The 121522-nt window shown below is 37.8% G+C and overlaps 5 protein-coding genes across 7 annotated transcripts; 3 read left to right on the top strand and 2 right to left on the bottom strand.

Annotated features, from left to right (window-relative positions):
* Positions 1-787: 787 nt before the first annotated feature.
* LOC102227592 (serine/threonine-protein kinase D3-like) lies at positions 788-49038 on the bottom strand. The gene is made up of 20 exons (XM_005799147.3): positions 48647-49038; positions 46812-46967; positions 46329-46657; positions 24885-25023; positions 18055-18186; positions 17590-17747; positions 16008-16203; positions 15851-15928; positions 15399-15582; positions 13907-14030; positions 13672-13749; positions 9095-9371; positions 7032-7084; positions 6532-6604; positions 6324-6430; positions 6025-6186; positions 4549-4647; positions 3588-3855; positions 2408-2493; positions 788-2298 (listed from the first exon to the last, which is right to left on the bottom strand). The coding sequence occupies exons 2-20, from the start codon at positions 46828-46830 to the stop codon at positions 2125-2127; spliced, it is 2736 nt and encodes a 911-aa protein (XP_005799204.3). The 5' UTR covers positions 46831-46967; positions 48647-49038; the 3' UTR covers positions 788-2124.
* Positions 49039-50741: 1703 nt separating this feature from the next.
* On the bottom strand, positions 50742-60101 carry mocs3 (molybdenum cofactor synthesis 3). The gene is made up of 13 exons (XM_023352143.1): positions 59889-60101; positions 58710-58842; positions 58532-58624; positions 58258-58378; positions 57520-57594; positions 55742-55859; positions 55534-55642; positions 55371-55433; positions 54729-54892; positions 52821-52868; positions 51587-51683; positions 51387-51494; positions 50742-50953 (listed from the first exon to the last, which is right to left on the bottom strand). The coding sequence occupies exons 1-13, from the start codon at positions 59979-59981 to the stop codon at positions 50796-50798; spliced, it is 1380 nt and encodes a 459-aa protein (XP_023207911.1). The 5' UTR covers positions 59982-60101; the 3' UTR covers positions 50742-50795.
* Positions 60102-60488: 387 nt separating this feature from the next.
* On the top strand, positions 60489-67240 carry LOC102228101 (glutaminyl-peptide cyclotransferase-like). The gene is made up of 7 exons (XM_005799149.3): positions 60489-60667; positions 63468-63614; positions 63965-64246; positions 64566-64733; positions 65732-65831; positions 66499-66615; positions 66732-67240. Exons 1-7 carry the CDS (start codon positions 60536-60538, stop codon positions 66911-66913), a joined length of 1128 nt encoding a protein of 375 aa, XP_005799206.1. The 5' UTR covers positions 60489-60535; the 3' UTR covers positions 66914-67240.
* A 2817-nt stretch (positions 67241-70057) lies between these two features.
* Positions 70058-104351, top strand: cnksr3 (CNKSR family member 3). Its single transcript, XM_023352571.1, has 13 exons — positions 70058-70296; positions 86759-86922; positions 90609-90811; positions 91553-91640; positions 95574-95615; positions 96352-96471; positions 96658-96717; positions 97128-97196; positions 97931-98077; positions 100124-100248; positions 101200-101387; positions 101478-101564; positions 102661-104351. Exons 1-13 carry the CDS (start codon positions 70245-70247, stop codon positions 102948-102950), a joined length of 1635 nt encoding a protein of 544 aa, XP_023208339.1. The 5' UTR covers positions 70058-70244; the 3' UTR covers positions 102951-104351.
* A 7108-nt stretch (positions 104352-111459) lies between these two features.
* ipcef1 (interaction protein for cytohesin exchange factors 1) lies at positions 111460-121173 on the top strand. Of its 3 annotated transcripts, none has more exons than XM_014468815.2 (11): positions 111460-111909; positions 113737-113790; positions 114137-114176; positions 114674-114843; positions 118399-118472; positions 118885-118956; positions 119045-119109; positions 119316-119440; positions 119956-120304; positions 120448-120638; positions 120752-121173. In XM_014468815.2, the coding sequence occupies exons 1-11, from the start codon at positions 111835-111837 to the stop codon at positions 120950-120952; spliced, it is 1416 nt and encodes a 471-aa protein (XP_014324301.1). In that variant the 5' UTR covers positions 111460-111834; the 3' UTR covers positions 120953-121173. The 3 variants fall into 3 exon arrangements, with proteins under 3 accessions (XP_014324301.1, XP_023208341.1, XP_023208340.1); XM_023352573.1 differs by lacking the exon at positions 111460-111909 and adding an exon at positions 111916-112296; XM_023352572.1 differs by lacking the exon at positions 111460-111909 and adding an exon at positions 112391-113465.
* Positions 121174-121522: the final 349 nt, after the last annotated feature.

Here is a 121522-nt window from a genome sequence, read left to right as displayed (position 1 = left end):
AAAAGATGTGAAAACATTTCTGTCCCAGGTGTTGAGCTGTGCAACTGTGAGGTCTGTTATGCTATGAGGCTTTAGTAGCGTAAAGCTCGTCCTTTTTACATTTCATTTTTTATGGTTAGAGCATAGGAATAAATAAATAATAAAAAAAAAAACAGTGTTTCAGTTTCTGATAAATACTTACCACAGAAAAACTTTGTTCCATAATTAAATCAAGAAAAAGTTATTTTAACATTTAATTTTAGAATAAAGAAAAAATAAACTTTTATGAAAGAAGAAAAAATCTATATATATATATACAGTACAGACCAAAGGTTTGGACACAACTGTGTGTCCAAACCTTTGGTCTGTACTGTATATTTTTTTACAATTCTACATTAATGGGAAATAAAAGGTTTCTGATCCGATTAAAAAAATTATTAATTGCAGTTCTAGTTTAGTTCCGTTGTAGAATGATCAGAAATTGCATCCCTAAACAATGAGTTCGTTCAAAATTAGTTGGCAAACAAGGCATTTTAAACAACACTTATTGGAATCAAACACGTATTTTTTTTAATAGCGAATGATTTCAAAGACTTCCTCAAACCTCCTTCTTCTCCTATCAGATCTCTTTTGCTGTCATTACTCCTCTGTGGCGAGCAGCTGGCTCTGCTGACTGCTTGCTCGCTGTGGCGCAACAATCGCATCCAGCCCCTGAAAATGGGCTCTACTGTCAGAAACCACAACATGAAGACTCTAACAACATAGTTCAAACTCCAGTTGGTTACTGAATATGCATGGTTTGATTTGCTTTAATTAAGAACAAAGTGATTTTATTGTTTGTTTTATTTCATCAGGTAAGTACTGAAATATACAAAACACAGACACCTGCCAATCCAGTGGCAACAAAAAAAAGAAAAAATGGAAAAATGACAGAGAAACTGGAACATTCTCCCAAACCACTCAAACAGAGCAAAAAGTACAAAACCAGGGTATAAATTCCTGAATTTAGCTCTGATTATACCCAGTTTTATTTCTATTCTGTGGAATTTTTAGAATTTTGCGAAACACATTGTAGAAATGCTCCAGAGAGGATAATAAATTAGGCCTCTGGAAACTTTATTCAGATATCTACAGATGCCTGCTGAGCAGCAAAAAGTCTTTTCCAGAATTTGCAAAAAAAAAAAAACACAAAAAAGTTCAAAAAGGAGAGAAAGAGGATGCAGAAACATGGGAGCTTGTCTTAAACTCATCTTTGTGGTTTCCGGTTTGCACAAAGAAATTCACAATGTTGAATAAATAAAACAGTTTGGAACGACATTTGTAACCAATTTTCAGACCTTTTTTCTGCAGGGGAAGGTTGATCACGCTTTCACACTATTAGCTGCCACTGTTAGACCTGAAAACACTGATAATACCTGCAGCTAAATCCATGTGAGCTGCAAAGACTTTCCGCTGATTGCTTCGACACTATGCACACACTGGAAATGTAAAAAAAAAAACACGTTTGCTTTCTCTAGCAGCGAATAGTGTTTCTATTCAGTTGCTATTCTTCATAGTTGAATAGTGCAATAACCTACAATAATTAGTAAAATACATGACAGAACAAACATATGCAGGTCATGGTTCCAGTTCATGCCGAAGGACAAACAGCTCTGGAGAGAGCTCATTCTCAGACTGTTACTCCCTTGTGAAAGGTACCTTTTACTCCTGATGTAAGGCTTTTGGTCATCTCCTCTCTTACATCAAGACCGCTGTCCGTAATGAAGATTCGTTAGCCCTATTACATATCAGGTTGAATTTTGGGCTTGAGTTTGTCTTGTAGAAAGCAACCAAAATCAGGCAAATCCAGGGAATGTTTAACAAATTTTACAATAAGGAAGAGAGGACAGTCCTCTTTGCTGACAGTCATTTAATGCGCTTCTGTGATACGCATCTTAGCCTCCTCATCGTGCTACAAAGTAACTTGGGTTTTTCCCAATCTAAAAGCTCCTGATGTGAAGCCATCCACTCGGTCAGCTTTGCTCTGTTTCCACAACAAACAGTTCTGGAGGGAAAACCTGCCACTCCAAAAGCTTTTGTGTTTTTGCTTCCAAAAAGTCTTCTTTCCTTCATGTGGATACACAATGCAGTAAAGCTCATTCACCACTAGGGGTCCTCATCCATGTCATCCAGGTTGGGAGCCATGATGAAGTGCTTGGGGTACGGGAGGTTGTGCTCGTCTGCGTACTCCTCCCAGCGCGCGTCGTCACTCTCGTGGGTGATGTAGCGCTCACCTCGCCGCGTTTCGAAGTCCCTGAGGTCCAGCCATGTTTGGTAATCCTGGAAAACACGCTCAGATTTAAAGTTCTGTTGAGGTATTATAACCCATCAGTCTGGCAACTTTGTGACATGGTTGTTTAGATAACAGAAAAAAAGGAAATTGTGTCACCTGTAACCAGGGATGGCTCAGACACTTGTCCACGCTGTACCTCTTCCTCATTTTGACTTGGAGAAGATTGTTGATCAGGTCTGTGGCTGTGGCAGAAACACACATTGATCAGACTTAAACATATTGCAAAAGAATTCACACCTGAATATTTTCACAGTGGAACCACAAACAGAAGTGTATTTTATTAGGATTTTATGTTGAGTGGAAACAAAAGGATACTTGGGAATCAAAATTCCAATTGAGAACAGAATTTCTGGTATTAATTAAAAGAAAACTAAAAATCATCTGGTACATCTGCATTCAAGAAATATCTTATTAGGAAAAAGACTTGATTTGTTACAGGTGGAGATGGAGTGATGTCCAGGGCTCTTAAAATATTTGAATTAAAAAATCTCATAATTTTTATGACTCAATCTGATAAGATTTTCCAGCATTTTTTATGACTTAATGGGCACTTGAGTCAAAAACAATTGCCTATCCTGGTTTTATTATTGTTCATTTCAATTGTTCATTACTTTAATTTTCATAAAATATAGACTTTTACCTTTAAGATAATATAAAAATATGTTAAGAAAAACGGTTCCATAGTCAATTTTTAATTTTCCACACTTTTTAGTATGAATCGTTTACCTTCATTTTCACAATTATAAGACGCCTTGTGATAAATGTCATCAAAAAACTTTTAAGCTTGTGGTTGTAGTGCGATAGATGTGAAAAAAAAATAAATCAATAAATCAAAGTGCTATAAATACTTTTTATAGTCACTGCACAGACATTAGAATCATGTAATATTTGATGCTAAACAAACATTTTCACACATAGTTTACAAGGTTTTGTGACCTTTACAGGGACACGTAGAGATAAAAGTAAGAACCTGATGTTAGCATCATCTTGGGTTGTGAACTGTACGTGGGAGGAGTTACATCTTGGACAGTTGAGAAGAAATGAAAGTGATTCATCTCAACCGCAGACATTGAAAGTCGAGCTTTAAAAAGTTGAGCTGACCCAGACATGTAGGTGGGGAGGGATAGTTCATCTGAATTTCAGTTTGACACTAGAATACAGGTGCAACCAGGCTAGCAACTATTTACAGAGGTGAAGACCAGAATAAATTAAGCTTTGGTAAATTCCAACAGAAAGGGAGAGAGCGAAAGAACAAGACTGCTCTTTGTCTTCCTACCCTCAGCAGAGATGTCCTTCCAGGGTGTCGGGGGGTACATGAAGGCGGCGTTCTGGATCTGATCGTTAATGTCTTCGTCCTCATTAAAAGGGAAGGTCCCGCTTAAGCTGACGTAGATGATGACTCCCACTGACCACATGTCTAAGGATCTGTTGTAGCCTTTGCTCCGCAGCACCTCTGGAGCCAGGTAAGCCGGGGTGCCAACAACTGACCGCCGGAACGACTTCTCACCAATGATGCGTGCAAAGCCGAAATCACACAGCTTTACCTAAAAAAACAACATGCACCGTCAGCACACATATGCTGACACATTTTTATCTAATTTGTATGTATTTTAGAGTTTATGGTGACATGTACTCTAAATACTTTCCTAGGGTCTTTGGGAAAAATGAAACGGCTCATTTTATCACAGATCCTCTATTGTGCATAACAGGAGCACTTTTCCACATATTCAGCCTTTCTGAAGGTGTTTCAAGAGTTCTTGGTTTTCTTTTGAGGGCAGGGTTGCATTTTTTTTTTGTTTACAGCACAACCCATATAGCAGTACATAGTATTCTTCTATATGGACCTAACTTATGCATCATTCATCAACTTTAATGCTTCTTTTCTCAGAAAATAGCTATTTGGAAGTGTTCTTGTACTTGTTAAAAATCTACCATCTATAAACATTATTTTTGGTATTTTCACAGTTTCATCTAAAGCAATGGGAACAAATTGTGTCTTTGTGATGAACTCTTTCCAGCTTTGTGCCTGAGAATTTAATTTAAAAATTGATTATTTGATGCTTAAAAGATTTATAGATCATATTTAAAAGGCCACAAACCAAAAAAAAAAAACATTCCTCTTCTGAAATTCAGTGAAAAGGGGAAAAAAAGACTTCTGTTTTTTTTAGAAGTAAAGCAAACAGGCCACCATAAACCCAAAGAGAATAAAAAATGCAAAATATATTTATTGTTGTTACCTGTGGAAAAGGCTCTGCGGAGGCCAGCAGTACATTTTCAGGCTTCAAGTCACAGTGAACAATGTTTTTGAAGTGCAGATGCCTCAAGGCCACCAGGATCTGTTGAAAGCACAAGTTCAGTTAGCACACACACACATTCAACATAAACATAAGTTACTAACCATGTAAACTACAATTTTATAGTTTAAATAGTGATAAAACAGTTTATCAGCATAAACTGATAAACTGTTTATTGTTTTATTCCACAAAAATAAAATTTTTGTGGAATTAAATCTGAGTCATAGGCACACAGATGCCCTTAAATATTTCCACATTGCACAGCTCATCTATATTCACCAGATCCTTGCATAAGCTCCCGCTGCATAAATTCCAGCCTGTGGATCAGTACCAAAACCACAATCCACTCGGTCCCCCAATCCCGACCCTGGCTTGAACAAAAGTCCTTCTGGCCACATCTGAGCCAGGCCCCGCTGCAGCTAATGGGGCCGTGGTTAATGGCCCTTGCTGCTGTTTGGGACCCAAAATCTAAGCAGACCCCGGGGCCCACAGCTCCTCTAATTAGGCCACAAAGCCACTAGCACACTGCAGGCTGTAATCGGCAGCCAGGCAGGAGGCGGCGATGCCGTGTGGACCGGTGCCATATAAACATATCCCTCCCAATCAGGCCACCACAGCAAGAATAAACATCAGCAGAGGGTCATCACACCCAGACACAGGGGAAAAAGTTCAAGAAGGACATGAAGGAAATTGATATAAAAACATGCAAATGCGTGTTAGAAGAATTGAAACTTACATAATATAAAATATGACATTAAGTTTCCCTGAAACCTTTTGATTTTGTAACAATAAAAAACACAAACCGCATTTATATTTGATTTTCTGTGAGAGCAAACAAAGTTGAGCAGAATCATGAAAGAAAAATCTTACACAAAAATCTGAAAAGTGTGATATGCATTTGTATTCAGGCCCACTGAATCAATATTTTCTAGAATTATCTTCAGTTAGAGCTTCAAGTCATTTAGGGTAAGTATCCCAGTTTGCACATCTAAAGACTGAAATATTTGTCAGTTTGTTTTGGCAAAATAATTCAAGCTCAGTAAAATTGGACAGACAGTATAAATGGTCATCACAATATACATGCCATCATGTTTCATGGATGGGTGCTGTACACATGTGTCTATTTTCTTTCACTTCTCAAATATGTTTTACTTGTCTTGTCTGTAACATAAAATCCTAATAAAAAACATTAAGGTTTATATTTGCAACATACAAAAAAGATTAGGGTGTGTGCTTTAAATATTCACTTCATATTCATAGATTCAAATATTCATAGTCAACATTTAGCTGCTCCTTTAAGCAGTTTATTGCAAATTATTACATAATAGATACATAAACAAAACAAAGAGGGTGAAACTATTAGTGAGACAGTAAGGAAAACAGGAAGATAAGCGAGATCCCCGTTTAAGCAGCACGAACCTGCGTGACGAGGAATTTGGTGATTCGTTCTGGTAGTTTGCTCTTCTCGCTGGAGAGGATCATCTCCAACATGTCTCCGTGCAGCTTCTCCATGACAACAAACACTCGCTCTGGGGTCTCAAACATGCACTCCAGGTTAACAATACCTGGATGATGCAGATTCTAAAGAAAAAGAGAAAAAAATAAATATAGTTAAAAAACCTTGTGCCAAAGGTCCCTAACATGACCCTTAAGGCAAATCCCTGTACAAATGGTCCACATTAATGGTTTATGTTATTATTGATTCAATCATTTATTACCTGTAAAATGGCCACCTCATTCCTTAACTGGCTCTCCTGCTTGGTAGGAAATCTCATCTTGTCTATAACCTTGATGGCTACGTCTCTTCCACTCTTTCTGTGCTTCCCTGAAATAATAAGAGTAACCACACACAATGCAATTTATTGCCATGCTAATTTAAGCCACACCAAATCTTACATGGATTTTTTAAAGACAAAAACAACATACCTCCGTACACGATGCCAAACTGGCCTGATCCCAGCACCTCATCAGAGAATATTTGATATATTGAGGCAATATCCTGCACAGACATCACTTCCAGTTACTTAATGGCTGCATTTTACATGTGGAAAAGCCAGCTCTCAGTACTGAAACTGGAATCACCAACAATTACATCATCTATGGTTTGGCAACGTTGTTGCTATTCCCAAATGTTTCTGGTTATTGCCAAATATTTAACTTTCACTCAGTACAGAAGTGGAACTGAATAAAAAAAAAAAACCCATGACCCAAAAGAATGAGAAAAAAAGGAAAACAAAGCTTCCTCATTTATGTAGAGAAGAAAAAAGCTTCCACTAAATATTTTAATAAAAGCAGCAGTTAGATACAATTTCTGCTTTAACCACAACAGCTACTTTAATAGCACACATATGCATGATTTTGCAAGCTGTGCTGGGAAATTGCGCAATTGCTTCTGGTAGAAAAGAAATTAAAGAAGCTGTATTTACCACATTCTCCTGGATCTGGCAGTTGGACACAGATATGCTGATGGACAGCTCTTCTGAAAGAGGGAAACACATGTTTTTTTTTTCCAATCAGGGGTACTAAAACCAAAATTTTCTTCTTGCATTAAGCAACAAGAGAATCATTAAATATTTCAAGTTTGTGATGCATTCCTCACAAGTCAGTTTTCCCATTTTTCTCCTCCTGAGCATCCTTCTATCTTATCACAGCTGCATGCAGTGAGGCCCACATGATGAAGCATTTTATTACACAAGAAATTGGCAAAATAAATCAATCTGGAGAGATGTGCGTGACTAAATGCCTCAAGAATGCAATGCATTTCAAATTAAGAATTAGGACTGCCACATGGGCAAGACTAAACACAAATTAAGAATTTACCCAGTAGGAAAGTAAGACAATTTATTTTCATTCGATTAAATAAACACGACTCAAAAAAACAAAACATGTTTTCACAAATTAATAAACTTCTTAATAGAAGCTCTCAATTTATATTTCTGAAATTAATTCAGTTCTACTGAGGTGTACCTCCAGGTTCAGTAACAGGGTAAAAAATTTGTACAAATTAGTCATGTGGTTCAGAATGTTGATGGAAGCATTTGATTGTCTCCTGGTTTAACACCATTTGGGTCATCTCACATTGGCATTAAGCAGTATAAAAAGATACCTGGCTTATTATTCAATGTGCCAATTAGTCAGGAGTCAAGGTGGGTAATGAATTGGTGTATAGTAACTCTGAAACGTTATATAGACGACATGATTTGTACCAGGAACCAGAAATAATCCACTATGAAAAACAATAAAGTGCAAAGATCCAAAATGACAGATCAGAAAAAAAACATGCATTCTGGTGTCAGACAAAACAAAATCTCATACGTTTTTATGTTCTTTAGTCCAGTGGTCCCCAACCCCCGGGCCACGGACCAATTGGTACCGGGGCGCGCAAGAAATAATTAAATACTTCCTTTTTATGTATCGAGTCTGGAGGATCTTTTATTTTGAAAATCCTGTAACCAGATTCTGTCGGTTATATCTTGAGCACCAACATTGAGCCGAATGATTGTAGCAGAATGATTGAGAAACAGCAGCAACAGCATCGGTGTCGGTGCGCCCCCCCCGGCGCAAATTTGCGAAGTCTTGACCGGTCCCCCGGTACTAAAAAGTTTGGGACCACTGCTTTAGTCTAAACAAATAAGGAAATTAAAGGTGCATCTTTTTGTAAATATTGTAATATTTTAATTGATAATATTTTTTAAGGTACCACATATCTTGAACAGATTTTAAAAAGTGCAATATAAAAGTTGATAGGAATAAAACATATTTTCATATAGTCTTGTTGGCTGTGGTCACCTTCATATCTTGTGTTGACAACAGTGACATTATACAAGAGAGCATTCTTGTAGCTCTTTACAGATGTTGGGTGCTATTTATTGTGTAGCGCTGAGATTCATGACAGCATGCAAACCTGACTAGAATTTTTCACTGGTTTATTATCAACAAATACCTAATTTCCTATTACTTTAACTACCTTTATATGTGTATAAAGTAGTTATACACATATAACTACCTTATAGTCATATGTGTATAACTACCTTTAACTACCTCTATGTGTGCACTGTATAAAAGTAGTTAAAGGTAGCTGAGAATGAGATCAATTTGTATAAATAAAGAAAAAGGGAAAAAAAATTAAAACGACAGCCTCTCTGAGGCACCAATAGTTTTAATTCAATTAAAAACTCGATCATGTGACTCTACTGATCACCCCTATTATCTCCAAATAATGACTTCACAGTCCCACTTCCTCTTGAATACCAAATACACACAGCAGGGCATTCCCTCACCCTTAAATGTGGATATGAGTAGATTTTATTTTGGTAAACCTCAAAGTTTCAACACGCATTATGTGAGTAACACACATAATTTGACACGGACAGCCCCAACGATATGGCCCCAACAAAATCCTGCAAGCTGCTGAAACTGAAAACTCTAAAATGGGCAGCAATGCAAGGATCAGCATGCAAACAGAAGAGGTTGAATAGATTCTCCTTACTGTGATCTCTCCCCTGACCGGCTGTACTGGCCACACTCGGCTGGGGCGTGACGGGCATCAGGGCCTGTCTGATGGCCTTCTCCCAGCCCTGGGCCACCTCCACACCCACTCCAGAAGCAGCCAGTGCAGGGCTGTGATAGTGGCTGCTGTTGTTCTCCCCCACATAGTAGACCATGGTGGCTGTGATGATCTCAAAGCAGTGAGGGTTGCTGCCCTGCGCCAGATTACTGTAGTCTCTGAACGGTTCCACCTGGAGAATCTCAGACAGAGGGATCTCCTGCAGGAAAAGTTTGAAAGTAGGTGAAACATACTTTTATGTTCTTTATTTGTTTTTAAATATAAAGTCATCATCATCATCATCATCATCATCATCATCAATCACTTTATTTTGGTAAATTCTCCACATTAAACACAGAAAACAACAAAAGAAAAACAAAACAAAAAAAAGTTAATTCAAAAATAAAGTAACGTAATAAGCAAGAAACACATCTAAACAGATTCACGTGAATACAATCTATTAAAAAAATTTACTTAATTATGGGAAAATTAAAGCATTAATAGAGATAAAATACTTTGAAAAAAACAGTTAATTTTAATCCATCAGTCTTAAATAAATCCAAATAAATCACATGGCCATATTTTAAGATGAGTACAACAAAAACAATGCAAGCTGATAAAGCTGAAAAACAATAGAGATAGACAAACTCACACACTCCACAAGTCTTCACACAGTTTTGGTCCAAGCTCAAAACCTCTACTTTCCTCTTCTCTCTCTCTTACGAGCACAAACTGAAAGGACAGTTTCGGCGCAACTAAAAGTTCCCCCTTCCCCTTTAAACTCGCTGTCGAATCAAAGAGAACGAGGGAGGGCCAAACACAGAGAATTTCCAGCCAATGAAGGATCACAGCGACGCACGCTGTCCCCTCTGCATGGCTCACCACAGAGTATCAGATGAAGTGCTTGTGGTTAGCGGGGACCGGGTCACGTGAGCAGCCCCTGCGGCAGCTTGAGTACTCTGGTTGCCTGATTACAAGGCAGGGGCCGGCCAGAGGGGCCCCATTCGAGCATGAGCTGCCGGCGCTACCGCGAGCCACTGAGATGAAGGACGAGGCAACTACCGTTGTCCCTCACCACAACTGGGGTAGCAGTGTGAGTGGGGAGGGGAGCGCTGGGGTCCAGTGTTTCAGAGTGACAGCACTAAGACAGAGAAAAGTCCCCTCACCCCCATAAGAGTTTCTTCAGAGGAAGCCACAAGTACAGGGATCTCATCTTCAAACACGGAGCCGTTATGGCTTCCAAATGGTGAAAATGGCTGCCATGCCACCACACGACCACCACTAATCTGATCGGAGGCATAAAGGAAAGCAGAGAGAGGAGGATGTTGGCCACACACTGATGAGCAACAAGCAAGAGAAACTTAAAAAATAAAAATAAAACAAAGTCTTTTTTTCTGGTTACATTTTCATCAGAATGACATTTTCCACTGAAAAAGCATGAATTTATCTTAAATTATATTTAACAGCATAATAAGGAAATATAAAAGATTACATACAAGACTAAAGGACACTAGAGATAAGGATTTAGAGAGTGCTAAACAGAATTAATAGATCTAACCATCATTCCAAGGAGGGTTACATTGTAAAGTTTAAGAGGGAAATGTAATTCTGTTTCGTAAAGCATGTAGTAACTCAAAATATTACATAAATTAATGAAGGTTGAAATGAGGATGTTAGCTATGTATAAGTTACATGAGCAATGTTTCATGGGGTGCAAGTGAGCACTACTTAACAAGAAAAGTGAAAAAACATCAACTGACACAAAACTACTGAGAAAATACACGTTTACAATTTGCACTTTGAATGTGGTGTATCTACATTATATTTATACGTAATTTAATTATAAAATCACGTGGGAAAATTTAATTTTAGAACACTTTAATTATTAAAATTTCAGCCTAGACAATTACTATCATCATTAAACAGGATTCTAATTATTTTAAACTGAAATAAAGCATTTGCATGCCTTTTCGTGGTAGATTAAAAATAAAGCTATGGACCCATGCATGTTTTTAATGAAGAAGTGTTAATAGATGGATTTCAATTTGAAACAGATTCTAGACCTATGTCATTGCTTCCACAAAAAATGGCTTTCACATTTATGTTGTAGCTCTATTTCAAAGTGTATTAAATTAATCTCCATTCGCTCAAACTTTTTAGTTTTCTATTCTTACAGTATATTATGACTGTATAGAAACATTTTTAGCTTCAAATTGGTGAATTTATTTTATTAAAAGTAGAAAAATAAGAAATCACATTAATGCAAGTATTCACAGCCTTTGGATGAAGCTCAAAATTGAGCCGTTTTCACTAATCATCCCTGAAGATGTTTCTGCAACGTCAATAGAGTCCATCTGTGGTAAATTCAGTGGATTGGACATGATTTGGAAAGATTGAACTCTTTGGTGTGAATATCAAGTGTCATTTTTGGAGGAAAACCAGGCATGAGTCATCACCAGACCAATACTATCCCTACACTGAGGCATGGTGGTTGCAGCATCATGCTATGGGGATGTTTTGTAACAGCGAAAACTGTCAGATTAGACAGGACAGAGGGAAATATGAGTACAGCGATGTACGGAGGCATCCTGGATGAAAGCCTGCTCGCTCCAGAGACTCTTGACTTCAGTCTGGGGCGATGGGATATTTTTCAGCAGAATGACAACCCAAAGCACATGGCCAAAATCTCACAGGCATGGCCAAACCAGAGTCTATACTTGGGTCTGATTGAATTGAACATCTTTTGAGAGATCTGAAAATGGTTGCACAGATGTCTCCATCCCACCCAATAGAGCTGGACAAGAGCTGAAAAGAATAATGGGCCAAACGCCTAGAAGTGAGGTAAGCGTGTGGCATCATATTATTTTTTTCATTCATTATCAAAAATGATAATGTTTTGAATATTGCTAATTGCTAATTTAATGCAACTTGTAATAAGGCAATAACATAACAAAATGTGAAAAAAGTGAAGTGTTGTGAATACTTTTTTGATGCACTGTTTATCAGTCATTGGTGATGTACCTAGTAAACCACAATTTTGCTTGCAAATGACGCAAATATTTTTTGTTCTGAGAATAAACTACAATAGACTGATATATATATATATATAGTAAAATTCAAGAAATAAATATTTTTAAATTGCAAATATTATTTTGGGATTTTTGGTAATATATGTTTTTATAACAATGTTGATAGTTGACAGTTGTAGAAATAATTTTAGACAACTGAAAATTATATTATTAATGCTTCAATACTTGAGTTCCTGTATAGAAGTTTATGTACATAAAATAGCCGTGTTTATTTTATATAAAATTGTGGATAAAATATTGATAAATCTATAGTGAAATAAAATGAGTAGAAAAATGAGTAGAATAAAACTAGACTGAACTAAACAATCTGCTGATGTAGAACAAAGACGTACGTTTGTAGGGAGAAAAAAAAAGAGATTTGCTGCAACCCTTCAATTTGCCTGCTGAGGATTTCAAATGTAGTTGGATGCCAAGTTGATAATAAAGAACCACATAAAGTCGGCAGTAAACACACCCTGAGGAGTCTGTCCCCGCTGAGGTTTCTTCTCTGGGGCTTTAGTGGCAGAAGATGAAGGGTGTGACAGAATAATGAGGAAAGAAGGGAGAGGGATTTTTTTCTTGTTTTTCCTTTTTCTTTTTCAAACAGTAAACTAAAAAAGTGAAAAACTGAGCTCTGTATAACAGCAATGTGTGGAACCACCTGCTTGACACACATTCAAACTGGAAACTGTGCATCCTACGCGGCATCCTACTGCAACATCCCCTTGACCACAACTCAAAGGGGCGTCTGTGTCTCAGAAGCACACATCTCTTAGCAAACACAAAGACACATGGGGAAGTCTTTACCGTCTAGGCTGCAGTTCCCTACCCTCAGTGTTTGGTGTGTAATTACTGCATTATTAAGCCCCTGTGGCCGAGTAATGACTAACTACTGCGCCTGCCACTGAGAGGGAAGTGTCACACAATCTCTGCACATCAAATTACAGTCACTCACTCAAAGTCAGCACTCTCTTTAAAGTCAGTTTGGAAATGCAAAATGGGGAAATCGCAAAGTCTGCAAGTCCAAATCCTCTAAAGTTTAAAATGTCCTAAAAACGCCCACCTGCTAAGTGAGAAACAACAGCTAACAAATGACAACTGTTGAATATGTGACCCTTAAACAGGCAAGGAACAGAAAGGGTTGTCAGGGGAAATTTCAGTGGGCTACACAGACCCTACAGTTTTTATACTGTTGCAACACGAACGCCTCTAAAGCTTAGTCACACCACTCCCACTGGCTATGATTTACATACCTCACTACTATGAATATGATAATATAATGTGTCATACTTAAATTGTACTTTATTTCAAGCCAGAAGGTCTTTATACATGTAGTTCACTTCACTGAATCAAGCAGAAATATTTTCAGAGAAGTTAATAATTTTGCCGGATGTTTTAAGTGGAGGACAAGTTGTGTGTTTTTCCAGTAAGAGGACATGCTTTGGAGCTTACTTTATAAAACTTAGCTCCGGTGTCATTCTGGAAAAGACTCAAACTCTTGCTGTCCAGTCTCCAGTAATGTCTCTTCCGCTGTAAAAGAAGAGCAGAAAAACAAGGTGCTGAAGATACACTTTCTAAAAATATTACAAAAATATGTGATTATTATTTCAGAGGTAAATTACGCAGCTTTGGAAACTTTTATGCAGGTGATAACAGTTGGCTACTGTTTCAATGATGTTACTCATACCAGGTTATCCCTGCTTGTATAATGAACCATCCAGCCCTCCTTCACCACAGTGGAGCTCCGTCTCTTGGTGTGCTTGATAGATTGGACCACCCGCATGAGTGGGATGTTGCTGCTGGTTGAAGGACTACACAAACAAAACCGCAATTCTTATAAACCTCAAGTTTATCTAAATACTTTCTTTAACTATACACATTTTAAAATGGTCATAAAAGCAATGTGTGTCACCAAAGCTTTCTCACACTTCAATTACTATACTGTTCAACATGTTACACAAACAAACTTAAGTATACATATTTTTTGTTCTGCAACAGACCTACACAAGGTAGCCCATAATTGTGAGAGGACAAGGATATGTGGCTTTCAAACATTTCCACAAAAAACAAGTTTGAAGAATTGTATTTGGTACCCCTTTACTGCGATAACCCAAAACGGGCATCATTCACAAGCCACTTAATTAATAAATAGTGTCTAATTTAATTTTAGAGTAAATCCAGCTGTTCCATGAACATCTCAGAAGTTTGTTGGAGATCACAAGTAAACAGTGTCATTGAGAAGGAGGAACACAGCAGACAGATCAGGGTGAAGTTCTGAAGAAGTTTAAGGCCAGGTTTGGTTATAAAAACTAACCATTAACCAGAGAAACAGCCAAGATGCTCATTTGTTCACACGACAACTATTAGTCACAAAACTAGCGTTTATGAAGTGGAAACATATGATTATTATGGTCACATGAGAGAAAATATAATAACAAACAAGACACTATATGTGAAAGATAACAAACAACACTGCACACAGCATTAAACACAACACAAAACAGACAGTGGCTGCATCATGCTGTGGGAGTGCTTTTTTTTATAGCAGGACAACAAACCCTAAACATATAACAAAGTGGCTTAAAACAAAGGTATTGTTGTGTTAGAATGGCCAAGATAAAGTCCCAACCTGAACACTGCTGAAGATCTGCTGCAAAACTTGAACACACATGTCCTCTGAATCTTTTCATTTAATCTGTCTGAGATTGAGCTATTCTGTCTCGAGATGTGCTGTTCAAGAAATACTCCAAAAGACTTAAAGATTTGATTCAAACTCAGATATTGACAGAAGGGAAGAGAACATAACTGAAGGCCATAGTTTCCAGATTTTTATTTGTAAAAAGACACATTATTTTTTTCTACTGTGACATAAAATCCCCCCAAAAAACCCTGAGGCTTGTAAGGGGAAACGTCACAAAATGTGAAAAAGTTTAAAATGAATGAATACTTTTGTAAAGCATACAATCTGAAACAGCTAGACAAAGATAATATATAAAATTAACTTCTCTAGTTTCATTAGGTCTCTGTCATGTTTTCTCAAACCCATCAAAAATAAAGCATAGCAAAACAACTAACCAGAGTGCAGCGATACAACAAAGTAAACACTGCCACCTACAGAGTTGTTTATGTCATCAACCTGAAGAAAACCATCTGTCAAAGTGGTTGTATTTTTATCCTACCTTATAGTCTTGATAGGCTCTTCATCCTTCTCTCTGTCAGTGAAGGGAGAGTCCATGTTGAACATCCCGTCTGGAGTGGATGGTTCATCTGGGTCGTCCAGACTTCGTCCACCGTCCATATCACTACTGTCCACTTCCATCATATCCATGGTGGTATCAGAATCGGGCCCAGGGCTGGCTGGCTCTAAATATTTAAATCCAGGATTTTATATATATATATATTGAATAATACAGAATAGAGTTGTGCAGCAGATCTTCTTCAATAACATGAGCAAAACATCCAGAAAAACAGATTTATTTTAACAACTCCACCACTCTTGTCACTCACAGCAGAATATGACTGAAGAAATAACCAAGTAGACATTTCTGTATCAATTACTTAACAGTGTATTATCTATCTCCCAATTAAACAAGTCAGAAGTGAGAAATTGAAAGCTTAAGGTAATGCTTACCACCATTGAAGTCCACTTCCCCTAAACAGTCTCTTGGTACCTTTGATGCACACCGCTTATGGCAGTTAAATCTGCAGTCTGGAGTACAATAATTATAATGAGGTGTTTACATTTTTTCTGATAATTGTAAGTTCAACATGTTCATACGCAATGTTACCTTTACACTGCATTCCCTGGCGAAAGAGACCCTTGAGTAGCCGTTTGCAGTACTGGCAGATGGTTGGCCGAGTGTAAGTGTGGATGGCGAAGGTGTGCGGCACCTTGACCCGCGTCTTCTCCATCTTATCCATCCAGATAGGCCTGCCGCTCCAGGACAGGATGCGCTTCCCCGCCTCCTGATGTGACCGCTGTTGCTGAGGTTGGATGAACGGAGAAACAGTCAAATGCTTGGGAGGGGATGGGAGTTAAAACCATTGACAGAAAAGCGTGATGACTTCAACTTTTAGTATCTTGGAGATAATCACTACTAGAGCTTGGATGGCAAAACAGCACACTGATGAGAACTCATGTCTATGTTGACTGGATTGTAATAAGAAGTTTAAAAGCAACCAGAATTACATTCGTAGCCTAAATGGACAATTGTCATTCAGGCCTCAGTTATGTTTTCTGACAAGAAAACTGTCAAAACCTGTGAATAAGAGCAGCCTTTAGGGAATTCAGTCTTTATAAAATACTTTTTTGTGAGCAAACTTAACAGGAGAGAGTGAAAAAGATGCTAACCAACATGCTGATTTGTAAAATATCTCATGACTCATTCTTAAACTTCATTTTAGACAAAACAAAATAAGTGAATGAGTAGCAGTTTGTTTTGAAGCTATAAACTTAGTCCAGAATGTTTAGAACAGAGGTCTGCAAACTATATAATCCATTTCTGCTATTTTATCTCTTTCTTTAGGTTTTAAAACATTTCATTTGTTCTTACAGTATAATTATATTTAAAAAAACACTAAAGGTTTATTTATCATTTTTTAGCCAAAGGTATTTGAAGCCACTGTGGCTCTGGAGCTGCAGGTTGCAGACCCCTAGCTTAGGAGGTAAACTTGTTAGAATGAATTCATTTTCAGTTGACTGAACTGAATTTAAAGCTAGTTTTGACTAGTCAGGGAACTGACAAAACACTAATAAGTTTAGCGCAGTCTTTTTGACTTCTAAATAAGTCTCTAAAAAGTGAAAATAAAAGATCTCAAAGAGTATTTGAATGACTTTCCATGCCCACAAAAAGCTTATTAACTTTGCCGTGTTTTACCACATAAGAGCATAAGAGTTCCCATCTTATTTGCATAAATCAAACAGTCTGGAAACTCCTGGCAGAATAGGGAGAAACACACATTCCATTTCTTTACCAAAACATTAGTAGTTGCAAAATCCTGGACTTCAATAGACTTTTAATATTATTACCATAATTACATTTCCTTATGACCTTTGGCGTGGATGCACAGTAGGAAAGATTCCTCTGTGGCTTTAAGTGAAATTTGTTTCATAAGACCTCGCTGAGAAGCTTCACACTGAGTCAGTGCAGCTAAATTCAATTTTCTGCATCAGTGGGATTCTACAAAGTGGCCCTGAAAAGGGGCCAAATCTGAAGTTTGTAAACATTTACCACAAGTGAAAACTCATCTGGCTTTTCTGTTTCTGTCGCGCTATAAAAAAAAAATTTAAAAAAACACCTCACTCTGGGTAACAAAGAAGTAACTACGCATAATTTAAAGCTAGGATGATTTCCTTTAATCAGAGCTCACCTCATCAGGAACCACCACTGGATTTTCAGCAGGTAATGTTCTCGGCACAGAGAGAGATGGTCCTGGCAGCGAAACGTTGGACAACCGCCTTTTTCTCACGCCGGTACAGTTATTAGGGATCTTGAACGCACAACGCTTGTGATAGTTGAGCCCACATCCTGGAAAAAAAACAGAAAACAAAACCCAGTTTAAAACTTAAAAAACCTACGTGATAAAAACCAAAAGTTTGAAAACTGATGACAAATAAACTTAAAAAAAAACAAAAAACTGAAATAATAAGATAACATTGCAATTATAATTTAATGTGACCAAAATTAAACGATTTAATTAAAATCCGAATAAAAAAAATGACAAAACTGTTAACCCTAACTGGGTTGAACTTGACTAAGTTACCAAGAAAAAAAAAAAAAAAGATTTTTACAAAATCAACTCTTAAATTCCTCCAGATTTGCGTGTGCTTCTAACCTTCACATTTGAGCCCCTGGCGGACGAGACCCCACAGCATCTCCCCGCAGTAGTCGCAGAAGGTGGGGGCCTTGTAGGAGTGCACGTAGAGGGCATGAGGTCGGATCTGGAAGTCCTCAACTGTGGCTTGAGCTGGAAACAAGGAAAAGAATGTAAATGATGTGGTATCAAATAAAAAAAGTAGAACAAATGTAGATAACGGCAAAGAAAATGGCAGAAAATGGGTAATGAAGACAGACGAAAAGGAATCTAAAACAGGGCAAAGGAGATTAGTGGTTTGTAATAGCACATCATTGCTCATAACTAAATAAAATGCATTGATGTGACAGTGTAAGGAATACTAGTTTCAAAAGGGATGCTTTAGAAAAAAATAATATACTTTAAAAAAACAATCTTGGTATTATACTAGGGGGAAAAGATGTTATTATCTGCGCAGTTTAGACTAAGAAATAAGTATGGTTAGATTTCAAAGTGCAGAATAATTCTGGCTTTTTTATTATTTTCTCTCAACTGGAAGCTAAACCCATTCTGCAGGAACTCTATATAAAAATAATGGGAAATAAAAGTCTGTCTTTAACTCTGCCATCATGATGTACTGCACTTCAAAAAACTTCAGGTAATAAGGCTCCATTTTGTCTAATGGCTTATATTCTGCCAAAGAAATCTAACTTTTTGTATTTTTTTCCCCAGCCCAAGGTCAGCATATGCTATTTTCACTTCAAATTAAATATACCAACAGAGACCTAACAGATGCTTTCCACAGTAACAAGCAAAGGTTTTCACACCGCTCGTCTCACACATGCTCACATTTTGTCATCCTACGACCACTAACAAAACAGGAAATAAGTGCTAACTAAATCTGAAAAGTGTGGTGTGCACTTGTACCCATCCCTATTTTACTCTGAAAATTCTAAATGAAATCGAGTGCACCACAATGTCTTTCAAAGTCTCCTAAATAGTAAATACGGTTATTTAATAGTGCAAATACAGCTGTTTTGTGAAGACCTGTCCAGATAGTTGGGAAAGTGAAGCATTATTCAGAGTAGAGATGAAATGATTAGTGGTTTTAGTTTTTGATCTACCCTGCAATGGTTGATGGTGTTCTGTGAGTTTGTATGTTTGTGTTTTTATGATGTAAAACACTTTGAACTGCTTTGTTGTTCAAATGTGCTATACAAACAAACTTCATCAATTGACTGATTGAAACTTATAGTTTGCAATCTTGTTTAAATGTAATTGCTATTAAAACATGCATAACATCAATGTTGAAAACTCAAAAGAACTTAAACCAAAAAAGTAGAATCAAAGAAATTGTTAAAGCTTAGCATTGCTCAGTCTGCCCTGAAGAAGGGATACAGAGTTAAATTCAGTTTCATTATTCCACCTAAAATTATATTCAAATAGCTTTCAGGTGAAGAAGAGTCCTGTGCTGCATTTGGCAAAAACATAAAAGAGAAACTGAACTAAAACTTCAGAAAGTTGGATCAAGTTGTGAAGGAAGAGCACAGCATGTCTATAGATTAAGCAGGAAGATGCTCTACAATAATTGCTGCTATACCATCATTGCTGCAGTAGAGGGCATCACATCTGCAGCATCAACAAATAATCCTTATCAGTCTATATGAGAGGATACAATCTAATCTAGCATAGTTTCAAATATGTTGCCCTTTTGTCTTTTCTTTTCCTGAATATTTCATTATTTTCAAAGTAAATACTTTGTTCATTGCTGGGAATGAGCCTTGATTAAATATGGGGGGGATAATCAAATATTTGAAGAGAAGTTCAAAACCCATTTTTCTGTTCTTGTTTGACACTTCTGTTTTCGCTCAGTGCTGTTCCCATACGATCATTTAAGCAGCTACAGCGTCCAACAAGACACAGGTAATCTTTACACTGAGGTTAAGTAGTGAAAGCTGGTGTGGTGACAAAAGCGACGTCGCACTGCGACACTGCGTGGGACTACTTTATGGATGAAAAACTCCTTCTTCATATTAGTTTCTATGATGATATGTTGAACACATTAAAATACAAACTTTGTTTAGTTCTTTATATTTTAATGTCATAATTCTAAATCGCGTTATGAAATACATACAAAGCACAAAAGAAAACTCCAGCAGGTCACATGTCAACAGGAGAACTTAGCAGCATTCACAACAGGGCATTTCTTAGCAGTCACCCAGATGTCCAACACTTCCTGCTAATTAGCAACAAAAACATAAACAAGACTGTCGCTATTAGGGTATTTCTCATAAGAAATGAATGCAGTATCTATTTGCTATGCGACATCCAGTGAAAAAAAAAAACTTTCTGTCTGATGAAAAGAAGTGTGTGGTGTTTATGAATAAAAGGATTCATGGTAAAAACAAAAGAAGAAAAAAACACAAATGAATATGATAATAACAGTTAATTGTGCTTTGTGTGTTTGGGTTGATGACATCACAAGAGGCACCAGAATGAAGTTAACCAGCTGGTATTATGGGGACTTTTGTCAGATTTCAACACTGATATGGAATCAATATTTTATATGTGGAGTACAACTCCACTGACCACAGTGGGACTCATTAAAATGTGTTACTTGCATTACATACTTCCAGGTCAAATTGCAGACATTTTAAGGTGTTAATAGCTAAAGTACTTTTAAAGCTTTCATTTTTTTCACACCTTGCTCCAATACAACCACAAAACGGCATTTATTAGAGTTTTATGTGACAGTCTACAATCTCCAAGTAATGCATAATTGTGAAGGACGAGGGAAACAGTATACTTTTTCCAAAAATATTTTACAAACAAAAACCAGAAAAGTGTGGCTTTCATTCATGTTCATCTCTGCTGAGTCAATAATATGTAAAGCCAGTATTTTGGGGTACATCTTTACCTGGTTTGCAAATAATCCTAGAGACTATTTTTGTCCTTTATTCTTTGCACAATAGCTCAAGCTTAATAAGACTGTACGGAAAGCATTCACGAAGATCAGTTTTCAACCATAAACTTTGTCAAACGACAAACCTTTACTGGGCCAGTTTAACAACTTTTTGTAGTAACTTTGTTCTTGTTAATCTTTCATATAAATTAAACATGTGGAGCACACAAGAAATAGTTGTTTCAAGAGATTTTCCCATTTGAGCTGTAGATCTTTGCAGCTCCTCCAGAGTTACCTTAGGTCAAATGGCTGCTGATTAATGTTCTTGTCCAGTCAATCAGTTTCACCTTACTTTTCCTTTTTTCACATAATGGATTGAACACAGGTAAGTGAGATGGTCAAAGTTCAGCTAAAACCTTTTTTTATGCTAATACCCGCGTTCCGGATCTTCTCCCTGATCTGTCTGCTGTGTTCCTTGCTCTCCATGATGCTTTTTGTTCACGGATTTCTAACAAACCTCTGAGGCCTTCACAGAATAGCTGAGACTAAACTACACCCAGGTGGAAACGATTCACTACTAAGTTGACTTTGAAGGCAGTTGGTTGCACAGCATTTTATTAGGGTTATCAGAGTTGATTACAGGGCTGATTACAAAGGCGCACCACTTCAGATTTTTATTTGCAAAAACGTTCGAAAACTAAGTGTCTATTTCCTACCTACTTTACAAACATGCAGTACCAGTACTTCTTGTTGGTCTATAATATAAAATCACAATGAAATACATTGAAGACTGTGGCTGTAGAGTGACAAACTGTATAGAGGTTTAAGGTATAGCATCTGCACAAATTTCTTCTTTGTGTTTTAGCATGGGCAACTTTAACTGCAAACCATGCTGTGTTCTCATACACAGGTTATGAAACACAGAACACAAATAAAACTCCATAAATAATCATAAAAAAACATCAACAAGAACAGATAGACAAAATACAATATATTTTGACTTTATATATGTATAAATATTTTTATTTTTTTTCCAGAACTTAACTTGCTATAAGTTAAGTGCTTGTCTAACACTAGAAAATCATACAGATCTTCTAGAGTGATTTTTTTACGAATAGAAACCATTAAATCAGCTTAGGACAGCATTAATCACAGTTTTTTTTAGTAGATATACATTAAAAAACACAAAGACTCCAAACTAAATGAAAATATTAATGTAGAACCTATTTTCAATTTACTGCACAGATCACCACTCCTAACTGTCAGAATAAGGAAAACATGGACTGTAATCTAGGACTATAGCACAGCAGTTAAACTCTGAAATTTTAACTCTGAATTAAAATAAAAATAATTTAGAAATTAGTAATAATCCACAGATCTTTAATAATCTTATAGGAACAGTAGCCACTGCATTTTTATTTAGAATCACTGACTGATAAACAATCTACTGCAGTTGTGTTTGCTTCAGTCTGCATCACAGGCCATAAACGATGACAAATATTTATTGGCTAAAATCTCTTAAAGCTTCTCCACAACAGAAACTGCCATGAATACACAGGCTAGTAAGCATGGCCAAAGATGACGGCGAATAAATAGTTTTCCTGTAACAATAATTTGGTTCTCCGCCAGAAGCACAGTTCTAGTAAATGAGTAATCTTGAGCAGCACTTACATGAGCTATTTTTTGGAATAACAGAATAACAATTCACAACAAAATAACAAAACAGATAGAAAAACTCACACAGACTAGTTATTCTGTTGTTGATAAACTATATCTAAAGTGCATTGGTTTGATTTAACAGAAAAGTTCAGGTGGTAGCTTTAAAAGACGCTAAAAAACAGAACAAAGGGACAAACAGCCAGGCCAAAACCTCAAGGGCAAGAGGGCTCTGCACAGTGTCCGCTGTGTCCAGGGGCCGCCCTGCACATCAGAGCCTGTTTACACTCCAAGGGTCTACTACAATCACTTACTGCAGGAAAAACAAGCACTTTTCTCTTTGAGCTGCCAGCCAAGAAAAAGCAACCTCTGCCTCTCTCCTGCAGAGAGGAAGATATTCAGATCGTCCCTCTCCCACAGCCGCAGACTCCAACAACATACCAATAGAGGGAAAATGAACGGAAGATGACAGGAGACAAATTGTGGGGCAGAGAAGGTTCATATTTTTTCTATATTAAATGAACGGCCTGGGAAACCGGAGCTTTCTTTTGTTTCAGTGTCACGAACTGCATTAAATGTTTAAAAAAATATGATTTTGGTGAGTAGCAAAAGTCAGATCTTCCACAGGAGTTTTAATCAGGCAGCTCAGGAATCACTGAGCTCAACTTTCAGAGTTTACACCTGCAGATGAGTTTAAGGAGGGTAGATTAGATGAGAGGGAATGAAACCAGGCAGTCAGCTACAGACTGAAACAAAAAGACAAACACAGACATAGAGAAAGAAAAAGAGGAAGTTCTCCAGTCTTAAGTCTACATTCCTTAGTCCTGATGCCAGAGGAATCCTGGGATTCTAAACCTATACAGTCATCCGTTGCCTAAATCCATGCAAACAAACCCCTCAGCCCAGGAGAGACAGTGGGATATGCAGCACAGGTGGTATCAGGTGCTTCCCAGTAGAGACAGATGGAGCTGCAGAACAGATTAAAGCAGAATGGATATTCTGAGGCATTTTTTTAAGTCTCAGCACTCGCAGAGGAAGTTGATTCATTCATTCCAGGAAATGAGAAAGAAAAAAGGTTCACACCTGTGAAGCTGCTACAAAGGTGAGCACAGGAAGACAGACAAACATGCATTGGCTACAGTGATTACAGGAAGCTTTTATAACTCATGTTAAGTTATTTTATTAAAGCAGCTAGTTTTAATAAGTATGGAAAGTGTCAAACTCAGTTCTTGATGTTGACCTTAAAATAAACTGTGTTTTCTGGAAAGGGTGTGAGCATTTATGGCAGAGAATTGAAGCTCCTTCAAGTCTATTCATTTCCAGTAACTGTTTGGATTTTAAAATAGTTGGATTAAACATCTCTGTGAATTTTATGTCGGCTTTCCTCCTGAATTGGAAGTCTGTAGAAGCATGACGTCAAGTTTGTTTGGAGAAGAATAGACTGAACTAAAACTTTGCCAGTTTTCAAGTATTATAAACTGTATATAAACTGGAGCCCAAACTGTCAGACTGAAGCCTTGAATGATGTCATCAACTCTGTGTCTCTTCACATTTGTAGGCTCGTCCTTCATCTGGGCTTTTCTCAACTTTACCTAATGCAGCTAAGATAATAGCTGTAAAAGTATTCACACCTTCTTGAATTTTCCACGTTTTGATTTCACACCCACAACTTCAGTGTATTTTATTGACCTTAGAGCTTAGCTGTGAAGGAAAATAACATAATTTTCCAAATTTGCAACAGTACATCAAATCAAGTCTTTTGCACATCTGGAGACCTACAGTTCTAGTCATTATTTGTTACAAAATACCTGAAGCTGATTCAGACTAAGTAGATAGAAAAGTATGGTGGTTCATATTGTGCCACAAGTTTTTCACTATTTCTGCTATGATCCTTGGTCTTCATGATGCTTTTTATTCATTATTGTTCTCTAAGAAATCTCTGAGGCTTTCCTATAGCAGATGCATTAATACCAACATTATATTGCATGTAAGTGGGCTCTATTAGTTTGGTGGCTTCTGAAAGCCAGTTGTTTGCACTGCATTTTATGTTGGGGTACAACAATACACTACATATTTCAGATTTTTCAAGTGCAAAAAGAAAAGAAGTATGCTTTTTCTTTCACTTCATAATTATGTACTACCTAAGTAAAACAAGTTTGTGGTTGTAATGTGACAAAATGGGTTAAAAAAAACTTCAATGGCCATGAATACTTTACCAAGGAATAGTAAAACATGTAACAACAACGAGGTGCTAATAAGAAGAAAAAATAACAAAATGTTCACGTCCTCATGAATAGTTTGCATGCATACATACCAGACAGCACCACCTCAATGAGGTCCCCTTCATGGATGTCTTCTACTGAGGTCAGCCTCTGCAGGATGTTTTCATCATTTAAGTCATGGCGGAACAGCAGGATCTTGTCATACATGCCGAAGAAGCCACACTCTGGGAACTGAAGACATAAGATCAGTAAATGATGCAAGAGAAACATATCCATAACATTTACTTTTATGTGCAAGTAGCATTAAAACTTTTTAATGCTAGACTTTCTGCAAAGAATTTGCAGAAAGACCTGCCCGCAGATCTGTTTGGGCTTTCTGATTATTTCGCACAATCTCGTGCTGCAGTGAAACTCCTAAAATTATCCAATTGTGAAAAATAATCATATTATGCCATTTCCAGAGTCTTACATCATCATTTGTAGAGGTATAGGAGTATTCTGAACCCGATGACTCAGGAAATGCGCCCCTGCTCAGGCCTCCTTTCCTCATTTCAAAGGAATTTACACTACAAGGTATGAGGAAATGTAACTCAAAGGGATCCCATTTTCAGGACAGAAATCAAGTCATAAATGCTGGATATTTGATTTTTTTATCTGCTGTTCTTTAACTTAATTTGCCAAAGAAAAATCATCAAGGAGACCATACTGCTATAACCTTCAACTGGCAGACATCTTTAACGCTAGTGTTCTGACCAAAGCTAACATGAAACCAAGTAATTGTGAAAAGGAGTTGCTAAAAGACATAAGATTAGGACCAAAACAGACCAAAGAAGAAATCCTGAGTGTTGTAGCGGAGAGTCAAAGCACAGGAAGTGCAACTCCTCTCAATGCAGAGTCACTTCCTGCCCTTACAGCACCTCATAACCACCTAGTGAGTAATTTTGGCATCCCTATTGTATATACAAATATACAGCACAATGCAAAAGTATCGATGTCAGTAAAATCTTTTCACATTTTGTAGTGTTATATCTAGAAACTTCAGTCTATTATATTTGAGTTTTAAGTGACACATAAGAAAAAAGTGCAAATGAAATTATGCTTTATATTTTTACAAAAACAAATTTGAAAAGTGTGGCATGAACATAAAGTTAACACTCATCTGTTGTATAATCGCCTTTTGCTGCAGCTATGGCAGCAAAAGCTCAAACATATTGGATGGAAAGCTCCTCTGAATTGGAATTCTCTTCGAAATTCTTAACTGAACTAAGGCCTTAACTTTGACTAGGCCAATATACCACAAGAATATGCTTTGATCTGAACTACTCCATTGTCCAACTCCGGTTTTGTGTTTAGGTTCAATGTCCTTTCTAGAAGGTCAACCTTTATTCTAGTCCAGTGGTTCTCAAATGGGGGTACGCGTACCCCTGGGGGTACGTGGAGGTACTGCAGGGGGTACGTGAAGCTTTTCAAAATATCTTTAAAAAATCAGTAGGCTCCTCATAATAAGTCTTGGGAAAAATTATTTTGTAAAAAGTTCGATAAAATATAAATGTGTGTTCATGCACTGAATTTTATATTCAGTATTTAGTTTCAATATCCTTTAAAATAAAACGGACCCCCCCAAAAAGTTAGTTTGACCCATGGACCCAGGGCACTCGTCAATGACCTGTCGTTATCATGATTACACTGTAACTATGGAGACGTGGCTAAAGCGTAGCAGCAATGCTGCTGAAAGTACAGATAAAGTGAAAAAGAAGGCACTGTACCTCTTTTTTATTCCAAAAATGTTTTGCCCGTGTCAGGGGGTACTTGACTAAAAATATATTTTTAAGGGGGTACATCACTGAAAAAAGTTTGAGAACCACTGTTCTAGTCTATAGTCTTAGTAGCATTTAGCAAGTTTTCTTAACAGCATTGCGCTGTATGAAGCTCCATCCATTGTCACATCTACTCTCATCAGCTTTCCTGTCACTGCTGAAGAAAAGCACATCTAAGACGTAAAGCTACCACAGTCGTGTCTCATTGTACAATTCTCACAATTGCCAGATTCCTCCACATGGTAGTTGTGTTCTCTGAATAGCTTGTGGGAAACAGTGCTTCTTATGACTGTCATTGAATAAAAGTCATAAAGATTCTTTCTCCCCACCATTTATAAAGTTCTGATTTGTGGATTGCATGACCAGTTGAGAGAGCCTCCCAGATTAACTCTATTTACTAATTAAATGAATTTTTAAAGCAGTACCTTGCATGTATTTTAAGTAAAAACATTTTTTTTGTATCAAAGTACTTTGAAAAGGAAGTTCTTCTCATCTCCTGTGAACAACACATTTTGCACACCTGACTGTACGGAAAATGTCGATCAACAATACTGAGATTTTTTAATCCAGTTTTCATGGTTTTGTAGCAAAGTGGGAACTGGAGAGGCTTAGACCATGACATCAGCCTAGTGTTGATGCCAAGATGGCTCATATTGAGGGATAGGCCAGCTGTTTCCCCTTGAACCTGGGTCATGCACAATGGGCAGGACAGAACAATATCCACGTGGCCTGGGAGCAACAGAGGTTGACAGTGTCTGGGCACAGGACACAAAAGACACCTGGGGTCTTTGGAAGTGCCAAGAAAGACCAATACCAAGGTCGTCTGATTGCTGGAGAAACACAGACTGCAGGTGACTTGTAAACAAAGACAAAACTCCAAAAAACAGTCATTTATGTTATTCACCTCTTTACACACTAATTGGCAGTGAATCCCCACATACAGTAATGTACTTAGGATGTGTTAATATAGCTTTTTAAAAGGACTGTACGCAAATACTATTTAGTTTTAAATGCCTTTAATTCATCACTCTAAAGGGATGGTAAAACAATAAAACCAAGGGATGGTATCAACAATGATTTATTAAATAAAAAGAAACAAAACTGAAAGGGGAAAACCCTTGACTTGCTTCTCCTTAGTTACCTAATCCAGATCAAACTCAAGTGGACTCCATTGCATTCCCAAGCCAGCCATAAGGTCCGTTTAGTCCTGGGTCCAACCAAGCACCACTCCATTTTAAAACAATTGATCTCATAATTAAATCACAGAGAGAGTTCTGCTGCCAGGCCTTGTTAACACTCTCCACTGAAATTATGTCATTGTCTGGCTGAATTTAAACAGTCCAAATGAGTTTTTCCTTAATTAAGTTAGTTTTTATGATTTTTTATTGACTTTCCAGTTCATTTAATCTAGTCTGTTTTTAATGACTTATCCAACTTACCACCATGAAATTTGAAGCAGTATTGCATGCAAGAAACAAGACTTCTGTCACCCTACAAACTTTTGGCCACTACTGTAAGATTACATAATTTCACTGAAATGTAGTAAAAGCAATGTAAGTCATCATCGTGGCTAAAACTAAATGAATGACTTTCACAGCTACATAGATGCTGTTCAGTTCGACACTGCGTGTTGCACGTGTTGGCTTAATGGAATGTTTCCAGCTCGCCCCCTCATTCTGACACATCTACTTCCTAAACCCTGTCACGCTTTCAGGTGATTAACACCATGTGGCATGAACCGCCACCGCCCCGTATGTGGAAGAAAAATGGGGAGCATCCTTCCTGAGCTGGCTGCAGTTTCACTGTGGGGTTTTCCTCCTCCATCCGGACAAGCTGGCTCTCAGATGCACACTTAAAAATTAGAGTCTTTCCAGATTGACACCCCCTCCTATTGGCATATCGAGCAGTACTTTCCACTGTGCAGAGCTCTGAAGCAGGAGCATCTGCAGGCAAGCATTTAGTGCTACAAGGGCAGAGGACACAACTTTCCACACCCGATAACGCAAGAGGAAGCATGAGGTACAAGAACAATAGAATGGCAGGTTTAGGATGCTTTTTTAGCCATTTCACTTTAGCTAAAAGCAGTTTGTTGTTCAGAAATAGATGGGGTGAATGATTGTCTAAAGCAAACTTTGACACAATTTTTCTTTCTGGTCTGTGAAAATGAAGCGCTTACCACCCTTTTACAGCCTTTACGCAAGCTAAATCTCACAGAACAGCCTCTACACATATGATTGGATGGATCTCTGAAGGCTAGCAATGCTTTTTATCATCTTCAAACAAAGATTCATTCAGCCAAGCACCCACGACCACACACGCACACCAAAGACACGGGGGCTGTGTGTGAGGTCCTCAAGTCAGGCTGGAAAGACGAGTGCAGAGTTGTATGGTTTTGTTAAACGAACTAATCCACCTTTGATGTGCTAAATCCTGTTGTGACTAACAGAAGCAAAGGGCAGCGACAAAAGAAGTGAGTAAAGGTGACAGGGAAACATGACTGACATGTTATTCAACTGTTTCAACCATGAAAGACAATAAAATTACATCTTACATCTGTACAATATTTAAATAATTGGTTCATATGTCATGCTTTGCAAAACTACTCACACCTCTTGAAATCTTTCACCTTTTTTAAGTTGCAACCACAAACTTCAAATTTTGCATTTGCAGTAAGGTCTTGTTACTCTGCTACCCCTAAATTAAATCCACAACAACCGATTTCTTGAAGTCCCCTGAGTAATAAATATCATCTACCTGTATGTAATACAATAATTTTAGTGTAAATACTGTAGATCTGTGAAGGCCTCAGCGGTTTGCTTCAGAAGTTCAGAACATCAGTGAACTAACAGGTCATGGAAATCAAGGAACACAGCAATCAGGTTAGGGACAAGGCCGTGAAGATGTTTAGTGAATGTTTTATGTTCTAGAACATTGTTTTTAAGGATGATTTTCTAGTAGAAAATCATCCTTAAAAACTGCATGTTTATTTCACCTTGCAATCAGTTGAAAGATCCCACCAAGAAATGGGGTGTTCTTCCAACATTATACCTTGGAAGATAGTATTACTTGTATTTGCTGTCAACTGTAAGAGGTAACATGGGATTGCAGAAAGAGTGTGACCTAGTGCAAAGCATAGACAGATCAACAGCTGTTCAGTCCAAAGGTTTACATAGAACTGAGACTTCATATCATCCTTCGATGTCCGACTGTTGTGTAAATGTTGATCAGCACAATCTGACATGCTGAGGATGGTGTACTGTATATTTAACACACATGCATTTGAATGCACACCAAAAGCTTCATGTCCCTGCACTTCACAACTATTTACAACTTTGCCTTCATCTGCTAGAAAACCTCAATAAAATGCACTCAAGTTTGTGGTTATACTGCTAAATGTAAAAAGGTTTTGCAAGGCACAGTAAAAGGATTTCATAAGTCAAGCGGTGTAAAGAGTAGTGTGTGATCACAGTGAAGAGAGCATGCTGCTGGATCTTAGGCTGATCTACACCTTTACAACCTGGTAAAGGACCACGCAGATGTGATGACAAAAAATTTTTCAACTGGTAAACACACTGTAAAAGTAAAAAAGGGACGATAACAGTTTCATAAGTTATATCAGGAACCAGATTTATTTTGTTTTGACAAATTTACAAAAATATAAAACTAAAAAGAGGAATTAAAGAATAAAGTCTCAGCTTTGAGATTGTGTGTTTTCTTTACTCCATCAATAGTTTGATTAGTTAACTAATCATTTAAGGTTATGTCTTTTAACTTTCCTCTACAACCTTATTTATCATTAGTGTTATTTGTCTGCCTATAATGGATTCATTCAGAAACACTCTTCAAAACAGGCAACATTTTTTCCTAAAATGGCAAAGGGAAGGAAGGCCCCGTTACCTCTGGCATTCGACTGTCATGTGGTTTATTTTCACTGCATTAGGCCATTTTTCCTTCTTACACTGTAAATATCTAATCTGACACAGCCAGACACCCACGGTGTAAAGGTTAAAGTTACACAACATTTAGTTTAGAAAATGTTGTGAGCTGTCATTATTTAAAGCAATGCAGTCTTTCATTAAGGCTGCAGTAATGAAGTGTCACTTCATGTAAACCTAAACTTAAAAGACATCTTTACCACTTTGTAGCTAGCATTTCTTAAGATTTTCTTGGAAACTGAAGCTATGACGTTAGGCAGATTTTGAGGGAACAACTGCTCCTCCGACTGGGTATAAGCATGTACATCTAGGTTACTGAAGAAATGCAATGACAAAACAAGGTATGCAAGTAAAATAACATTCAACCTCCGAAAAGCTGGAGTGTTTTTTTTAATCAAGGTGCCTGACTCTTGTGAAATATTCAACACCAGTCAGGAGGTGGTAGGCGCTTGTTTATTTTGCTTGCGGTAGCAAGATACAGGCTGTCACAGGACCTGTGTGTGATCAAATGTGGTTTTATTCAAGAGATAAATAACACTATTGACTTATAAGTTTGCAATTATTTAATTGTGCAAGAAAGTGGATCACATACCCTGGAGAAACTACATCAAAAGACAGAAGATAATTTTTTTTAGTTTGTTGTACGTTATGCCGAGTTTCTGGTCTCAAAGGCAACTAAAAGCAGGATTTTTGCCCCAGACAATTAATAAATGCTTTAAGATGTTTCATATTTAGTATACAAGTCTTACAATAAAGGAATAAACCACAGTATAGGTTTCTTAGAAAGGAAACGTTTTCACATCAAAACGGTACATTGAGGTGTAATTTACCACCCACAAAAGAGGAAAATGCGCTTCGATACTTTGCCAAAGTACGCCACTGGAAAAACTAGTTGCATATCTTCACCAGTGTTGAGGGTAAATGATGCAAATTCCTGTGTATATCAAATGCAAATGTTAAAATGTGCACAGAAATTTTCAAGTAGCATTAAAAAAATAAATTCTTTGCAAAAATTATGTTACTAAATTAAATAATTTATTGCTTTAATAACTTTTTCGTCCTCTATTAACTGTTTCAACATAATAAGGTTAGAGTGACTATACAGTTCTTTCTTCAGGAACAAATATACACATTCTCTACTTTTCAAATACAATTATAATTTTGATTATAGAACTGCATCATTGCAAAAATTGTATAACTGCATCGTGCTAATGTTATATATTCCTCAAATTTTCATAAATGTTGCTAATTCATGATAATGAAAAAGAGTTAAATAGGAAAGAAGCTCAAATACATTCCTTACACTACATACAAAACTAAAATAGTAACATTTATGTGATAAAATACAGGTACAATACATCTTAATCTATTTTTTTTCATGCTAATTCATTAATAGTTTTTGTTTGCTTTGATAAGTGTGGCTAATGGAACGTTGACTGGCAATTAAAAATGTGGCAAAAAAGTAAACAACCAACACGGATAACTGCAGCCTTGAAAGGACTATGAAGCAAGTCCATTAAAGAATTTAGTTAGATTCAAAAGGGATGGTCTGGAGTTAGTGCTTCAAGAATCACCACAACCAGAACGCAAGGGCTCAAGCTGTCACATTCAACATATTAAACTCCTTAACCAAAAACAAAGTCAGAAGTGTTACCGGGGCAATCAGAAAAAGGATCAGACATTGCTGTAAACTTCTTCTTCCCAAATAAAAGAAAAGTTTGAATTTCATTTGGAGAAGCACAGAATCCAAGCTGTCTGGTATCCAATGGGAAGTTTCCACAGCCAGTGATTACTTAGGAAACTTGTTAGTGATCTGAAACCAATAAGACTACATAACCAGACAACCATTAGGAACTTGCTACACTGTAAACTACTGAGGTCAACCATCCCCTAGCTACAGAAGCCATACATAGGTTTTAGTTCCCCAGTCAAGATTTCCAATCAGTACAAATCGGCTCTGCTACGGCCCCAGGGCAATTTCAGTGCTTTGGTAGACTAATGAACAGAGTCATTTACACGGAAATCTAGGTTAACACTAAAGTGGGGTAAAGAATGAGTTGTCCAGCATTAAAAATAAAACAAAGGTTACAATACACAACAACGAGTGATCAAAGAAGAAGTAGATTAAGGTCATGGAGTGGCCAAATCAGTTTCCAGACCTCAGTCCAACAGAAAACCCATACATTTTCAAGCAGAAAACAAGAGCCCTGAAGGATTTAGAGAGTTTCTGTAAAAAGGAGTGGCTCAAAATCCCTCCTGAGATGTTTGGAAAACTTGATGTTTGGCTACAAATAATGTCTTACATCCTATTAAGTCAGCAGATTATAAGTGGTGCCTATTTCACTCAATGACACAAGGACATAATAAAAATGATTTTAAAGCCCTTATTTTATTTTTTATTTTTTTGTTGATGTTCTGCTTCGCTACCTTACAATAAAACTACAACAGTATTTAGATAATGTACTTTTGTTTTGAAAATTACCAGGAATTATTTCATTTACTGTATAAAGTGTTTTCACCTTTTGAACTTCAATACCGGTATTCTAAAATACACAAATGCAACAGTTGCAACAAAAACACTGAATGCAGCCAAATCTTGACTAAAAGATAAAGACAGCATTTACTTAAACCTAAAGTTTCAACAGTCTAAATTAATCAGAGCACACCGGTCTCCCTAACAGTTCTTTATTTTCATCAGTTGGCTTCTTCTTTTTTATTATTATTGCTTTGTAAAAATGCAGTCTATCCCATAATATGGTCTACTTTACAAAAAGTCACTATTTACAAGGAAAACAAACTTTTTTATCTTCATTGCAAAACAGAAACTAAAGTACACACTGTAAAAAAAATTACAAAATTTAAAAATAAAATTTCAAAGAATAAAAGAAGTTATCTCCACTGAGTCAAAGCTATGCCACTTCCCCTTCAACATTTTTGTGCGAAAGCAGTTCCACAAAGCTCTGCAGCATGGCTATTACAGTATATATGAAAGTATTTTGAAGACAAACACATGTAATGTTCAGAATAGAAATGACATTTTTGGTAATTCCCTCTCCGGCAAACTCCATGATTCATGCTTTGTTTCCACTGTACATAACATAAAGCTGTTTGCTTCTGTGTTTTTACATTCAGGCCAAGAAAAACACCCTACAGCTGGAGGCACAAGAAATGGGGGGAGGGTGTGTGTGGCTGTCTCATACTTCATATTTCTACACCTCCAGAATCCTGCAAATCTATCCCGTCGTGCACCGAAACAAAGTCACTGTATATGTTCCTCATTACATAGCCGTCTTTCCTCTGCAAAAGGAAAAGTTTTAACTCAATGAGCCACATGTAGCAGAAAGGAAGCTCATGTGGTAACTTAGTGGTAATAGAAGCAGCTACTTTCTCACTCTTAGGGCTGACTAACGTGTTTTCTTCCATGTGGGGGAATATGTCTCGCTGTTCATTCATAGTTCTTACAGTACAAGTTCAAGGTTGTTACAGAATATAGCAGCGCAACACTTTTAATGACACTTGATGCTTATAAACTCTCGAAGTCCCAGCTAAGCATGAAATAATGCTGTGCTCCACACGTATGTTGTGCTACAGTGTGACACATGCAAAACAAGGTCAAAATCCTAACAGTAATTCAACTGCTGCTCTTTGCAGCAACAGCACGCTACAGGGAAAGAGTAAAATGCTGTAAGGTTATCAGTCTGCAAGTCCCAGAGATGTTTGATCACTGTAGTTAGGGTTTGCACAGCTAAAAAAATTCCTGAAGTTAAAAAAGTGCCAAGATATTATATGCAATAAACTCTACTAGTTTTCGTGCTGCTTTTCTAAGTCATCTTCTGTTTTGTTTTTTTTTAAACTGGTGCAGACGTGGTGGAATCGCTCCTCTAACCACAGCAATTAGCTGCAGAACCTTGGCCAGACCACAGTATAACAGGAGAGGAGACACCTGTCATCTTAGATGTCGTTCAATCAGCATGAGACAATAAGAAAGCTATACCCTCTACCTTATTTCCATCAATCACAAAAGCAGATGGTTTCCAGCCAAATCCAAGAGCAGTCTGAAGAAAATCCTACAGATATTCTGACATATTTTTATTATTTTGATCTGGAGAAACAATACTCCCCCTGAGCTGAATTTGCCTAAAGTACAAAAGCCACAGAAGTGTTAATGGAGGTGAGGTCATTGTTTAGTTACAAACCACTGTATCACTAATCCAACCAGGTGGCTTTTAGCCTAACACTGCAAAATATTTACATAAATAACAGAAACAGTCACATCTCTTCAGTGACCTATATATCTATAGGTGTATGGTTTCATGTGTCTGTGTATGCATGAGTGTGTGCATGGCTTTTTACAGGCATGAGCAGTGTCCAGGCAGAGAAGAGGAAGGCTGAGTCACAGGATCTAAGGCCCTCACAGGAAGACAGCAGCATAATCTAAGCCAAGCTTGGCCGGGCCCCTGCACACAGCTGATGAGTTATGGCCGCAAACGATCCAACCCCTGAACCTCTGCCTTAAACATATATGGTGCCTTGCAAAGGTTTTCATACCAAATTACAGCTACAAACTTCGGCAGCTACGAGGCATCTTATTTGGAATCTATGAGACAGAACAACCCAATGTGGTGTATAGCCAAAGTAAAGTAGCAGGAAAACAAAACATGGTTCCCAAAAAATGCAAACATGTCAGATTAGATCAAGAGTTCCTGGCTAGCAGTTTTCAACTCCTGCCACAGATCCTGAAGGGTGTTAGGTTTGGGTTTTGACACTAACATGTAGCAACAGTAGCTCTTGTCTGTCTCTTTAGAGCCATCATGAACCTCTTCCCAATTTCAAGTGTTTTCCAACAAGTTTTCTTTCAAGACTTTGCATTATTTAGCTCCATCCATCTTCCAAATCAGCTCTGATCTGCAGGAGAAAAGCATCCCTACATCATGATACTAACACCACTCTATCTTTCACTATAGAGACTAACTAAGTTTTCTTTCACAACGGCAAACGCCAATTACCAGAGCTCCTTCTTCTGAATTTTCTTGTGCCACTTGTGGTAAATTGTATCTTGGAGTTCTTGAAGTTTTCTTTCAAACAATCACAAACTAATCCCTGACCTGTCTGCTGTGATCATTGGTCTTCATGGTGCTGTGTTTTCACTGATATTCTATAACAAACCTCTTAAGCTTCACAGCTACAAAATAGTTAGATTTATGACATGATTAAATTTCACACAAATGAAAGCCATTTATCATAATACTGGTTTCTGAAGCCATTTGGTTACTTTGGGTGTTATTTAGGGTCATCATAAAAACGCATCCCACCGTTAACAGATTTTTTGTTTATTTTTCTACTGAAAACCATAATTATCCTCACAGTTAGGCACTATTTTGTGTTAGTCAATCAGATGCTTTAAAGTAATGCAGCAAAATATGAAAAAATATATGGATAGTATTACAAGGCAGCATACTTAACTACTAACTCCATGTTCTCTATGTGATCCAGGAAAAAGCCACCAGCTCCACATGGAGAAAATGAACAGATGAACCTGGGGGCGATTTCTGCAAGATTGATGGCGTCTGCACTTTCTCTTGTTCTGATGGAGGTCAGTAGGTGTGTGGTAATAGCAGGATGTAGGAGCAGACGTCTGTTGCTCAACAAAAAAACATTGCAAGGTCTGTTTTGGAAAGCCATTAGAAACAAGCTCCTTGATTTCCAGGTTCTTTTGTGGACTTAATTTCACTTAACGCAGTTGGTGCCAACTCAAAAACAAGCAGAACAGCCACATTTCAACATTCAAGCTGTCACCTCCTTTTAAAACACAAGCTCCAACAGGCAATTTTTCTAAATGTTTATATGCAGGGACAAGAATAATAGCAGGTTCAGTGTGCAGAAAAGCCATTTCACACAGACTCGAACAGGCTGTGCTGCTCTGCCGACCACAGTCGATTGGAGAGCAGCAGTGAAGGGAATATGGAAACAGGGAGCGGCTCTGAGGGCAGCTAACCAGCCAATGTAGCTGAATAAAGAGACACAGTGACAGAGGGAGCCATGCTGAGTTGCTTTCTTTCCGTTTGAAATTCAAACAAAAGTTCTGTAGCTGTACAATTTCTAAGGTTCCATTTTAATACATTAGAAATAATGCTACTAGTTAAACATTTTGCATGCCCTTCACCCTCTTTAGCTCAAAGACCTTCTTGCTGCATCAACATATAATTTCACTTCCTCTGCCACCTTCCTATCAGTTTGACAGATCACTCTCTGCTCTGAGAGACAGGAAAAGCAAACAGTGCTGAGAAAACAACACAGAATAAGACATTCTGAAACATGCTAAATGCTACAGAGATCAATATTGCCTCGCTGAAATGACTGAGTGGCAACAATAGACGTCACGTGAACTTCACTGCTGGTCACCGGAAAAACATTTTGGCAGATCTCCTAAAAAATGTGTAATCTTCTGCTTCTAAGAGCTCCTCTAGTCAGCAAAGATTAACTTGACTACACAGAAAAGGGATGCATTAATATGAAGAGGGTAAGCTTTGTGCCAGCAACGTCAGTTTGACTGTTTCTAGTCAGCATTTGTCATGCTTGAAGCTCCCTAGACGGAAGCCAGTCAAAGTCAATTGTTAATAAGTAAATTAATAAGGGAAACGAGAAATCCTCTTTCATTGAACCATGGTAATGCACAGTTACAAATTCTTCAGGGCTGATCGGAAGCAATCCCAAATAACACGTGCTGGGCCTCACAGAAACAAAATGGCTGGGAGTCCCGCATATTAAATGGGTGTACCGTTATGCTGCACTCTACCACTTCAATACAATAATAATCAAAGCCATTTCAGATAGCATTAGCAGAGATTGGAGTGGTGCAAGATTATAAACTCACAACTGGCAAGTCAAGTGCGGTGGAGAATATTCAGGCAAACTACAAGCTACGTTTAGTGGTGCAACTTGCCTTCTTCTGATGGTTTTGGCAAGGAAAAAAAAATTCAAACCCCTCCGCAAAGAACCCCCTTTCTCCAGAGAGATCCAAACTTCTCCACTCTGTCATTCTCTGACTCTTGCGGCCAGGCCTTGTGTTCTGCCTTGCCACTTTACATTTAAAGGGGAGCAAGGAGGCAGCAATGTGCACTGCAGATGGTAGAAATTACTTAGCTCACTTAACTTCAGAGATACCCCCCCCCTCCTTTTTTTCTTCTTTCTTCCCCCGTTTTCCACAAATTACTCCAAGACCAGGAAAATTGATAGATTCCTTGTGTAAAACGGCTTTAGGTTGTGCATGTGCATCAATCCCCACTGTGATATGAATTTAGTCAACGCCATGGTTTTGGAATACATACATTAGTAAGCTGAAAATAAACACTGAAAACCTATGTATAAAAGGAGCAATTACCATGTCTTTTAAAACCAATACCAGTTGTTTTGATTCACTGGTGACTGGTTTTGTTGTTGACAAAAAGTCAAATGAACTTTCTAGGAAAGTTTAGGCTTCATATAGCACATACGGTTCTACGCTGCTGCTGCCGGGACATCTTCTGGGGTGAAATACGATTACCAGTTCCAAGAGATGATGCACTTGTTGGCATCATCTCTTGACTACAAGGGAATCTGATGGTGATTTATTTCCTTTGTGTTTCAGTCAAGGTTAGTTGGAGTGAAGTGGGGCCTCTGAATGTTTCACCTGGTGCATTCTCTCATTCACAGAGGATAAAAAATGTGTATGCACTATTAAAATACGAGGCCCGTTGAGATGTAAAGAAACTAGGCAATTTGAAACTAAGGTTTGGATTTTTGGTCAGAATTGTGAAAGATATGTTTGATGCAAAAACAACATCTCCAGTTAAGAGAAACTTAATCTTTCAACAGAGCTTTCTGACAAATTTGTCCCAGATCCTTTTTTTTTTTGCAAAGAATGAGTGTATAGTATTAGGTAAAGATTTGCCATACTGATAGACTACCACCCAAAAAATCGAAATGCTGTAATAAAATTTGAGTTCTGCAAAGAAGTACTAGAATAACGCTGTGCATCGTAACCCTATTTTTCTTTACCTTTCTTACTAAAGACATTCAGTTTGTGTTTTTTTTTTCCCCCATTCAGCTTTGTATGTAAATGTTTACCAAAAAAAGTATGTATCTTAAACAGGGCTGGTAGAGGTACTTTGTTTCTGTCTTTATTTGTTAAAACTTACTTTTACTTTAGACACAAAAGGCAGCAACAAATAGTATCCAGCACTGATTTTTACAGTGTTTTTCAAGAGATACTTTTTTTTTAATATTTAAAAGCACTCTTAATTTTTATTTTATAACACTTTGCCATTCCCTTATGTTCTCCAACCCGTTTCTGATTCAAAAAGGCCTTTGTCTCGGTAATTACAGAGGCAGCTGCACAGACCTCAACCAGAGCCTGGGAGTCAACAGCAATGACAAAACCAGTAGGGAAACCTGTGGCTGAGGCAGCTGCCTTTCTGTTCTGCAGTTGTACTGTGCTGCAGTTGCAGTACAGCCCTTCCAGCTGTACTGCAACGGCAACAGCATCATGTAATGAACACACCAGGAACAATAGAGGAAACCCTTAGTTTTTTCTTTTCAAATGATTCAGAGGACCTGAACTGACATTTTGGAGTAAACTCTGCACTATCAGTAAAAAAAAAAAAAAAGTCTATTACAAAAACTTTGCGTTGCTGAATGCAAAGCTGATCTAACAAGGCATCCAGCAAGTGTTTGACTGAAATGTTCCATGTCCTAATAGTCTGATCCCACCCATAATCATCATCATCAGCATCGCATCATTCTCCAAATATGCCGGGGTGAAGATGGAATGCTCTGTATCAGGCTGGCGGTCCAGGGCGACCAGCTGGCTTGCAGGGAGTCATTCTCAGAGAGTCGTGAACTTTTGTCCCACAACTGCTCCCTTGCTGGCTGCATGAGAGGACTTGGGCGACACCAAACAGGAAGCGCTCGACAAGTGGAAGCTATGGATGTTTATCTCGTGCCATTCATCAAGCCCCCCACCCCCAAAAAAACCAGAAGGAGAAATCGGAGCACAGCGAGCTCCAGGCTTGGAGTCATGGCGCAGTCACAGCCGGGATGTGAACAAGCCATCTTGGATCAGATCTGAGTCCACCACCCAATGGTTGGCTGCCTTCGTCCTTTCTCACGGCCTTCAAGGAGCCTGGATTGCCTCCGGAGGGGTGACACTACAAGAAGTGATTTGAAAGCATTCAGGACTTGCGAGAGCCTGAACCTATTAGACCCGATTGTTCTTTTCTAAGGTTAACCTTAACCCACTAGAACTGGTTATTGTGTTCAAACCACTACTATCAAAAGCAACTTTTTAGATCAGCTCAGAGAACAGAGAAAGGAAATCTATTCAGTGGAATCTGGCCAAGTCATGTGGCTGAGCCTTTCGCAGGGAGGGGAATGAGCTGCACAAAATCTATACAATGCACTGCTATTATAACAAGGCTGCATGACTCCCTGTCCAACAATGAGATGGATTCAAGACGAAAGAGTTAAGGGGAGACATGAAAAGTCAACCTTGCAAACATCTGGGACATTTGGCATACTGATGCCAAACCACTTCAATGCTATATATTGTATTCATGTGTGGTGTGGATTTTCAATATGGTGATTTCAGAATTTGCGTGACTTCTTATGAAGTTTGAACACATGACCTAAAACTTTAATGTGGAAAAAACAACAGAAGAAAACGAAACTTTAAAACAGCTATGTTTAAGGAAAGCAAAGCACCGAAGTCAGGAAGAAACCAACTATTTGTCCTTGAGCTATGGTCACAAGATTTAAGAAGATACCAAAAGAATGCGACTGCAGATTGCTACGATACCCATACCACAGCAGCAACTGCTTTCCACTTTGTAAAAGAAGTGAATGCAGCAAAATAACAAGTTCACTTTTCTTCCTAATCCTCTTTAGGAGCTTGAACTTGTTTGTAAGCCACAATACTTAACACCAAATGAGTTAAAACACACTGATGCTGTGGAACAACAGCAACATCTCCAAGCTAAAATGTAACTAATTCTAACTAAAACTCTGATCAAAACAGGTGTCAAACAGGTTTTGAGACTTCACTTTCTTCCAGGATGAAATTTTAAGATTGTTTTCTGCATTAAAAAAAACCCTATTTGCGACTTTCCACAAATAATAAAACAATACAACAAAGAACCAGCTGCCAGTTTTTAAAGCTTAGTACAGTCCGACTGCTTTTATGCTATCTGGTCTAACTTATATCAACTCTATTTTACTAGATATAAATCTATCATCCTAGGCTCAAAGTTCAGCTCATATGTTTTAAAACTGAAATAAATCATTCTTATTGTTGACCAAGTTTATTGAATATTATTTAGTTTTTGGTGAGATACAGTGTAGATGACTTGATATTTTCTTTACCATGTAGCTGCTCTTGTTCACATACATTTCTCTTGCCAGAAAGTAAAAATATATCCGCATCATTAAGACCAAGTATCTAGTGCAACCAGTTTTAAAGTACTATAAACAGCACTGTAATAAAGTCGAGTTAAATTGAGCATCACTTCGGCCTTCAGTCAACAAGCCTCCGCTTACATAGATGAGAAGAAGCATCTGTTATTTTTGGTCAGACGCGTACATTGGTCAGAAAATGTTAGAAGGGGCAAAATGAAGACATCAGTAGACAGATGTGATACTAACGTCCTGACTTCATTGTGGTCACTCTTTTTCTGCATGAGGTACCGAAAGTTTGTTTTTGAGTTCTTTGAAGTTTACAGCACCAGTCCTATCCAAAACACAAATGAATACTGTTGGCAAAAATGAGTCATGTGCCCGTAAAACAAAAAATCTCATTCAGTACAAAGTTCTAATAAAAATATTAGAAAGCTAATTTGTGGGTGGTGTAAGGATATAATGATAACATTTTTCCACTTCCATTACCATTAGATTGTAAGGTCAGATGTTAACGTCACGTTACATCAGGTTTCCTCCTTAAGTTTAATTCCAAATGTTTCTAAAGCAAACTTTTACAGTACTTTCAAAAGTATTCACACAATTTTAACTTTTTCACATTACGCCTCTTTAACTCCACAAATTTTATTTCTGTATTTCTAGGGTTGTTATCCTACTGAAAGGTGAAACTTCAAAAGCTTTTCATCTGATATTGCTCTGTATTTAGCCCCAGTCATCTTCCCATTAATAATAATAATAATAATAATAATCTAGTCTAGTTAATGGGAAGATGACTAGGGCTAAATACAGAGCAATACCAGACTAGACTAGATACTTCAGAGATGCTATAGGCCCCTAGTTGCTTCTTTGATTTACACTCTCCTTGTCTGTAGGTTTAGATGTATAGCCATGTGTCTTGGTTGGTTTGCAGTTGTCCCATACACTTTGCACTCTCAAACGATGAATTGAACAGGTCTCCAAGAGATGTATGATTATCAGGATATTGTTTCATAACTAAAACGTATACACAGCTTTTTTGCCATCTCTGCAGCAGTGGAACTTCTGCCTTATAATGTGAACTTTTTACAAAACTAAGACAAGGGAACTGAAATCAACTCAGAAAGTTCCCAATGATGACACAGCAGAAAGCTTGACACTGGACTGCACAGATTCTAGTTGGACTGAGCATCCCTGTTTGTCGCATGACTGAATGGTGAGTCACTCGGTGAAACGGGCCAAGTCTCAGCGGAGGAAACAGCACCATGGGAGGGAAGCGCACTTGCATTCATTTTTTTTTTTACCCCCGTGCAGATATTGCCAGATGAAGTCCAAAATCGTTTTCCTGTCTCCACTTCGATGACAGACACCTGAAGTTCTGCTGACTAGAGACGCCATGGGACATCCATCAGTGGACAATCAAACCAGGTTTAGAGATCCACAGCTTTACAAATTGGCACGAATACCTGGACCGTACAAAAACTTCCCACTGTCATGCATATTTTAAAACAAGAAGCGAGGCAGGGATAAACTGAAAGCACACGAGGATACAGTCATATTTTCCGTTGATCTCAAAGCCATTTGGCTGGATGTCATGAAATAGTTGAAGCAGCACACTACAATTGGCAGACAAACTTTACAACAAAAGCAGTTGAGCAGGCTGGATGTGTTCTGCTGCAATAATGTAGAGAAGAACCAAGATAATCTCACCACATCTGAATGGATACCATCTTCTGTGATAAAAAAAGAGTGCACAAGAGAAAAGAAATATGGATTTCATCTTGGCAGATGTGCTGGTTGGGAGGACCGTGTACTGATTTTCTCAGTCTTTAAAGCCTCATATTTCCAACTCTTTTCCTCTTACTGTTTTCTTGCAACAGATCCAACATATTACAGAATCCATTGAAATGTCCGTGGTGATGAGATTTTCTGCTCTGCGGACCAGAACTGCTCATAACTAGCTAGTGAGAATCAGCCGACCTCGTAAAGAACAACAACATTACCCAGCTCCTCTGGAATGTCAACTCAGAAAACATTGGAGGCAAAGGACCCAAACTCAGTACAGATGGCTAATTCCACATCCTCCTGCTGCTTAAGCCAGCTCCTCATGTCATTCCTCTTCATTTTTAACAACCACTGTGTCAAACATCAGCCTTGCTATGTCCAGTCTAAATCTGCAGATTCCAGCTGCTGATGAAATGGCTCTTTTTAATCAGGCTCTTCTTTATTCCGTCAACGATAATTACAGACCAAACAGAGTAATCAACATTAATCAAAAGAGGCCAAAAAAAAAGGCGATAATGGATCCACTCTCGAGCTATTAAATTAATTCACTAGGCTTTCGCTCTCTATTAATCCCATGCAACAACGAAGTGCAGAAAATATTAATGCAAAACAAATATTTACAGCACTAGAAAGATATTTACAACCTGCAGGTGAATACAAATCAAGCTGATGGTTTGGTCAAACTTAAATGTAGTGTTAGGTAAATACTATTTAGAATTTGTAACAAGTCAAAAAAACAAAAACTTAAAAAAAAGAAAAACTATCTAATGACCAGAATGGCATGACTTCACACTTGATTGGCCCCATTAGGCCATCAGGTAGTTGGAAAATAAAAATCCAATTTGTTTTCAACCTATAATGTTACACTGACAACAACATACTTTGGCATAAAAGTTGTTACCGTAAACAAAGTTAGCCATTTCCACTATATAAGAAATTATGACATGATTTGGTTTCAAATATGACATCTGAAATGCATCTACTATTTCTACAATAAATGTAAATGAGCAGATATTATATTCCATAGCAAGCACAGAAAGCATACCACGACAGACAGAGGTGTAAGGGTTTTTACATCAACCATCACATAAATGTTAAAATTTACTTTTTAATTATAAGCAATAACAAATGAGATATCAGCTATGATGTAATACTAAGAATATACATCAAACTGTAAATTTAATAGCTGTAGATAATTTCAAAACAAGGGGAGAGAACACGCAAAAGCTAGTAGAAGCTTCTAGAAAGGAAGCCGTGTATTATGTAGAGGCATGTTGTCTGTTCATGCAGGCTACCACAACAGAGAACTAGACTTCAAGATAACAGGAAGCTGAGCGAATTACAGCAAAGTTGCTAAGTTTTATCCTTTTGAAGAGTCATGTTTCGCTCGACATGGAACATGCTAGACTTGGTTTGTTTCTAAAGTTGAAGAGCAGATTATGTCAATGATATCACAACCGATGATGATTTATTTATTGCCATTTGGAAAACCTGTCCCATTTGTTTCGTGATTAGCAATGCAAGCCACCTTACGCAAACACTAAAAGTACATGTTAACAAGTAGATGTTGTAGATACAGTAAGTGTCAGTGCTTTAATTTGCAGAAACAGTCAGATGTGTGAATAAATAGTTTATACCTATAACTTTCAGAGTGTTTTATATGGCTGACAGCCACAATGGTCACTGAGCTCGAGGCTACTCAGTGACCTCCATCTTTTTCAGCCTTAGTTCTGAGACCCTAAAACCTTGGAACTTTCTGAGTACAAACAGATGCCCTGTTATAGACGCAGAGATTGACATTTACAGTCAGTAATGCTAGCAATGCTATTACTGAATGCAAATTGCTGAAGAAACTAAAACATCGCCTATTGATTAACTTTGGTTTGTTCAGAAATATTAGTCAAATATGTAAATTGGTGACATGTAGAGCTGTATAGTGCTGACTGCTTGTGATGCTGTTTCTGCTGCTAACATAAATAATTGACAATGGATTGCAAAAAGCTTCTTAGTGTCCTGTAGAAATATAATATTTACATTTAGGACTTAACACGAAGTCAAAGCTTTTCCCTCTGAGATATCAAATGAGATACCATTGTTATTTAATTTGTGAATTTTAATTATTTAAGATGTGGTGTACATTACATTTTAGGTGTGTATCATCAGGAGAGCGTGAATGTCGACATCACAGAGCAGCGAACTGTTTACAGAAATGATAATGGATGCCATTGACTATGGATCAATTTTAAACTTATTCAGAGCCAAAAGTATTGTCACAAGATCATGGCAACACGAGGGAAGCTTATAAAAAGATAGGACAGCAAACAGACTTCTGCAGAGAAGTATGTTTGGATGCCCAGTTTGATCACAACTAGCGGGAGTGTGGTGTGATGTGATCCACTGACACAGACTTCCTTCAAAATTATAATTTTCAGCCATTGTTTATGTCTGATCTGGCTTCTTTTGGTACAGAATCATGATGCACACCACACATCAATGACCTAAAAGTCAGATAAGATGTAAAGATATGAAAAGACCTTTTAGACCGCAGACGCTTTGCAAACAGATACTTATCCGCATACCACATATGGAAGTGGCACAGATGAGATTTCTTCGGGGGGTGAAAAGATTGAAATTGGGATGTTCGGGTTGCGATGAAAAAGTTAGGTATGTGCAAAGAAATGGATTTGAGTCACATTTGCCTGCTGTGTGAACGTAGCCTTAAAGTACTCTACGAGAAAGTGGTATTTACAGGTAAAAGCAATAAAAACTAAAACTGTGATCAGAAGTTGGCAACAAAATATTTGATTGTTTGAATCTGTACCTTAGGTAGATATAGAGCTTTTCTGAGTTAATAGTTTTCCCAAATTACTTCTTCATGCTATTTCAGCTATTTCATAAAGCAAAACTTTAAATGCTTATTCTTCCAAAAGTGTTACACTTCATAAAAATGAACACACGCACAGACACAGAAACCAAAATACATGAATAAAACTTTTTGATAAATTTCAGCAAAACTGGAAAATAACAGGGGGAAAACATATTACTTGCACTCATCCGAGTAGTTATTTTTCCAGAAATCAAAAGAAATGGTAAATTATGTTTACCAACATGACCTACAGTTGTGTTGAAATCCACTCCAGCGGTGTGGTTATAACACATTACCACCGTCATGGAAAATAAAAGTGGATTCCAGATTGGACCGAAAAGTGCTGCATTGGTCTGTACATGTTTGTGCACTTGTTTCACGTCAAGTAACAAAACACCACAACATAAACAATTGGCACGTGGACGGCGTGTTGTGTAACTGGAGGAGCTTCGGCGCGACCATCCTGCACGTTTCTGCTGTGTTTGACTCATTATTTAAGCACATGGCGCAGATGTCTGCTTTGGAAAAACATGATCTGGACAGATGAATGTGGAGGGAGACAAAAGACCATGCTCCGAGGCATCATTATGTTGGCTGAAGTTTTTAGGAAAACCTTTAATTTCAAAAAGTGAATAATTGCATGGATGGCACTTAAAAAAAAAAAAAAAAAAAAAAAAAAAAAAAAAAAAAGACATTTTAGGACAATCTTACCTTCTGATCAACTATGGAGCACACCAGGTCCTTGACTGCAGACAGTGAGAGATCACACGCCTCCAGGTTCACGGTCTCCCGGGTCAGTCCGATCTGCAGCAGGAAGGAGACCCCATGGAAAGAGCTACGGGAGTTGGTAGGACTTGGGGCGCTGTGGCTCCCGTTGGAGAGCCGCTGGTAAAGCTGTCCAGGCGATCCCGGCGAGGGTGGGTGGAGCGGATGGAGCGAGTGCAGGAAGGCCCGAGGAAAGGACGGGGGAGAGGAGGCAGACATTGGGTTTCTTCCAGTTGAGACTTGAGAAAACGCTGAACGGTGGGATTCAGTGAAGGCTGGCAGGGAGAAGCACAGCACGGTCTCTGTGGATGGGCTTGTCACACGGGAAATGTGCGCTCCTCATCAGTAGTAATGAGTCAGTGCCGTATATTTTTAATTTAGGTGTTACTGACTCACAGAAATGATGCTGAGAGGATGCTGCCCACCCACCTGAGCTCAGAAAATGCATGCATCGTTCAAGAGATGGGCCAGGTGAGGGAGGGAAGGTCTCTGAACAATCCACAGGCTGCTGCAACAAACTTCATATCCTGACGTTTTGTTCCTTCTTTTTTCTAAAGTCAGTAATCCACTCTGACCAGAGGAAGCCTGTTCTCACAAACACACACAAAGACACACACGTTATTAGAACAATAAAAAGCAAAGTAGGGCCATGAATGAGTCAGCTCTTGGTGTTTACATTTTGTTCCAAGCCTTGAGGCTAAATCTCATTACACTAGGGTTATTCCCAATCCTGGAACTACCCGCCTCTTATAACTTGGCATTCAGTTCAGCTGGTGGTTAAAATATTCTCCTAGAAAAATGGAACACACCTTGAAAAAATCTGATAATTCATTAATTCTTGCTGATTTCTATTACCTAATCATAAAATCAGCTATCCACCAGCATTCAGTTTAGCGGCAGGCATTATTATTCGTATGCTTATCAAGGGAGAACAAAAATATAAGAGCAGATGTTCTTCTTCTTGTTTAATTTTTGTTTGTTAACTACTAACAAAAGTGTTCAGATCAAACTAATTTTGATATTATCCACAAATAAATCTGCTTAAATAATAAAAAAAAATTTCAAAAACTGATTAACTCAGCTATTTTGGGGGGCAAATTCAGTAGGCTAAAAGATCTTGAAAAGCAAATGCCAGCCATAAATCAGATTGACGCGACCTTAAACACACACACCTTATGTGGATTAATTATGATTTATGAGATAAATCATTATATTTTAAAAAACTAGTTCAAGTAGCAAAAGAAACAAACTACTCTGTGACTTTAGCACAATAAATATTTTAGCACAATATTTTTTGCTCCCGATAACGATGCACAACATGAGAAGTATGAAACCTAGCGACCTGTTTTGCGAAGATCCCCAACCTTAAAAATATATATATATTTTTTACAATAATAGAACACAGACGCCACGTTTCATCCATCTGTAGCATGTCATATTTAACTGACAAACTCCTGCTTGTTTCAGGATCTTCCTGTTGTCTCTCTGTGGAGAGTGAATACGTGTGCAGGGAATGCTGTTTTTAAGAGTCCATTACAGTCAAAATAATGTGCTTATTTATTTTTTATTTATTTTGCTTCCATGAAAACACTTGCAAAATGCAGATAAATGCAAAATGCAGATAAGTGCAAAATGCAGATAAGTGCATGCAAACTCGTTTGACCATGCAATCAGTGTGTCCCTTTCACTAAGACACACTTTCTCCTCTTCAGGGCCCGTCTGGTTGAGAATCACTGGTTTATCTAACACCCCAGGGCTTTACCATTATAATGCTTGTAATTTTTAATATAACTACAGTATAATATTACTTTTTTATTTGGCTTGCTTTCAGTTTATGCACAGCATAAAACATGTTGCCTGTCATTGCTTTGTTAAATATCAATTGCTAACAATTTGTAGATACTTTCTAACAAATGAGCCACTGAAATGGTAAGAATATCAGAATTGTAACTTTTTTGGTTCCTACCTCATCCTTCAGAGCTCTAAACGAACATTAGAGCCCCAAGGAGAGGCAGGAGATAGTTCAACTTGACGTTTAGACCTCTTGCAACCGCACAAACATCTGGACCCAAAGCTTCAGAACATCTGCACCCCTCCCACTTTCTATCGGCTCGCTGGCAAAACCTAAACCGAGCGGACGCCAGCAAAACAAGTTATACAAGCCGCCAAATCTGCTCTCTCTGTCCCTCTTTGTTGCCCCGGAACCCCCTCTACGTTGAAAAATCTGTTTCAGCCCAAACCCGTCGAAGTAAATGACACTTTACCTCCACTTCCAGCGAAGGGCGCTTGTCTTTCCATTGTGAGACAACTGAAGATGAAACTTTTCAACTCCATCCACAGAGAGACAGCTAAGCCTGAAGTTTGGTCCCTTCTTTTTCTGTTTTTCGATTTTGGACGTCACACGCAAAAAAGGCGCAGCGTCGTCGTTTTGCAACTAACGAACAGTAGCTGAAACTCTTCATTCAGATTCGCCGAGACGAACCGTGCGGTCCATTTAGTTTATCTAATCCCTTATTCCAGATTGTAAATTCATGCGCATCTCATTATCCTTCCAGCTGTGACTACTCCCCCTGTTTGACGAGGATGAAAAAAAGAGGGAGAGTAGTTGTTCTCGCTGGGGATTGGAGTCTTTTTATTATCTCCGCATAAGTGAGTTTCCATGTGCGGAGAGGAAAACTTGAACTACAGTCCATGTAAAGCAATGGCGCCTCCGCTAGGGGAGGGGGTAATCAAACCAGCGCGCAAGCGCGGTCCTTTTCCGTTATTTCATCTTAACTGTGCCAAGAACAAAAATCCTCCACATGACCCGGATTGGTTGGTAATACATTCATTTTTCAAAGGAAAGTAAGTTTAAAGTAACACTGGAACAAAATATGTCAAGTTGGTTTCAGTGAATGTCAGCTAACGGCAAAGAAAATGTATTTTGATGTGTCTTAACACTTGCACACGCTGCTGTTTGACAGAAGAAAATAGTTCTAATTGGTCAAAAGACTAAAGTTTGTGAGGCAGCCATATGGCAGGCCGTTATGGCATAAAATCTGACCACATCCCGGTTCCATAACATTTTAAAACCGAACTACAACTGCTTCTCAAAAATTGTTTACTCAGAACAAGCCAACCTTTAAATTCTCTCTCACCGTTTTAGGAATTAAAGTTTGAGCAACCTAAATTATCCCGAAACATCTAAGCAGCTGTTTTAACATTTAATAGCACCTGAGTAGGAAAGTTAAGACAACCATAATTCAGTTTCTTCTAATCAACTCCCACACTCAATATTTCATATATGTCAAACATAATTTTCGCTTTAATCCTTCAAGACTACTGGGTATTAGTATTCATTCCTATGAATCTTTTCACATTTTGCCAAGTTGCAAACACAAGCTTGAATTATATAGTGTATTTTATGTATTTGGATTGAATGTGGAGGGTCAATTGAAAGTAGTAGATAATTAATGTGGAAGGAAAATGATACATGGTTTAAAAATTTTCAAAAATGTGGCATGCATTCGTATTTAGCCTGCTTTAATACCACAGAATAAAATCTAACTCAACAAACTGCTTCATTTGTAAGACAATTTAAAGCCATGAATCATTTCCATTTCACTTCACAGTTACCATTTCTGTTGGCCTATTAATTAAATCCCAGTAAAATACAAATATTATACACTTGAAGTGAACACTTATAGAAGGAACATTTTCTTGTGTGGAGTTAATATGTGGATTTTTTAAATATTCCAGAAATTATTTGTTGTAAAAAAGTAAAGTTTTTGCTAAAAAATTGGATAATTGGTAAGATGACTGTGGGCATTTGGCATTTCAGTGACTGTTGTCTAAATATCCCTGACATTTTCTGTACTTAAGATTATTTCATAAGTATGCGGGACATTTTCTTTTTCACCAACTTCAATGAAATTTATGACTACAAACAACAATCCTTTTTAGGCAATATACTTATGGATATCTTTGACATCCTTCATCCCATAGAGAATAACATTTCAGATAATTGAAAAGTTGACTTTAGATAGCATAAATTGTCTTCTAGATTGCTGAAATGTTCATTTTGATAAAAAATTCTAGAAGTCCATATATATATATATGGCTGAGTTTAATCACATTATATGATAAATTTGCTTCCCACAGTTAAGAATTATGTTAAAAACTGGCTTAAAAATAAAAGGAAGAGAAACTTGATTTTGCAATTACAACGCCTGCGAGTAATCCAGCTGCCTACTCACAGTCTATTACAAAACAAAACAAAATATGGGAACTTGCCTATCATAGCACTCCATGTGAAAGATTGTGAAATAGAGTGATGACATTGGAGACATTTGTAAAACAGACAGCATATGAATAAAAACAGTCAACAGGAGGAAAACATAAAAGTTTATTACAAGCAAATAATATTAGATTGCATCAATACTGTGGAAATCTTGTGTCGATCTTCGTTGCCCAGGCCATAAGTCCTCCACAGATATCTTTAACCGTGATATTGTCCAGTTCTGATCCACTCATTTTCTCCAGTACCTGCACTGCTTTCTGGGAGTCATTACCAAGCTTACAGATGACATAAACTAGAAGAAACCACAGAGCAAAAATCAATGAGCTGGCAGACTTTGCTGAGGCTCAATATGTTTTCAAGCTGCATTTCCTGAATGTTGACATGCTGCAAGGAAGAAAGACTAAGAGTTTCTATAGACTGAATTTTGTAAAATGATATGAATAGTTCAGCACTAAAACTCACAAAGATCAGAAAGCTAAATTTATCTTCCTTAATAAGAATCGGCCCAAAATAACATTGTGAATATTAATTTCTCTGAAGCTGAGCAACGACTCAGGTTGACTGTACTTGTTTTGGAAAGGTCACCTAGCAACTCCATTACAACCCGACCAACCTAAGCCTCCGTTCCTGCAGCATGAGACCACAGCAGGTCATGAATATGAGAAAGTGGCTCGACGAGCCTGTTTGTTTTTAACCACAGACGCAGATCATAAGCGGTGCTGTACCTGGCGGCTGGCAGTCACCTGCCATCTGCTGCTTCAGTTGGACGATTCTTTGCTGAAGTAACTGGATATCTTCACTCTTTCTCTGCTCTAAGCTGGAGAGGGGGATATCTGGTAGCAATTAAGGAGAAGAATTGTACAGAAACAGTAAGCAGGAAGATTTTTTTCAAATGGTGTGCTTCCACTACAAGACAAAAGGATACTGAGAGAGAAGGGCAAGTGGCATATATCCACTTCCACAAGAGGGCGAACGTCAAGCAAGATATGAAGTCCCGAATTATCCACTACCGATTTATATTCCTGGAATTATAGTCAAACATTTAGAAAGGCACATACAGGAGTGAGGCTGACCTGTAGAGCCAAGTCATCTGCTGGTGTTGGTCCACTGTGTTTGATCAAGTCCAAAGTCAGTGCAGCCCTCTACCAGGAAATTTAAATCGCTTCATGCTTCCTTCTGCTGACAAGTTTTATGGGGAGGCTGAGTTCATTTTCCACCAAGACTAGGCATTTGTCCAAACTGACTAAAGTACAAATACCTGCTTTAATGGCCACGGTATCACTGTGCTGGATCTAAGCAAACCCATCTGACCTAAACCCAATAGAGAGTCTGAGGGGTATTATCAAGTGGAAGACAGAGCAACCTGGGCTTCCTTAACAGATCCACAAGCTGACTAGCTTTCATGTCTCACCACCAATTTATGCAAAAAGAGCCTCCACCAAGTACTGAATACATTCACTGTATAGTACACAGGCATACCTTTTCAGAGGGGCAGAATATCTGTATTAGAAAGGCTTTTTTTCAGTCTTATGTAATCTGGTTTTCACTTGTTAAAATTAATTACTAAATTAATACACTTTTAAATAATATTCTGATTACTGAGAAACATCTTAACACTAACAAATGCTTTAATAGAACAGAGTGGTGGCTCTTATATTTCAAAGTAAAATATGTAGATTTGTATCTTAAGTTAAATAGGGAAACCAAAATGACTCAGTAAATGTTAAAAGTTGCCTGGATTTGCAATTTTGAAGTCAAATGAGCAGCTTAACAGCTTTGGTTTAAATCACAGGAAGCAAAACTGTTTCTAAATAGAGTCCCTTGCATAATTACAGTTGAACCCCAATCAATTATGATCCCCATCTCTGGGCTTAATGACTCAGCGGGTTTCAAAGCACCAAATCTGCTGAAATATAAACAGATGCAATCCGCTACCACTTCTCTCAGTGCCAAGGAGAAAACGTTGTTCTTTCTCGTAGAAAATCTACAGGCACATTTTCACTCATTTCCCATTTGAGGCTGGGTCAGAGCTGAGATGTAATCTGCTTATGAATGCACATAAAAACTGAGAAAATTGTGAGTAATCACAGAATAAATGGCACTAAATACAGGGAGTCACGCAATGACCTAACTGTTCCGAAATATGTGCAATACTTTACCTGCACCGTGATCCTCTGATCTTTGGACAGGAGGTTAAGTTTGCGACACTGAAAAGAGAACAAGATATCAACCACATTTAACTCTAGGGGTAATAATGTGAAGAACATGACAAATGTATCTATGGGGTTACTACAAATTTTTCATTTTAAAAATTACATTTTCCAGATTAAAATTTCTTAACCCCTGTATTGCGTTTTAGAATGTTCTGGGCATTTCAGCATAAAATGTTTTAAAAACCGAGTTTATTCTTCATATTTTTCCACAAATCAAGAAACAATATAATGCTGAACTTCTGAGGAGGTTTGATAAAAGGATACATTTTTATGCTTTTCGGCATCAGGGCCAACTAGATCATCTCTTTTTCAAAATCTATAGATCATAATTTTTACAACTTTTCCTTTTGAATGAAATAAAAACTAAAAGAAGAAAGAAAGGTGCAAAAGGCAGTTAAGAAAAAAGCACATAGTTACTAAGAATGGCATTATGTTTGCAATGGCAATCGAGTATTACACTGTACCACAATGGCCACCCAAGAGGTAGCAATCGCAAAGTCTCCAACTTCAATATAAGCTATTCAGAGTAACGATGGTGGTTTGTCCAGATAAACATAATTTTCACTCGAGTTTTAAATAGCATTGTTACTTTGATGAGCTTTGGCTTTAGCATCCCTTTTTGTCCAAACAACAGTCAACATAGTAATTAAAAAGCCATGCAGTGAAGTCTCACTTTTCTCCACATATTCAGTTTTGGTTTGAGGGCTGAATTGCTCTGTAGTGATAACAAAACAATCCAACACCATCTGTCACACCATTTCAACTCTATAAGACCAACTACTAAGGAAGCCAACTACAGTTAACTTTCTCCAAAATCATGTTGTTTGACCCTAAAAAGTCACCTTAAGCTATTATGTGTATCAATGATCAGCCAATACTTACATTTGAAACCGATCTTATCTGCTGATCTTATCTACCTCCACATGTGCGGTTAACAATAGTGACCCCTGTTGCCAACTTAGTGCTTTTGTCGTAACATTTAGCACTATACATAAATAAATATAGAAAATACAGTCAAACATTCGTTCCCAAGAAGCTAGTCATCAGGACTAAGCATGCCGGAAGAATGCTTGGAAAGAGTCGTTTTTAATCTACAGATATAAGTGAATGTTTTATATTTAAAGAGGACACAAAAAATAAAGACTGAAGCTAAAAGAAAACATTTTATTAGAAGGCAAACTTTATGCTCACAAACAACACTTTGAGAAGTCTGGCGGTTTACTCCCTGCTTTAGTTATCTTTTGTAGCCAAGGCATAACCTGTCCTCTTCCATCTGGTTTGAATTGGTTCTTCCATTAAATCCTAGATTTCAACAAATTTATAACCCTGGAAATAAAAGTATTTCCAACAGAGAGATTGTTCACACTGACCTTTCCCTCACAGAGGTTCTGTGTAGAAAACATGTCACATGCTTTTGAAGTCTCGTTAACAAGCAATAACATTCATTTGACAAATTCCAATAAAAATTAATATTTTTGTCAATAAATATGCTTTTGTGCATTGGAACAGCTCAGTCAGGTACACCTCAGTATCATCCATATATATGAAAGTGTTATGATTTTGAAAGTGAACCTCAAAAGGCTCATTGTGCATATAAATCAATATTTTAAATGAGTAATTAAAAAAAACACACACACAATTGTGACTTATCTTTCATCTTTTGGAATTTTATGGCACCTATTTATGATAATATATGTCCTTCAGTCTTTTAGATAAAGGATTATGTAAAATAATTTTGAAACTTCAGTTAATCATCTTTATACCACACTTATGCAGATTTGGAAAATGACAATCATATTCCATACTTTTCATGATTGCATAGGAACGCTGTGATAAGCTCCTTTAATGACCAACCTTATCTGTGGCGGCAGACCCACAGAAAGCCTCATAGTCAATCAGCTGCGTCACACTGGGGCTTTCTCCACACACCGCGCAGTCAGCCTGCTTAGGCCGCAGCCTAATGGGCCTGAACCTAAAACCCTGAGCATCAAACATCAGCAGCTGCTGACCGCAGGAAGCTGGCACACCCAGTCAAGGGAAAGGTTACTTTTTAAAAAGATTCAGAGAATTGCCTAACACGTCTCCCACTGGTGTTGTAAGAGTATAGCAACATTCAGGCAGTATTGGTGGGAAAAAAGCGCAACACTTTCCTGAATGACGCATCATAGCCAGGTGTCAGCATGCAACTGACAATGCAACACAAAGGGCAGGATAGAGCAAGCCTATGCTCTCCTGCGAGTCGGGATAAATCCCTGCAGTTTAACAAGACAATGGCAGATAAATAGAAAGCAGAGCTCAGAAAATGTAGACATAATATTTCTGTTTTTGTTTGCTTATCAGACAAGCACAAGGCATTATTACAATAGAATCTTTCTGAGAATTTTATTGTTGGCATATCCCAATGACAAGGCAAAATACTTTGAAACAAAGAAACAAAAAGGCAAAGGAGAGTTCTGCAAGTGAAGTGGGACAAAGTAGTGGAAAGATAAAGGATACAAGCTTGCCCAGAGGCAATTTTGAGGACCTCTAAGGCTTGGAAGCAGCCCATTATACCTGGAACTGGAATAAATAAGAAAAAAAAGTTCAAATAAGAGTTATTTACATTCACAAACTTAATTGCTTCAGATAAAAGTAAGAAAGTGAGGGGGAAAAAACTCACCTACTCCTAACACCCCTCCATCTGAACAGTTGGTTACCGTCTCTGGAGGTGGGGGAAGTGGATATAAACATCTGTAGCAGGGGCCTCCGCAGTAGTTATACACAGTCAACTGCTTACACACACACACACAGAGACACACACAATTAATGCAATAGATCTCATTAAACTGGGTGTAGTGAGGGGGAACAAGAATATCCCCACAGCCTACCTGTCCCTCCATTCGCAAAGCACTCGCCGACACCAAAGGTTTGCCACTGAGCACGCAGGCGTCATTTACCAGATAACGTGTGGGAACGTTGTCTGAACAGTCAGCCACAATGTCATACATGAGGCATGAGGAGTCAAGTATTAACCAAAATCACTTAAGTTTTATTAGGATAACAAAATACTTTTTGTGCAACACAACTAATCATAAACTTGTTTAAGACTTTACAGATGAGTTGGATTATATTTCTCATCCCAGGGTTACATACAGCCCTCAAGGCCACATATGCAATTAATTTTAAGGGTCTTCATGATTTAGTTCAACCTTTATTATACACTGTGTATCCAAAAAAGTTGGCAGCTGGATTTAACCAAGCAAACAGATAAGAGCCTCACATTGATTAATTACTGAATAGATTATGATGTCATAGTTATATAAGCTTGACTGATGCAGTGTGTAGTTTCTCATTTCTTAAACAACCTTGTCAGAAGACACATCCTGTAGTCGTTTATCTGTCAAATAAAAACATCTACAGAGATTGTGGAAGCTACACAAATTGATTTAAGAGCTGTCCAACGTATTATTAAAACTTTCAGTATAAAGGGCAACCATCAAATTTGAGCGAAAAATGTGGTTGGATAATTTTTTTTTTTTTTTTTTTTGAAAGAATGTAATTGCTAATCACTTAAACCTTTGGTGAAACACAGTTATGTTCAAAGGGTGAACATAACAGCAGCTCCACAAGGGAATTTGAGGATTGGGACTGAACAGCAGCATAGCTTTACAAAAACCTCTGATTAGGGTGATTAATGGAAAAAAAATGTTGCAACATGCAAGATCTGCTGAGAGCAGATTTACACTGTTCCAAAGTGGTGGCTTCATCAGGGTAAGAAAAGTAGTACATCAAGTGATGCACCAATCATCCCTAGTGGCTAGGCAGCTGAGTACCTAAATATATTGAATGGCCAGGTAATTCCATCTGTGAATTTTTTCTTTCGATATTATAATGTCTAAATGTAGGCCTCTGGAGTCACACAAACTTCAACCTTGATGAAAATTTATGCAACTTCGTCAAAACCAGATTAACTCTACTAGTTCGGCCAAGAAGAGTGGTCAAGTGATTTGACATAATTATGGTAGAAGCTTGACATATGCTAAGAGATATGATAAAATATCTAACCAAATATTGGCAGAAGTGTCTGAATATGCATGGGTCTGTATGAACAATTTAGATCCATACATTGTCTATACTATTTGTCCTCACTCATCTCCAATAGACATTGAACAGATCGATACACAGAGATAAATTAGACAAACAGTACAAATAACAATAAGAGCTGAGACACACTCATATCCCAGCACAATTTAGAGCAACAGTCATGTTTTTGGACTGGAGGAGGAAGTCAGAGTTCCCAGAGAGGACCCATATATGCATGGCGAGAACATGCAAACTCCATGCAGTTATACCCCAAGCCAGGATTAGAACCCTTTAAATTCTTTTTGGAAAGCAAAAATGTAACCAACTTTTGCAGCCAGTGGTGCAGCCAAAGTTTGGACCCAATATGTAGAAAATACACAATAAATTTAAACTTGTACGTTCCTGTTGTTGCTTGATATAACTAACTGAAGTATGCAGTATAATCATTCCAGTCTGGAAAAAAGAGCGACTCAGATACAACATGATAAACCTAAAATTATAACAACATTCTTGACAGGAACTGCAAGATTTATACTGACAGTATCTTAGCTTTTGACAGGTTATAGATGTAGCCTGAGGATACTGTTGAATGAGTTGCAAGGCGTTCTTTGGTGAGAGCTGCAGATGGTAGGGAATACACTCCACGGTAGAGTTCAACCTGTAGAGACACATACAGACAAAGGATTTTAAGATTCTCATCTTTCTTACAGAAATTGGAAATATATTTTAAGCAAAATACATATCCTTCAGCTTACTTAAAGTTCAAGAACAAATCCATGCTGGGAGTTTAGCTTAAACCAATACTGAATCGACAGAACAGCAAAAAACAAACACATCAAAAATATGTTTGTGCTTCTTAATTTAATAAGTAAGATAGTGAATAAACTTTGAAACAAAAACTATACTCCAATATATTCCAATTTTACCTTTTGGTTATCAATCTAACTTCTATAATATGCAGAGCATAAATGTAGAAGTAGCTTTAATGAGTGCACAGGTTAATGTCGCCCTCATGTGGCTGAATTGATATGACTTCTGCGAAGCCCACAATAAGCCCACTGTTGGGCTAGAAAGGCCCACAAACAAGCTTCTGAAATAACATGTTTACAAAATATTTGTGGAGTGAGGAGAAAAGCAGGGCTAGATATAACTTGTGGCGAGACTATAAAGCGCCAGCATACTTTGCACAGAAACCAGAGGGTGAAAAATGACACAAACAGACACAAATTACTACATTTTCTTAGCATTTACCAGCCATAACACATGAAGATTGATTTAACAAAGAAGAATTTGAAAAAACTTAAAGTCATTCAAGTCTTACCTTTTAACTGCCCTAGCAGCAGACAGAGCCTTAGCCTGGCCCTGATTCTCCTCTCCATGAAGAACCTGCCTGTGGAGGTTGCTGAGCTCCACCTCATCATAGTCCAGCAGACCAAGACGCCCTGGGAGGGACAGTTTGTCATTATCGTCTGTATTGTGTTACAAACTAACTTGCAGCACAATATCAACATTTTTTAAACTTATTGTTGACCCAAGATACAATACTTCCCCAACTTCTACTGTAGCTCCATCATAATATGCATTGATCTACCCACCAACGCCTGCTGCTGCAAGGTACTGGGCGAGTGGGCAGCCTAGTCCACCACAGCCCACAATCAGCACAGATGCTCCAGATAAGTTCAGCTGGCCTGAAAAGAATGCAGAATCTCTCAGCTCAAATAATCCTATCATAAACTTTATATGTCCGAACCTCCCTGTTGTCTGTATGGGTACCTTTTACACCAAGCTCGGGCAGGAGAAGCTGTCTGCTGTAGCGCATGATGTCCTCATTGCTGAGTGCTGGTTTGGCTGTCAGGGGATTGAGCGGTGTCACTTTGTCCTGGACCTCCAGCACTGAGGCGTTGCTCTGTTATCACACATGCAGGGTTTTATTATATGGTTCTCACTGTCATGTTCTACTATAGAAAGGCCTTCATATCCATCCCAAGGCAATGTGTTGTACATCATAAATGTGTTTTACTAGAGTAATGGATGAAATCAGCTTCTGGTATGTTCATTTGTATTTTAAGTAACTTTTACACAAGAATTGATCAATTAGCAGAATAACTATTGGCAAATGTAAAATTTTTATTCAGTCTACTTAAAATCAACATAGTCAATGAAGACATATTTATTGAAAGTCCATAACCATAACAAACACAAGCTATTTACATTAAAGGAAATTAAATAATAAGAAATATATTTTCACATCTGGAAAGAGGTTGGTGCCTATCTATAGCAGCCACTGGGTGAGAGGAAGGGTACACCATGCATAAGTTGCTAGTCAATCACAGGGCAACACATAGACACACACAGGATAAACAATTATGCACACACACACACACACACACATTCACACCAAAGGACAATTAATGGAGAGACAAATTAACTTAACAGTCATGTTTTCGGACTGTGGGAGGAAGCCAGAGTACCCGGAGAGAACCCACCCATGGACAGGAAGAACATGCAAAATCCATGCAGAAATACTCCAGCCCAACTTCCAAATATATAACTGTAATTGTGACTTTGCATTAAGAGCAACTTCCAAGCTAACTTTTATTGAGTTCCATGGGTTCAATCTTTAGATTAGATAATGACCTGCAAGGGCTCAAGTTACTACTTTCTTGCAAGAAATGTTGGCATCTTTAGAAAGACACATTGATATAAATTAGGCATAATGCAGAGTAAATCATCATCAACAGTAAAAAATAGCTGCATTGTTTAAGCTCATTGATCTTTTAATTGTCAGAATGTGGCCAAAGAAATGCACAGAAATGCACTACTACTTAACACTTACACGGAGTATGCATATTGGAATATGCTATGTTAAAACAACACATTAATGTCAATCGATTATAACAGCGTTTCACCAAGGTCACACAAAAGCTTATATTTGTTCTAATACTTCAATACCTTTTCAAGCAGAGCCAGTTTATTCTTGAGATGAGCGATCTCTTTTTCTTTCTCCTCCAGCTGCGCCTTCAAGCTGCACACTTCCTGAGCCATTTCTTCAGAGAGGCGTAAAAAAAGCACGTTTGGATACAATCTGAAACCACGTCGAGTTGTTGCTAAATGAACGGACCGCCAACAGAGGTTGGCATATGAGGAGCACGATGAAAACTTCCGGGTTTGACCACGTGGAAATGAGACCACGTGGTGAGTGACGTAAATATTTTTGGCTTTTTTTTTTTACCTTTCTATTTTTTTGTTTGTTTTTTCTTTCTATTCTTTTTTTCCTAAAATGCTATTTTAATAGTGGTATATAGATTTTTTAAAAAGCTGTGTATGTAATAGTTTGTACAGAAATAAAAATAAGCAAAAATAAAATGGAAAAGAGATCTAAGATCCGCAGGCGTTACTAAAATATCTATTTTGGTATTTTATTTCATACTTTAAGTTTTAAAATCGTATTAAAGGCCCCTTGTGTTGACCACGGTTGCACACAAATGTTTTTGTGTGTGCGTGTGGACCTCGGTGACGCGCCGTGAAGCTGGGAGCCACGGGCACTCCCCTCCCGCCTTTCACATGATCTGAAAGCTCCCTCTGAGATAGAGACAGGAATGTGGAAAGGAGCGACAACATCGATGGCTGAACGAAGCCAAAGGATTTCCACAATGCGTTCGTTTTATGCTGCATTAATCGGGCTGGCATTCATCCTTCACACTCATGGAGTCCCTTGGACAGAGGAAAAGGTAAATCAATTAAAGATGATTAACTCACGTATGCTGTCTTAGGTTACACGGTGTCTGTCTGAGGAATTCTCTTAGTTTTTTTACACGATCAGAAATGAATTTCACAATCTAAATCTTGTTTTAATTAGGCTGATTCTCATATTATTTGGTTCCTTTCCACTTAAAAGCCTCTGTTCTCTATAGAAAAAACATTTTTACGACTGTTTATTATGTATTGTTGTGGCCTTGTTTAAAATCAATGCAGTTTATCTGCATTTTAGGTGCTATTATTACCAATCACATTTCCTAGAACTAGTGTCAGGATTTTATGAGAAAATGATAAATCTGGTGCTGCTTCGTCAGTCCTCATTCACCGTCCTTTTAAGGTCCACCTGGATACGGCTGGTGTTCATGTTCACAATCTGTGTTCATCTCTTCTCCCCTTTAACTAGTTGCTATGGCAGCACAGTCATCCTCTTTGATCCCCCAAGTGGTCTTTGAATATATAGACCTTAAATAGACCTTACTTTTTAACCCTCTTTGAGCTCACTGGTGTCCAGACTTATATTCAGCCACAGTGGCCACATAATTACATCTTATGTGCAACTGTGTTGCAATTACAGGATGGATGTATGAGTCAGCCAGAGTCGTCCAAATAAAGCTCCAAACTGGTTTTGCAGGTCATTGTTTATGCGGAAGAAAATGTGCCCAAATGCCTCTTTCACTAAGAAATGACTGAATGCTCATTTGACTTACACAGAGTATTTACTCTAAAATCTTGAACAATTCTTGGAGAAGTGGATAGTCTGCTCATATTACAGTTTTTTTGCTATCAAAAAAATCATAGGCAAATCACAGGCTTGTTTTTCAGGCTGTTTGTAATAAGTTATCACTTTTTAATTCTAAGTCAAATTGCATCAGAGTGTGCTATTTTCAATAACTGCACAGTATTTTATGTTGCCATTTTGCCTTTACTGAATAGTATATTGTTAATATTGTTTTTACATATTTGCATACCTATATCTTTGTGTGAACATATGCCTGTCACTTTGCTGCTAGACCTAAATTTTCATTGTGGGGCAATAATGAATATTTTTACTCTATTCTGAATTGTTTACTTATGCATGATGCATGGTCAATTCAATACCCCTGAATTAACTGTGTTTTTGTAAACAAATATAACATAGGAATCTAAAATGGTCAGAAGTTTGGAAGTACAGCTTTAGGCTCTGTTTCTACAGATTTTCTAACCTAAAAAACATCTAGAATATAGGGAAGAAGGCGGCAGTATATTGTAGAGTCAGTGGATTGGGGAGCATGGCCTCAGCTGCCTACTGACGGCTTTTCAATTCTTACTTCAATTGGTGGTTTGTTTCCAGGACAACCATGGTTCTCAGGTGAACTTTGGCACCAAAGAGTCATAGGACTGAAGGATCAATATGTTTATTTTTTCTGTAAAATAAAAAAAAAACAATGTAAAGACAGCTGCGGTAACTCCACTGAATTCTTATAAACAGGAAAACATAAATATTTTTCAATATGCCTGGTGTCTGGATTTAACCTTTACTAAATAAAACTTTGTGTGTATGTGTATGTCCAAAGCCAATAATAATCAATATCTCTTAACACAGTTGTAACTTGCTCCATGGGATGTTTTCAACCAATCATTGAGAAAACAATGAGTTTGACAATATGTACAATACAATGAAATTTAGTTTTGCCATGCTTTATCATGTTTATGAAAGGTTTGAAAAGGACCTTGAAGCACAGAAACTGAATGTGTAAAAAGTAGAATAGTATAGTATAAAGTAAGAAACAAGATAAATTTATGGTACACAGGGAAACAAGGAGTAACCAGGACAACAACTGTAGAAGACAGATCATGTTGTGGAAGGGAATACAGAAACATTAAAACCAGAGAGCTGTGTATAGACTGAGGAAGAATGGAGAAACCATTGGATGCAGGTGAGGAAATCAGATGATGGGGATAAACTGAGGAAGGGAACAAACTGACAGGGTCAGTGAAGCTGAATAATAAATACAGAGGAGCTAATTTGTTAAATATTAATATTAGAGGGGAATACATATAATGACAAAATGAAAAAATATATCTAAAAAATTAAAATGTACTTACTCAACAATATTAAATAAACATATACCGTTTTTAGAAATAATTTTGATAAGCTTAGTTAAATCAACTGTGCAAATTAATCAGTGCAATTCCAAATACTCATAATATCCATCCATCCATCCATCCATTACATACATACATACATACATACATACATACATACATACATACATACATACATACATACATACATACATACATACATACATACATACATACATACATACATACATACATACATACATACATACATACATACATACATACATACATACATACATACATACATACATACATACATACATACATACATACATACATACATACATAGTGTATTTTGAATGACAAATATTTATCTTTATCTTTTACTCAGATGATGATTATGTACATGAGAAACCCCGCTCAGCTTTATGAGTTGGTCTAAACAGCAGTTGCTGTTGTGAGACACAGAGATCAGCAGTTGTGTGACTGATGTGTCATTCTTGTTGTTTCCCAACTTATCATCACAAAAAAAACACTTCATGTCATAACAAGTAGTCTGCTATGTATAACAGTGATTATAACAACAGTTCCTTTTGATAATGTTTTGAAATTGCACCGTATAATTACAATGGAGCAGGTTTTCCCTAGACTTTTTTTCACGTTTCTTAATATTAATTGAATCCCTCCTTTGTCTGTATTCTTCTGCAGCTCAGGCACAGAGCGCTTAAACTAAGTGAGGATGAGATCCGTACTGCCCTCTCTCACACCGATCTGGCACAGATGTGGCAGAGGGATCTCAGGCCATTGCTGGTTACCCGGTACCCGGGCTCTGCTGGCAGCCAGGCAGTTCAGGACGTAAGTTTATTGAGCTTATTAACGTATGCATGATGTTTTTAAGCTTTATTTTAAGTATGTTTATTACCTGTTTAAAGGGTATTATTTTCAATAAGTACTTTTAATCTGACAAACAAGCCTCATTGGAATACATTTTACAGTTTATTAAATATGACTTTATATGTGTTCTATCCATAAAATGCATGAAAATGAAGAACTCTCAATATTTTGAATATATACCAGCAGCACATTAAACAATACGTTTAGTGTGAAAAATACAATGAAAAATTAAAACAATTTCAATGTTTTTATGCAGGTTTGGTGTAAATTCAAGTTACCTGAGTTTTTTCAAACACTTTGTGTTTTGACAGCATATAAAAACAACACTCGGTTCCCTCGGAGCAGGCTGGGAAGTTACGGAGGACAGTTTTGAGTCTCAAACGCCATATGGACCGCTGCCCTTCACCAACCTGGTTGCCACACTGAACCCATCGGCTAAGCGCCACCTGGTTCTTGCCTGTCACTACGACTCCAAGTACTACCCCCCTGAGGGGCACGGGAGGGAGTTTCAAGGCGCCACAGACTCAGCTGTCCCATGCGCCATGATGTTGGAGCTGGCACGAGCCCTGGATGAAGAACTGAAGACTCAGAAGGTAACAAACCTGAATGTGAATTGCACCTCCAACAGATTAATTTAAAATATTAGATTTTGCATTGTTGGTAATGTTGAGATTTCAGTTGTGTTTGGTGAATAACTAACAAGTAGTAGTGAATGCTCATTTACTGAATACAAATACCTCAACTGCAATGCAACAAGCTCATAATCAATGTAGTAGGCAATACAATGTGTGATTATTTTATTATGCTTAATGGGAGAGAGTATTGATGTAATCTTAGAACCTGTAGATAGCAGTAAATCTTTAAAAATAGTAATAATGTAACAGGAGTTTCTTTTCTTATACCCCCATGTAGAGCTCCAACTCCAATCTGACCTTGCAGTTGATCTTCTTTGATGGTGAGGAGGCTCTTTTCCAGTGGACCTCCACGGACTCGCTGTACGGCTCTCGCCACCTGGCAGAGAAGATGGAGAGCACTCCGCATCCCGAAGGAGCCAGAGACACCAACCAACTGCATGGCATAGTAAAGAGCAGTTCATCCTCCTCAATTCAGTCTACATAGGATTAGAATAACTATCCTTTCATGAATCAGTTATGACACCTTGATGGTTTTCAATAGTCGATAGTGGGTTTTTTAAAATTTACTTTTCAAAAAGTTGCTAAATTCTTGAATCAGTTGAACAACTGCTACGACAGACTGGCGACCTGTCCAGGGTGTACCCCGCCTCTCGCCCGAAACGTTCGCTGGAGATAGGCACCAGCACCCCTCCACTAGGGACAAAGGGCGTACAGAAAATGGATGGATAGATGGATAGACAGTTGAACAACTCAGTCATGTATTAACTTTGAAATATATTACAAAATATCAATAATATTGTCTGATATTAAAGTTTTCTGAAATATTCAAGTGTGTAAAAGAAAAAAATCATGGATGATTTCATATATAACAATCAATAGACTAGGATATTTGCATTTCTGTCTGTCAATTGTTTGGTGACGTTTTTACTTACACTGGCTGGCCAGTAGGTGGCATGTGCTTCACATGCACTTCATCTTCAACAGAGAGTGAGAGAGTTGACTTCATGTCCATTTTAGGGATCACAATTATTCTTTCGTTATTAAACTTCTACACGTACAATCTTCTGAGTTCTGAGCAATAATAATCTTAAAATTAAAAAAAAACACATTTGTTGTGTTTTATTTTTTCTACGTTTTAGGTATGGAACAATAGCAAAAAATAATATCAAGAAATGAAGACATTCCACAGTACGCTTTACTGAAGCTGTGGTGTCTGTGTGCATAAATGGGAGTTTGGTGTGACTTGTGGTTAATTGTGTCATGCCTGGGAGTTGGACAATGGATCACATGATGTCACACTTGAAAACACACTTATGGGATGCGATTATCGTAAAATCGGCTCTGTGTCAACGAGTTTATCTTTCGAATGTGCGACAAGAGTTTCTCGTGAGAAAATCTGACTTGTCTGTATCGTTTACCTCTCCCTTTTCTTCCCCCCTATAGGACCTGTTGGTGCTGCTGGACCTTATTGGGGCCCCTCATCCCATCTTCGGAAACCAGTTCCCCAGCACCACCTCCTGGCTCACCAGACTGCAGGACATTGGTAAATAATCATTATAAATGAGTGTGGATTAAAAAAAAAACGCTCTTCCCTTGTTTTACTCATGTCTGAAGACTGTCACCGCATTGTTTGCAGGAGTAAGACAGAATTGAATAAGCTAAAGTTTTGTTTTTTTAGTAAAGTAGAATAACTAGATTATATCTTTGCATTTAACCCTGATGTGTAAGCAGCCTGTTGAACCTGTTCAGGTGCATAGCAAAGATGTCAACACAAATGAACTTTGGTAGATAAAAAACAGTGACTTGCAGAATCATCTGAAAAATCTCAAACAAATGAGGATCTGGGGTTTCTCCTTGAACGCAGTGTATGATGATGATAAAAGATGCACTACGGTGCATATTTTATGCACTCAGTAGCGAGGACGTCTTGTGGCTTTTTTTTTTTCCAACAATGAATTTTTTTCTTCAAAATAAGGCCAGATTTGTGGATTACACAACTATTAGTTAACCTGTAACTGGATTCTCCTGCATGAGCTGTGGATCTCTGCAGCCCCTCTAAGTGTCTTTGCTCCTCCTGGTTGCCCAGCTTAGGTGGCATTAGACTGTATCCAAACACTCCTGATAAAGTAATTAATTTAAAAGATACATGAATTTTCTTCAACTAAACAGTTGAACATTTTCTCTCGTTTTCTTTCCATTTCTAAACTCAGAAAAACGTCTGCATTCTATGAACCAGCTTGTTGAGCATCCTAACAATGTGCAGTACTTCTGGCCTAATCGTCCAGTCGGCCGTATTCTTGACGATCATATACCGTTCCTAAACAGAGGTCTGTACCAGCCGCATAAGAACAACCTTGCCTTCCAATTAGTTTATGGTCACTTTCTTTCCTTCTTTTTCTTTTTTTTTTTTACCTAATTCTGCCCCCCTTTCTATCTGATTTAGGTGTTCGGATCCTCCACCTCATACCCTATCCCTTCCCGTCTGTGTGGCACACATTTGATGACAACGAAGAAAACCTGGATCGCTCCACAATTCAGAACCTGAACAAGATCTTTCAGGTTTTTGTTTTGGAATACCTCAACACCAGGCCCAGCATTCCTTCGAATCCACAAAATGCCCCATGAGCCTTTCCATCAATGTATTATCGTGATGTCAAGCTCTTCACCTGAAAGTATGCACTATGTTATAAGTTGTAACTCCATGTATGCAGGAGTCACACATAGACGTTTTAATGTTTTCTTACTAAAGCAACCTATTATCTAAATGCTTAATAAAAGAGATTAAAGTTAAAATTATTGTCATTATTTTTTATGTTTTGCAACAATATAACTACAAACCTCAATGTATTTTACTGGGATACTATGTGATTGACCACCAGAGATTAGTGTATAATTCCAAAGTAGAAGGAAAAAGTCATTTTTTTGTTTTTACAAATAAAATGTTAAAAATTGTGACTTGCATTATTGTTATAACTAAATAAAATCTAAACACATGGAGAGTAAATACAAAGGGGTCTGAAAACAAAAGGAAGCAAGACTTTCTTTCTTCTTCTTTTTTTATGAACCGAACCAAATCTGTCCTTTCAGAATTATACCCTACCGTGTTTTGGTCTATCACATAAAATCCCAGAAATATATTTTTTGGGGGTTTAATGTGTCATGAATACTCTCACACATCAGATGAAAAGATCACCAGTCTTTTCTGATTCAGCTTTAAATATATGATTACCCAACAGGTCAAAGCTTGTGATAATTTTGTAATGAACATTTAAAGGCACATCCCAATTTTGATGCCAAATGCCATCCTATATACCTGGATCTGTGGGTTTTTTTGTTTGTTTTTTTTAGGAAATATTACTTGGCCACCCACACTGACATGGCCCAACTGAGTGGAATAAGGTTTTAGCAGCAGGTTATTTAACATTTTCTCACCCTCTGTAAATCTGTTCAGTGTTTAGTCAGCAAACCTGCCAAAGGCAGGAAGTTGGGCTCATTCTCACTGAAGCAACTCTCTCAAGCTCTTTACATCCTGTCGTCTCACACAGAAAAGCAGATTACTTCCTCTGCTGCTCTTTCATGTGTCTGCTTTTGTTTATATGAAATTGTTAGCCTGTTTCTATCATGTAAAGGGAACAACTAATAAATGTTTATGCAGACAACAATTGTGTCTTATGAGAGGAGAGTTAGGAGTCTATTGTAAAATGTGATCTCCTAACTCACAAATGTTCCTTTTTTTTTCTATTTCATGCCTTTTCCATCATGTTGTTTTTCATATGAGACAAAGCACCATTTCCACCCATCTGCCTCACCTTAACAGCGATCCCATGATTCCTTTAATCCTATCATGAGGCCCTCCTTGGAATTCCACCCCACCTTAAGCCCCATAACTCCAGACCGCTCCTTTAGAAATTCAATGGCAGGATTTGACCCTGTCCGGTACAATCAGTAACGCCTAGCAACAACTTGAACCAAAATACCGTAAATCTTATCTAAAAGGAGATTAAAAGTGGCTTGTTTTATTTTACACTGCTCATAAAACTGTGCTTTTGCATTTGAGATTGAAGTAAAGTAGGGCTATTAAAACATTGTTGATTAAAAAAGGTCTGAATTATATTTCTTGTGAGCACCAAAAAGACAGACAACTCAAGACTTCTGTGTGTTTTCCTCTGTTCAGCGCTGCTAAGTGTTGCACATTTGACAGCAACAACAGTAGAACTGTCATCTGGAGCTGATTATAGTACAGCTGTGTGATAGTGGAAAGGAGTGGGATGATGGAAAGGACAGGGATTTTCTCCCAGTTTCTAAGGTGTGTTTCAGCCTTCTGGAAAACAATGAGGAAGCTGAGAAAGATTTACATCTTTTAAGGAGTTTGTTCCTTTGTGGCTTTGAAAAAGGGAAATTTAAAGAGGAAATATATAAGTGGTCCTGTTTGTAGTTTGAAGCTTTGAAGAGATGATGGATGAAGTTCAATGCAGTACAATCCCACAAGAATATCTGACAATAGCTGCAGAAAATATAACGCTGTTGCAGAGGTTCTGAGTTGAACAGAAAAAAATATGGGTGAGAATGTCTAGAACAAATCTAACTGTCTCCACTTCACACCTCTTGACAGAGTCAAGGCATACACAAATGATCAGATGGGCCGGTAATTTATCTTTTTGATTCAGGTACATTGGAGTAGGGCACTCTAGTGACTCTCACGGACTGAAGTTGCAGACCACGTCTATAGGTTCCCAGAGCTCTTCATAGCACACCAACAAGAATGTTTTCCATAACTCAAAAGAGGTTTCGCTGCTTGAAAATTTTTATTACTCATAAAGCTTTAAAGATTTTTTTGTCATATGAAAGGAGCAACAATTACAGTCATTATAGATTGGCTTTATTTGGTTTTGCCTTATTGATAAGGTTTTATTTCATTGTGGCAAAGCGAAGCGGTGTGCTACAACATCATCGCTTACCAGTAGAGGTCAGTGGTGAGTCATTTGGTCGTCTTTTTTTTCTATTTTATTTTATTTTACTATTATTGTTATTTTTTGTGAGGGGAGGAGGGTTGTATCATAAAGAGAAAAAATATGATAATTTAGATTTAACTAGCTTCACTTTAGAAAACTTATTATTACTATTATATAAAAAATTGTGTTTATACAACACTTGTTCTCAAATCTCAGATATACTTTGTATTTTGTTTTCCCCAAAAGTAATAAGATTATCGTTCTAAAGTTTGAATAAATTAGCAACGTCACATCCTACAGAGTGCTTTCTGTAGCATTTGTTTTAGCATAAAGATTTGTTCAAAGATTTGTGCTGGTGTCCTCTGGTCTGGATATATTTTCTTTTATTGAAAGATTAGTGTTGTTTCAGTCTTCCATAGATTAAAAAAGTACTGTGATATAAAATTTAATTATAATTTGTGTCGGTGTAAAATAAAAAAAATCATATATAAACGAATACATATAAAGAAATCTACCTTTAAATGACTGCTCACTAGAAAGCATTTTTGTAAACAGATTGCGTTTTTTCCTTTCAGCAGTCCATGAAGGCAGCATCAGTCCCACTCTGGGCAGCGAGGAGCTGAAAAATACTAAATCAGTACAAAATATATTACATTGTGAAAAACGCTACCTCAGAAGTGTTGAACTGGTAAAGTCTTTCATTTTTTCTTGAAAAGCCTTCTTCACATAAATTGTGTTTTTTCCTGGAGTCCCTGAAGGCACCACAAATCCCAACCCGGGCAGTGAGGCGCTGTAGGGGATGTCAGTCTTAGTCAGTCCAGCCTCCAGTCATGCGTGATTGTTCAGAGTTGTTTAGTGAGTGAACGCAGACTAAAGTCGCCGTGCTTGTGTGAAGAACATGACAGGGGAGAGTTGAAAGTTAATACTTTTTTTTTTTTTTTATCGGCGCCGTCACCTTTTTGTTTTATTTTTCTTCTGTCTTTGACTTTGTTACTTAAGAAGCCATGGAGCCGATAACAAAGTGGACGCCAAAACAAGTTGTCGACTGGATGAAAGGTGAGTGAAACGTTTTTAGTCAATGTTTTGTTTGTGCTTAACAGTCCTAACATCAAAATTTCACAACTCTTAAAACTCGATTCTCGTTTTCTGTAGTTAGTTTCATAGAAACTGCTCCAGTGTGACAGCATACCTTCACTCAGCCGCATAACAATAGAACCACATTCCCTTCTGTACTCTCACTTAGCAAACTTAGAAAACCAGTGATGCTTGTATAATTTTTTTTTTCACTATGAGTGAATTTTTAAGCTGTTAGTCTGACAAAATAATTTTTTTTCAGATGTTTAAACTGGACTTTCATAGAAAGAGAGAGAGAGAGAGAGAGAGAGACTGCACCCTATTGTTTCGCTCAATATTTTTAATTAAGCTATACTGATGCATACTAGTAATCATTGTGCCCTTGTGGCCCGTAGCTTTCAAGTCACAGTCTAGTCCAGCCATGGTAGATTAAATGTAACTTCTTTGACCATGCAGTTTATGTTTTTCAAATATTTACTCTGACGTTATTCATTTACAGTGAATAACTATTAAATAGGTTGATGTGATGATTTTAAAAAGTAATTAATCAATTAATCTCTCTGCTTCTAAATAGAAACATTTACTGGTAGAGCTATGGAGTTGTAACATTTTCTTCTAATTATTTTTTTAAAGCCTCAAGAAAAAAAAACAACTAAATGATCAAGTTTATTTATATTGCACATTTCAGCAACAAGACCATTCAAAATGTGTTACATGATAACATAACCACAGGATAACATGCGTTGTGTTTTTTTAAAGTTCTTCTTGTATACCATTTTAACCCTCTGCTCTCTATAGCTGGATTATTTGGTCAGGCTACCAGCTCAAGTAACTAGCCTGGTTTTAAAGTGGTATCATCTTAAAAAGTGATGGTTGTTGTTCTTTGTTTCCTGGCCATAGTTTCTTCATTGGCTTCTGACTGTTTTAAACACCTCTCTGACAATGAAAATAGCCTACTTTGACTCTGCTCCACTCAGTAACATAATCCACACTGAAGTGCGATGTCAGCCTGGTAGTGCTTTAAGTGCAGAATATTGCACTGTTTTGCTGTTCTGTTCTTTTTAGAGTAATTAAAGTCTTCAAGGCTGACCTTATCTGTTTACTTAGTTGGGCACTCTGCTCAGGTGGCTTGTCTGCAGTTGGCTCCTTAACGACCATGTAATTTGCTATCTGTAGTTTTTAAATGTTATCTTAACAAAACATGGTGAGTAGTATCTCTTTACCTGCCATGCTGTGGTCATTTTTCAGGCAGTTTACTGGCAGATTACAGCAATAAGTGAGGGAGATGAGGGCTGAGCTTCTCTATGCTCTACACAGCCAAAGGAAAACTGTAAATACTTATCATTAGCTCATTAAAGCGATTTAAACCTTAGAAACAGTATGATAAAAAGTCTTTAAAAGTCTAGTTGTTGATAATCTGCTCGAATACCTGGGACCTAAATAGGACAGACCAGCTGTTGAAATGGAACAAACACCAATGTTCCTGTTAAAATATGACAGAAACATAAAGTGTAACTAGATATTTAGAAAAATATGAACGGTAATCAATTATTTCTGATATGTCCCTTCATTATTTGCGGATAGCTCTCGAGGACCCACAGACTTGTTTAAGGCACTGAAAGGAATGCTTGCTATGTTGGTGACATCATTAATCTTTGAACCCATCTCCAGTCACAGCATAACTATGTGTAAGCGAATGTGAGGATAAGAAGCATGTAAAGCAGTGACAGGCGACACTGTTCCAAAGACCAAAACTAGGATCTTATTAATTTTCCTGATATGTTGCAAGAAAATGAATCATGAACTTAAAAACAATGATCAGTTTGGATACTACCCTGTTTCTCTATGCGTCACTATAAACAACTTCCCATAGCAAAGCTTAGGTGATTTCCCTTTTTTTTAAACTCTCATATTGTGTGACTCAGCCCTGTCTGTTTATCAGACAGAGGTATGTTCTGTCAATGGGAGTGTCAGTAGGGAGCACAGGGATTATCCAGGCATATGTGGAGAAAAAAAGCCCAGCTAGTGCACCCATTGACTGTGGATTATTTATCAATACAAACCTCCATTGCTGTCAGAGTGGTGAAAATTTGACTCAGCAGATTTTTGTGCAGCTCCTAATCGTGGGGTTTGTAGCCCCCCTGCAAACACAACAGAGGGGAAGAAGCATGAGCATGAGAAAAATTCACACACCCTTTTCACATTCAAACCAGGTGATGCATAAACGGGGAATGTGAGTTTGCATCTTTATCTAATTTGGGGTTTTGAGTTAAATGCTGGGTTGTCATGTTTGGACTACATCAGAAGAGTTTATTGCAGTTTTGTTTTTGCACATTAGTGGATGACAGAAGCTTTCCGAAAAAGCATTGAACTGGTGTGGTTTGAGTTGGCTAAACAACTATTTGCTTTAGTTATAGGTGTTTACTGTGGGTGTAGACTGCAATTATGCTCCAAGCAGGTGGGTCAACTTTTAATCTGCCAGAGCCACAAAACATGGAAAGCTTTTGAGTAACTTTTAATATGCAGCAATGGTTGTTGCAGTCTAAAACATTACCCAGGAACTCAGCTTTTCAGGGTTTCCTATACTTTTTGATTTATGGATGAATATGAAAAAAACAAAATAGTGTGTAAAATTATTTGTAGACTTTACTCAGTAACCCACTGTCTAAATCTTCCTTCCTTCCTTCATTCCTTATTTGTGACTGAAGTCAAATGATCATCTCAGGAAGCAACTATATGAAGACCTTTGTCCTCATTCGCCTCAGGCTGTTCTCCTCAGCAGGACTCAGCCACAGTTCTTTGTCTATTGAAGCCGTTGCTAATCACCTGCATTGTCAGAAGAGATCAAGTGATTGTCGCTTGATGCTTATTGCCAGTGAAAGGGAGTTTGATTCTTTGAATTTAGACACTTGTTTTTTTTGTTTGGTGCCTAGAAATGGCCTGTAGCAGTTGTCCTTCACCACAAGCTCTGATTTTCCAGCTGGTCCTATGGTGTCGTGTGACTGCTAAGCCATATCTCATGTGTTGGGATCACTTCCTCTAAGAGACAACTTCACTTTTTTTTTTTGCAATGAATACATTTATTGAGAATAGTCTCAATAAATGTATTTTAAAACCGTGCCTGCGATTTGAGTTTGGTTGGACCTGAATAAGTTATTCAGTTATTCACAAATTACATCAAAACAACGACTTACATGCCCAAGTTCATGAGGCAAGAAGTTTAAATCATGTGACGAAAGTACTTCTCCAAATATAGTCCTGATTCCACACAGGCAGCACTTCATCTGAGAAGAGCTGGGAGCATCATGAGATTATTTAGCTCTAACTTAGCTGAATAGTATTTCATTCACCAATCCCTCCCCTCTAGTCCATTGTGGACCTACTGGGTTTTAACAGGGCATTCCAGACATATAAACTGGTGCAACTTCTGTCAGACTGAATGGCTCCTGTCCAATTCTTAGCAAGCTGAGGCACTGAATCCCCTCCAGTGTATCATTTCTTACATGCTGCCAAGTTAAATTACAAAAACCAAGTATCAGAAAGAGTGGACATATAAATGATTGCTACTTTTGTATCAAAGATCTGTCCAAATAGAGCCCAAATAAAAATAACTACATTATATCTCCTTCAGTCCTTTTCAGGAAAAATGTTTGTTCACTTGCAACTATAAAAGGAACCTTACGCATTCTTCTGTAGTGAACAATTATTATTTACATTGAATCATCACTCTGATTGTGAGGACGTAGTCAGAGTTGCACAGCTTAAAAACAAAACAATTGCAAAGTTGATTTTCTAAACTGTCCTTAGCATCTTATTTTAGCATTTGTCATGATTAGTGAGGCAAGACTTCTCAACAGTATATCCCTTGTACATGTTAGAAAACTTTTCACTTGGTGAGATTTCCAAAATAGTCATTTCATTATCCAGTGTTTTACAGGTCAGAAGGGGTTTAACTATTATAAAGAAAAATCGTAGCAACTTTATTGTAATAGGTTTGACCTTCTGTTGAATGGTCCCTGAATAAAAGCAGCAGTACAAAAGAACAACAGATATGCCTCTGTGGAAATAATTTCTTTTCTAGAAGCTTTCCACACTATTTTGTTTGTTGTCTGACTTCAATTTAAACATGTAATCGAGTTCTCTTCCCTCAGTAACAACCTCCACACAGAAGAGTGTTCCTGTAACTGTAAACCTTGGGACTTGGTGCATTTTTTAAAATCAGACAGAAGATGAGATATTGTTTTCTACCAGTCACTCACTGATCAGGGCTTGTGAAGCATAAAATTAGCCATTGCCGCTCACAACCGTTCCGGATCTTTCTGTGCATCCCTGTGTTTGAACAACAGGTGGTTTCAGACCAAATAACCTGGGTCGCCACACATCAGTACAAGGAGTGACAGCTGCACTTGTAAGTCATATTGGTGTGACCCACCGAAACTGAATGTGATCCTCTGTCAAACTCTTGCAACTTTTATGTGTGTCTGCTTCAACACACCTCAATCAAATCATTAATTTATTTGCAGGACTCTATAGAAGTTGACAGATGCTGAGTTGGCAATAGAGTCATGTGATTCAGATTTTCAGGACTGGGGACCCATGAAGGCTTCAGGGCATACAACCTTTAGGCCTTGAATTTGAAATCCCTGATGTTAATGCCTTCACCTCAGTTTTTCTTTCCCACAAATTTTCTTTCTTTCTTATAACTAAAAGTTTTTTTTCTTTTGTATAATCTCGTGGCAAATTCATCATTTCTCAAACATTTTTGTTTCCCTCCACAACAATCAATCTTAGACTTTTGTAATAGCTTGTTTCATGAGGTTATTAAATCATGTGTTATTATTTTTAGTGGTGCACGGGTTGCAGTTTTCTGGCTGGTCACTGATCTTTAAAAAGCCTGACCTGCCGATTCTGATTTTGGCCAGTAGAATTTTTTTTTCAAATAGTTGACTCTTTCAGCCATCGCTCTTACTAAGATAATGTTGTTTTAAATCTTAATTTGAGAATATTTGAACTGGCCAATAAGTTGTTTTAAATATGTTTGTGTGTAAATACACTAATGCTGTTTAATCTTCATATTATAGAGAACCTTATACCAATCCATGCCTATCTGCAACAATTATTGACATCATTGTGGCTACTCATCTAAATAAAATGCAGTGTTATGTCTTTGGCATTGTTCATCACATTTTAAATCCAGAAATGCTTGGCAGCCAAACTTTTGGTGTCAGGCTTTGAAGTAACGCCAAGGTGCTAAAGAGGCAGCTGGGTGGTTAGAGAAGTGATAAACATGTGCTAAATTCACTTTCCCCTTTGACCATGCATTTGTTTGGGGTAAAATAACAAGACTGTTTGAATCCCAACAAGGTGAGTGACTTCAGTGATGGATGTCGTGAGCAGCAACATCTGCAGGGATGACAGCAAGGTGTGTCGACAGGGATGACGCACCTTGATCTTTATCTTGCAGAAACAGAAACTTCCTAGACAGGAGCGTGAGCAGACGTAATGCAGACGTCTCAGTTTCATGGTAGAATTTCCTGTTGCTGCTTTAGCGCCTGCTGTATAAGGGAAGTATAATTCTGTGTGAGATATCAACCACAGGCACCATTAATTCATTTTAGTAGCCTGTATTCTGCGCATACTGTGCATGCGTGATTCAAGAGGAACAGGTGTCAAATAAATCCAGACGTACTCTTGAAAGACTGCAAAAGTTTGTTTGTCCCTGATGCCAGCTTGCCTTTGAAAGGAAGTAGGAAGCTGGTGTAATTTGTTCAACTGAAACCTAGTTTGGCCTCTTTTCTTATTCACTAGTTTCAATTCATCCAGTCAAACAGCCTTTTTTAATTTTTTTTTTATCAGCCATTTGTGTTGCACTGATCAGCAGACTGTAGTGTCATTTTTCCAAGGAACCGGCGTTTGGAGTTTAAAGAGAAGTGCTGTAAGAGGATTCCCCCTGGGGAGAAGTTTTGTCACTGTTGGTTCCTGTGCAGCCTGTTTCTCACATAGTCCAGATGCTCCAGAGCCTCCAGCACAGAGAGTCTTTAAGAGAAATAATCAAATATTAATTTGCATGTTCCAATTTCATATTCACACTTTTTCACATCACCTTTAAAATTGTAAATATGGCTAAATATGTTAAAGGGTAGTTTTTTTTGTTTGTTCCTTTTTTTTTTAAGTCAGTTTGCATTTACGTCAGCTTCAAACATGTTTTGTCACAGTGTGGGAACTGGAGGCGGGGTGTCTCCCCGTATCCCTGACATTCCCAGGCTAGACCTGTTTGCTTCTCATTCAAATTTTAAATGTGCATTGCAAATCTCCCAGGTGATCACGGTTTAGTATTACAAGCTGTTTGGCCTTGGTCTGCCCTCAGAGGATTGGCCCAGGAGCTGCCTTGCTTAGGTAATGAAAGAAAAAGCTATGGTGAAATGGGTCTGCTTAAAATATAAACTGTCATTAACTATTGTACATAAACAAAGTATTTTGGTATGACCAAGTTTTAGGTTGCGGCTATGCTTTATCAGTGGTTGCACAGTGGTTCAAATGAAAACAGAAGAAGGAAAATAGGGAAGTGTATGGATGTGCTGATATCGCCTACACGCATTCATGTTCAAACACTGAAACAAAAGAATAGAGATATAGTTTTTTTGTTTTTTTTTCAATTAAATCAAATCGTTACCTTCACAGAAAAAGTTTCTAAAGCAGATGCTAACTAGTCTTAAAAGTATAACAGTAAGTTGGTGGTTATTGCACCTTGGTGCTAACAAAATTGCTGTCAGGACTTTGACAGACCTGACACTCTGTCAAAGTCTTCTTTTCACCAGGGTGTATAATTGAATGTTATGGGCCAGGTCTGTGAGTGAGGCGACTGTGGCTCAGTGGGACGAATAGTCGTCTTGCAACCCAAAAGTTGCAGGACAGTATAAGAACTACCTTCTTTCTTATTTTATAATAATAGCCTGAAATATTACGATATCAGATACAAACCCCTAATGTACATCTATGGTACATTAGGTAACTATACCTTTGTGTACTCTGATTGAATAGATGAAAATGGAGCTAAAAATACTAAATGGAAGTCCCAGACTGTGTTTTGTGACTGATAGTCATTATTGTTTTTCTTTAACGCAGGTCTGCGGCCCTTAAAGCGGAATGTTATTCTATTAATCCATAAAGCTAATGAATTGACACTACTGTGCCAAGCTTTGGTTTTCATTTCGTTTGTCTGAAAGACAGTTAGGGAGCCTTCAAAAAATTCCTGAAGCATATAGCAACGAAGAACTGAGGATGCCTTTTCCCTACTGTTCATTTAGCCCTAGAATTCCCATCACTATGATCATCTGCTAGGAAAAACATCCTTTTGTCTTTACTTACTTCCTTATTCCAGCCCAAGTCTAGTTAAAGAATGCAATACACAGGTATACTAGAAACACCTGCTGACCACCACCTCTTAACTTGAAATCATCATTCTAGAAAAGACAAAGAATTGTAAAAATCATTGTTTTCTCTTTTCAACCCAGCTTTAAACAGAGTATCCAAGCAAATATAGGTTTTGAAAGTTTTTTTTCTAGAAGATTGGGTGGCTCCTCTTTGTACAAATTCCATCTTGGAGGAAGCAATCATTGGAGGGTTTGTTGAGCCTCTCTTTTGAAAGCTTTGCTGCAAACACCTGAGTAAACTATCTCACCTGTCTTTTGTCTGTTTGAATGTGCCATCTTGATATTACTTCAGGTCAACAATATACTAATCTCATACAGATATAAAAAGTTCTCTTTTCTTGATCTGGCATGGCTGGGAGATTCCCACCAGGTGCTACAAATAAACCTCACCTGCGGACCTCACCCAACTCCAGTTGGGTGGAGTGTGTTTTAAGCGTGGTGAGTGAGGTCGGGATAGATACCCGTGTTTGTTTGTTTTCTTTGAGAATCCACTTGTGGTTTTTGAGCATTAAAACTAAATGTTGCAACATCAAAGAAAGACTGTTGAGAGAAAATGTACAGCACAGCATTAAATTGTTTGTGTGCGTCAGAGCCACCCTGTCCTGGCTTGTGGGTGACACACTGTCAGTCACTGATCTCTCTCTAACTGAGGATGACTCACCATCCCTTACCCACATCCCTTGCAGCAGGGAGAACAGGATCAGCTGCCTACAGTCCTGTAGGCAGACTCGTGATGTCTTGAATTGTATAATTCATTCAACTGCTTCTGTTTTATATGTTGAGAAAAAGTGTGTCCCAAGAAGGTAATAGGTTAACCGAGTCTGATTTCAGGTAATTTCTCTTAAAGAGCTACAGTAAGTTAAGATACGAGAGCAAATAAATGTTTTTTAGTGTTCTTGCTCTGAGCGGTAACTAATTATTTATACTGGGAGCAGAGGTACTTCAGACCTAGACACAAGCCTGCTCTACTTTTTAAACGCCCCCATCTCTCTGTCCCATTTCCTGCTTCAACTCCTGGCTCTTCCCCCTTGGCATTGCTCTAGGCTTAATTTTGTTAGCAGATACAGCCAGTTCATGTTTATAGCCATTGTAGATGAGTGGGTTGGCCACCAGTAACAGTTTTCCACCAAAGAACCTTCCATCTGGATTTATCTGGTAGACAGAAGTCTCAGATGTGTGTCTGAACAGGCCAGGGAGACAACAGACATATCCCCTGCAAAGTTAGAAGCTTGCTTCTGCTCTCTCAGTTGGGTTTTTTGAGATGTGCGTAGCCATTTGCCCTCTCGTAGATTCATGACAATTAGTGGTCCTTATTCTTCAATGGGAATCAACACTAGGAATCTAGCAAGTATTGTACTGAGTCATGTGAGGCACTGGGACAAGTCTAAGTTTAATTAAAAGCTTTTTGTCATGTCTAACATATTTGTCTGTCGGAACATCAAATAAGGCATTGCTGTGGGAATAAACAACATAACGTTGCAAATTTAACTTTGACTCTGCTTGAAAATATTCCCATATTCAACGGCAAAACAGAGGGTGCTACTCTATTCCCTTGGAAAGGCAAATGAGTGGGGTTCATTTCCTCCCACTAAATCTTATTTGTCTTTATTGTGGTTGCCATAGGCCGCTATTATGGTGCTAGCGAACAGGTCTGTAATCAGCATGCAGGGCCACCCTGATCATACACCCATGCATGTGATGGGAAAGTACCACGCAGAGTTCCATGTTTTTGTTTTGCTTTTCCTTTTTATGTGTTTGTCTCAGTAAATGTGATTCAGAAACTGATATGAATTGTTCCCCTAAAGAAAGGCTTTTTTTCTTCTCCTTTCTTCTTTTTGCTTCTGTTTTAGTATAAAAAAATATTTTTTTAATATAGATTCTTCTCACAGTATGTTTATATGTAAGTAAAGAATGATGTTATGTTGTCTGACTTGGCATTTTAAACAAAATGCAATCCTCAGTAGTGACTGTAAGGCCACACAGACAGCTAATATTAACTTGTGACAGGGTTTTATAGCTAACAAACAGTTCTTACATTAAACACTCTATTGTAATGCACCCATTCAACACTTGGGGTAAATGTCAACAGGCTGAACCACAACAATATGAACATTAGAGGGGTCAGGAAAAGGAAATTCTGTGGTGGGTCGACGAGTAGACATTGGAACAAGAAGAGAGACGGGAGGGGCGTGTCTGCAACATTTCTGAGGTCTTTGTTGCTTTCTTTACTGTGAATTTATGCTTGTGGTGACGAGATGGGGTGTAGTAGGTAGACTGCCAGAAGAGTGAGGATTTATGTAAAGGAACCAACTGAGACTTAGAAAATTTATTTCTGCAAGCTGCTTGTCTTGTTCATTAAATAATATATTTCCATGTTCTTTTATTTCTTTGTTTTGTGTGTGTATATATATATATGTATATACACTTGTTTTTTTTTTTACAAAAGTTGCACATATAACCATTTTTTACAAAAATGGTTATATGTGCTTATATTTAACACTTTGAATGGAGTAGCTTGTTAATAAAAAATCAATCTCCCTTTGGGGATCAATAAAGTATTTGATTCTGATACTGATTCTAAAAACAGATTGGACAGACAAGGCTATTTTCTGACAGCAATGTGTGTTTTTAGCAATATATAATTTAAAAAGGACAAGTGGGAAATGCAGCAGAGAGCAGGAGAAATTATCAATAATTTGAAATGAATTGGTGATGCTGCACCAAAGTATTTTTGTATCTCTTCTTGCTTTAGTTGCATTGCTACATTATGTGCTTATTGCATTGTAAGGATATTCACATGTTACAGATTCAGATCAAGTAGTAGCAGATTTACCTCTTTCATTTGTCATTGTGTTCTGCAGAAGTAGATTAAGAAATCTTTTCTCAGCCAAATGAGTGGCAGTTTGCAGCAACAGGTGGAGAAGGGACAATTCTTCCTTATTGTATTCATTTTGAAACATTTCTATTTAAAGCTTTGGCATACCTTGACACAGGCCCAACAAGACTTGACAGGACCTTCCTTTATAATGATCAGTCTAATAGGAGTAGTTTATGATACAAATGTTGAGAACAACCTTAGACATGGCTATGTTTGCATCAGAATTTAAAGGATTTCTATTGTAAATATAATGAGGATTTTTTTCCCCTTGTGTTTGTGGATAATTGTTTTGGAAGTTATCCACAATTACAGAATCCCTGTAATGGTTTATTTTTGTAAGATGCTGATGGTTTGTTATGTTGTTTTTAACTTGTTTGTACAGTGTCTTTGAGTGTTTTAAAAGGGCAACATTTAAATGAAATGTATAATTATTAATAATCTCTAAGTTGTTAGTCATATGCAACAAGGCATTCATTTCCACTGGGCATTATTAAATCTGATGCTTTATGTGAAAGATGTTTGTAAAACCCAACAAAGACAGATAAAAACTGGGTCAAATTTCAGCTGCAAAGAAACAACCCTCACTAAGACCGTAAGCTTTTATTTTGTTTTCTCCACACCCTTAGCTTAGGGGCCAACTGTTATGGTTGCTCCGGGTTTGCAGAGACATCCATTGAAAAAGCCTGCAGCTGTTCTGCTTCTCTCCTTGTTTTTCTTCTCTGTTTTATAATGTTTGCAACCAAAAGTCAAAGACAGGCTAAGATCTCTCATAACCTAAATTGAGGCTTGCCCTTCTTTATTTTATTAGCAGTTTTTACCAATTAGCAAATGAATTAGTTTTTAGAAACTTAACAATATCCAGTTACATGTGTGGCTAAATTATTGGTTGAGCCAAACACAGCTGGATAATGTCAGAGTTTCCCTGTGAAAATTTTGTACCACTGCAAACCAAAGTGGAACTCACACTTGCTGATCCGCTCAAACTGTAACAGCTTCGTAACCTTTAAACCCTCTTCGCTCATCAGTCATCGTCCATCACCGTGCTTGAGACAGAGCTGCTTTTGTCCTCCATTGGAGGGGCCATCCTCAGCTGCTTTTCCACACTCAGGAGACCTGCTCGGGATGAGTAGCTACTACTTGTCTGTAGTTTGAGATTAGGGTACATGAAGTTAAACAGTCTTTGTTAACTACAGGGAGGAATGATAAGACGAAAAATGAGTCCCGCAGGGTCATACAGTTGAGCACTCGGATAGTATCAGGCAAATTTTGTTTTGGATACAAACTACTGTGAATGTTTTGGGAACTGTATGATCGTTGACAGAGATTTCTTTGCACTCACTAACTTATCTCCAGTGTCTGTATGTCAAAGAGTTGATATAAAAAACTTCATAACATGCTAACTGCAAGGGTGTTTACTTGCTTTGTTGCTTGTTTGTCCTTCTGTGAAGTCATGCATTAGAGAATAGCACTGCAGTACCCGAGAGGAGCACTCTCTTTCCCTTCAATTACAGCATGCCTGGTCCGGCCAGAGACCATTGTGCCAGAGCTGGTGCAATGGAGCTGCTGAGTGGAGAACAATGAGTCAAATTCCTGACCATTCCCCACAGGTTCGGAGGCCGGGCTTACGTAAAAAGACAGTGGAGTTACAGTGGCTTTGCTATTCTACACCCAGCAGCTTTCCCACTAGTTACCTCAGCAGGCATATTGTTTTTGTGCCTGTGTCTATGTGAGTGCGTTACTTGGTGACTGCACCTCCCACTGGGAGCACAGGGAGGGGTTCATGGGGGAAGGCACTTGTTTAGTTCTCTCTGTTGGATTCTTCACCCTTTTGTGTAACCAAACCTCTGAGAACGACAAGTTGACCACCAGAAGCAGGACTGAAATTCTTATTGATCTGCACATTTTTTGGGACAGACGGATGAAGTTGGTGAAGGAAGACATCCTGGCTGATTTTGAGTGTGTTTTTCATCTCATAAATACAAATTATAGATCCTGATATTTCTTCTACTGAACCTACAGGTCGCACTGCACAACAGGTGTACCATTTTTAAAAAAAAAGCTCCAGGTGTTTATAAAGTGTTGAGAATAGGTCAAAACATATTATTTTGCAAGAGAAGGACAACTGTGTTTATACTGCCAAAGTCAAATGCTTAGAGGCTTACAGGTTTCACTCAATTTCCGTTGCAGAGACTTTCCAACTCTTTGCTTGCTTGAGTCTGTTTATTCATACACACACTAGAAATGCATTTATAACCTGTTCAACATGTAATCAGTGTTTACAGAAGCTGAGTTGGTGGGTGGTAAGAAGACCCCACACTCAACAGCAGGTGCCACTCTAGGAGAGCAACTGTGTGTGCAAAGAATACACTAAGTTGTCTTCAGGACACTGTTTGATTCTTAATTCTCTCCTCTAATAACACCTGTCTTTCTGTAAAATGTAGTTAAATTCAGGAGTCAATAAATAAGATTGTCCCATTTTTAAAATGTGTTTAAGACTATAATATGGGCAGTGTTGAACATTTCAAAATTCTCCTGCTTTCTTCAGACCGGGATAAAGTCAATATAAAACTAACATTTTACAGAAAAGCAGATTGAAAGGATTACCTTTCTAATATCTGAGAAGATTTGTTCCTTTATTGTTCCAAAGAACTGACGATGGATAGTGGTAGCTTTGGTAATACAGGTTCTAATTTAAATTCATTAGCAACATATGTTTTTACACCTTCACTGATGGTGAAGTTATAGTTGATGTTGGTGTTGTCTGTTTTTGCTTCTGCTTCACCCACATGGTGCAGTTAGAAGACAGCTGCCAAGTAGTTGAGTCGCTATAAAACTCCTCCAAAGTGTTTCATCTTCCACAGACTTTGAAAAGCACTCACACAGCCTTCTCCTCTGCCTCCCATCCCTCACTTCACAATAAAGTGACACTCCATCTCTTTTACTGGTTGCTCTGTCTTAAATGAAAATTGATAGTCCCTCGCACTCCCTGGCAGCCATTGATCGAGGGACAATAAATGTTTTATAAGCCCCACAGTAAGGACACACACTTTTTTTGTTTTAACCAGAAGGTTTTGAGTTCAGAGGAAAGACTGTGTTGGAGTTTTTCTTTTTGTAGCCTTGGTGTTGGTGCAATTATAATGAACGATGTCTGCACAGCACATTTATCCTACTTTCAGTCTCTGGTAGTGCTGAAGTGTTTGCTGTTGTTCTGAGGTGTACATAAAGGATTAGGAGAGGAAATGTTGTAGATAACTAAATCAGATAACATCTACATGGAAAGCGGAGAGTCTTTACTGTCATCTCATTTGATTTCAGACTTTTTAAAGCCTCAGTCTGGTTGGGTGAAATTACATTGTTTGGAACAATTGACATAAATCAGCAGAGGTCATTACTGTATCTCAACCCACAACTTTCCCTCTTTGACGTTGGGCACGGTTGCACCATTCAACAGGAAATGCCTTTTTAACGCAGCAGGAAGTAGAAATGTTGCCTCCTTGAAAACTCCACTCTTTGTCTTCCCCTAATTGCATTAGGAGACTGGCCCCAGTGTTTGTACTTGGCTGCGGCCGGCACTCTGCCCCCTTCATTTTCCGTCTGAATTGAATTCCTTCAGAGGATGCCGACCAGTCAGAGGTTAATCTTAACTGTTCTCTGAAGTCTTGCCTGGGAATTAGCATGCTGAGGAATGAGAAAAATGTAATGAGCCTAAATGGACTTGACTTATGTGCTGGTTAATGGTTTATCAAGTCATGAAAAATTTCCCTTGTGACTCAGGGGGAATAACTCCAGCTCTCATATACACAGTAACTTTTCCCAAGGATTCCAGCAGTTATTAAAAGTCAACTTTACTGCCACTCTGGATTTTTTATTCAAAATACATATTTTGTTTTGTAGGTAACATTCCTCCTGAAGAATTTTAATTAGCATTATAAATCAGCACTTTATAGGAATAAACTTTTGTGATTGTGAACAGTAAAGAAGTACCAAACAACTGGCTTGAGATGGTGGAAATTATGAACATACAATTTTTGGTGTATGAGTGATTGAAGTAAACACAAGAATCACAAAAGTTAAGGGTCTACGGCGGCAGTGGCTCTGGAGATAAGAATTCATCCTGTAACTGATAGGTTGCTGGTTCAAGCCCCCACTGTATTTTTATTTTGATCTTCAGCAGGTAAAATACTGCAGAAAAAAAAAAATCCTGTTCATGAAATTTATCAAAATAAAGAAAACTCACCTTCTAAAATACAAAAGAACAGTAAAAGTCAGGTTTTAGGGATGCAGCATGAATGAGGATAGCCTTGTAATCAATTCTTATTTTGGTGCATTTAAATGGAACCTAATGGAGGTTGTAATAAAAATATTATTTTTTCTCTGAGAATCAAATTTTATTAAAGTCTACCTATATTAATGGTCTAATCTGTTTCAGATTAGACCACAAGGACAGTGACTGACATCTGCCTATGGAAGCTTGATCAATAGAGTTTGTTTCTGTTCACATTCCCAAACAAATCAGATTGAATGCAAAATATTTGACATATATAAAGCATATTATCTAGCCTCGGCTTAATCTGTACCACCAAAAACCTCAGTTTACAGATTATGGATTTGCAACAGGTTGAGTCAGACCTGCTGATGCTGTAATGCAAGCAGTTCGATCTTGTTTGGTCAGCGCTGACTAACACATTTGTTTGTTTTTTTTCTGTATGCAAACTGTCAGCAACAGGTGCACAGGCTGAGCGTCACAGTAGCACAAAGACATCAGGTGCTGCAGTAAAAAACTAAACAACGTCGAGCTCCAAATTCAGCATGGATGCATCTGCTTTATGTCAGGGCTCCTTGGGCCCTGAAACCCTCGCTCTGACTAATGTTATTTGTGCGAGTGTTTGCGTGTGTGTGGCATGAAAGAGTCAGGGTGTCTCGCAGCTGACGGGCCTTTTAGAGAAGCAGGGCACGGGGCCATGAAGCTGCAGCTGCCCCCTCTCTGTGCGCTCTTTGATGGGCAGAGAGACATGGCTTTTACTTCCACACCCACGGCTAAACACACACATGGAAAAACACACACAAAGGCCCGTTTTTTCCTCCTCTGTTGCAAGGGGGTGGCATGTTTTGGAGGTTTGTTTATGTTGTTCAGCAGTGAGCGTTAAAGTACTTTCAGCTCTACCTGCATCCTATGCTTCATTCAGTGGCTGCAGAAGTTAACGGTCAAACTTGTTGATCTTTAAATAGCATCAAGGGGCTGTCCCTGATACTGACACGTTTACTGCAGGCACCCACACCCATTAACATCACTTAGCTGTAAATATAGCCTCATTGTTTCAGCAGCTACACAAACTTGGAGGTTTCAACCGTTGTTCCGTTTACAGTTTGTTTAGTTAACAAATATGGCCGTCCCACCTGTTCCTTATCTGCACTGTGCAGACATGTGCATTTAAGACCCACGCTAATAAAGTCTAACTGTATTGTTTCTGTTCAGCAAGAAAGGGACTGTTCAGGATTTTTGAACTGCGGTTCTGTTAAAAGGTTATAATCAGTTAATATCTTACCTGCAGCTTTTAACTCTTTTCTATTAATTTTATATAAATCCAGAGAAGTTTGTCCTGAAGTCTAAAGCTAAGGTTTAGCTCAAGAGGCCATCTAAAACCAATTCAAATGTGTATTGAACATAATTTTAATGAACTTTTAAACCATTGTCACAATAGCATTTAGTGCTTATTTATGCGTAGGCCGATGATTATTCAAACAGAATATTGATGTAGAAGGAGGTGTCCCACTAATGGAATAGAAAATAATTCCTTTATTGTCATTGTACAAGAAAACACAATGAAATTTAAAAAAATAGCAGCTATCAAAGGCAATAAAAAAAAATAGAATCAACCAGGATGTTATGTTCAAGATATTAGAAATATTACTTGATATGTATTAATATTATGCTAAGAAATTTATGATTTTTCAGGGTTTGGATCAATTAGCAATGTCCAGGGCAACAGCAATTGTTACAGAGAAGACTCTCTCTTCCGTGCTCTGCTCTGCTACCAACAATTAAATTGTTTCAAGGCAAACAACTTAATTTTATTTTAGAGGGCGTTTTTTTCTACAGGAGCTTTATGTTTTCCCTTTTGTGTGTTTCCAGGGTTGGATGACAGCTTGCAGCAGTATATTAGTAACTTTGAGAGGGAAAAGATCAGCGGAGAACAGCTATTAAAGATCACTCATCAAGACTTGGAGGAACTGGGCGTTGCAAGGATTGGACACCAGGAACTGGTCCTTGAGGCCGTCGATTTGCTTTGTGCTTTGGTGAGTGAATTTAAATGTGTTCAGTTTGATGTCCATCTTCAGTGATTAAACAGATCATTCATAAAATGTGACCATAGGACTTTCATTTACTTCCAGACAATTATTTTTTTATCATTTTCCACACGACAGTATTAGTGCTTTTGTTGGCAGTTTAAGCAGTGGAAGGATTTTTGTCTTCAGCTATTCACCTCTTCTGTCTCATTCTAGCAGTCCAAAAAAAAAAAAGTCTTCCTTTACTGTTTCTTCATGAAAAGAAAAATGCAAACCCTCTGTGCTTCGTTTTCCAAGAAACCCAGGTTTTCTAGCAGATGGGATCAATTTAGAGTTTTATAACTTCCTGTGTCTTAAAGGGTCCAGAATGTGGTCTTTGCATTTTTATCAGTGTCAGCAGTTCTGACATGGTGTTCTCCTAAAACACTTTACATTAATCGCTTGCGCATGGTGTGTTCTTTGCCGCAAACAAACTTGCATTTTGAAGTCCCCTCAGCATGAAAATGTCTGGGTCTCGCTCCAAAGCAGAGGTTTGGCTCTGAACCTGGTTGGAACCAGCTTCTGTAAAGCATCAAAGAAATATATATTTCTTTACCATGATTAAACATCTTAACCATGGATGATTTATTTTTTGAGTCATGAATCTGACTGGGAAAAATTTATGTTGAATATCTTCTTCTGTTAGATGTATTATATAGTTCCTTGCAAAAGTATCCCTGCACCTTTGTCACACATTTTGTCACATTGCAAACACAAATAACAGTGCATTTTATTTGAGATAATAAAGTACTTTTTAGATTATAATACAATGTATTGAGATTTAACCATCTTAAATCAGCACTGAACAATAAATCAAAACAAACTAGACTATATAGACTGAAATACCTGACACATATGTACAATATGTTTTATTTGGTTTCCTATGTCTTCAAACAACTGAGAGGTGTAATTCATCCTTTATGGGGTTGCTCTTTAAATTCTTTGTGCATAACTACTGTAGTAGACACATGGAAGTACTTCACTGCTGCACAGTTGTCTTTCTGTCTATAGATTTAGCATTCATTCCATTTGTACCATATGGTGCATCAATACAGCAGGGATGTTTATTACTGCAGTACCAACAGCCAGGTTTGTTTACATCCATGCAATATGTTGCATCGTGGTAGCAAGAAGAAAGTAGTTCTAAAACTTTTTTCCTGAATTACCCTGGTGTCTTCTGTCAAATGTAGGCAGTTTTCAAAGTTTTTGACAGACATAAACTTCCCCATCTGTTTATCTTCTGATGAAGTCAAAACCAGGGATGTTGGACTCTCAACAACCTTTCACCTCTGACTGATGCTGTGCAGGTTTGTGGGTTTTGTTCATTTGAGGTTTCCTTATTAAGAATGGCTTAAGATTTCTACATGTCCCTTGGGAGGAAGTGAAGCCCCCCAGATTTAATTAGCTTTCCCTGAGGCAAGGTCATTGCAACCGACAGGAACTGAAGACATCAACACCACACATGCTCCTCCTAAACTCTTTCCTTTTTCTATTAACTGCTAAGTCAGACATTTCCTGTCATGGTAATCTTTTTGACACTTCACCCTTCTTTTTCATTTTCTCCTTTCCGTTTAAATATTTATGCACATACACATATAATATCGAAGATTTCACCTATATATGGTATGACGCTACATTCAAGCCCAAATTACAAGATAGATGTTCCCACATGAACCCTTCAGGAAAATGGTAAATGGACTGAACTTATATAGCTCTTTTCCAGTCATTTTTGACCACTCAAAGCGCTTTACACTAGAGTCACTAGAGCACTCACAAACATACACACATTTATACACCGATACGCAGATCGGTAGGCAATTTGGGGTTAAGTGCCTTGCCCAGAGGCACATCGACATGTGGCAGGAGGAAGTTGGAATCGAACCTACAACCTTCCGATCGCAAGATGACTACTCTACCATAAAGCCACATTCGCCCTATGACTGTGCTTCTCTTACACCCAAAATGTTAAGGGCTTCTAACGGCTGTCTGGGGACGAAAATATACATTAAACATTTTTACTGGACATCTCTCTCACTGATGTCTTCTGCAGAGCTGGTGTTGAAAGCCAACATGCCAGGGTTTGCTCTGAAACTCCACTAGCTCACCAGCAAACCATGATATCCTCTTACATGATGCTTAGCCACTACACATTAGTCATAAACTCTAAAGAAAGTAAGATTCTACTGTTTTGCTTCAAGCATTTTACAAAAGAATTCTAAAGTTTGACTAAACAAGAAGTGGCTTCCATTCTTGAACGATACTTTCTGTTTCTGAAACTTTGAGACTTTAAATGAAGGCAGATTTTCAATGTCTTGTACCACTGCATTGCCACATTATAACAGAAGATAATGCTGTTATCTTCTAAAATAAAAACTAAGAAAAAGGTGAAAAACATAAAATAAAAGGGTAAAAAATCCAGACTTTGTAATCAGGAGGCAAGGTTAAAGTTGCACTAAAGGAGTTGTTTTGCTTTGGGGTTTTTTGCTCTGCTAGTAATGTAGGACAAAAGCTCTCTAGGCATCTGTGAAAAAAGTCAGAGCTCCTGTGTGTGTGATTAAACTGCTAATAAGTAGGAAGGAGAGAAGTTTGTCTTGGAAAATGCTCAAATTCTCTTTATGCTAAAGTTGCACTTTAACTATGTAAATGTGAAGCCAAAGACTCAGATGATTTCCCCTTCTTTTTTTAGGTTCTTCAAATGTGTTTGCATATTTTATTGTTTCTATATTCCAGCTAGCATGGAATATTACACGAACAAAGCCACTAAGAGCTGCTGTTCGAATGCTCAAATTATCCTAGTGTTTTTCTTGGGACTGAAGATTAGTGAATCAGTTTGTATATACTTCTTTTCGGAGCAGATGTTTGAAAGCAGAATAAAAGAAAACAGATTTCTGGCAATGACTGCCAAACACGTGCCGTTTTACTCTTTGGGAAGCACATTATGCAACTGGCATGTCATTATAAAGCAGTGCTGCTGGCACAAATTCAGCACAATGTAAGCTGATGCTAAATGAGTGCCAGACCACTGTTTACTCATAGCAAACATTTTATTCTAATACCATTTGTTTAGTCAAAAACATTAGTTTGCTTATGTCACACATTACATTGAAACAAAAAGTGACTTTTGCTCACTTTGGCACTGATTTGTGCTCGGCTCAGTGATGTTTGGAATTACCGAGTGTAGCGTCCCTGTGCTTGTGAATTCTCCACAAATAAGAGGAATGCAATGACAGGAAACAACTTGGGCTCAAGAATGCAAACCTGATAAAAATCAGGGGATTTCTCATGCACGTCAAAAAAAACAAAACTCTGCAGACTCACTGGGAGGGATTTTTTTATACAATTGCTATTCTCACAGACAAGAGAATAGCATATGTTTTATAAGTTCTAAAAATATATGCTAAGATAATAAAAAAAGGTTCACCAAGACAAAGGGGAAAAAACAGTCAAATCTTTCACCAGTAGATTCTGTCAGGGAAATTATTACATCCATTTACAGTACAGAAAACGTGTTTTTCCCGGGACTAAAACGACTTCTTTGTTTAGGGTAAAAGAGTGGGACTGTCATATTTTCAGACCTTATTATTTAACCTGATTGACATCTTTATAATGCATTTTTCTAATTCAAAGCTTTTAACCTTCTGTTAATCTTATTTCAGAACTATGGAGTGGAAACGGATAACCTGAAGAATCTTGTCGTGAGGATGAGAGCTGCAACCAACAGTCTTCACATTGCTACAAATGATCGCAGAAAAAGCCCCCCATCTGAGGGAAGCATGTCTCGCAAGCCACCAAATGACTTCCTAACCTCTGTGGTGGAGCTGATTGGTGCTGCAAAGAGCCTCCTAGCTTGGCTTGATAGGTGACTGCACTCCATTACCCCTAAGTATTAGATCATATACCAGAGCATCATCATTTTGTTGGTTGAATTTCAGGTACGATAACTTTTTGTCTGGTATTTTATGCCAGCATCTTCCAAATTCTTATTGGGGGGAAGAGGGGATCATGAGAAAGTCAGACTTTTCCCACAAAGTTCTGTTATATATAGCTGCTAGTCAGCTTTTGATTTAGATGACAGTATCCTCTCCAGTTGACTGGTTCCATAACATATTAAGCATTAAAAGCATAACATATTAAGAAGGTTGTCAGTATTATTTGTTTGCTGATTTAGAGTCTCTAGTGACGACTATATCAAGTTTTCAATAGACATACACCAAGCAGATCTTTGCTGGCGGATACTGATTTCCAGTTTTCCTTCAGTTTTATTCCCCCTTTTCCCTAAGAACTGTAATGCAAAAGACCTCAGCTAGTAGTTTTTAATCTATCTAGAATAAAGACAAAGTTATCTTCTACTTATGTATCAAAGCATTTGTCGCCAACCTTTATTCAGTTTTATTAGTCTTGAAAAAATACATTGAGCACGTGCTGTTGATTGGTGTTTTGTTGGAGTGGAAATAGATGGAATTCTTGCATTTGTATTTTTTCAATAAATAGGGATTTTATTTTTAGTACTCAACATGCTAATCATAGATAGAGGTCATTTATGGAAAAATTGGCCTGTTCCAATCTTATCTTTCCTTTTTTCTCTCTCTTCTTACTATAGGACGCCTCTCACAGGGATCAGTGACTTCACAGCTACCAAGAACAAGATCATACAGCTGTGCCTGGAGTTGACCACCACAGTTCAGCAGGTCTGCATGCTAAAACCATCACACTTTTACCTAAAACCACAAAAAACATGCACATAATAGCCTTTTTCCACTGTGCACACATTAACCCCCAGGCACAGACGTTCACATTAAAAGAGCGTTGGAGGAAATCTAGTCTGGTAGCCATGACACAAGCCTGAAGCCAGCGGTCTGAGTACATTAATGCAGAAGCCAGTGTTTTTCTTGGGATGTTTATTCCCTCATGCTGGCTAATGAGGTCGCAATCCTGGGCCCCTCAGCAAGCGGTTGTTTATTGCTTGGTGTTGGTTTTCTTTTTTGTATTTTTTTTGTTGTTGTTGTTGTTGCTGCATAAAACTCGACTCTTTAGAAGGAAACTGGCAACCATCCTCTGGCTACCGTCTTTTTTTTTGCCATGTGGTTTTTGTTTTGGTCTTTTCTGTAGCTTCCAGACATCTTATTTCTTATTTCTCCGCTCTTAGATTAATACAGAATCTACCAGCTGTTGGCACTATTGTATTGCACACATTTCTATAGACTGAATGCATGGCCTTTCATCGTTTAAGGGTTTGCATTGAGCAGTTTATACTTCTTGTGAACATGACTGCTGAGACTCCAGGTGTCGTTTTAGAGGCTTATTGGTTTGAAATAAATTCCTTTCCCAGAGTGCCTATTTCTTTGCCAGAGTCTGGGATTTCAGCACCTCTGCTGATTTACTGTGGGCAGCTCCGTCATGGTCTTTGGAAGAGAAGTGGGGGGTATACGTTTCCCACACTGCCATGTTGGGTGCAGAGGTTGATGATGCTGAAAGTCTGAAAATCATTGAGTGAATTGTTTTTTCTCATGGTCTGAGCAGAGAAGCAGTTTGGTCAATAAATCTAGCCCATAGCAAGTAACTAATTTCATCATAAAATACAACTGTATAAAACTGTGTCATAAGTTCTTAGAAGACTTTCTCACTTCATTCACCTTGAAGACCACTGGTTAATAAATTGGGTGCACAGTAGACTGACCAGCTGATTGGTTTTATGATGATGGGGAACTACGGCCTGATGTTGGCTCAGGCTATTCATGAACTTGTGCCTTGAGTTGGACCTTTTTAGATCATGCAATTTATATGTTGCGCTTGAATGAAGCCAGTGTGCAGGGCCATAAAGCTGAGAACACATTACCAATGTTTGGCTGACCGAGCAGAGTGGATGTCATTGTCTTTCAAAGGAGCAACTATTTTAGGCTTCCTGCTTTTAAAGGGAATGCAAATTTTAGTGTTCCACCTTGTTCCTCAATAGTGGAGTACATTTTTGTGTCTTTAGAAATGTGTAAGAAACATGAAAGAAATGAGTAATTCCAAGCCAGCCTGGAACACAGCTCAAAATATTAAGTTATGTCTGGAATGCAAACTCGAGCAACAGTCCATAACACAGTGTCCACTCAGGACAAAAGTACTGTTGGGAAACTATGCAGCTGCACTGAAAATGAAAGTTTATAATTTACTGTTGTTACTCCAAAATATAAAATATAAACAAAGTAACTCTGACAGCAAAATACTTTATATTAGCAAGGCAGTTTATGCATAATCAGCCTGAATTTTGCTTGTGAGGTTTAATTAAAATAACGTATATGTCAAAATATTATTGTGAAGACAGTGTCAGTCACACTAATAAAACTATTAGTCGGTCTTCAGTTAGATTTCCCACAACATCATGGTGTTGTGGGAAATCTAAGTCACTTGAAACTAGGGCTGGATGATATGGCCGAAAACATTACAATATAAGGGTTTTATATCAGTCAATGAACTGGCAAATAATCCTACAAAATTATTTGTAGGATTACAAATCCTAACAGTATGTTAGAAACATACTGTTTTTAACAGTGGGTTAGTGAGTTAGGAAGAGTCCATCCTCTTCACCAATTTACTTTTATAGAGTTCATCCATATTTCCTGAACATATTAAACAAAGAGTGTTCAGTTCATGTGTTATAAGTCAGAAAAGTACATTTAAAAATTACTTACTCATTTTGAAAAACAATAAAAACAACAAGTTCAATTACCTGTTTCATACATTTCTGACTCTAAAATATTAGAGTTACAGTTATTAGTGGGCAAATAATTAATCAAGATAACTTAAGATAAAATGTTTTACATGAAAAACAAATATCAGGAATTCAGGCTTGAAGTATCTGGATTTTTTTTTTTTTTTTTACTGTCCCTCGGTCACTTCATGCTAGCAGATCAAAGCTGCACACAGTCATCTGATCCACCCTGGTTATGGGAGTATGTGTAATCTAAGGGATCAGTGCATCCTGGGAATTGGTCCTCAGTGTCTCACAGTACTTAGCTACTATTCTGCACTGCTTTCATTTTGTTTTATATTTGCGATAAGAAGGTTCAGTAAATGTTTGATGGCAGACTGGCCAGATTATGTCTGCAGCCTATAATTAAACTGTTTTGTTTCGAGATCTCTTGAAACATGCCTTTTTAGTCCATTCCTCTTGGCTCAGTCAGTCATGTTTTCATCCAAACACGGGCCTCAGGAAATATGCAGTTGCTTGTTTATGCAAGCATAGATTCTTTCTGAAACCACCATATGGCGTAGGCTGACATTAGAAATTAGATTGCATAGAAACATGTTTTTTGTTTATTTGTTTTTTTCAAATGGGAGGATTTGTTTTGTTTTTTTCCCTGCATACCATGTTGGTAATAGCATTTTAATTTCCCTCAAGAAATGTAAACATTGCAACATTAAATGTATAATAAGAAACAAAGAGTTATTTTAAATTATGTAAACTTTGAGGATATTTAGGAGTTATAAGATGCTTCTCCCACATACGGCCATGCAGTTCTTGTCAGTGCAAATCAGCAGTATGGCAGGCCAAGTGCTTTTGCAAACAGATGCTCCCCTTTAACCCTGTGGAATGTGCAAAGCTATGGAAATACAGAGAAATGTTCTCGACCCCCATTCGCTGTCTGCACAATGGATTTACAAAGACCAACAGAACTGCTTTTGTGTTTGGGACATGCCCCCACACGTCATAACAGTTTTCTTTACTTTGTGTTGACAGTAGCTTGTGGCTTTTGATGACTTTGAAGAAATAAGAAATAAGAGACTATGGTTAAGTAGTTTTTTTTTTAGCTGTCTGGATTCAACAGACAGTTGTCCTGTGTTGTGAACGAAAACACAACACAGGACGTAACCCTGTAATAAAATAACTTCCATAACCCCCACAGCCTTACTGCCTCAGCTGTGTCAAATCCAGTCATGTTAAAGCTGTGTCAGGACACAGTGGGTAGTTTCCAAGCTGATTTAGCTGATTTGTTTTTAGCATCTCTCACAGGTGCATCTGAATAAATATCATCTCAAGGTTTCTTTATTTCCTTAATGCAATTAAAAGAGTGAATTTCTTATATCAATGTATTTTGCACATTTATTTCTGTTAATTTTGATGGTTATGGCTTGCAGCTAAGAGCTTTTCTGTTATATTGTAATTTATTGAGATGCATTTTTACATCTAATCAATCAGTATCATACCAATATTGCCTGCTTGTGAGAAGGAACTGTGGAAAGCTGCATTACATTTGCTTGGCGAAAAAATGGCTTTGGTCGACAATTTCTCAGACTACAATCACACATTTTGCCTCTGCTGTTATCTTTATGTCATCACTATATCCGCTTAAGAACCATTTAAGCTCCAGAGCTCTAAAATGAACCAAGGAGATCCTTATGCAATTATGGCATCCACAAAATGCAGCCAAAGGGGTAATTTTATACTACAAGCTGTTTATTTGTGGGTCTTCCCCATTTTTCTTATTTCTATATATGGGATTCTGATTATATCATTTTTATCTGAACCATATACTTTTTCTGTCTCTCTCCCTCAAGTCATAGAAAACCTTCTCTCTCTTTTTATTGTTTACTGCTCACAAGTTTAACCTATTGTCACTTCTCTCCTGTAACAGGACTGCAGCGTCTATGAGATGGAAGAAAAGATTCTGGAAGTTGTAAGTATACCATATCCATAAAATGTAAACCAAATCAGAACCAGAAGTTCCATTATACATTCTTATACTGCAGAAAAAAGCCTTTTTTTTTTTTTTTTTTTACCAAAGCAATTGTGTGACTTGATTTCAGCAGATCAGGTCATTTTCTGAGTGCAAAGAGCAGACAAGTCCATAGGGTTGCCAGCAGAGGGGGCGGCTCTGCTACGCCCTAGCTATCAATCAGGGTTTCCTGTTGCTGACACTCTGTAGATTCTTTTGGCAGAATAATTGGGCTATCTAAAAGTATAAAAGTACTGTATAGTATATCTGCTCAGTACATTACTCTTTTTACTTGAAGGAATGCATTATTGCAGCATCTGTGTGCTACTGAACCACTAAGTCCAAACACTGTCCACACCTTCCAAATCTTCTTCCGAATCTTCATCCTAGTGCTTGAATGGGCATTAGGTCAAAATATTTTCAAGGCTACACCTGTCTTATTTGTACATGCATTTTCCTTCCACTCAACTTTTAATTAATATACTTTAACACAGCACACTGTGAACAGTTTCTTGTGCAGTAAGGCGTGTTGAATAGAATGTTGTCTGGAAAACAGTCAAGTTAACAGTCTTCCCAATGACAATAAAGCCATAGCATATAATTTCTGCATTTAAAATAAACTTGATCACAGTTTACTAAGGTCTTAGACTTCATTGTCCAACTCTCGAGGCATTTTGCTGTACCTGTCCCTCTGCAGTCCAAGACTTTGAACAACATCTGTGACCAGACCGTGAGAACCACATCGGACCCCCTCATGAGCCAATCTGCCTGTCTGGAAGAAGTCCAGCTGACCAACATCAAACCAGGCGAGGGGCTGGTGAGGAATTCATAAGAGTTTGTCAAATCCTGCTTCTTTTTTTTTTTTAATAATTCCCCAGGAATGCATGAAATGCACGTCAGATTGTGGCCTTCCACTTTTCCATCACCATGTGTCTCCCTCTGGGAATATTGTGTTTAAACCACAACCACAATTAAGGTTTTGGGTGTTTGTTTTTCAACCTAGGGAATGTACATCAAGTCGACGTACGATGGTTTGCATGTCATCACTGGAACTACAGAGCATGTAAGTATAACTGTGAACTTAACAAACACATTCAGCCTTTCTCCTTGAAGGATTTATTTACGTCTGAGACTTTTTCTCATCCTCCTCCTCGTTTGACGTGGGAAAACAAAGTTTCAAAATCTGAAGGAGATAAAGGTTGTGTAAGAGGAATTGTTTGTGATTTCACTGATAAGAAAATGTCACAAACAGCGTCTACACAAAAGCCTACCCGTTTTAAAACCCACATTAAGACAACAAGCCAGTGACTAATGCACAAGCATCACATCAACAGTGGGATCTTAACGCCTCCAATCTCGGAATGTGAATCAGAATCTGAATCATCACAAATCATGACAAGTTGATCCTGTCTGGCCTCGATGTGATGAGAAAACCAATTAGAGAAATAATTCCTGTCTACATTTCTTTTTCAGTCTCCTGCAGACCTTTCAAGGAAGATCCATGCAGGGGATGAAGTGATTCAGGTCAACCAGCAAACAGTGGTGAGCTTAATATCTATTATTGTAAACTAAGTACAAGTTGTAGTAATGGTAATAAGATTAGTAATTGGTTCTATCTTGTTATATCTAGTATGGTTGACACCTTACAAGAAGGAACAGCACTATTTTGGCAATTATATAAATGTGTGATTGTCCAAGGTCACACGTAGGGCTCCCCAAGGCTCTATTCTCAGCCCACTTTTTTTAATATCTAGATTATGGATTTTTACAATGTATCTTTCAATAAATATGTTGATGACAAAACATCTGTGACACCGCATGACCACGGTCACTTACAATTATTAAGTAAGCATGTCATTCAGTAAGTGGAAGGGTTTGGACAGTTTCTATCACTGTTTTATTATTTATTTTGGTCCCATGTATGCAGAGATAGCAATAACCCCTCAGCTAGACTCAATAAGATTGAAATCCACATAGCACACATGAAACCTAACTGTTGCTTTGTACTCAGAATTAATTTTATCTCTAAATAACGTCTATTTTTTCAGTCCTGTTACTGTTTGCAGTGTTTCCAAGAAGATTAAATATTATTTTATCAATATTTTCTAATAATGTGCATAGTCATTTCTTGAAACTTGTATATTATTTTTGTATGATTAAGTGTTTTTATCACTGTTTTATTTTAATAACTTGAATGCAACCTTTGTTTATTTTAGGACTATCTTGTACATTAATGGTGCTATGTAAAATTAGACTTTCTTTGCCTGTTCAATCAGGTTGGCTGGCAGTTGAAAAACCTTGTTTTCAAACTGAGAGAAGACCCCAAAGGTGTGGTTCTACTACTGAAGAAGAGGCCGACAGGAACTACAAGCTTCACCCCCGCCCCACTTAAGAACATGCGCTGGAAGCCCCCCGTACCTCAGGTGAGTACTTGCAGACCCATCTCTTTCTTCATGTCAGGCTAATCGCTGTCAACTAATTATTAGCTTTTTAGGGAGTTGGTTCCAGAATCAGCATGTTCAGACAGAGCCACCCTGAGAATGCTGCTGGCTGAGCTCAATACACTATTGAGCTTTATCTTTAGGTACAACAAAAGAGGGGAAAAAAACTCCCATTAAGTCATTCAGTCTAATAGATAAAGCCGCCTGTTGTAGTGTTTTGGTCTGTTTATCTTATTTCAGTACACAAAACATGACCCAGGTGTTTTATTACAAAGAGATGGGAGCATAACGTTAATTTATTTTCCTAGATAAAACATCCCAAACTATTAAAGGTAACTGGGAAATGTGAAGCAAATAAAGTTCTCCTCCCATCCACAGATTTTTTTTCTTATTTTTACATTATTTGTATGACTTGTTTCAGATTATCAAATTGTTTTAATTATGAACAAAATACATTCTGGATGAATATAAGATACAGTTTTAAAACAATTTTATGAAGGAGAAAAGGTGCCCAAACCAGCCTGGCTCTATGTGGAAAAGTTATTCCATCCTAAACTTGATCAGTTAACAAAGATTGTAACCAGGCGCTTGTAATGATCAGCAATTAGTCTTTTATTTTGCTGTGGAGGAATTTCAGCCCACTTCTCTGTGTAGAATTGTTTTCGACCATGACCGACATGTTTAGCGCTTTACCACAGCATTGATACTTTGACTAAGCCACTTCAAGACGTCCTTTTCTGAGCCATGTAAAGATGGACTTGCTGCTGTGCTTTAGATCATCCTGAGTGACCAAAGTGTACTTGAACTTAAGGTGAAGACCTAATGCTGGACAATCCCTTCGTGGATTTTCTCAGGGCGGTTTGGTTTGTACAGGATTATTTTATAAGCTTTCCTTTAATAGATGAAATCATCACTTGAAAATGGGGTTTTTTTTGTAGTTAGTCAGATCATTATTGTCTTATTTCTAAAATTGGTTTAATCTAGAACATTTTAGTGTTATTAAAAATAACAAACAGAAGCAACCTGCAAAAGATGTACATTTGTTCTACTTCATCTTGTGAGCCCATCAGACCTGACATGAGGCTATCTCTCATCTGACTCCTGTTTTAACATACAGTAGGTCTATTAGCCCGCTGTAATCCTACACTTCCAGTTTTCACACTGTGGAACTGTGCTATCATGCGTGGCCTGCTTGATAACCTGAGAAGCTAAGATGAGAGAATAACAGATTTGATATCTTTAAGCAGCAGACAGAGGTTTGGGGAACAATGGGGAAAATAAATGCCAGCAGCTTGTTTTAACAGGTTCTGGAGGAAATCAGAGTTAGACATCTCAGTTTATCTTTGATAATGAGGCTTCAAAGCCAAAACAGAGCCACGTCTTTCAGCCTGACTCACAAAGATTTAGTTTTACTACATATTTTTGATATATTTTAAACTAAAACCTCAATAGGAAACCCCTATGAAATATAACGTTTTTATTGTTATATAAAAACAGTAAAAATAAAATATGTATTGTTATATATATATATATATATATATATATATATATATATATATATATATATATATATATATATATATATATATATATTTTATTGTTATGTTAATAACAATAAAAATGTAATAAAAACTGTAACAGGAACAGTTTTTCCATTTAAGGCTGAGAACTGCAGCAGATAAAAGCCAAATATTTAGTTGTTGAGTCAGGAAACATAACTGTGGTAAATGAGTGAATGTCTTACAGTCTATTTTAGACTTTACTTACAATCTTCCCATACCTCAAGCAAGAAAATTTATACTTGTAGACACACACAAGCACTTAAACGTCTCACCACATATGGTGAGCTCCTCCCTTTTACCAACAAGTTATATTTAGGCAATATTTGAAGGTGGAAAAAGCACAAGCCAAAAACTTTTAAAAAAATCTTTTTGTTTTTGACCGTGATTGATGTTGAAGCTGGATTTATTGAGGGCTTCACCATGTAATCAGGATGTAACAACTTATGTAAAAATATTTATTTTACAGAATAATTCCTCTCTGATCCGATCCCAGTCCCCCTCCAGTTCAGCTAATGGATCTACTAAAAAGGAGAAGCCAGCTATTATGGACTTGTACATTCCTCCACCGCCTCCAGTGCCGTACACTCCACGGTGAGCCATGTGTTCAAATCTTTCTTGTGGTCTTCTTTCCTTCTCCTTTGTGCGTTACTTTCGACCCTTCTTTGTATCAAGATAACTTTAATCCTTCCTAATTTACTTCCATTTCTTTGTGTGTCTTATGTCTCTTGTTTCATTGTCTCCTATGTCCTTTAATTTCTTTAGTATTTCTTTTCTGTTTCTTCCATTTTTTATGTTTCTTTCCTTGTGTGCTGCTTTATTTTAATGTATTTATTTTTTCTTTTTTTTTTCATTTTTTGTGTCCTGCCTTCTTTCCTTTCTTGTGTGTTTTTGTTGTAGTCTCTGTGTTTTTATTCAAATCCAATGTGGTACAGAAATATATGCCACAAATTCATGGTGACCTGTGGTATCTTATATTTTAAAGTTAACTTAAAAGGCTGAAAATAGGAAATTTATTGAGGAATTGCTGAAGAAATGCTTTCCAACAATGTCTTATGATGCAACATCTTTTAAAATCAGACATATTTAAACCTGATTCATAAATAGTGGGCTGCAGTCACGTTTTCACATCTCTTTTTCCTCATCACTACACATTCTCATCTGCTCATCTTCAGCCCACTCTGCATCCCACACTGCACACTTTTCTCTTTGGTTCCCTTGGATTAGACTTGTTCATGTAACACTATTTGTTTGTAAGTCATCGTGATCTACTTCTTTTTTTTTAGTTTTGTTTTTTAACTCTGATTCCACAGAAATGTGAGTTGAGCTGTGATTACCATACCATACCATACCAACTATATTTATAAAGCACTTTAAAACAACCACAGCTGATACAAAGTGCTGTACATCAAAACACAACATAACAATAAAAAAACATAAAATAAAAACTTACAATTTAAAAACAAAACATACAATTTAAAACTAGATCCCGCTAGAGTTGAAAGCCAAATAAATTAATAAGCAAACATTTGTTTCTGTGTGCAGAGAGATGAGATCAGACTCCCTCTCCAGCATTAGTAAAAGACCGAAGGGCTCTGAGTCACCCAACTCCTTCCTGGACCAGGAGCGCAGACAACGTACCACCATCACAGATTATGACAAGTTAAACCCCGGATGTCCCATTGAAGCCACCGTAATCCAGCCCAGAATGAGGGAGCATAAGGCTTCACGTGGTTAGTATTTTAAATAAATACTTTTCTGATGCATAAGGACTCAGAATGTTCTGAAAATAGAACTTACAAATGTGACATTCTTGTCTCAAGGTAAGCCAAGGCCACTGTCGATGCCAGCAGATACTTGTGTTGCAGTAGTGGACACATACGCCAAGCCCTGGGCACATGGCAGAAAAGGTATTCATATTTTTAATCACTGGTTTGCTAATTCTACAGCCATTTGATATATATATATATATATATATATATATATATATATATATATATATATATATATATATATATATATATATATATATATATATATATATATATGCAGTTCAGACCAAAAGTTTGGACACACCTTCTCATTGAATTCAATGGGAAAGTGTGTCCAAACTTTTGGTCTGTACTGTATATGTATATACTTCTTTATAGAATGTTTAGTATAAAACTAAATTATAATTTCTCACAGACCTTATACTTAGAGCTATCTATGCACATCACTGAAAATCTCCAAATAATTTCAAATTCTTCTGGCATAGAGATTCTTTAGTTAAACATATTTTTTTTGTTCTATACCAATTTATTACCTAATTGACATTTTTAACTATTTTAAATCTGATTACTAACTGTGTGTTCTTCAGGAATAAGCATGTTTCATGAGGGATAGAGTAGGATGGCTCAAAAGGCCAAACAGTGCAGTTTCACTGTAAAATCTTAAAGTCTCTGGTTTTTTCTGAAGTTTACCTCTTTGTTGTTAGCAGACTGTGTTGACAGCCACCTTTCCTCAACGCAATTTGAAACTGACTAACAGTTGTTCTCCTTTCAGTAATAACTTCCACTCTAGGGATTGTTGATATTACTGTTTGGGGTGTTCACAGACAGAGAAAAGGCTTCAAATCACTGATCAGAACCCTTTAATTGTCAAATCAGTCGATTTTGATCACCAGACAGTTTTCTGCGGATCTCTATTATAAACTGCAATCCATACTCTGGATTAAAGTGTCATTTCAAGTGATTCTTTAAATATTTAATGAAAGTAGTCCATGGAAATGTTTGTCAGTGTTTTATAATCCGGGACATTGTTAGGTCTGTGGCTAAACTGCAGCAGCTTAAAGAAATTCTACTAAAATTGCATATTTCAACAAAGGAATGTACTTTGTTGAACGGAATGTAGAGGATTTTCTTGACTATCTTTTGAGTTCTCAATTTTTATTTAAACACGATGCTAGCTTTATATATTTTTCTTTTACCTCTTTGCTAAGAATCTTTTACTGTCTTCCTTCCTTAGGTGAAGACCTGCTGTACAGATACCTCAGCAATGAGCGGATTCCCACCATTGCCGAGGAGGTCCCGTCTGCATCCTCGCCCTACAGGCCTGCGAGGGAGCGTCAGCTCGTCCGAGTGGACCGCATCCGACACAGCTGCTACTATTCCAACTCAGACCTCCACAACAGTGCCACCATCCCCTACCAGGAGGACACGAAAAAGGCCCCCGTAAGCTCCATCTCAAAGCGCACCCCGGCAGAGCGCTCACTACTGGTCAGTTGGATCACGCGGCTTAAGCTGTTGACTCACTGATGATGTGCTTCCTGTGCCGGGGCTTCCTGTTCCTGTCCTGTGATCTTCCTCAGTGCCTTTGACGTTTAAACGTCCAGCTGTTTTTTGGCAGCTTCGGGCTCTCTCACTCTCCTCTCTGACCCCAAAACTCCATAACTTCATGGTGTTAGGGCTACTACCAACTACTGCTACTACTACTACTACTTCTACTACTACTGCTACTACCCACAATCAACCTTGCTTTGTAGTAGCCTACTCACTACATTAAGTCATTGCCTCTTTAACACTGCCCTCAATCCTAATCTCAGACTACAAAACCCCTGAGAATCTGTTTGCTCAGGTCTAGAAAAACCTTGGCTTTGTTCTCTTTATAGACTTCTGTGTACATATTAAGTTATGTAATTTTTCCATTGAGATGCTCTCTGAAACAAATATTTAATCACTTGAAGTTCTTTAGTTATGTGCTTCTGTAGATTTTCATTTCCAATAAATTATAAAGTGAAAGTAAGTGGAGAAAAATGTTTGATAGAAACTGCTTCAGATTTTGATGTTTTTCTTTCCTGAAATATATATATTTTTTTTTCATATTATTTATAGTACTGTGAGCAAGCATTTTTTTTCACTTGTAGATTTCTTTTGCTTTTTCGTTGCTTACTTGTTAATGATAATCAAAGAAGCCCCAATATCAGACAAAGATAACATGAATAAATGAAAAAAACACTTGACCCACCCATTCACACAAAGGACATGTGTACTTTACAAAATTATAATTATAATACTGCAATTTGTTTCCCACCTGTTGTTGAATTTCTTTAAATCACTTTGAGATTTTTCAGTGTAATTAATTTTTTAACCCTTGATTCAAATAATGTCTAAAAAATGTGGTTGATTAAGGTTAATTTTTTATTTAACATGGGGTTGATTACTTTTTTCTTTCTTTGTTTTCTTTTTTTTTTTTTGCAAATGACCGGATTGGTTTGGGTAGATTTAAGTATGGCAAAGAAAAAGAAAGCAAAAGCAGGAGAAATCTGTAAGGTGTTGAAAGTTGTTTTCACATCACTGTACATTTCAGTCTGCCACTAGTTGCCTCTTGTAAGCTATGCATAAGGTTTCTGCGGCCACTAAAGCTCACCGAGTTGCATTGGGTTTTGATGTTTACACTTATTAATAAGCAATTATTTGTGCATATCTAAGACTATGCACATTGACCTTCAGTTTACTCTGCAGTTACCCTCCTAAAGGCCCTTCGGTGTCTTTGAAACATGGGTCCAATAGCCTTCTGATGACTTTTGCTATGGATAAATAAGAAGAGAATGTCAGTGTTATTTAAAAATAATTACAGGAAGTGTCTGTTGTTACTTTATCTGCCTTTTTGTAAGATTTGAAAAGCATTTTATTAAAGACGGCAGTTCATTTCAGTGACTTTTTGTATTGTCTTTATTTTGTCGTCATGCCTTGAATGACAAATGTGTCCTTATATGAATATTAAAGGATTTGCTATCTTTCCCTTTATTTGAACACTGCATTATGAATCTGTGATTGTATCAGTTTATGTGCCTAAAACGGTGCGTTGTAAAGGAAAGGCCAGTCTGTTGTAGCCGTCTGTCATTCTGACCTGTTTTAACCTTCGAGGCAAAAACTGATTCTGCTTTTTAAGCATGTGGTGACACAAGATAGCTAATGTCAGGTTACCTTTATTTCTTCCGTCTCAGATGGTAATGGTTATGTAACTACTCCCTTTGAACTCTAAATTATACTTGGGGGTGGGAGGCTGTAAGGGAGCATATGGTCAAAGCAGGTTTTCCATCAGGAGATAATTTTTCCTGCACATATGTTGTGTTTTAAACATGCAAAGAGCAGGTTAGAGTCACCTTGGCTTTTGTTTATTGAAAATTGGCTCTCCGACAACCACCAGAAAGCTTAAGCGTTGAATTGAAGTTCTAACCATTTTGGAAACTGACACAATATTCTTTCCCTCTTTCCTTGCTGCTCTCCCACTGCATTGCATGAGTTGGATTTTTGAGAGAAGCTTCTTTTATCTCTCCTTCACCACTTCTTTCCATCTGCCTGTGCTTGCTGAACTGTTGTCGCCTGCGGTTCTCATTTAATTTGCACTTTCTGGAAACCTGTGGTCTGCTTAAACACTACCTGCACTCTGCCTAACCAACTGCATGCATTTGCTAACAACTAATGCTTCATGCCTGCACATCACACAAATGGTTTCACAGGAATGATATGCTCAGTTACTGCTAGTTGGTGCATGTTTTGAAAAATTACCTTTTAAATAATCACATTTCTGTGTTACTCGTTTAAAACAGAACATACTAAGTGAATGTTTTATTCTTTCTTTGTTTTTGCACATTGTTGACTTCCAATGAAGTTCAGAGTACTGCGTAAAAAGTGAATCAAAAACTAAATGTAGTGATTTCAGAACATTTGGAAACCCATACGCAATTAAAAATAAAGCATTTGTGTGAATCTAATGTCAGGGGCACATTTTAATGAGTTTTTCATTCCAGCTGCTCAAACGTCTAGAGCTTTATGTGATCAGGATGAATAGGCCTATGATCTTTTTGTTAAAGAGGGGAATGTGTTTTTTTTATAGCAGTTGCATAATCTAAGTGGGAATATAGTAAAAAATCAGTCTTTGAGATTATTCACCATGTGGGGGAGATAAAACCGCCTTTTAAGAAATGATTACTTCGAACAAACCCCTGACAATGTTCACTAGCTTTCCTGTCAAAACCTGGCACACTTCCCTCTTGCCAGCAAGCAGTCGCTTTTAGTCTTCTTTGTTGGAGTGTAAAAATAGATATTTGACTCTCTCTACAAGCACTAAATGAGGGGTAAGAAACCTGCAGCTTTGCAGGCACATGTGCCTGAAAAATGTCTTTAATCCTAAGAATTTTTTTTTTTAAGTTTCTCATGTTTTTATGCAATATCTTCCATAACCAAAAGGCACTAATGGTGCAAGAAATCCTTTTCTCCATTACATCACAAACTATAATTATAAATATGGAAGTCAAGTAGGTAAATTTCTTCTTACTTTTGTAAAATTTGTTTTTCTTTGTGCTAAAATCTAAAAATATGAGTCAAACTGTTTTATTTGATTCATTTCCCCAGACATACATTATATTTTACAGAGTAAGTAGTCTTAATATTTATCAAGCTGTCCATTTCCAACATGTCCTGGATCTGACATGCCTCTTAAATCAGTTCTCTTTCAGGATATCAGTCTTTGCTGCAGTTCTCTAACAGTGGGTTGTCAGAATCGGATGCATGCATCATATTGATAAGCCAGGGTAACAGAAAGGCAGGGATTGTTTAGAGAAAATAAAAACTTTAATAAACTCAAAATTATGTAAAATGATTTCATCACATTCCTTATAGGGATTACTATAAACTTTTAAACTTGGATTTATTTAATCCCTTAGTAAATCAATGTGCTCAAATTAATTAGATTTTTCTAAAGTTATTCTGTGACTGTTACTTAGGTAAGAGATTAGTTTTTAATGCTTCTTTTATGAATTATGCTAAATTCTAACATCTGTTTGTGTTTTATAAGTACATAAAAACATATCTGTCCTCAAGGCTGCATCAAATGTTGCCTGTGATGAGAAAAATGTTGCCTGTGTGGACCATGGATTCTGATTTTTAACTCAAATCTGGATGTAGATCCTGTATTTTTAGCCTGCAGGACATGCATGCATGGTATCTAAAACAGCCTTAGGACACTTGAAAGAGCTCAGGTCCAGAAACAGTAAAGTTATTTCTGTCTCCTGTTTGTTCCAGAGATAAATTGGATTCCCTTGACAGTGGTTTAGAGAAGAATTCCTCCAACCGCGAGTTAACCACAGTACATATGTTTCATAGATTATGAAATGTCCAAAATTCTTACAATACTGCCGCTATTCATGAAGATAACTTGAAAACAATTGAGGTAGTCCAAACACAAGGTAGAGGACCGTCGCAATGTTTTACTGTCAATCTGATAGCTCTCAAAAATATTACCTGTGACCCTTTAACCCATATAACTGAAACACGTTTTACCATTTTCTTGTTTTTATATTAAAGTGTGTTCTATAAGGCATAACATTTTCTTTTAATCTTATGCCATTTTTAAGTGCAAGTTAGTCTTTTCATTCACATTTTACGCGATGTCTCTATGTTTTGTGACTTTAGAGCTGCCGACTTCACCAAAAGTACCAAAACATATTCATTAATATGTTTTTTTTTTTAAAAAAAGGCTTAAATCATTGTGAAACCTACTTGGGCCTCTCAACTTCTATGCACTAACAATAACTTTATGTATCACAGGAACATGACTGGTTCTCTAGCAGGGACTTCCTGAACCGGTGAGTTTCTCTGACTTTCTCTCTGTCCCACATATAAACTCCCACTGAGTAGGTCACATCAGAAACATAAGAGCAGGGTGGGTCCTGGTTTTTCAAGAGGGAGGGACAGTCAGCAGGCAGTGGAATCTTTTTTAAACAAGCCAGGGGTCAAAGGTGGTCTGCTTTTATGTAAATGGAAAATACACCAAGATGAGAAGCATAATCTTTTTTTAAACCTCTGCAGATGATACAAAATTGTCCCTTTCCTTTGAATGCTTAAATTTAGAGTTTCATAACATTCTGTCATGTTACAACTCTGTAACAATGTTTTTTGTGTGTTTGTGTGTGGGGGAGCATTTGGGGGTGTGTGTGTTTGTGTGATAGACCAACACAAAAGAAATTGATCATTATGAAGTGGAGGGGAAACGATTAATAGTTTTCAACATGGTGGAATAAATAAATAATAACAAAACAAAATAAAGCTAGACTCAACTATTTATCCTTAACCTTTCACTTCATAATTATGTACTTTGCAATGATCCTAGCTCATACAATATTTTACTTTTGTGGTTTTAACATGAGGAAAAGTTCTAATGATGTGAACACTTTATGCAGTTAACTCTTGGGACTTCCTGTATCCAAAATGTTCCACACACTAATATATCCGCCTCTGATTCTCTTTCAATTGCCAGAAATCGTTCTAGAAATGCCAACACTATGACAAATCCTGATTCCTCTAGCCTTCCAAGTAGTGGTATAAATACCTCTCTCCCACCGTTATATATGGCACTGTAGGATGGCAGTCTCCCTGTCATCCTTGGCCCTTTTATCACTTCCGGTCTGTAATACATATCATTGAGGAGGCGTGACTCCCCACATTAATGCTGTTGTTTAAACGGTTCGCACAAATCTATCAATTCCAGGCAGTTCTATTCTAAGGGCCGCAGCACATCCAGTTTGTTCCATGCATGATCAAAAGAAATTACACACATTTGGAAAATATAACGGTAAATCTCATTGGAAAGCAATCTGACTCATCGCCGTTGGCTGCACAAGCACAGGGCAATGGCATGAAACTGGATTTGACTGATGTAATCAGGTGTCACCTTGATTTTCCCTGGTCAATCCATCCAGTTTGGATGGATTGACCAACTGCTCTTCTGCATCTTCCTGTTCCCACAAATACAGCTCATGCAATGGAGAAAATGAGCATCTTTTAGATGGGAGATGAAAGGAGGTGAAGGGCAAGAAAATGTTAGCTACTGAAACAGGACTCAATAGTCATGTCCTGAAATTGCAGGGTGAGGCCAAGCTGAGGTAAACTGACTGTTGTGTGCAGTGGGACTAAGCTCTTTCTCTGCCAATGATGCAGTGGTTTGTGTCCAGAATATTATCAGAGCCACAAGGACTGCAATTAAATGTGACTGTGTCCATGGATGCTCAACTCAATTGAATCAGATAAACCTGATGAGTAGCTACAGATCATTTGGAGGATGTTTTTTTTTTTGTTTGTTTGTTTGTTTTTTCTGTTTAGAAAATGTGATCTTATTTAAGCCATGACTGGGATTAGCTTAAGCTAAGATAATGTTTACTGTAAGGTGCATACTGACACATTTTTGGAGTGTGTGTTTCAAACCAAAACTCTGTCTTTTGCTCCTACAGATACAACCAACCTCATATGCGATCTTGGTCTTTCTCACAAGCAGTAAGTAGATGATTATTCACCCCTCTGTCTGTGACACCATCTGAATGCACCAGTTGCTAAATGCTCTCTGCAACCTGAGGAATCTCTCTGGGCTCTGTGTCAGTACAGGAGCAGAGAAATCAAGGGCATCACTTACTTTTTCCCACAGAGATAAGACGACATGCACACTCTCTCAAAGATACACTCTACCAGAATGGAAGAAAGAAGTGTGACCTACCTCATGTTGTTGTTAGCAACAGGCTTCTTCCTGTCAGAAGAATCTGATCACTGAAGGCAAATTTTGCTCCTATTCACCAATGAAACACAAAAGATGTGTAAATAATGCAAATAATTTAGTGGTCTATGCAACCAATAAGTTCTTGCTTTCTTCCCCTAAATTAGAATTTGCGGCAATAGTTTATTAACAGATTTGTGCTTTAAAAATAATACACATCTGGGTTCGTGCACTATGTGGGATTTAACTCAGAATTTTTCATGGATAAATGGGGAATATGAAATGTATAAAATATTTATATTTATGGACTCATGTCTGTCTGTCCTCAATATATAAATCCAGACCACTATTGGAATATCAACAATGTCATAGAAAACCTTGGTATTTGTGCTTTCAAAATTGTCCAGAAAGGTCAGGGAAAATTGTTAGAATCCCTGCTAATGCATTAGCCAAAAGCAACTTCCAAAACTTATTTACTAAATGAATTTGGATAGTTTAACGCAGTTAAACTAAGTTTAACTGCGGTTAAAGACAGTTATGGTGGAACAGACATTTTTCATGCCCTGAAATATAACATTGTAAAAACTCAAAAATAGATTTATTTATTTGATTGGATTGCTTATAGCTGCAAATTACAATGGAAACAGTCTTTTTTGTTTTTTTGTTTTTCTGCTAAGGTCACATGATTGCCGACTTACATAAAAGGTCCCCACTTCTAGAAGTACAGGTTAATTATTTGAGTCAGAACTACGCAAACATGAGTATTTTACTGAGGTTCCTTCACACACAAAAACTACTGTCAGTTCCTCAATGCTACACATGCTGTTCACAAACCTTTGCAAATACTAGATACGCTGCACACACAGTCACTAGTGGAAAATGAGTAACACACTTGTGCAGATTTGTCAACCAGGTATGATTTGTTGTTGCACAAAGAAAACTCTTGTCACAGCCTTTAACAATGAAAAATTGCATTTTCCTGATCGCTTTTGTTTAAATGAGGTACGTTTAGCACAAACGGAATCCTTTTTTTTTTTTTTTTTTTTTGTCGTTGAGTGGTACATTTGCACACAGGTCAGAAGCAGGAGGTATGCAACCACCAAACTGAGCCTTTCCCTTCCCCCTTTTTCTCTCCATGTGAGTTTCACCTGCTGAATAATGGCTACTCTGTCTGACCCCCTCTCAATCATGCACTCAGTTTCTGGTTATCAACTAAGGACCATGACGGTTCTCAGCATGAATCACGGTGAGAGATGGAGATCCACAGTGGTGTGACCAATCCTGTCAAGGCGTGAGGCTTTTGACATGAGTCACAGGCAAGATTACCTCACTTCCACCTAAACACAGACAAACAATCTAAAATGAACTTAACTTAGAGTTACTAATGAAGATGAGAAAGGCAAGGAAATAAATGGGAGGGGGAGGAGAATGCTGCAGTTGGAGACTGGGGGACAAAAAAGAAAAGTGTCTCTCAATAGCCACTTCAGAACACTTTTTAAATTCCAAAAACAAGTGGAAGAAAGGATAAAAAAGAGAGGAGACTCTGTCTTCTTCAGCACAAATGTAAGTGAGGCCTTAATAATGCTGGAATCAGAAATGTTTTTCCCATCCCAGCATAGGAAATGTACCGTAGGCCAGAATATCCATGCTTCTTTCTGCACACAGTTCAAGCAGTGATGTTGTGGCTACAAACTCATTCCCACTGAGGCAGTGAGGAGTGATGAAGGCAGGACACAGATTCCCACAATGCTAACCGAAAAAAAATCTTAAAACATATTTTCTTTCCTGATTCTTCCTGAAGAATCATAAGATGGTCTTATGTCAACTTAGCTTAGCAGTAATTTCGAAGCACCCTTCTGACTCTTATGACCTTCACACTATGAGACATTTAATTTCAGACCAGTTGGTCCCTGTTTCTGCACAGAAAAGTGTTTTACTTGACATTTTGAAAATCTAAGCAGCTGAAATTAATAATCGAAAGAACCAAATTGTTGAGTCCAATCTAGATGACACTAGAATAAAACAATTGAGATTAAATTTTAATTTGAATCAAAAAAGGTTATATTTAAATATTTTATTTGAGTGTAAATGTAATTCACGTTGAAGCAAATTTAGTCTTTAGATCGAATTACTACACTTTTAAATGATTCTCAATTTATTTGAGATGCAGCTGCAGATATTTGGGTTTTGTTCCGGTTGAAGAAGTATTTATTTCACAATGCAGCCTATTGGATCCAAGGAAGAAGATTCCCATCTCGTTGCTGAACCATGTGAGAATCAGATGAGACAAAAGTGTCAAAAGCTTTTGTCTAATCTACGACACAATAAAGTTCGGCATTTTAAAGAGACTCATTTTCAGTCCATTTCACTCTTTTTTTTGTTGTTGACGTGACTAAAGATATTGAATAGTGGGGATGTCGCGACACCCAGTGGTAACAAGCTGTAACTGCTAGTTCACCTCTCCGGGGAGAAAGCAGGAATTTTGCCTGCCTGGAACAACACGATAAAATGCACCTCTAATATCCATTACAAAGAACACAGCGGGCGAAGAAACCTAATTTGAAATGTGCAGGGTTACACCCAGGATCACCTCGACTTCAACTAAAACCAGTAGAACTTCCTTGTGCCCACACTAATTGTCTTGACACAAACATGCTCATCAAGGTTTGGTCAGACTTTGAACGGAGAGTTCGGGTCAAACTGCATTCACTGAGATTGTGGTGGCAGGTAGAGTACGTGCTTCATTTTAATTGTGTTGGAGTAGCCTTTAAATTCTCTTTACTGACTTTACTCGGTAGGGAAAAGGGAAAAAAAGAGCAATCAGGAAGCTATGTTACTTAACACCGAGAGTTACATGCACAGCTCACAGTGTCTGGTTTTTTGCTGTGGTTAGAGTGGCGATGTTGATCAAAAGAGCTCAAACGCACCGGAAACACGATTTGATAGCTACTCACGTGTTATGTAAGAGAAGTGGAGAGAAAACAACTTTAGGATTAGAGAATTGAAGACACCTGATGAAAATCTGTATCCTGGATTTATTTTCTTCCGCAGTGAACTGGTACTAAACTGGGTGAAAACCACCCTGTCCTGTACTGTTAGGAAATTGAAATTGTGGTGAGTGATTATTCCATTTAAAGGAATAGCCACTTCTGCTTCTCCTAAAGATCTAAATCAGCTGAAGCATCTCTGTAAGTTGAGATATAATCAGAAAGTTTAGTTATTTACAATTTTGTGTTTAAAAATGACAGATTTGTTACATTGATGAGGCACGTATTTCTCACAGCTACTGAAAACACAAAAAGAAAAGGAGGAAAAGGGGACAGATACTAAAACTGATTAATATAGAAATGCTATGCTTGGCCTACACAGTCATGGAGAAGAGTCTGACTTGACAGAGGCCAAGCAGACAATACTTGAAAAGCACTTCATGCTTTCTTATGCGAAAAAGGTTTATGATGCTTATTTCATACTCTAGCAGGACCTGCCGATTCTGTCGCTGCATTTGACTGCAGAAAACTTACCTCATTTGTTGTGCATGGGCATACTTTTCAATAACCCAACATTTCTGAATTATAAATACTTTTTATTAGATTTTTTTTTATTATAAATACATTGGTTTCATTTTCTGAATGTCTGAGAAGTAAAATTTTATCGTTTAATTCTCAAGCCATGATCATGTGAATATGCATTTTTAGCTTTTGCACCTTTTTCTATCATGCTTTTTCTTCCACTCAACTTTCCACTAATATGCTTGAAATATGTCAGCTGCCTGCTTGACAACTGTCACAGTCAAATTTTTTAATGATTGTGTAGTCTTTGAAATTTTTTGAAGTTTCATAATTTTATTCCAATTCATTGAGATCCACCTGTAGTTTTGGAAGATCTGCATCGCAGAGATTTTCTAAATTCTCGGAAAATGTAGAAGCAGAGCGAGGCATCTTGAAGGGGTTTTCAGCTGTGAAAATGGTTAAACTTATTTGCTGGAAGTGTTTGTTCACAGTGGGAGCTTTTTAACTTCACAAATGAGGAACTTAAAAGCACAGAGGAAGTTTACCAATAATTGCAGGCTAGATTTCTCAATGCAGCCTTGTTCTTTTAGGATGTTGAACAGCAAAACTGAACATGTCATGCACGTCCCCCCAGAAAATCAGTTTTGGTACCTAGAAACTGAAAAGGAGTTCTGTCTGTGCTGCTCGGATTCCGTGTTACTTACTTCATCTGTGTGTCACAGTGTGACAGAAACTGCTGACAGTGGACATCTTTGCACAAGCTGTGAGTCAGTGGTGTGTGTGAGCTCAACTTGATAGGTTTAAGCCTTTTTTCTGACTCAACTTCCCGTTGCATGTTGAAATTCAACATTTTCTTTATTCTTCTTCTTTATTTCTGCAAAAGTTTGAAAAAAAAACATTGTCAGTACTTCTGTGCTTATGACGCCACTTCCTTTTGAAGAAACAAAAGGAAAAAAACAAAACAATTACTGCCCCATTATCTGGGGAGAAATGTTGTCAACCTACACACCTGTCAATGCGTTTTTCTTCTGGTTTCTTTCAACAGGCTGCCTTCCCTTTGTCTGTGAGTCCTTCGATGGCTGCTGACGACTATAATCCTGTGAGTACCCGTCTTTTTTTTGTGTGACATTTACAGAGGGGATACTTCTGCTTCTGCTATTTTATTATGACAGAACTTGATATACGAATTATCAAAGCTTACAAGCCTCTACAACAGGCGAGAGGGCAGTTTCCCGTCTTTTTCTGTTCTCGTTTAACAATCCCATGGTGGCAGAGGAAATGAAGAATAGATAGAAAGACGAGGCAGAAGCTGAAAGTCAGAGGAGCAAGAAAAAGAAGTCGGTGCATGTGAGAAACAGGATGTTCAGTGAGCGTTTTCATCTCAGTTGTTGCATGTGACGGTTTTCTCTTCTTGTCTTCCTTCTCGCCGTTGTCCTCTCTGAAAGGTCTCCCTGAGGCACAAGTCGAAGAAGAAGAACCGAGGGGGTAAGCTGGCTCTTTTTGCTTTGCGTCTGCAGCAGGTGCTGCCTTTCCGCTGTAGGTTTGACCACCGGTGGGCGTGTGTGAGAAGCAGCAGGACAATTAGTGTGCGCAAAGGGATTTTAGACAACCCACAGTTATTTTCACTTCACTTCTTTTATGCTCTGCTGTTCTGCATCGTCTCTCTTCATCTCTGAATGTGTAACTTTTTTTTTTTTTTTTGCTTGTCAATGGTGTCTGGTTAATTATCTCGTCAGGGGAAGATTACTGAACCACAGCACTTCAGAGCAGACCAAGTTCTAGGTGCTGTGTAGGGAGGGGGTTGTTTTTTATTTCTTTTAGTTTTGTCATTTCAGTGACCTACATTGGCTGGGATGGAATTTTTTTATTTGTGTGTGTGTCTCAGCTAGGATGCTGGACTTCACCTAAGTGCTTCAGCTAATGCTTCATTTGCTTGTAGCGAGGTCTTTGGGGACTCACGTACAGGCCTTATCTGTGCACAGGCAATGGTACCATGAGTAGAAGACGAATCTCCGTCAAAGAGCTTGGTCAACCGGACCACCAGGGCTGGCTTTACAGAAAGAAGGAGACCAAGGGTTTCCTGGGAATCAAATGGAAGAAGTACTGGTTTGTCCTTAAGAAAACTGCACTCTACTGGTACACCAACCAGTTGGTGAGTAAAGAATAATGTTTGATGCATAGCCTGCTGCGCCTTTTTTTTGTGCGAAATGTTTTAAAACGTTGCTCAAGATGTTGAACATGTAGAGTGTTTATTAGCTGCCGTTATCCTGTTGTCTAGGTTACAAGCACAACATCAACATTTATATTATTGGGATGTTTTTTGTTTAGGATTCTAACACGACAATGGTTGCACTTAATTTTATGGATTGGTATCAAACTGTTGTGGGATAAATACACAAGTATGTAGGCCACACTTTTGAGAAACTTATTTTTAAAAACATTTGAAAATGATGCCGTATTCTTTTCTCACTCTTTTTATACACTACTTTGTGTTGCTCCATTATCATATTGGAATTAAATCCAATATAATTATTTATTGTTGTAATGTGACAACCAAGCAAAGTTCTTCACTTTATTTAAATAATGGGACTTTCGGTGTCCTTTGAGTATGTCCCACAATAAAAAGCCCTTATTTTGGCATTTTAGAAGTTTTCAATTAAAAGATTCTGTTAGCTTGCCTTTCTGGATTTTATTTAGGGTTAACAGGAGAAAGGGGCAAAATACAATATCACGTAACATTTTACAAATCTTATTTTGTTTAAAAATAGTTCAAAACCGTGCGTTTTCATTCCATATTTGGACATTATTTTAATGTTGATTTATTACAGTGAGGCAGTGTGGGGAAAAAAATTATACAACAAATGACCTTTCTTTGGTTTGGCCAGCATGTTTTTGAAAATTTGTTTCTCACTTTGAGCGTTGTTTATCGAAACGATATCACACGTGGCTCTGTAAATTGCTGTTAAGTGATGTGTCAGGGTGATGTGACATGGGAGCTGTAGACTTGGTGTCTGCAGACTTTCTGTCTTTACTGAAACGGTAAAGAAGAACAATTACTTTGCTGCTAGCTCTTACTTTTAGAGGTCACTGTGGGCAGATGCGATGGCATGCTGTATCTTTGAGTGTGCAGTTATTTTAAAAACAAAAGAATTTAAGAGTTATTTTAAAGAAGGAACTAAATAACTGAGGAGTTTGTCATAATTATTTGGCGATTAGTCTGACCAGTATTCCCTGAAGAATGTTGACTCTTGATCTTATCTCTGAATATGGATGTTTTGGTAGTTCTCTGCAAATCTCAGCTTTTTCCATAAGAACAAAAACTGGAATCTCAGAAGAATCAAAGAGTAATTTTATGATTCTGTGTTTCACCTTCTTCTTGTCTGCTGCTCTCACCCTTCCATAGCATGAATGATTCAAAGACATATTAAAAATAAATCTGCCTTTTAAATTGGTTCATAAATCTTTAATGTGCATTTCCTTTTATTTCATTTTGTTAAACACCAGGCAGCAACTAGAAGTCTTTTTCACTTAGCAGCAGCATCCACATTGAAGAGCGTTGTCTTCAGTGTGATCTTGAAGCACTTGCGATGATAATGTGTTCCCTGGTTGGAATCATGAATAAATACATTCATGACCAAATAAATGTGAGAATGAGAAGTGGAATTGCAGAGTTGTTCTATTTTATTTTTGGACGGTAGTGGAGATGAGTTACATGAAGCTTTGGCCACAAATTGTACAAAAAAATTTATTTTGGTTTTGCTTAGTCAATAATTTTCTAATGAAGCTGTTATTTTGAATAACTACTGGGGCTCATACTGTTATTTCAGCCTATGCAAAGAGATTAATTTTCTTATTCACATGTATTTAAGACAAATTAAAAAAAAAAACATTAAAATGTTGTCCTTTTATACATTCTTGCTTGCAGTAGCAAACAAAATCGTCAGTAAAGCTTTCAATCTGTTTAGCACTTCACACATTTAACACCCTACCTTATAAGCGCACAATGAAGTGGTGTGAACGTCAGACGAGTCATACTTGCTTCTTCAACCTCTGTCACGCTGCCGCAACAGGAACTGCACTGTGTTTCCTGTATGTGTCTTTGTCACTACCAGACTGTCAGCATAGATGCAGACAGACATACATGCATGCATAAAGTAAAAATGAAAAATCTTTTCCTCTTTAGAGATTTCTTCTGTTTTTGCTGTTTTCATCACACTTGTGTGTTTTAATTATCAAACAAATGTATCAAAAAGATAACCTGAGTGAGGGGAAAAACTCATCTAAATCAAACTGGTCCTATATAAAAAAGTAATGACTCCTTAAACCCAGTAACTGGTTGTTCAAACATTGAGTTGCCATAGAGAAATTTTGGCCCACTCTTCTTTAAAGAATCGTACAGTCAAATTGGAGGGTTTTTAAATTTCAACAGCTTGTTCAAAGCCTTGCCACACCACCTGAATTTCGATTCCTTTTGACCAAAGCGAATTAGCAGTGCGCTTGCTTGTGTGATTTGTATTGTACACTTACAAGAAAATACTTTTTTTTACAAGAAAAGTACACATGCAAGTTCTCATTTGACTTTATTAAAATATAAAGATCAATCATCAGATCTGCTTTCAACTCAACAAAGGTATTTTTCTGAGATTGTGAGGCCATTAAGTGGTCTTGTGAAATGATGATCTATGTGAAGTGATAAATTTGTGCTTGCGGATAATTTATTGTCTAAAAATCATGTACACTGTGAGAGTTTCTGCTGTATGAGCCAAGTGCTCTTAAGCTTAGGCGTTGGAAATAATGGCCTTTAAGTTTCACCATGTTATTCTGCCATTTTTATTGTGATCACTTTAAAGGTGACTCAAAAAGGTTTTTAGACAATTCACACCACATACTTTTGACTATAAATCTCTGTCTGCCTACAATCAGAGCCCCACAGACACAAATACTACTTGATGATAAAACTCACACATTGTAAAATATGTCCTGGCACTGCACTAGAAAAATAAGATATTGATAAAACAAAATTTTTAAATCAAATCTTAAGTACGGTAACCCCCAATGATCCTCATACTGCTCCCTCCATGTTTGACCACAGGGATGAAGTCCTTTTCCAGAAATTGTGTGCAGCGAACATCTCTGCAAACCCCAACATCCTGATCACAAACTGTTTAAACCTTTACCTTCAGGTCAGCACTACAAAGCGCTATTGGCAGAAATCGCAGAGGCGTTTCTTCCCCAGGTTTTCTCTCCGGTTGATCACTATGAACAGCTTAGAGCCAGAGTACTGTAGTCTTCTACTCTACTGTGAAGCAAATATGCATATTATATTACCACAACAAAATTTCTTGTTTCATGATACTGATCATAAAGACCGACCTTCACTGAGGCAAAGGATCGGTTACATGTTCTTTTCTGGCATCTAGGACGAGCCATTTCTGTGTTTTATATTAGCTTGCCCTTTTCTACTATTAAATTCATTTCATCTAAGACATTGAAGTGTGATAAATGTCAAAAACGGAAGCAATCATCTAACAAATTTGTAAGTCGTCAAATACTTTTTTTCATGACTGCAACGGGTGTGATGGCTTTGGTCAGGATTAATGTATGTCACCATCACCGGCTGCAGCTGGGCGACAGGTGTTGCCAGGAAGTGGTTTGAAAACCATCGCTATGTCTTAGCGCTAACTATCATTCAATTCCTGTGTTGCAGGCGGAGAAAGCAGAGGGCTACATTGACCTCGCAAACTTCGTGATAGATGTAGCCATCGAGTGCAAGAAGAAGCAGTAAGCTCAAAGTTTTCCTTTCCAGGAAGATGATGTTGTGATTGAGCATCTCATCTGTTTAGCTAAACATGAGACTTAATTTAACAGCCTGGGTGTCATAGGAGGTTTTCCCACACACTGTGCCAGGAAATGTTTATTTACGAAATTGTTCTGAAACGATCTTTGAAATTGAAAAGTCACTTCCTTTTTCCACTGATCACATCTCATCATAGGATTAGATTCTTTCTTTTTATTTTTGCATATCTCTTACCAGAAACAACATGGAGTTTTCTACTAAAAGTAGTTTGAAACCACAAGAAATATCATTCATGTACTGAGAACAGTAATCCACGGTTGCTAATCTGTGGGTGTTGTAATCTTGTGCATTAAAGTTTCTATGAACTTCCTCTAAATGCTCTCCTGTCTCTCACAGTGCATTCAAAGCCTGCCATCCTCAGGTCATGATGTTTTATTTTGCTGCTGAGAACCACGAGGACATGAATCTGTAAGTTACAATAGGATATAACTAAGGTGAAAGCTGATGGTTTTTCTTAATATCGTATGTTTAAAGATGAATTGTTTGTTCTTCTCAGCTGGTTGAACAAGCTTGGGCTGGCCTCCATTAATTATGAACAAACAGATCAAACCACAGCAGCTGGTAAGCCCCCCGCGCTCAACATGTGTTTTGTTGCCAGGTGTGTTCTTAAATTTAGAGCAGCATTTGTGGCTGATTCACAGGAGATATGCCACACTGCCAAATTAGAGCAACGTCCTGTGGTCGATTTTTGTTTTCTAGTCAGTGCGTCGTCCTATAAATTCATGCATTTTTATCATGTTTCTCTTCAAACCAATGTGGACGTTCAGAGTGTTACAGTGAAGCCAGCGATCACGAAGAAGCAGAGAGCACAGAGATCCCCCCTCCGCCATACTCGGAGCAGACCCTACGGGACTCTGTGGATGCATCTAATCCACCTGGGAGCACACATCAGGTCAGGAAAGATTCCTAAAAATAGCACCTATCTTATTCCTTGATTTGTTTTGGTCGATGGGTTTAAACGTGTGTCTTCCAAAAGTATTTGCACCCCTTTTTTCCGTTTCTGGAAAAGGGCTACGAAGTTCCCTTTTCAAGTTCATGTTACAAAGGCAAACTCCAGTTCTAGCTGTTATCAAAACACTATTTAGGGCATAACTATGAAGTGGAAGGAAAACACATGGATCTCAATGTTCTTAAGTAAAATTCATAAGTTTAGTGTCTCTGATGCCTTCATGGACCAGCTACTTTCAATACTGAGATTAACTTACATGCTCGTGAACCCCATGTACTACTTATGTGACTTCTATATGTTGTCATTGTGCTTCACACATACCGTATGTGGCACTTTGCATTGGAATATCACATATAAAAAAAACCCCAATAAAATACAGATTTTGGTTGCGACTTATCCCAATTTAAGAAATTTAAGACATACGAATGCCTCAAACACATTTCTTTTCTCTCTTTTAGGGTACTGTACCACCACCATATTCTTCCACAGCTCCTGCAGTAGCCAGCGATTCGCTCTCCTCCCCCGTCAGTACGATGACGTCGCAGAGCTCCGCCTCTTCACTCGCTAAGCAACGGCAGTCCTGGATGGACCTTGTCTCACAGGCGTCCTCTACTCCAGCCGGGGAGACAGCAGTGGTGTGCTCGGTCCAGGTTCACACTCAACGACCGCCACAAGGGAGAACAGAAGTGGGAGCAGTGTCGGACAGCTCGGTTCCTAAGAGCTCCACAGACTCAAATGGGTCCAACAAAGAGAACCCAGCAGCTCATGGGGAGGAGCAGAGGGATGTTTTAGGTCCTCAAAGTGCAGGTGAATGTTTCTTGTTTTATTCTATATTTGCTTTCCTACCTTTGTGTGTTTTTCCCCAAAGTTGATGTCTACCTTAAAATCCCCTTGGACTTTATGTTATGCAAATGGGCTGCATAATAAATTGTAACCTTATCCTCTTGCAGGCAGTCGTGGGAATAGCTCTGATGAGATGGAAAAGCTGTACATTCATCTAAAGGAGGCCAGCCTTTCACCAATAGGGGATCGGAAACCATCCACAAAAAGGGAATTCAGGGCTTCTTTTGTTAAACGCTGTAAAAACCAGACCGTTAACGATAAGCTACACCATATCAGGGCACTCAATAGCACGCTAAAGGTAAACAGTACAGAAACACTTTTGAGGTTTTGAAATCATCTGGGTATTTTGTTGTGTGGATTTCAAATGGATATATTTTTTCTCTCATTTTTCTTTTCTTTCTTTTGTCACAGTCTAAGGAAGCGGACTTGCAGGCAATAGAGCAGGTGCTGTGTGACCCGGAGCTTACCTCAGACAAGTTCAGAGAGTGGAAGGAAGCCAACGCACCACTGATGGTGGAGATCTGCGTCAAAGACGACCAGAAGGGGGCGCCAGAGGCTGTGACAGCTGCAGCATCAGTCACCGCTGCCCCTGTTGCAGAGACCAGTTTATAAGAAGTCCTCCTGACTTAGTTTACTGTGTTTGGACTTGGACCTCATGATTACATACACTCACTGCTGTGATTTAGTCAGATGACACTTCAGTTCCATGTAAACGCATATTTAACTGCTGTTTAACATGCATCTGTAGAGTGTTTTTTTTGTTTTGTTTTGTTTTTTTCTGTTTTAGGTTTCATATTGACTTGGAAACATGAGCAATACACATGAAAATGTGATTTCTGTTTTAGTATTACTTTTACTTGCCACTTGGTAGAGTCAGCTAATTTTTCAGAGCTCAGTCTTTTTCAGCATTTTAATTCACAGAACCTTTGCATAAACTCTGATTGTATGGAACAGAATGCACAGAAACACTGTTTTTTGTTTGTTTTTGGTATTGTTTTTTACTGTGTAATTTATCTACTTTGTTTTCATCTGCAGGGAACAAATTCCCAGATTGTTGTCTAATTATTGGTGCCGTGCACCATCTGTGCCTGTTACAAGCAATCCAGGAGCCATGATTCTTTCCTTGTGCTGTAGATGTCACATCATGCTTTATATTAAGTGTTCTGACTGAACAATAAACCC

Source organism: Xiphophorus maculatus, chromosome 19 (genome assembly GCF_002775205.1).
Source record: "Xiphophorus maculatus strain JP 163 A chromosome 19, X_maculatus-5.0-male, whole genome shotgun sequence".
NCBI lineage: Eukaryota > Metazoa > Chordata > Actinopteri > Cyprinodontiformes > Poeciliidae > Xiphophorus > Xiphophorus maculatus.
The sequence above is the reverse complement of the archived record's forward strand: the minus strand, read 5'-3'. Positions and strand labels throughout refer to the sequence as shown.

Bases quoted from the DNA above. Each gene is read 5' to 3' on its own strand.
- ipcef1 (XM_023352572.1), top strand. From the start codon at position 113,205: ATGAGGAACTTAAAAGCACAGAGGAAGTTTACCAATAATTGCAGGCTA. The intron at 114,177-114,673 runs GTAAGCTGGCTC...ATCTGTGCACAG, and splicing joins GAAGAAGAAGAACCGAGGGG to GCAATGGTACCATGAGTAGA. The intron at 119,110-119,315 runs GTAAGCCCCCCG...GTGGACGTTCAG, and splicing joins AGATCAAACCACAGCAGCTG to AGTGTTACAGTGAAGCCAGC.
- LOC102227592 (XM_005799147.3), bottom strand. The intron at 17,748-18,054 runs GTTAGAAGCACA...TTTTTTTTCCAG, and splicing joins CCAGGGGCTCAAATGTGAAG to GATGTGGGCTCAACTATCAC. The intron at 6,605-7,031 runs GTAAATACAGCT...ATGTCTGTGCAG, and splicing joins GCCAGATCCAGGAGAATGTG to GATATTGCCTCAATATATCA.
- LOC102228101 (XM_005799149.3), top strand. From the start codon at position 60,536: ATGTGGAAAGGAGCGACAACATCGATGGCTGAACGAAGCCAAAGGATT. The intron at 64,247-64,565 runs GTAACAAACCTG...ACCCCCATGTAG, and splicing joins AAGAACTGAAGACTCAGAAG to AGCTCCAACTCCAATCTGAC. The intron at 66,616-66,731 runs GTCTGTACCAGC...TATCTGATTTAG, and splicing joins TATACCGTTCCTAAACAGAG to GTGTTCGGATCCTCCACCTC.
- mocs3 (XM_023352143.1), bottom strand. From the start codon at position 59,981: ATGGCTCAGGAAGTGTGCAGCTTGAAGGCGCAGCTGGAGGAGAAAGAA. The intron at 57,595-58,257 runs GTAAGACTTGAA...GTGTCTCTACAG, and splicing joins GCTGCTAGGGCAGTTAAAAG to GTTGAACTCTACCGTGGAGT. The intron at 50,954-51,386 runs GTACAGCACCGC...GGTTTCTTCTAG, and splicing joins AGGTGACTGCCAGCCGCCAG to TTTATGTCATCTGTAAGCTT.
- cnksr3 (XM_023352571.1), top strand. From the start codon at position 70,245: ATGGAGCCGATAACAAAGTGGACGCCAAAACAAGTTGTCGACTGGATG. The intron at 98,078-100,123 runs GTGAGTACTTGC...TTTATTTTACAG, and splicing joins GGAAGCCCCCCGTACCTCAG to AATAATTCCTCTCTGATCCG. The intron at 101,388-101,477 runs GTTAGTATTTTA...TCTTGTCTCAAG, and splicing joins GGAGCATAAGGCTTCACGTG to GTAAGCCAAGGCCACTGTCG.